Source organism: Henckelia pumila, chromosome 4, assembly GCF_033568475.1.
Source record: "Henckelia pumila isolate YLH828 chromosome 4, ASM3356847v2, whole genome shotgun sequence".
NCBI classification, from domain to species: Eukaryota; Viridiplantae; Streptophyta; class Magnoliopsida; order Lamiales; family Gesneriaceae; genus Henckelia; species Henckelia pumila.
This window is the reverse complement of record NC_133123.1, coordinates 175,424,976-175,569,154: the sequence shown is the minus strand read 5'-3', so window position 1 is coordinate 175,569,154 and position 144,179 is coordinate 175,424,976. Positions and strand designations below refer to the sequence as shown.

The 144,179-nt window shown below is 36.5% G+C and overlaps 5 protein-coding genes, 1 long non-coding RNA gene, 1 other non-coding gene and 2 pseudogenes across 8 annotated transcripts; 3 read left to right on the top strand and 6 right to left on the bottom strand.

Annotated features, from left to right (window-relative positions):
• Nucleotides 1-46,941: 46,941 nt before the first annotated feature.
• Nucleotides 46,942-49,314, top strand: LOC140862354 (uncharacterized; annotated as a pseudogene).
• Nucleotides 49,315-50,248: 934 nt separating this feature from the next.
• LOC140863415 (cytochrome c-like) lies at nucleotides 50,249-53,909 on the bottom strand. Its single transcript, XM_073266838.1, has 3 exons — nucleotides 53,694-53,909; nucleotides 52,074-52,207; nucleotides 50,249-50,595 (listed from the first exon to the last, which is right to left on the bottom strand). The coding sequence occupies exons 1-3, from the start codon at nucleotides 53,803-53,805 to the stop codon at nucleotides 50,503-50,505; spliced, it is 339 nt and encodes a 112-aa protein (XP_073122939.1). The 5' UTR covers nucleotides 53,806-53,909; the 3' UTR covers nucleotides 50,249-50,502.
• A 2,653-nt stretch (nucleotides 53,910-56,562) lies between these two features.
• LOC140862353 (uncharacterized) lies at nucleotides 56,563-57,006 on the bottom strand. Its single transcript, XM_073265371.1, has one exon. The coding sequence runs from the start codon at nucleotides 57,004-57,006 to the stop codon at nucleotides 56,563-56,565; it is 444 nt and encodes a 147-aa protein (XP_073121472.1).
• Nucleotides 57,007-58,426: 1,420 nt separating this feature from the next.
• LOC140862352 (uncharacterized) lies at nucleotides 58,427-59,604 on the bottom strand. Its single transcript, XM_073265370.1, has 2 exons — nucleotides 58,898-59,604; nucleotides 58,427-58,814 (listed from the first exon to the last, which is right to left on the bottom strand). The coding sequence occupies exons 1-2, from the start codon at nucleotides 59,602-59,604 to the stop codon at nucleotides 58,427-58,429; spliced, it is 1,095 nt and encodes a 364-aa protein (XP_073121471.1).
• A 124-nt stretch (nucleotides 59,605-59,728) lies between these two features.
• LOC140862351 (uncharacterized) lies at nucleotides 59,729-60,614 on the bottom strand. Its single transcript, XM_073265369.1, has 2 exons — nucleotides 60,093-60,614; nucleotides 59,729-60,046 (listed from the first exon to the last, which is right to left on the bottom strand). Exons 1-2 carry the CDS (start codon nucleotides 60,612-60,614, stop codon nucleotides 59,729-59,731), a joined length of 840 nt encoding a protein of 279 aa, XP_073121470.1.
• A 6,341-nt stretch (nucleotides 60,615-66,955) lies between these two features.
• Nucleotides 66,956-99,559, bottom strand: LOC140862350 (AMSH-like ubiquitin thioesterase 2; annotated as a pseudogene).
• A 15,734-nt stretch (nucleotides 99,560-115,293) lies between these two features.
• On the top strand, nucleotides 115,294-115,399 carry LOC140869903 (small nucleolar RNA R71). Its single transcript, XR_012146893.1, has one exon. It is a non-coding gene; the product is annotated as a small nucleolar RNA R71 (small nucleolar RNA).
• A 4,413-nt stretch (nucleotides 115,400-119,812) lies between these two features.
• LOC140867417 (uncharacterized) lies at nucleotides 119,813-127,711 on the bottom strand. 2 transcript variants are annotated; one of them, XR_012145143.1, is made up of 4 exons: nucleotides 127,377-127,711; nucleotides 121,802-121,878; nucleotides 121,570-121,698; nucleotides 119,813-120,208 (listed from the first exon to the last, which is right to left on the bottom strand). It is a non-coding gene; the product is annotated as an uncharacterized lncRNA (long non-coding RNA). The 2 variants fall into 2 exon arrangements; XR_012145142.1 differs by having other exon boundaries at nucleotides 120,141-120,319.
• Nucleotides 122,983-126,409, top strand: LOC140867444 (cold-responsive protein kinase 1-like). Its single transcript, XM_073272514.1, has 6 exons — nucleotides 122,983-123,068; nucleotides 125,240-125,283; nucleotides 125,366-125,481; nucleotides 125,567-125,777; nucleotides 126,057-126,061; nucleotides 126,329-126,409. Exons 1-6 carry the CDS (start codon nucleotides 122,983-122,985, stop codon nucleotides 126,407-126,409), a joined length of 543 nt encoding a protein of 180 aa, XP_073128615.1.
• Nucleotides 127,712-144,179: the final 16,468 nt, after the last annotated feature.

Sequence of the window (144,179 nt, the reverse complement as noted above, 5' to 3'; positions counted from 1 at the left end):
AAGAGCCAAAGGCAAGGGAAAGAAGTAAAAATTTTCAGATCAGAAGAAAAGCAAAGTCAAGCAGATCAAGTCAAGGAATTCTCTGAGAAATTAATTTTTGACATTTATTTTGTCTAAAATTATTATTTGATCTATGACAGAAACTTTTGGAAAAGATTTTCGATCTATCGTCTTCATCATATTTTTGATCCGAATATTAACTTGGCTTTGACATCACCAAAAAGGGGGAAATTGTTGGAGATCAAATTCTAGAGTTTCGGTGATAACAAAGTCAAAACAAACCAAGTAAATAAACTAATCGGACTCGTCAAAGATTAAAGATTAAAGATTTCAATATACGAAGGTTACCAGATCAAAGTTCCGTAATGAAATCAAGATACGGATCAAACTCCACAAGACATATATCTTATTGCACCAGATCGATTGAAACAAGGTCCGATAGTCATCAACCAGATCGAGGCCTCACTCTGAAGTATCCGTTGCTAAGATTGTTGGAGAAAACGACAAAATCATTTAATAAGATTTTGAACGTTGATCGGCCTACGTTTTAAAGTCAAGATTTGTGAGCTATTTATTGAGATATGCTGGCGGCCCAATATCAAAAATTGTTGGCGGCTCACTGGCTACTTTTGAAGAATATAAATATTCTAGCATTTCGAAGATTCAAGACACGAGACAAAGAGTGAAAAATTACAAGCAATCAAAATCAAAGTCAAAAAGCCTTCACTCAACACACTAACTCAGATACCCACTTCATCAGATCAAAGTCTCGATACTCTGAGTTAGAACACACTACAGATCGATCAAGCTCAAAGAAACTCTTCAAATCGATCCAGATCAAAGCTACAGATCCTCAGATCAAACTACCGAAGCATACTTTGTTGCTTCACTTTGTAAACTTTAAGTAGAAAAGTTGTTCTGCTTCGAGTAAGAGTATTGCTAGGAAATCCTTTCAAAGGATTGATTGGATTGGATTTGTACAAAGAGATTGTGTAAGACCCGAAAATATTAAGTTCTTAATTAAGGGATTTAAGATTTAAATTCTGAATAAGAGAGAAAATATGAATTTAAGAATGTATGGAAATTAGAGATTTCAATTTCGGGTCAGAAATATTTAATTTGAGGAATTTTTGGATTTTAAGATTTTAATATCCGGAATTCTTAAATTAAAAAGATTAAAAATATTTGAATTGATATTTATGGAATTTAAGATGTGAATTCCAAGATTATAAATATCAAGGATTGAATTTGAGAATGAAATCCGAGCAAGGACCCATTTGCAAATATTGAGTAGTTCAAGGACTAAAATGCAATAAGGTTCGAAATGATTTAATTTTAATTCAAGAATATTTAATTTGAGAATATTTAGAGTTTAGAATTAAATTATAATATTCTTAAATTATTTAGGATTAAAATTGAATTAAATATCTTGTCCGGGGACTGATTTGCAATTAGGCCAAAGTTCAGGGACCAAAGTGCAATTTGCCTTGAAAATTGCCATAAAAACGTGTAAAGGGGATGGAAGGCATCAGATTTCAGCCCAAAATTCGAGAAGCAAACGAGAGGAGAGAAAAGAAGAAGAGTCAAGCCATTTTTGAGATTTTAAGCTCCGATAAAAATCGATCCGCCCGGTAGAATTTCCGATTGAGCATATATTTGCGATCACAGCTCCGAGTGCTACGTTTTGACGTAAGTTTTATGAAGTTATATCATGTTTTAATTTTATGATGTTGTTAGAATTAAGATTTGATTGTATAAACATGTTCTAGCATATACGACAATAGCATATCTAAGACGGATCGTGAAAAGATCTTCGTTTGAACATGTTTCCGATTTTTGAAAGATTTTTCAGAAATCTGATTTTTAGGGGCTGCATATTTCGAAATTCAGCTGAAGAATTGGTGATGATATTTGATTGATATGATTGTATTATTGATGTTAATGCCTTTGGGATTTTTTAATTCGAACCGTTATGCCGTCGGTTTTGATTTTGACCGAACAATCAAGTCTTGTAGTTGTTTCCGAATTGATGAGATTGTAATCCTATTGGGAGTTGATATTGAATTGAAAAGTTAGCCATTGAACCGAGAAAGACTGAAAAAGATTTGAAGCTAGATTGTTTTGAAAGATTGTACTGATTTGAGCAGATTGTGATGGAAGTTCTTTGATGTCAGTTGTCCAGATTTGGATCATCTAACCTCGAGATCGAAAGGTATGAATAAACATTAATAAGATGGGCAGAATAACTCGAGATTGTTTCTGAGTATCGAGTTGCCTAAAATCACATACATGCATGTTTTCATATATGTTATTGTTTATGTTTACATAAATGGGATAGATTATTCAAGATAGATATCTTCTTGAATTCTCAGAATATTTATGTAAATGTTTACTTGTCTTCTTTGATTTATAGTATTTTCTGTATTGAACATGTTTTATGTATTACATGTGATGCTTACAGATTTGTCGGTATCCTTGATTGATTATATGCTCATATGATTATATGATTGATGTGTTCAAGATGTTGTTTTAGCTTATGTATGATTTAACGCATCCAGATTATGTTGCATTCATCTTGAACTCCAGCCTGAAAATCACAGAGGGTTGAAAGACCTAGAGTGCAGATGACGTTTGGAGAACTGTAGTTGAGTGACATGGAATGTAGATTTACTTCCAGAGTCAGATGACTCATGGCACGGAATATAGATTTATTTCCAGAGCTAGATGACTCACTATAGTTGCACCAAAGTCAGGGGAATTGAGATATTTAACACCACCTCGATTGGGAGAGTCGGTGGTCGGTTAAAGATTTTAGTTCCCCGGGATCCCAGAACTACGATTTTCTTGATATCAGATTTGATAGCCTATTCCTTGGCACATGCATTGCATTTATGCATTAACCTAGAGATTTCAATGGTTTAGAATATGCGTTTATAAATGCTAGCATGTTATGTTATGACATTCAAGATTTGAATGAGTTTATATGCTTGGTATTAGAGATTAACAAATATACTATCATGTTTTACTTGTTATTACATGATTGGAGATTTATGAATCATTTGGCATATAGATATCATATGTTTAACTGATGTATATGCATGTTGTTCATACTAAGAGTTATTCTCACCGGAGTTATCCGGCTGTTGCTTTGTTTGTATGTGTGCATTGCATCAGGTTGGGGCATGAGAAAGTCAGTCATAGCTTGGATAGCTCGAGAGAAGAGTAATAGCACGTGGTGACTTCGGGTCTTAGCAGCTGTCGTATGATATGGTGAACTTAGATAAGATGACATCTCTTTTGTATTTATGAGTTGTTGTAAACAATTGAGATTTAGATCTATATATCAGCAATGTTTCGTGTAAGTCTTCATTATATATCATATTTGGTATTTGTAGATGGATAGACTTGAATAAACCAACCTAGAACAACTCAAGAGCAGATTTTCAGCAGGCCGGGCAAATCACAACTCGCTCGAGCGAAGCCTGGGCTCGCTCGAGCGAGCCATGGGTGTGACAACCCGATTGGCTCTCGCTCAAGCGAGAGGTGAGGCTCGCTCGAGCCAGCCACCATGGGTTTAAAAAATAAAAAATAAAATTTTTGTGCTTGTTGATTATCTTGAGGCTTGATTTAATTATCATACTTTTTTGATGATTATTCATTAATTGCCCCTTGAGATGAAATTAGCTACCCGAGGTCCCCACAGATTGTATAAGTCAAAGTCTTGTAGTGGAATCCTTCTGGAAACAGATGAAGGGGTGACGTAGGAGAATTCATCTCCGAACATTCAGAAACAACTCTATCTCTTTACTGCACTTATTTCATTTCATCTGCATTAGTATTATTAATCATTCAATCTGTGAGGAAGATTACTTCTGCCTGACTTGCTCAGATCTTTCAAGTAGATCAAAAGTTTTAAGCAACAAAACTTCCGTCTGATTCTTACAAATCAGATTGAAGAACCCGCAAATTTTTAATTGTGTATTCACCCCCCCCCTATACACATATTTCGATCCTAACAAGCCCCTATTTCGAAAATCACTCAAAAATTCATAACAAATCCGTACGTCATTATTTTTCCGATTCGACTTTGAATAAACGATATATGCTAGCTCAAGCACGTTTTATCCAAAGATAAATAAAATCCATCGACATCCAAAAAATGAGGTATAACTGATCGAAGAAATACTTACGGTAAAACAAAGCCCTCGAAGTCGTGATCGTAAATATATACTCAAATCGAATTTGTATCGGTCGGATCGTGCAGATCGAAGAAATTAAGAACTCAAAGAGGAGGCTATGGAGGTTGTCTCGTTGGAGGAGAAGGAAATAAGATGATTGAATAATATAACCCACTCATCAATAAATATCAAGTGCAAGTCTTAGTCAAAATAGGTAATTTGCACTTTAGTCCCTGAATTCTTTAAAACTTGCAATTCAGTCCCTTATAAAATATCAATTTAGCCCTCGAATTTCATAATCTCAGAATATCAATAATAATCTCAATAAGATAATTTTTGGGGCATTACAGTTTTTGAATTACACAAAAAGATATAAAACCAAAAACCAAAAAACCATAATATTAATTATAGGTAAGTACTATCATGGGTGGAGCCACCCCAAAGGCTGAGGTGGGATCCAGCTGAGTCTAATTTTTTTTTCTTTTTTCGATTAGTATTAATGTTTATATACGTAATCTTTTAAGCTCAACAATCTCAGCCCAGATTAAATTTTTATTAGCGCGAGATTTGTTCCAACTCATTTTCTTAAATATATTTATATAGATTTGGTCCAGTTTGTTTTTTGAAATATATTTGTGGTCTTTGATTCAAAAAATTGTTGTTGAAAGAAAATGAAAACATGTGATGAGAAGCATATTCCCTTCTTCACATCATTTTTCAATTCAGGTTTCTTCCCGTTCGTTCTAAAATTTTAATTTTTATCTAGATTTTTGTGTTTTTTAAATTAGATTTGCTTGATTTCATTGATGTGTGCACTTGTGAGTTTCTTAGAAATAATTATGAAGTAAATTTATGATATTTTTTAAAATTATTTGATTTAGTTTCTAAGTTTTTCTACACAATTTTGCATTTTTTCATTGAAAATGAAAATAATGTGTGTTTTCGAGTAGTACACTGGTAGAATTTATAAATACTGTTTGTTATTTTTAGAAAATGGAAATATAATTTTTTGAATTTTAAAGTTTCTAAGCTTCTTTTTATCATGAATGAGGTATTTTTGAGTGGTTCACGTGTAAATTTTTTCCGTGTGTTTACTTTAAACATCATATTTTTTCTTATGTGTATATTGTAGGATATATATTTAATATGAAAATTTTATATATTATTTATGCGAACATGATATTTTTTATAGTCCCCAATATTTTTTCAGAGTCAGTTTGAAAGTTGAAACATTATATTTTAAGTAGTTTATGTTTTTTTCATGTCAATATGTAATTTTATAATTACCATTAAACATTTCGCAACTATTTCTTGATTATACATTAGTATCTGTATTATACTATTATATTTTAATTTAAAATATTTATTTTACATCATTAAATTTTTTATTGGATTAATAAGCCCGGGGTTAAATATTTTTTCTGGCTACACCCCTGGGTACTATAATCATTGTTTGTTAAGTTTTCACAACTAAACATAAGGAAAATACCCTCAAAAAATGAAGATACGAAAAATTTACAATTTAATTTTGTAAGTAAGTCTATGTTGGCTTTTAGTATGTGACTTGTCAAATTTTGGTTTTTATCTAATAACTTCTAGTTTTTATAGAATATGGTTGAAATCGACGGTTTTCTGCATAGCACCTGTGTTGAGAATAAAGTTTAGATTCCACACATTAAAATACATCAAGGTAAAAAGAAATGAAGAAAATAAAGCAAAATGACCAAAACATCAAAATAGGATAGAAAATTTTTGGTGTTCCCCTTATTTTCGAATGTGGCGCTGATGTCACAATGTAGTGCTGATGTAGAGCTGACGTTACAGTGTCACATCAGCATTTCAACGAAAAGGGATTAAAATAGCCAAAAATCGAAACATGCAGACTAAAACTAAAACGTGAAAACATGGAGGACCAAAATCATGAAGTAATAAAATTAACGAACCCAAATTGCAATTTTCTGTTTTTGTTTAGGTAAATTTTTAATGTGTGATATAAGCTTTATTTTTTGGGTTGTGAAACACAAGCAACCTTGATTTTGATGATAACAAAACTTATTGTGTTTTTAACATATTTGCTCTAATGTGAAGTTGTTAAATTTAAGATGGAAGCCAAAACTCGAAATTAGCCAAACTGATTTTCTGGCGAGCTCTAGTATTTCGATGATATCTCTTAGCTCATTGATGCAAATATTTATCCGCCAAGACGAATGCATAGAAAACCCGATTTGGAACATATAATACTTCACGTTAGTTGAGAAAAAATTGATGTTATCTAGATCAAACTGACGTCGCACTACCAAAATGAATCGGATCAATTGAGCAAGAAAACAAAATTAGTTTACCTTGAGCAGTTCTGGTATTTTGGCCATATCTTGTAGCTCAATTATCGAAATGAAACCATTCAGCATGTGTTGGAAAGCAAACCAATTATCTACAAATCATATTCACAAGTTTAAGTCTGAATCAGAGCATAAGGAACTGCTAAACTACATTGAAAATGCTGGTTTGGAACTAAAATTTTGCAAAGCAGAATTTCTGGCACAGTCTAGTATTTCGAGCTTAACTCTCTCATATGAAATCCAAATTGAGTGATTCTTGATTTTATGGAATTCCAAGACATAGGACTACAACTTTCATGTTCATTGTTGTGCCCAAATATTAACGGATCGTGCCAAACTGCATCCAGTTTAACAACTCAGTTTTTCTTGCTAAACTTCTACTCTAATTGAAGTTGGCCAAGAGCAGTCTACCAAGCTAAACTGAAGTTTTCCAAGATCAGTCTACCGAACTAAACTGTAGTTGGACAAGAGCAGTTTACCTACCAAACTGAAGATTTCTCAACTGCTACTGAAACTGCTACAATACCAGTTTCGCACTAAATTCAGTTTAGCAAGATCAGTTTAGTGGAATTCAGTTTCACACTCCAAAAATAGTACAAAATCTTCTAACGGCTATATCATTCTTGGAGCCTATAAATACAACATCTTGAAAATTTAACACAAGCCTTTCGACGAGAATTCAAATGCAGAGAGCATCTAAACCAGATTCATTAGCTAGTTGAGAGCTTGCCTTTGGTGTGAAAAATACATCAGAATTCTTGAGCTTTAACATCATAGTTCTTCACACCCAACTCACTCACATATACAAAAGAGATGTATTTCATAGATTAGTTGAGTGAGAGTCTTAACACAAAGACGTTAAATACATTCAATAAACAATTAAAAATACACATTAATTATATAATAATGAATGGTAGCCATATATGTACATTCGTAAAGAACCTCACATATTTATATATGTAACAGATAATAGAGTATATATATATATATATATATATAGACACACACACACACACAATAGGTTATTTAAGCACAACTTTTAGCCTTATTTTCTAGTCTTATTTTTAAAATAATCAATGTACCAAAAGATAAATTTTGGTGGAAAAAAAGCACAAAACAATTAATGAGGAAATGAAAAAAAACAATTAATAAAGTCACATATTAATAAATACATTCAAGTAAATTCACAATTGAAACTCATATATATATAATAGAGATTATTTAAGCACATCTTCTAGCCTTATTTTTAAAATAATCAATATACTTAAAAATAAAGTGTGATGAAAAAAAAAAAAAAAAAGTACAAAACAATTAATGATGAAATAGAAAGAAACAATTACTAAAGACACATATTAGTAAGAGCATTCAAGTAAATTCACAATTGAAACTCACATATTTATATAATAGATAGATAGATAGATAGATAGATAGATAGATAGATAGATAGATAGATAGATGTAACAGATAATAGAGTGTATATATATATATATAAGCACAATTTTTAGCCTTATTTTCTAGTCTTATTTTTAAAATAATCAATATACCTAAAGATAAAGTGTGGTGAAAAAAAATACAAAACAATTAATGAGAAAATGAAAAAAAAAACAATTAATAAGAACACATATTAATAAGGGCATTCAAGTAAATTTACAATTGAAAATCACAAATATATATATATATAATAGAGATTATTTAAGCACCTCTTATAGCCTTATTTTTAAAATAATCAATATACTTAAAGATAAAGTGTGATGAAAAAACAAAAAAATAAGTACAAAATAATTAATGATGAAATGGAAAGAAACAATTAATAAAAACACATATTAATAAGGGCATTGAAGTAAATTCACAATTGAAACTCACATATATATAATAGAGATTATTTAAGCACATATTCTAGCTTTATTTGTAAAATAATCAATATACTTAAAGATAAAATGTGATGAAAAAACAAAAAAAAGTACAAAACAATTAAAGATGAAATGAAAAAAATCAATTAATAAAGACACATATTAATAAGGACATTCAAGTAAATTCACAATTGAAACTCACATATTTATATTTATTTATTTATTTATAATTATAATTTATTATTTACTTTCTACTTATTATTTATTAAAAAATAAAATAGATAGATAGATATGTGTGTGTGTGTGTGTGTGTGTTTGTGGAATTGAACTATCAACTATGATAAATAATGTTGCATCAATCATACTCGTAAGCTAGTTGATTGATTGTGTTTGTACACATACGAGCGGGTCTAAGAAATTTTTATTATTTATATAAATATTATAATTATTTAATGCGTATATGAAAATAATTATATACATATGAATCCTGTCAAAAACAAATTATATACATATGAATAAAAGTATATTTATCTTAACCCATTGTTCTTTTTCTATGTCATCATAATATTTATAAAAATTTAAATTTAAACTGAAATTCATAGAATAATAAAAATTAGGAAGTCTTGTTTTACACTGTCTTAAATATTATTAGTAATGAGACATTTTTTTTTGAAGAAATAATGAGACATTTTCAAAAGACGTGACGATGTTAGATGAAATAGTGTCTAGCTATATCGTCTTTGTCTTGTAATTATGAGTCACAAGGACTCTACAAGATATTGTGGATTGGATAGTTATTTTGGAAGACTTTTCTGTCTAAATATCATTATTTTGGACTTTAAATTTCATTTTTGTAAGGTTTGGATAGTCTGAAATCATAGAAATATCAGAAATAACTTTTTGACTTTAAGAGTTTGTGTTATCTTTCAGTGTTGTCAACACTTCAAGAAAACACCATGCAGTGGAATAAATAAATAACAGTAAATAACACACAAATATTTATGCACAATTATTAAATACTTGTGCGATGCCTCATGGAGAAATAATCACTAGAAAATCAAATCAGTTTACTAAAACCAACTAGTGATTGTTTATGAAAAATCTACTTTTCTCAACAAATTGAGAAAATAAATGACTTCCTAAAAACTAGTAAAAACTAGAGTAAAAAACCATTAGGAAGTTCTAAGCCGAAAAACAAACACCAAAGAAACACTTTTTGAACAACACTTCACTCGTGTGTTCTTCAGAGTTTTGTTTTTTGGCTTAGAACTTCCTATTGGTTTTTTACTCTAGTTCTTACTTGTTTTTAGGAAGTCATTTATTTTCTCAATTTGTTGAGAAAAGTAGATTTTCATAAACAATCACTAGTTGGTTTTTGTAAACTGATTTGATTTTCTAGTGATTATTTCGCCATGAGGCATCGCACAAGTATTTAATACTTGTGCATAAATATCTATGTGCTATTTACTGTTATTTATTTATTCTGCTGCAAAGTGTTTTCTTGAAGTGTTGACAACACTGAAAGATAACACAAACTTTTAAAGTCAAAAAGTTATTTCTGGTATTTCTGTGATTTCAGATTGTCCAAACCTTACAAGTGGTGTCAGAGACATTCACTTGACGAGACTAAGTGTGATTCTGTTTTTGTGTTTGATAGGACATCACAATGGAGATACCTTATTCAGGAACTGCTCAACGTCCTCCAATCTTGGATGGATCCAACTATGCTATCTGGAAAGTCAGGATGCATGTCTACATCAAATAGATTGATGAAAAGGCATGGCAACGTGTACTACAAGGATGGAATCCACCAAGGAGAACTGATGGAGAAGGAGACTTTCCACTCAAACCAGAGACAGAGTGGAATGCCGATGAAACTGCTGCTTCGAATATGAACAACAAAGCTCTTAATGCTATATTTACTTCTATTGATTCTAATATGTTTTCACTGGTCACTAACTGTGTTTGTGCTAAACAGGCCTGGAAAAAACTTCAAATGCACTGTGAAGGATCCGATAGTTTGCATCGAACCAAAAGAAGGATTCTCACTACTCATTTTGAAAATCTGATAATGGAAGAAAGTGAGACGATTGATAATTATGAATGCCGCTTGAGAAAGATCGAGAATGAGGCAATTGATCTTGGTGATGCTAGTTCGAATAAACTCCTGGTGAGCAAAGTGTTGAGATCACTGCCGGAAAGATTTCAAATGAAGATTTGTGCAATTGATGAATCAAAAGAGACATCAATTCTGGGATTGGATGAATTGATGAGTTCACTGCGAACATATGAGTTGGAGATGAATGTGGGGAAAAAGGACAAAGGTAAGTCTATTGCACTTCAAGTTTCTAACGACTCATATCATGATTTTGTTGATTTGACATAGGGAGTAAACGAGTCAGATCTAGGAGATGATTCCATTGTCTTTCTTACCAAACAATTTGGTACCTACTTGAAGAGGATGAGAGATTCAAAGTAACCTGGTCAGAAGCCCAAAGTTTTGAATGCTCTTGCTGTTGGAAAACCCTTGAGAATCTGTGGACCAGAACAGAATACCATCCCATCAAAGAGTCAAAATCATTTTCAAAAAGAAGGAAAAACACTGTATAACTCAAAGAGATTTGAGTCTGTGAAGTGTCATAAGTGCACAAGCTTCAGTCACTTTGCTAATGAGTGCCCAACCAGACTTCGCAAAGGAATGTGTGATTCCCTAAGTGATGATGAAGATAAGGAGGGTACAGAACAAGGATAAGAAGAGACTCACAATGCACTGTCAGTTTTGGTACAACAGAAAAATAGTGTTGTCACAGGTGTCACAACACTTGGCCACAACACTGACCAAAATTTATTCTGTCTGAATGCATATGTATCTGAAGGTTCAAATCAGGAAGCTGGTGAAGTAGAACTTTCTTGGGATAATGCTCAGAAGATATATGAAGAATTGTATAATGATTGGATATTAAGGAACAAGTCAAATTCGGCTTTAACAAAGGAGAACAGTGAACTGAAAGCTTCAGTGGCTAGACTTGAAGTTGTTCTGAGCAAGAAAGATTTAGAACTATGCAAGGTCAAAGAAGAGCTTGGAAGAGCCAATGCAACTCTCGCAAAGTTCAATTCGAGCAAGACCAAGATAGATTCAATTCTGATGATAGAAAAAGATGATAGAGCTGGTCTAGGATTTCATAACAGCAAGTTTGAAGTAGGGGAGTCGTCACAAACTATTTTTGTCAAAGAGAACAATAACTCTGCTAGTGTTCAAATTGCAATTCCAAAGGAAAAGCCAATTCCATTGAAGACACAAGCTCCTGTTCAGAGGAAAAAGCAAAGGAAGCGTAGGTTTGTTTGTCATTACTGTCACAAGCAAGGTCACATCAAGCCTTACTGTTTTAAGCTCAGGTATGACTATATGTACTGGAATTCCAGGCAAGTGTTGACATCAGTGTTGTCAAAACTGAACCAGAACACTGTCAGGAGGAAAAATACTGAGAAAAAGGTACCAAAAGCTAAATCCAGTTGTAATGTGGTTTATACTTCTTTGAAAACTAATGTTGCAGGTCAGTGGTACTTCGACAGTGGCAGTTCACGCCATATGACAGGATTGAAGAAGTATCTTTCTGACTATATTAAACAAGATAAAGGAAAAGTGACATATGGAGGAGGAGCCAATGGAAAGATTATTTGAAAAGGCACCTTGAATGTAGAAGGACTGCCTAAGCTTCACAATGTTCTACATGTTGAAGGATTAAATGCCAATCTTATTAGCATTAGTAGACTTTGTTATGATGATATTTATGTTAAATTTGATAAAAATATGTGTCAAGTATTTGATAAGAGTAATTCTTGTGTTTTGACAGGCTCTAGATCATCGGACAATTGTTATCAACTTGGAGAGGAAATTGCTTGAAAATTCACCAAGGTTGATGATTTGAGTTTATGGCATCAAAAGTTAGGACATGCTAACTTCAAAGCACTGAAGAAACTGAGCAAGTATGATGTTGTACAATGGATGCCAAATTAGACTTCTAGAGTTCCATACGTGTGTGGAGACTGTCAAAAAGTTAAGCAAACTTGTGTGTCACACCCAGTGTTACAATACTATGGGACAACACGTTGTCTTGAACTCCTACACATGGACTTAATGAGACCTATGGAGGTTGAAAGCTGTGGAGATAAGAGATATTCATTTGTGTGTGTTGATGACTTTTCAAGGTACTTATGGGTAAGTTTTCTAAGAGAAAAATCTGAGACATTCGAAGCCTTCAAAAAATTGATAAAACAGATTACTAACTTGTTTTCTTTGAAGGTTATCAGGATTCGAACTGACCATGGTAAGCAATTTAAAAACTCATTGTTTGATCAATTTTGTGAAAAGGAAGGTATATCACATGAATATTAAGCACCTAAGACACCTTAGCAGAATGTCATTGCCGAAAGGAAAAACAGAACCCTCCAAGAGATGGCAAAAGTTATGTTAAGCTCGAAAAATATTGCAAAAAGATTTTAGGCTGAGGCTTTAAATATTGCATGTCACATATCCAATAGGGTGTATTTAAGGAAAGGTTCTACTATGACATCCTATGAAATTCTCATGAAAAAGAGGCCTAACCTTAAATATTTTTATATTTTTGGATGCATATGTTATGTTTTGAATGACAGGATGCAGTTGGCTAAGTTTGATTCAAAAAGCGATAAGTGTTTATTTCTTGGATATGCTTTAAATAGTCGAGCTTATCGTGTGTTTAATTTGAGAACTAGAACTATCATTGAATCTATTAACGTGGTATTTGATGATTATGCAGATCTGAAGGGGAAAACAATTGAAGACAGTATTGATGATCTACTGGATACTGTTTCTCCCCAGACTGATTCCAGTGTTGTCACTAGTGTTGTCTCACCTGAAAAATCACCCAACACAACACTGAGTCCAACACTGAATATGAATGAACAGAGTACAGAAGATCAGGATGATTTTGAAGATGAAATACAAGATGCTGGACATGATATACCAAGCAGAATTCAGAAAAACCATCCTACTTCACAAATTATAGGATATGCACAAGGAAGGATGCAAACCCGAAGAAAGGAAAAAGTTGATTATCGAAAGATGAGTGGGTTAGTGTGCATGAATTCCGCATACTCTCAGGTAAAACATTCTTGTTTTGTGTCAAACATTGAACCAAAAAATGTTGTTGAGGCTTTAAAAGATGAATTTTGGGTCAATGCTATGCACGATGAACTTGAACAATTTGTTAGGAATGATGTATGGATCTTAGTTCCTCCACCTGATCATAGTAATATCATTGGAACAAAGTGGATTTTTAAGAACAAAACTGATGAATCAAGAAATATTGTAAGGAACAAAGCTAGGTTAGTAGCTCAAGGGTATACACAAGTTGAGGGGGTGGACTTTGATGAAACCTTCGCACCTGTAGCCCGTATAGAATCTGTTAGATTGTTGTTAGCCATTGCATGCCACGTGAAAATGAAACTTTTTCAACTAGATGTCAAAAGCGCATTTTTGAATGGAATTTTGAATGAAGAAGTGTATGTAAGACAACCTAAGGGATTTGAAGATCCACATCATTTTGATCATGTTTATAAGTTGAAGAAGGCCTTATATGGATTGAAACAAGCACCTTGTGCTTGGTATGAAAGGCTCACAGAGTATTTGCTTGACATTGGATTCAAAAGAGGTGAGGTAGACAAAACACTTTTTGTTCAAAAAGTACAAGGTAACATTCTTATCTGTCAAATCTATGGTGATGACATAATTTTCTGTGCTTCATCTCAAAAACTTGCGAATGAATTTGTTGAAAGCATGACTGCTACCTTTGAAATGAGCATGGTAGGTGAGTTAAATTACTTTCTAGGATTACAAGTGAAACAAATGAGTGATGAAATCTTTTTGTGTCAAAGAAAATATGCTAAGAATTTGGTAAAGAGGTTTTGTACTGATCATGTTAGACATATGAAAACACCAATGGGAACTAATGAAAAACTGTGCAAAGACAGTGTTGCTGACAGTGTTGACAACACTCTGTACAGAAGTATAATTGGAAGTCTGCTGTATTTAAGTGCAAGTCGACCTGATATTATGTTCAGTGTGTGTTTGTGTGCCCGATATCAATCTGATCCTAAAGTCACACATATGAAAGCTGTAAAAAGAATTTTGAAGTATGTTGCAGGCACTTTAGACTTGGGTTTATGGTACACTAAAGAAACCAATACTAATTTGGTAGGCTATAGTGATGCTGATTGGGCAGGAGATGTTGATGAGAGGAAAAGCACCACGGATGGTTGTTTTTATTTGGGTAACAACTTGGTTTCATGGTATAGTAGGAAGCAGAACTGTGTGTCACTTTCCCTTGTTGAATCCGAATATGTGGCAGCGGGAAGTGGTTGTTCTCAATTAATTTGGATGAATCAAATGCTACAAGACTATGGTCTTAAAAGTGAAACTCTAATTGTGTACTGTGATAACTCAAATGCTATAGATATATCAAAAAACCCAGTACAACACTCTCGAACTAAACATATTGACATAAGACATCACTTCATTTGAGATTTAGTTGAGATGGACATGATCCATATGGTGTTCGTTGGGACTAATAACCAACTGGCCGATATTTTTACAAAAGCATTAGAATTTGAGAGATTCTCCAGTCTTAGGAAATCTCTCAACATGTGTTCTTTATAAGCACTCACGGTTGCTATCCTTAAGTGTTGCCAACACCAAACATGCATGTGCACTTTTTAGGACTTTAGGCATACTGCATATTCATAATGTTCTATGTTTTGTACTGTTTGATAATACTGACTAACACTTTGTAGTTCTTCTGCCAAAGTTATTTTCAGATCACACTTGCCATGAAAATGTTCTTTAAACCACGAAGTAGTTGAGGGATGTTCGTGTACTACATGATTATGTCTCATGTGAAAAGTGGTTTTGAAAATTAAAAATCACGGTTTGATAAAATTTCAGTGACCAATGTCTTGAAAATCAAACTAAAATCGAAAGAAAATTAGAAAAAGCTACCTAAAAGAGTCCAATGAAGACCGTTCTTTTAGTGTGCAGGCTACCACTTCTGAACTAAAATAAAAAATAAGGATAACATGGCTCTGGAAGTGTGACAAATTCAAAAATATTTTGAAGACTACAGTGTTGTTGGGAAGTGTTGCTAATACTAGTGCTTAACACGTACTGCACACACTTTGCATGCATTATATTGTTGATCTAATCTCATTACATTCTGTTTTAGACATAAATTAGGTCATGCATTTTGCATTTACTGTGAACATATCGTGCTAAAGGTTAAAAGTCCAAATATGAACAAAATTGGAAAATTGTCCAACTTGCTGAAAATTGAATTGTATGTGATAGAACATGTTTCAGTGGAGTTAAACTCGATGTGGAGTTATTTATTTTTGGGGAATATTGATTTAATCTTAAGTGTGAGTTTTCAGGGAATCCTTAATTAATCAAATTTAATTTCCCTAATTAGAGAGATTTTTTTACCCGTTGAGAATTGTTACCGTTAGGTGGATATTTCAAGTCTGATATGATAGATAATGTTTTTGATTTTTTTTACCGTTTGAACCCCTATTCCTATATATTTCTATCACTGTAGAAATTGATCTATCGTCTTTAACCTTTTCTAACTCTCTCTGCAAAAATTCTCTGAAACCCTCACTCTAAATTGTTTATAATGGTAGGAAAATCCTTTGATTATCACGATATATGATCGGAGATGGGTTACCAAGAGGATGACAAGTCTTCGGAGGTTCCTTCTGAAAACCCTACTCTTGCGATTGTTTCTGTTGCCATTCAACCTACACTATTCGCAGAAATTGCACCAGGAGAACCCGGGAATGAAATCAACTTTGAGAATCCTCCTGATTTTTCGGTGTTGAATCGTGTGTTCCCAACATAGTCAATAGCAAGGAGGTCAAAGAGTCAAGCGGGTTACAACCCCGATTTTACTACCAATAAGAGATTTCGTGGAAAGGGGGAGCCTTCACGTCCTATGTTTGATGATCCAGATTTTTCATCTGGAGATGATTCTACAGATCAAGATTTTGAGGTGGTTGCAATACCAAAAACCTCTGTTGCTGAAAGGCCAAATCAAAGGGTGATGATTCATCTGATGAAGATTCTACTAATGTGGGTACTGTTGAAAAAGAACAATCTAGTGCTCCTGTTGATGTTGGTGCTGATCAAACAACCAAAAAGGATACTACTCCTTCTGAGGCTCCAGTGTTTACTGATGAGAAAATTTCACTGGACACATTCATGGCGAATATTTGGAAGTCCAAGGCTAAACCAGTTGCATCTTCATGAGTTCCATCTGATGATGATGAACCCGATGCAGAATATGAGGATAACCGGCCCCAGAAGTCTGACATCTTCTTCGAGTTCTGAGGAAGAAGATTATGAGGATGCTGCTTCTGATGATTCTGAGAGTTCTGAGGAACAAGTTGTTGATGACAGTGTTGCCAACACTAAGGACAACACTGCTGAGGAATCTGACACTGAGATTGATCCTGCTAAGGCATACAATCTTCAGTTTTATTCAAAGGAATCTGCTGATGAATGGGAAGCTCTTTCTGTCAAAGATTGTTGGGAAGAAAGAAATATTGATGAAGTGTCCTTTGAGAAGCAGAACTTGGTGACATTATTGAACCAGCAGAATTAATATTCTACTGTCACCACTGCCGGACCATTTTCAAGAAGAGTTGTTTTAGAGTTTTACTGCAATCTGAATACAAGGACTGGAGATGAAGAATCATTTAAGTTTGGTAGAGTGTACATCCGGGGAAAGGGGTATGATTTCACTCCTACTCTGATCAATGAGCACTACAATACTTCTGATGTATATGATGATGCAGTTAATGAGGATATTGATCAAATCACTAAAGTGATCAATGGAGGAATGGTTCAAAAGTTTCCTTTGCATCCAGGAAGGTTTTCAGCTGCAAATCTTACTTCTTTCTCTCTGTGTTTCACAAGCTCGCAACAAGGAACTGGACGACGTCTACCAATACAACAGTGGTTACTAGACCACAAGCCCTTGCGCTTGCCATTGGAACTCAAGCTCTTTTGGATTTTGGAAAGCTGGTGTTTGACAATATTATGTCTTTTAGAGAAGGTGGTTGGAAAGCAACCAAGTTTCTTTTTCCTTCGTTGATCTATGGTATGCTGGAATCTCAAGGCTTCAAGAAAGAGGATGATGAAGAGTTGATTGGAGGAGATGAGCTTTTCAAGATTGCACCTGGTTTGCTGAAGGGAAATAGAAAGATTGATCTAGTGTCATACCCAGTGTTGCCAACACTGATGCTGTTCCACCAATGACCATTCATAACAGTGCTCTGCTTGTGTTAAATTCTACTGCAATTCGAGCTCAAATGGCTCATGCTGAGCTGAAAATTGCTCAAGACAAAGCTGATCTCGAGTACTATGAAGCCTTAATGGGGCTGAGTATAGGAATAAACTTTGTCTACTAGTGCCCTCTGGACAAAAATGGGGAGCAGGATCAAGTGCTGATCAAGCTGAAAAAGAAGATGATTAGAGAAAAGGAAGATGATTAGAGTCTTGCTCTGGTCATAATTGGTTTTAGGATTTTTTTTTTATCCTTATATTTTATTTTTGTTATTTTGCTCTGAGTTCGTAATATATTTCCGAGTTGATTAGTTTGTGCTCCTTACTAATCTCTGATATGCTATTAAACTATTTGCTACTCTGATCTAGTAAGTGTTGAGAGTTTGTGTTGCCAACATGATAGCACAACACTGAGTTCTGAGATTATTAAATTCAGGGGGAGCTTTAGTTGCATAAGATAGGGGGAGTTATTTGCACTTGTGTATGTGTTTTGTCCAGATTGGCAAAAATTGGGAGTTTGAAAGATCATGCTGTGCACATGTCTTTTAAATTGTTTCCTATTTGCATTCTATTCCTATCTTTAGAGTTTTTCCTTTCTTAGACAAGTTTTAAAGTTGGTAATTTTTAATTATTACTTCTTCGAAATATTTGATTTCTGATGATATATTGTTTCCATGATGTGCAGAATCTTATTTATGGAAATATATTGAAGATCTATTTAAAGGAGTGCATGGACCGATCAGAGGTACAACGATTAAGAGAGTGAAACGTAGATAGCAAAATACATAGAGAATTACTGAAGAAATTATGGAGCATTGAAGTTCAATCATTGAAGTATTTCTGAAGAAATACTACTACTACTACGTTGTGTTGTCGAGTAGTGTTGGAAACACTAAAGAACACACGAGTGAAGTGTTGTTCAGAAAGTGTTTCTTTGGTTTTTTTTTTTGGCTTAGAACTTCCTATTGGTTTTTTACTCTAGTTCTTACTAGTTTTTAGGAAGTCATTTATTTTCTCAATCTGTTGAGAAAAGTAGATTTTTCATAAACAATCACTAGTTGGTTTTTGTAAACTAATTTGATTTTCTAGTGATTATTTCGCCATGAGGCATCGCACAAGTATTTAATACTTGTGCATAAATATCTGTGTTCTATTTACTATTATTTATTTATTCCACTGCATAGTGTTTTTTTGAAGTGTTGACAGCACTGAAAGATAACACAAACTCTTAAAGTCAAAAAATTATTTATGGTATTTTTGTGATTTCAAACTGTCCAAACCTTACAATGTTTTAGTTTTTGGTCCAAAATGGGAACTTTCTACCACCGTAAGGCGTAAACCAACCAAATATGAAGATAATTTTAATTCTCGAATTAATTATATTCGAAATCGATTTGGGGATCAAGAATTTTGGTAATTTGTTTCTTGAATTCGAGTTTGGCTCGAAAAATTGATGTGTTCACAAATTACTAAAAAATAAATGCTCAAAATGTATTTTTTAGCGTAAAATTCTAATATATTAATAAAATATAAAAACTCGTGAAAGGCTCGCAAACTATTGAACCAAATAATTTAGACTCATGTTCCGCTCGAAAAAAATTCGAAAACGTTCGAGTTTGGCTCGAATTAAATAATTTCGAATATATGATTCAAGTTTAGTATCATATTTGATATGGTCTAAAACCATTGATTATATTGGTCTCTAAGTTGGTGAAGTAGATGAACACTTGACCAGAGGTAAAGAGTTTGATTCCTCATATCAACACTTTCTTAGACTAACCTGTCGTACAGGACTTGTGCGATTTACCTGGTAGCCTAGTTTGCAGGCAATTATGTTAGTCCGAAGATTTATCCAATGAGCACCGAAAGATAAAGAGTGCGAGTTATACGTCAAAAAAAAGGAAGAAAATATCGTTTTTAGTATGGTCTAAAATTTCTTATGCACGAAATTGTTTTTAAAAACCATGAACCGTGTTTTCAGAATATTAAGTTTGAGAGGTTTTAACGCTTACAAGTATCAAGTGTTTTTAATAATGATGGATCTGACAATATAATTATGCATTAGGCATAAAATGTGTACACAGCGTATTTAGATAGTGTTTGACAGAGCTTTCTCGGAAGTACTTTTCAGCTTTTTCTTAAAAAAATTTCTCAAAATTTTTGAAATTTTGTTAAAGAAAAGCTGAGAAATGTTTATTAAAAACTCTCCCAAATATTACCGTAATATATGCAGATAGTTTGCTGCAATTAAGTTATTGATGGCTTTTGTAGTCGTGATTCATTTAGATTTTGTTTTGACAAAGACTTATAAAATATTTTTATAAAACTGTTTTATAAAATGTTTTGAAAGTTTTTTTAAAGAGTAAATATGCGTTTGAAAAACTATTTTATAAAAACGTTTTTTGTAGTTAAAAGGTAATATGTTTTGGTTTTCATCATTACTTTCAATTCTAAAAATATCAACAAAAACATCTTATTTGTTCTTTAAAAACTATATTTAGATAACATTTTTCTAAAAATATTTTGACAGGATCGGTTTGGGGTTATCTGCTCAATTGAGAGCACTGTAGTAATTTAATACTAGAAATGCTAAGACAAGTTCAGTTGAGGTTGGTCAACTAAATTCTTTTTTTTGTCTCGCTTGTCGATGTTAATTGACCAACGTGATAAGTGCGGAATGAGGTCAACTAACAGATTGAACTTGTAAATTAATGAATTAATTGGAGTGGTGAGTGAGTGAGTGATAAACTGAAAGTAAAATGGCACAAAGGTTATTAATGGATGTTTGGAGATTTCAAAGATTCCTACGTCACTTATTCTTCCACCTTGGAAGGATTTACTCTAGAAGAACTCCTAAAAACACTCAAGAACACAGTTCACAACTACTTCTGTTACAACGAGGTTTGCAACACCTCAACTGATACAGCACATGTTGTTACACAACACTTTGCACTAATTGATCCTCATTGATCTGCTATGCTTGAAAGTTCTTGCTAGTGTTCTTCGACTCTTGGATGATATGCTTTGAAATGATTTCTGCTGATTTTATTGAATGAATGAGTAAACTGAAGTAATTCAGTTTATTTCTGATAACTTGAATATGTATGCGAGGTTTATTAGTGAGTCGGATCACGTTCAAGTACCGCAGATATGTATTTATACTCGGCGGGCAACATGTCATTTGAATTCAAATTAATGTCATTAGCTTGTCTCATCCACAGACATTCTCTGACACCATCGTACACTGATGTGTTCTGATTTTTGAGGTGTTGGTCAGGTACAGAAAAGTTTATCCAAATGATTTGTGTTTGATTCAGTTTAGTTGACTCAGTATCTTGGTCAGTTGAGTTTAGGCATGTTTAACTTTAGGAAAACTCATTCAGTTTAGCTTCCTAGATTGAATGTAGTTTGTCATGTGTCGTCATTTCTCGTGCTCAACTGCTTGATACTTTTTTGATGCTACTAAAGGTTTCAGTTCGTCTTTAACTGCAGTTTATCTCTTTTGCCTTAGTTACGATGTGGTCAACATTCAACTCAGTTGATTCCATCAGTTTAGCCCTTTAGTTTATGTCTTTCTCTGTTATTCAGTTGAGGAGTGTAGTTTAGCGAATTTGGTAGATCAGTTTCGTAATATCAAAACTCGGTACTATTCCAACAGTTTCTCCTTTTTGATATTATCGAAACCTCTTCAACAATTTCCCTTTTTGGTATTTGATGATTTGATCTTTGTCATAAATGGCTGACTTTTTCTCAATCTTTGATATGAATCTCTGATTTCATCTCCTCTAGTTTTTTGTATCTGTAGTAAGGTTGTTCCCCCTCAATTGATGATATCTTTAAATTGAATCAGCTGAATTTAATGAAATCAGTTGATCTCATCAACTGACATTGCTTGTTCCTGAGTTATTCTGATTTTGATTTCTGGATGTATCTTGTAAAATGCTCTATATTAATAAAGAATGTTTTGATCAATGTTGAATTTTTATACTTAATATGTATTTCGAGGACGAAATTATCTTAAGAGGGGTAGAATGTAGTAGACCGGATCTATTTTACAAGATTAAGTGATTAAAAATGATTAAGCATGGATTAGAGGCTTAATTTGGATTAAATATGGAAAATTATGGACTTTTGGCTAAGGACAGTTCGAAAGGTCCGAACCCAAGTTCGGAGGGTCCGAACACTTCGAAAGCTCAATTCCTAGTTCGGAGGCTACGTTGAGATCAGAGCGTCAGAACCATGATCGGAGCGTCCGAACTCAGTTAAGCCATGTAGCTAGTGAGGTGTCAACACTGATCGGACATGCAGGGGTTCAGAGCGTCCGAACTGTCCATGCAGTGACGTGTTCTACATGCTGAGATCGGGGCGTCCGGTCTCCGCCTATAAATAGAGGTTCCGAGGATCACATTTTCACACCAAAATCACAAGATCTCCTCTCTTTCTCATAGTGTTTTGATCGTTTCCAGCCTTCCTAGTCTTGTTCCAGGAGTTGGTGAGGTGCTCCGGAGTTGCAGCGGAGTGGTGCCCAAGTTCTAGGGAAGTCTTCATCAGTGGGCTGACGACGGACGAAGGTATAGCTCTATATCTTTATAGAAAATAGGGAGTATGATATAGCTTAGTTAAGGTTTTTAGAATAAGATTATGATGCATGAGTATTATGCATTGTAGTGCGGTCTATAGGCTTGGACTTAGAGCTGGTGTAGCTTGCCTAGTAGAATTAAGGTACGAAAGTACTTTTCGAGATACCTTGACTGAGTATGCATGTATTATGTGTTGCATTGTTTATATGACATGATTTTATCTGCATATATTATGTCACGTTATTATGCTTCATGAATGATCATATTGAGCATGTATTCTTGAGATAGTCAATAGTAGAGTGCTCACCCTATATGTAGTGGAGGTTGGACATATGAACTCGTGATCAGGTCACCATTATCCACTGGGTGTAGGAGCCACCTCCTAATGCGACGACGCAGCGTGCTATATACCCTGGGTCCGATCTGTGAGAAGGACTTCTTGACCTCGTGTCTTGGTACCCGTACACTTGCATACATGAACATATAATATTTTTATATGCATACTCTCATGCTGAGCTTTTTATGATCACGTCCTCATACTGTTTTTGGACACCCTATTCCATGGGGCAGATCTCAGACTTGATGGAGCAGGAGGCTCTGGGAGATCGTAGTTGCAGGATGGCAGCAGTGGTGGAGTTAGGTTCCAGTGGGGTTTTAAGTATTATGTTTTGATACAGTTATTTCGATATGGTTGTATAACTTAAGTATTTACAGATTCCTTTCCTTGGGATTGTATTTGATTATGTTTTCCACTGTTAAATTCTGATCTATGTTTATTTAAGTTATAATTCATGTTTAATCTTTTGATTAGTAGGTGATCATGGTGTGGGTCACTACACTACGACCTCCTGATGTAGTAAAGAAAGGTAGAAACATGCATTTTTAAATAGGTTTGAAGCCATCAATTAGAGCTATAACTGTATTCTAAACCCTTCACTTTAATTCTAGCGCGCAACATTCCTCAATTCAATGTTCACACAAAAATTGCAATGATACCTTAAATTTAGTCTAGGTCCTCGTAAATTTCGGACTCACTAATTAACTTGCAAAACTTATATATATCTATCCTTAATCAAACTAGCCACTTACTAAAGTTCGACTAAAATTCATCCATAAGAAAATGATTTCCTTCAGTAACACCACAATTAACAACTCATAAGGTACAGTTAATATCTTCGGGTAGACTCCTATCTTCCATCAAATCTCAAAATTCACTAAATCTCTAAATCAACATGATTTTAAAATAATTAAATATACCCTAAAAAATACTAAAAAAATATTAAACATACATCATACACTAAACTTCATGCATAAAATAAATTAGATAGATAACTCTTTGAAAATATTTTCAAATTGATGACATTAAAACATTTAAAGCATTCATTCAATTACGTCTATCAATCTCTAAACAAGCTAGTCACTTAGTTGAATTCGTCCAACATCCATTATAAGAAAATAAATAACAACGATGACACCACAACTAATTAATATCTCATAATGCCCAAGTTAATATTCTTCGACAAACTCCTACTTCCTCGTCAAGATCGATAACACCACTAAGCAACTCAAATAATTTCTACGTCCTGACTACAACTAGAAGGAATATTTGTATACCAATTTAACTTAACTTGAAGTCGCATGCTTTTTTAAAGACATTTAAATAGTACACTTTAAACTACTAAAGAAATTTTAAACAAAAACAAACACTGAACTACACATTTAAATAATTTAAGCGTCCAACTTTGAAATTATTTTTAAAAAAAACAGTGACATCAAAACATTTAAAGTAGTTATTCAAATACGGCTAACATATAAAATTCATTAAAACATACAGACTTTAAGGCGAGACTTCTCGAGCTTCTTGCAACCGACAGTAGGCACAAACCCAAACCAAGATCATGCTCTGATACCAACTGAAACGACCCTCTAACCTATAATATTTAATAGATATTAAAATAATGCGAAATTTTTAAAAAAATTTGGCATGACCTATTTAAAACATTTACAAACCACCTGTCCAAATAGCACACAAAAGATTTAACCTAACGAGACAACAATGCAAATGATAAACGATCAAGGAACGAAATAAAAGTAGTTCAAGTTTGCGAATCCAAAAGTTTAACATTCAAACACTTATCATGCCAACAAATGGAAATCAGGGGCGGTCCTACCCCATGGCGAGCAGGGCCCATGGTAGGGCCTCAAATTTATTAAAAATTTTTATTATACATATATATTATAAATATTATGTATTAATGTAGTTCAATTAATTATTATTATATTATAATAGTTATTAAAAAATCGAAGAATACTTGTGCATCGTCAGCAACAAAGCTATCACCAAAACTGATATGTTCAATCTTTTCTTGGTTCATCACCTCTCAGTTTGGTGTTGTTTTTAGTCGACCATCACTTTCCATCGCATCTTCTTGATCATCGACGTTCTTATCCATGAGTTTTATAGCTTGATGTTCGACCAATTTCTTCTCGGCCTCTGTGTGCGTTAAAATTTGACTTATGACTCGTTCAATATAATTTTGATTAAATGTTATATTATAATATTTATAGTTAATTTCATGTCGTGGATGAAAATTTATGGATTGAAATTACAAATTTCGAAACTTAACTTTGAACATTGGGACTTTTATTTAATTTTTCTTTGAATAGCTAAATTAACTGCTTCTAAATTAAATTATCACTTACATTGTGAGTTCTGATGGTTCGATGTATTTTTTTGAATAATTTCATAATTATATTCACATAATATGAAGATAATTTTGTATAGCTTATATTTGATTTTTTAAATGGGAGTTGATTTTACATTCTATTTTGTGTTACCTACACTCCACTTCATGTATAAAACGAAGTGTAAATTTATTCACAAATGGAGTTCAAATAACAAAAAAAGGAGTGTAAATATCAACTCTTTTTTAAAATTACTGTAAGAAACTCTTATATTAATCATCGTCCCGGGCCTCATTTTCCTTTAGACCGCCCCTGATGGAAATAAAGAATAAACTTCTTCAAATTTAAAACTTACAAATTCAATCAAAACATAAAAATATTAAACAACAAAGTAAGCAATTTCTATAATTTTCTAAATATACTCATGACATCCAATTTACATAGAAATAACATTGTGCGGAAAGCTAGCATAGGTCGGAGGGATGTGCCAAACCCGCATCGCATTCCACTCAAGAGTCATACCCCTCGATCTCATCGAAAGTCTAACTTGCACCAAGCAAAGTAGTGAGTCTAAATATTCAACAAGTATAAAGCATGAAATATCTAGGGATACATTATACATGCACACGCCCTTTAAAATAACTGTACTCAAAATACTTGAAACATTCCTCAAAAAAATGCTTGAAGTTAAATGAATATGAGACTTAGAACTTTAAAGAAATCGCATACAATGAACTCACCCATTCTTAACTCAAACTCATGCTTGAAACTTTAACTTTACTCATGCCTTTAAACATAAACTATCATAAACTTTAACTTTAACTTTGAACTTTCCTCTGTGAATTTAGATCCTCGATTGTGACCCTCTGGTTTGATCAATCAATGGCTACAGTACTATGCTGGCAAGGACGTCGAGATTTCTCTCGACACAACATTGCCTCTCTATGGCAAAGACACCGAATTTCTTTCAGCCTCACACTGCCTCTCTTGGCAAGAACACCAGATTTCTCCCGACCCCACATTGCCCCTCTATGGCAATGACATCGAGATTTCTCTCGACACTACAATGCCCTTCTATGGGTAGAGGAAACAATATGTCTCCTGGCCCTCCCAAAACCTCTGATTGGCAAGTGAGCCAAGGCATCCCTCGACCGACATTGCATGTCTATTGTCACAATAAACTCTCCTCATTCAAAACTTTTACTTTAACTCAACCTCAAACTTTTACTTTACTCAACATCAACACAAACTTTCAATTGATTCGAAAACGCAAAGGTCTTGTGCTCGGCTAGTTTAAAACTTAACTCAACTCGAATGATTGAAACAACACACCTGAATACACAACTTTAGAGGATGAAAGTAAGCTTTAAATCAAGGAGAAATAATGATTAAGTGGTTGCCCCTAGGCTAAACTAAATTATCTACAAATTTCCATTTCTCCTCAAACAAGGCTTATTAAGAGCGTTCAACCCGTAAAATCTCTAACTTGACAATTCCTTAACCAAAACGACTTTCGCTTAAACCGACATCTTCTACACACCCTGTACTAACCCAGTGACCAGCCTTTAACGCCAAAAGGTCAATATACCAGCCCCAAATCCACAACACTGGGACAGCCCCCTAACGCCCGTGGAATTTCTGCACCGACCAACTTGACCATCCCCTATCCAAAATGACTCCAACTTGAACCGAAGCAACCCTCACATCCCAGACTTGACATTTGACCAGCCCATCACCAGACCTTGTCATCAGAACTACCAACCTGAGCAGAATACCTACAGCCCACAGCCAAGACTCAAAAAAAAATTTGCACTACTCATTACCAACTTAGGCCATTTCAAAACACTTCACCTATCGAATTTCCATCCTTACAGCCTACAAACCAACTCTATTAACACCACTTAGACCGCATTGAACCATTCGAGCCAAGCCCTCACAACCAAAGCTAACTCAAAGTCCAATTCTTAACTGACTTGCCCCAATCGGAGCCCCATTTTTACAAGCCTCTACACTATACCACCAAGCCCTCATCTCCACCCCCCTTATCCATCTAAAACCTCATCCAACACACCATTTAAACATCCAATCAACTAGAATAGGCATCCCCTTAAGCATCATTCCACAAAAATTCAGAAATGAGCCAAAAACACACCGAGACACAAGCTGAATTTTTTCAAATTGCACAAGCCCTTTCAAAAATCATTCAACACACATATCAAAGCTCATTTCGCACAAAATTATGGCATAATCATTCTGATTTTGAAAGAAAAATGCATCACCTATGCATAAAATCCATATTTTCTAAATATAATGCATAGTCCTTCCAAGTCTCAACTCAAACACAACACATAACTCATTCCAACATCAAACATACATGAAATTTTCAAATTCAAGGCAGGAACCTTGCTGAAATTTTTGGAAATTTCGAAACCCTTGAGTAATAACCACAAAAACTCGAAATACATGAAAAAAATCAAAGCAAACACATAATATCTTTACATGGTGTCCAAAAGAAATGTTTATACTTGCCTTAACTCCAAAATAAACAAGAAAAAGGAGCTGAAAATTTCAAAAATGAGAATTCCTAGATTCCTTGGGGCGAGCTCCGGGCGGTGGTGAGTGGTGGAGATGTGAGATTGCCGTGAGTTAGGGGAGATGCGGGTGAGGAAACGTGAGATTTGGGAGGGAGAGGGGTTGTAAGAGTAGGTGCCCAGTGAGCCAACTGTGTGGCTATGGGCTTTGATGACTCTTTGTATAAACAATCTTTTGTTTAATATTATTTACACTTTTATTAATGGCAATGACTTTATATTACTTCATATTGTTATATTGTGATATACTATTGTTGTTTTGATAAAGACCTTGAATATACTATAGTGTATGTAAGATGTGGTAGAACATGGGGATGTCTATCATGAAATACATCTTATAGTCACTGTATATTCTAAAACCGTTCCTAGTCGATTGAGCCGTCCGATAATAAGGATAAGGATCGCTCGAGTTTGAGACTAGCATTTGCGATGCGGAGTACCACGTTTCATTGGTAGGGAACATGGAGATGTTCGAAGCATGCAAATGGATATTCATAGGATGAATAATCGAACTACCCTATCCGGACTTTCCAAGTGGTTATCACTTATCGAGTGGATAAAGTCCGCGGTTTTGGTTGTACACCATTAGTCCTTACGACTTGAAACATCATGGAGACTCTATATGCTAGTGCTGTGCTTTGACTCATTTACCGACTCTATGGGGGTCATCAGGTGTCGAGATTGGGTACAGTTACGACACATATAGGAGTCAATGCATTGTTGTCAAGGATTCACCACATACTTGCGAGTGTGGATATCCTATGCGATCTGAGGAGATATTAGTGTGACAAATCTCTGGCCAGAGTACTTGATGTGATTTAAGAAATGGTTTCTTAGTAGCACATGCGATGTCACTAATTTGATCTTCAAGATGTATTGCATAGTTATCGAATCTTGAGCGACTCTCGATATACCAATGGTTGTTGATTCGATCGGGATATATGGATGAAGGGACCGTACTGTACGCTAACCAAAATCTACTGGTTCTTGTAGGCACTATTAGTGATACCTAGGGAATCATGGGGCGATGTTGCTAGGCGCTTTACCATGATTCGTTGGGCAAGTCGGAAAGTGTTGTTCCGAGTCACAAGGAGTTGTGAGCCCACGGCTAGCTGTATCCCTGAACCATTGAGGGTCACACAGTGTAATGGAGTTTTAATCCCCGTTGAGATAGTTAAATTTAAAGAGTTAAATTTAATGAACTAAGGAGTTGGACTTCTTAAATAAGAGTAAGGGAGTAGGATTTCCTAAAATGACATAGGGATGGACATTTTTGGAAACCACTGAATTCGGATTCAGGAAAATTTATTTTGACTTTAAAATGTGCAGAAATGGTTTCTGTGCACATTGGTGAAATCGGTTCATCAATCGGAGTCACGATGAATTTTATATTAATTTCTGAACGTGCGGGCTTTGCTTGTCGGGCCTTAACTTATGACTAATGGGCCCTAAGCTGTTAGTGGCCTGCATTATAAATAAGTTATTGCAGTACAGAAATTAGACACAACAGGTCATAATTTTTGAGACAGGATTTTCGAAACCCTAGCCTCCTCTCAAAAGAAATCGGCCGAACCCTCCCCCTCTGTCTGAGAAATTCCGGTCTGTGATTTTTAATTGCAGTCAGGAATAACGAATCAGATTCGTTTAATCTCTTCGCAGAAAAACTTCTGATAGATTTTCTAGTGCAATCTGTCAGAGGGATTTAAACCCCATTCGTGGACCTGATTGAAGGAGTTCATCAGTTCCTGGGAGATACAAGAAGCGCAGAGAAATCTGTGTGGTGTCCAATAATCTCGCTTCGAGATTGAAGGTAAAATTTAATTAATTGTTATTTGAATTTTACACACACAATAATTTAATCGTTGAATGGTTGATACCCACACCATGGAATTGTTCCATGATAAAAAAAATTTTAAACTTCCGCTGCACCGGGTATCAATCGTGATTGATCTGACCGCCAGTTATCCAACAGTGGTATCAAAGCCAGGTTGCTCAGATCAAACGATTAAATTAATCGATTGTACAAAATTTTTGAATCTCGGTTTTTGGAAAACAAAATAAATATTTTTAAATAAAAAAAATTTTTTTTCCGGGGCAAAACCTGGGCAGCGATTGGATCGCTGCCCGGTGGGGCAGCAATTGTTGCTGCCCCGGGCGGCGCACGGCGCCGCCCAGGGCGACGCCACCCAGCGGCGGCGCCAGGCGCCGCCAGGGCAGCAATTGTTGCTGCCCTAAGGGGGCAGCCGGGCTGCCCCCGGCCCGCGCCCCGGGTGCGGGCCGGCCCGGGAGTGTCCCGGGCGGCCCGCGGGAAAATTTATTATTTTTATTAAAATTAATTTTAATGTGATAAAATTTTATTTTTGATCCGGTCAAAAATTGTTTTTGATTGGTTCACGAGATTTCGGATCGAATTGTTCGAGTCCGTAAATTTTAAAATTGATTTTGGATAAATTTGAATTTTTGGAAAATTTTAATATTTTATCCGTAAATTGAATTTTGAAATCAATTATTTTGGTACAATTGATGATAAGATATGATCTTATGATATATTGAGTAAAATATGATTTTATTTGTAAAATTGGATTTTATAGATAAAATATGATTTTATTTGATATAGAGATAAAATATGATTTTATATGTGAAATGAGATTTTATATATAAAATATGATTTTATCTTGTTTAAATTTGAATTGCCACTGCATGTTATCCAATAAATTAATTTTGAATTAAATATTATTGGATAAGGATGATCGATTGCCATGACCAATTTTGTAGGTGTATGTTAGGAATTTACATTTTGTTTTTATTGTTGTTGGTTTTATTAATGGGCCTGGTTTATGGCCCGATATGAATGTCATATGTAATAAAAGTGGGCTTGGTTTATAGCCCGTTCCCACCCCTAAAAATGTATCCCCTACTTGTCATTGTTATTTATTGTAAATGCATTAGATTTAGTGGGAGATCAAGATTTGAAGACGGTGGGCCCAGCAGACAATAAAGACTGAAGAAATGTAAATTGGAAGCACATGTAATAGGATTGCATTGCATACTGCATATTACCTAGGATTGGACTAAGACCCGTGATTGGCAACCACGGGTCAATTAGAAATGGAATCGATCATCCTATATAATATTTGATATTATGATTGTATGCATGTTTAGACATAAATTGCGTGAATCCGGCAAGCATGCAATAAAATGAATATGATGAGACAAATATTTTTATAATTAAAAATCCCTCATTTTAAATATGATTTAAAATTTATATCAAGATAAATAAAGGAAATTTAAATTTGTTTAAATGTTCCCACCTTCCATCAACGGTCAATGTATGTGATGCTACCCGCGGATACGGTCCGGCTCATATTATTGGGGGGGCCCGTCCGTCGGAAAGCTGTACATTGGATCGAAAAATGTTGTAAGTTGGGTGGAACTCCCATGGGATCGGCTCATATTATTGGGGGATCCACATGGCGACCGTCCATCACAACTTAATATTGATGGGTCATCTTGACATGTCACTTTAAACGGCGTCATATTATTGGGCCCTTATTGGACATGAGGTAAACACATGGGGGTTGCTTTGGAAGCAATTGGGCTCTACCTTTTGAGAATTATGGTTGGCTGATATTATTCGGGACCATAAGTTTGTCAATTGGACTCCATGTTCTCACTAAGGAAAAAGTTTCCCGTTTTCACTAGAGGGTGGTGAAATCGTTAAAATAGTGGGAGTGAGATTCATAAAATTAAATTCGCCTATTTTATGTCTTAGTAAATTGTTAAACAATCATTGATATATGTCTGTTTTTCTTTTCAGTATTTCATACAATGAATTCGCGAAATCCATTATTCTCGATCCTCGAACAAAACAAATTGACTGGCGCCAACTATACGGAATGGTTCCGGAAGTTGAAGATTGTCTTAACTTCGGAGAAAATGCTCTACGTGTTAGAGAAAGCACCTCCGAAGGAAGCACCAGCTGACATAAGTCCGGAGGAATTGGCCAAACTTGATGCATGGTGTGACCATGACATCAAGACCAAATGCTATATGCAAGCCTCGATGTCTGATGAACTCCAGAGGCGATTTGAGGACACGGTGAATGCTGCTGACATTCATGCGCAACTCAAGGAACTTTTTGGGGCTCAGTCGAGGGCTGAAAGGTTCGCTACTGTTAAGGAGTTGATGACGTGCCGCATGCGTGAAGGGACTTCGGTCCGTGATCATGGGGTACGAGTGATTTGGCTCATACAGAAGTTGGCGACCCTAGATTTGGTGTTGGAGCATGAACTCAATGTGGATTTATTGCTTCTGTCTCTTCCTTCTTCATTTGATGGATTTGTGATAAATTTTAATATGAACAAGATAGAGGCCACCCTTGAAGAGATGGTCAATATGCTCGTTACATATGAATCCACACTTAAGAAGGATAAGCCAGCTTTCTTGGTGGGCTCCTCATCTTCTGCGAAGAAGGGGCCAAGTATGAAGGGCAAGAAACGTTCTACCCCACCCAAGAAAGTCGAGCCCGAGAAGAAGCAAAAGACAAAGGCTTCAAACAATGGAAAATCCAAGGATGTTTGCCATTACTGCAAGAAGCCGGGTCATTGGAAGCGCAACTGCAAGGAATATCTTGAGCAGTTGGGAACTGCAAAGGGTATGTTCTATATTGAAATAAACATGTCACTTAATACAACTTCTTGGGTATTGGATACCGGATGTGGATCTCACATTTGCAATGATTTGCAGGTGATGACAAGAAGTCGCAGGCTTAGAATGGGTGAGACCCAGCTGAGGCTCGGGAATGGTTCCAGAGTTGAAGCTACGGCCATTGGAGATGTTTGTTTGACTTTGCAGAACGGTTTTAAATTATTGTTAAGAGATGTTTTATTTGTGCCAGATTTAATTAAAAACATTATTTCTATTTCTATGCTTGATAGAGATGGTTATTCTTGCAATTTTGTGAATGGGATTTGCAATATTTACAAGAATGAATGTTTAATTGGAAATGGACAACTTGAAAACGATCTATACAACTTAAAACTAAAAGACGTTACAGTGAATTATGTTGATAAACCGGCGACAACAAACAAAAGGAAAATCGATAGTCAAAACCCGGCAAACCTTTGGCATGCTAGGCTAGGTCATATTTCCTCAAGGAGGATGAACAAGCTAGTGGGAGAGGGCATGTTTGATATGTCTGATATTAATTCTCTACCTACTTGTGAATCCTGCCTAAAAGGAAAAATGACTAAATCTCCTTTTAAGGGGAAACCTGAGCGTAGTCAGAATCTGTTGGATTTGATCCATACAGATGTTTGTGGTCCATTTAGAGTAGGGACTCAACATGGCCACACCTACTTCATTACCTTTACTGATGATTATTCAAGGTATGGGTATTTATATTTAATGAAATATAAGTCTGAAGCATTTGAAAAGTTCAAAGAATTCAGGGCTGAAGTAGAAAACAAGCTAAGTAAAAGTATTAAAGCACTTTGATCGGATCGAGGTGGAGAATACTTGAGTACCAAGTTTTTGGACTATCTGAAAGAGAATGGGATTCTCTCTCAGTGGACTCCTCCTATGACACCACAGCTTAATGGTGTATCGGAGCGTCGTAATCGAACTTTGTTGGACATGGTTCGATCTATGATGAGCTTCACTGAGCTTCCACCTTCGTTTTGGGGCTATGCGCTTGAAACGGCGGTATTGTTGTTGAACAACGTCCACACTAAAGCAGTGGACAAAACACCATACGAGTTATGGAATGGCAAAGCTCCTAAGTATTCGTACTTGAGGATTTGGGGATGTCCTGCTTACGTGAAGCGGACAGTGGGAGATAAGTTGGATAGTCGATCCAGCTTATGTTATTTTGTAGGGTATCCGAAGAATTCAATCGGATATTATTTCTATTATCCCGCTGAAACAAAGGTGTTTGTTTCTAGGAATGCCACCTTCTTGGAGAAGGAGTTCTTATTGGATAAGAAAGGCGAGATGATGGAACTCGAAGAAGTTCGAGAAGAACCCGAAATACAAAATAACGATCCTACACCTCAGGAACCATTGCTGGACACGCCTGCACCTAGAAGATCCGAAAGGACTTCTAGACCTCCAGTTCGATATGGTCTTCTTCTTGAAGGGGATCAAGATGAACCCGACATTGGATGTGATCCAAGAAACTTCAAGGAAGCAATTTCTGATGCGGATTCGAATTTATGGCTTGAAGCTATGCAGTCAGAATTGGATTCGATGCATACAAACCAAGTTTGGTCTTTAGTAGATCCTCCCGATGGAATTGTTCCAATAGGGTGTAAATGGATCTACAAGAGAAAGCTTGGGCCTGATGGTAAGGTATTGACCTACAAGGAGCGATTGGTGGCGAAAGGTTATACTCAAAGGCAAGGAGTTGACTATGATGAAACCTTTTCACCAGTTGCAATGTTCAAGTCCATAAGAATCCTGATTTCCATAGCTGCATGGTATGACTATGAGATATGGCAAATGGATGTGAAGACTGCTTTTCTTAATGGAGACATTAAGGAAGAAATCTATATGAAGCAGCCTGAGGGGTACACATCCATGGGAAGCGAGCATAAGGTATGCAAGCTTCAGAGATCAATTTATGGTCTAAAACAAGCATCAAGAAGTTGGAACCAGAAATTTGATGAAACAATAAAAGATTTTGGTTTCATCAAGAACCCGGAGGAACCTTGCGTGTACAAGAAAGTAGTTAAGGATGCGGTGACATTCTTAGTACTTTATGTTGATGACATCCTACTCATTGGGAATGATGTAGGGATGTTGCAGTCAACAAAGATATGGTTATCAGGTAGATTTTCGATGAAGGATTTGGGAGAGGCATCCTACATTCTTGGGATACAGATCTATAGAGATAGGTCTAAGAGAATGATAGGACTCACTCAATCAACCTACATCGATACCATATTGAAACGGTTTTCAATGGATGGGTCCAAAAGAGGACATCTACCCATGTGTCATGGAGTTTCTCTATCCAAGTCTATGTGTCCCAAGACTGATGCAGAGATAGAGAATATGACACATGTACCATATGCGTCAGCTATAGGTAGTATCATGTATGGGATGATATCTACCAGACCGGATGTAGCATTTGCTCTGAGTGTCACGAGCAGATATCAGTCTAATCCTGGTCAAATGCATTGGAAAGCCGTGAAGGACATTCTTAAGTACTTACGAAGGACTAAGAATATGTTCATGGTTTATGGAGGACGAGAACTCAAATTGGAAGGCTATACCGACTCTAGCTTCCAAAGTGATGTGGATGACTCGAAGTCAACCTCTGGATTTGTGTTCATGCTCAATGGCGGTGCTGTCTCTTGGAAGAGTTCCAAGCAGGACACCACAGCGGAATCCACCACTGAGGCTGAATACATTGCAGCATCAGCTGCTGCTAAAGAGGCCGTTTGGATGAGGAAGTTCGTCCAAGAGTTGGGCGTCATTCCTGAATTTGTTGGTCCAGTCCCGGTGTACTGTGACAACACGGGTGCCGTTGCTCAAGCAAAGGAACCAAGGTCTCATCAAAGATCCAAACACGTACTGAGGAAATACCACATAATCCGGGAGATTGTGGAAAGAGGAGACATCATTGTCGAACGAGTGGCCTCTGCAGACAATATCGCTGATCCGCTTACTAAGCCCTTGCCAGGACCATTGTTTGACAAACATCGCGAAGCAATGGGTCTACGTAGTATGACTAGTTGGCTATAGGGCAAGTGGGAGATTGTAAGAGTAGGTGCCCAGTGAGCCAACTGTGTGGCTATGGGCTTTGATGACTCTTTGTATAAACAATCTTTTGTTTAATATTATTTACACTTTTATTAATGGCAATGACTTTATATTACTTCATATTGTTATATTGTGATATACTATTGTTGTTTTGATAAAGACCTTGAATATACTATAGTGTATGTAAGATGTGGTAGAACATGGGGATGTCTATCATGAAATACATCTTATAGTCACTGTATATTCTAAAACCGTTCCTAGTCGATTGAGCCGTCCGATAATAAGGATAAGGATCGCTCGAGTTTGAGACTAGCATTTGCGATGCGGAGTACCACGTTTCATTGGTAGGGAACATGGAGATGTTCGAAGCATGCAAATGGATATTCATAGGATGAATAATCGAACTACCCTATCCGGACTTTCCAAGTGGTTATCACTTATCGAGTGGATAAAGTCCGCGGTTTTGGTTGTACACCATTAGTCCTTACGACTTGAAACATCATGGAGACTCTATATGCTAGTGCTGTGCTTTGACTCGTTTACCGACTCTATGGGGGTCATCAGGTGTCGAGATTGGGTACAGTTACGACACATATAGGAGTCAATGCATTGTTGTCAAGGATTCACCACATACTTGCGAGTGTGGATATCCTATGCGATCTGAGGAGATATTAGTGTGACAAATCTCTGGCCAGAGTACTTGATGTGATTTAAGAAATGGTTTCTTAGTAGCACATGCGATGTCACTAATTTGATCTTCAAGATGTATTGCATAGTTATCGAATCTTGAGCGACTCTCGATATACCAATGGTTGTTGATTCGATCGGGATATATGGATGAAGGGACCGTACTGTACGCTAACCAAAATCTACTGGTTCTTGTAGGCACTATCAGTGATACCTAGGGAATCATGGGGCGATGTTGCTAGGCGCTTTACCATGATTCGTTGGGCAAGTCGGAAAGTGTTGTTCCGAGTCACAAGGAGTTGTGAGCCCACGGCTAGCTGTATCCCTGAACCATTGAGGGTCACACAGTGTAATGGAGTTTTAATCCCCGTTGAGATAGTTAAATTTAAAGAGTTAAATTTAATGAACTAAGGAGTTGGACTTCTTAAATAAGAGTAAGGGAGTAGGATTTCCTAAAATGACATAGGGATGGACATTTTTGGAAACCACTGAATTCGGATTCAGGAAAATTTATTTTGACTTTAAAATGTGCAGAAATGGTTTCTGTGCACATTGGTGAAATCGGTTCATCAATCGGAGTCACGATGAATTTTATATTAATTTCTGAACGTGCGGGCTTTGCTTGTCGGGCCTTAACTTATGACTAATGGGCCCTAAGCTGTTAGTGGCCTGCATTATAAATAAGTTATTGCAGTACAGAAATTAGACACAACAGGTCATAATTTTTTAGACAGGATTTTCGAAACCCTAGCCTCCTCTCAAAAGAAATCGGCCGAACCCTCCCCCTCTGTCTGAGAAATTCCGGTCTGTGATTTTTAATTGCAGTCAGGAATAACGAATCAGATTCGTTTAATCTCTTCGCAGAAAAACTTCTGATAGATTTTCTAGTGCAATCTGTCAGAGGGATTTAAACCCCATTCGTGGACCTGATTGAAGGAGTTCATCAGTTCCTGGGAGATACAAGAAGCGCAGAGAAATCTGTGTGGTGTCCAATAATCTCGCTTCGAGATTGAAGGTAAAATTTAATTAATTGTTATTTGAATTTTACACACACAATAATTTAATCGTTGAATGGTTGATACCCACACCATGGAATTGTTCCATGATAAAAAAAATTTTAAACTTCCGCTGCACCGGGTATCAATCGTGATTGATCTGACCGCCAGTTATCCAACAGGGGTGATGGGGCAGCTAGGGTTAAGGGGAGGGAAGAGAAATCTATTTTCTTTTATTTTTGGGTAATAAAAGTGTGTATATATGTGTATAAGTGTATGTATATGTGTGTGTAATCGTAGTTGTTATTTTAAAAAATAATAAAGTTGCTATTAGGCTAGTAGCAACTACTACACTACACACACCACAATTATTAAAAAAAATCATTTTCTTTGAAGTTTGCAAGTTGAAGGAAATAAAATAACTATCATCCGGATTTTAAAATACGTAATAATTTTGGATGGTAATTAAATAAAACTTAAAAATTTTTTAAAATAAATAAGACTAGTAAAAAATCTATAAAATGAAGTTTTACTTGTTTTTCTCAACTTTTAATGATATAACATAAATTTGTGATGCTCTAAAATCTTTAAAATAATCAATTAATAAACTTTCTCTGGTTTACTACATAAATCTCAAAAAAATAAATTATAACTCACAACTTCGCTTCCGCCCACAGGCCCTTAAATAACAGAAACTCAAGAATTCTTTTTTTAAAAAATCAATACTTATAAATTTTGATGTCACACTGAAAAAATAAATATTTAAATAATAAACGGAGTGATTAAAATAATTTAAATAAAATAACTGAACATTTAAAAGTCATTTAAATAAATAAACAAGAATAATTAAAAATCTTTAATACAAATTGGGAAATCAAAAAAGCATTTAAATAAATAATCTAAACATTTAAAATAATTTAAATAACTAACTGATAAACATAGGTTATTTTAAATAAATAAGCTGGACAATTAATTAAAATCATTTAAATAAGCAAGCTTAAATCTTTAAAATCATTAAAACAAATAAGTTGTATAATAAAATAATTTAAATAAGTAAACTTTTACAATTAAAAGTATTAATTAAATAGTTAGTACAACAAAATTATTTAAATAAATAAATAAAAATTTTAATAATAAATAAATAAATAAAACATTTAAATCAATTAAACTTAAAAATAATAGGGCAATTTGCTCAAAAATCCCCAAATGCAAACATGTTTTGCTTTGTGTCCCTAGTCATAAAATGTGGTACAAAACAATAAAAGATGTGGTACAAAACCATACATGATGTGGTACAAATTAACAAAAAATGTGGTACAAAAAAATGGCTAGGGAGTGCAGAGCAAAACATGTTTGCATTGGGGATTTTTGAGCAATTTGCAAAAAATAATAATCATAATACTTATTTAATTTAATGCATACGAATGAGTAGATTGGATTTTAGGCGCTACACATTGGCTTACACCAACTTACCATTCTCCTCATTAAATACAAAACTACGCATGATAAGAAATAAATATTTCGTTGGTCAGCAAAAATTTTGTAATTAATAAGAAAAAATAAATATTTTGTTGGTCAACAAAAATTTTGTAATTAATAAGAAAATATTAAATCAAGAAGTACACTAAAGTGTACATCTACATTACTCATAATTTTAAACCATCATTATTAAGTATTAAATATTTTCTCCAACCAACATCGTCGCTCATCTTATCTGGAAAATTTAGCGGAAATGTAAAGCTTTTTGCCACATCTCAACTCAACTAAAAATTTCCATTTTCCATATTTCATGTGTCGACAATTCATCGCCATTTTCCTAATAGCAATGCACAATTTTGTTATACTATGAATGTTGAGGATAAGCACATGGCTTTTAATGATTCTGATGAAATTCAACATAGAATCACCTATGTGAGAGAGAAGTGGGGCCGCTTCGAAGGAATTGCAAGACTCGATTCTAGACCCTCTTACAAAACCAAGTGTGTGTTCATGGTCAAAACGAACACAATCATGAGAACTGAATTGTATCAGGGAGAGTCCTGTGTAAAGTATACCTTAATTTACACAAACGGATGTACGGTTCAAAGACATCGCGTCTACTGTCAATCAGTGAACTATTATGCTTTTACAAGGGAAAGTTCAAAGGGTAGCCTACCTATCCTGTGCAGGATTCAACTGTTGAAATTTATCACGACTATCTTCTTTTACCTTTCAATTTCTATTCATCTGGGGGATTGTTAGACTTTAGGCTTTAGGCTATTGGGCTTTAATGTGAATGAAAATGTGGACAAGTAATTGGGCTTGTTAAGTGGATGCTTAAGTGTGGAATTTGAGTGTCCCACATAGGAAAATAAACATGACATGAGTGAGCTTATATTGTATTACACTTTATGAAAGTGTAAGAATGATTGTTCAAGAGGCTCTCTCGCGCGCGCCTGCCCAGGGCGGGTGCAAATCAAGGGCCCGATTTTCACTGAGAAAGGTTTGACTTGTGTGCAAGCGTACGAGCGCGACCTGGGAGCATCGAATCTCGGACCGATCAAGGCAAAAATTGCCTACCTAGTGTTGGCCACCTTTTGCTATTTTATTTTATTAATTTTCAAAATTTTTTCCTTTAATTTTGAATGGATCCTTCTGGATCTGGCTTCCACCTTCCTGCCTGTTCATGCTTCAACTGATCAGAATGTTGGTACTCCAGCTGGTTTGGCTTTTGGCCTTTTAGATCAGACTGTTTGTGCTTCAGCTGGCGTGGCTTTTGGACTTTCAGATAGCAGCTTGTGACTGTTCATATGACATCCGAGTGCCTATAAATAAAGGCAGCCTCCATTCCTTCAGATGACAAGTTTTTCATCCCTCAAGTTTTTTGCACTCTGCTTCCACTGCTGCTCTGCTCGTGTGCTTCTACCCGTCGTGATACTGTTTACGTACAAACTCGGCTTTCCAGTGTAGGGCCTTCGTGCTAAGTATCTACAAGGTTTCTCCGTTGTATCTTGGGAAACAGACGTCCGCGTAATCCTCGCAGCACACTACGAAGGGGGCGAATCTGTTTTAAGAAAACTGTACTAGTTACAGGCCTCGGTTTGCTTAACTGTTTCCTTATTCGTTCGATTCATATTGTTCAGTATTTACATACTCGTTATACTGCTGAATTGTTATACGATCATTATTTGTTCTTAGTATATTGTTTATGTTATATTCACGTTTTCAAGTAGCATTTTGGATAACAAACTTAAAACAGATTCGGTACTCATTACGTGAATTGTTCGAAATGGCTTCTTCTTCAAGTGAGACTTCTCTTGTTGCCCCTCTTGTCACGGTTCCAAATCGTGTCGTTCCTCCTATTGCCCCATGTGGTGCTGTTGTTCCTGTTCCAAACAGTAACGGAGAAAAGCCAAAGAAGTTCATTGGTACGGACTTCAAGAGGTAACAGCAGAAAATGCTCTTCTACTTGACGACGCTAAACCTGGACATATTCCTCTCGGAGGATGCCCCTAAGCTCAAGGAGGGTGAGGGTGATGTTGAATCTGTCAGTGCTTTGGATACATGGAATCATTCTAATTTCCTATGCCAAAATTACGTACTGAATGGATTGGCATATTCGCTCTACAATGTACTGCGAAAAAAAATGGCCAAAGAGCTTTGGGAATCCCTTGACATAAAGTACAAAACCGAGGATGCGGGGGCCAAGAAGTTTCTTGTAGGCCGCTTTCTGGATTTTAAGATGGTGGATTCCAAGCTAATAATCAGCCAAGTTCAAGAGATCCAAGTGATTGTTCATGAGATTCACACGGAGGAGATGACGTTGAGCAAATCCTTCCAAGTGGCCTCCATTGTTGAAAATCTACCACCGGCATGAAAGGATTTCAAGAACTACTTGAAACACAAGCGCAAGAAGATGAATGTTGAAGAAAGCAATGTTCGCCTTCATATCAAGGAAGGCAACAAGAGCTCTGAAAGACGATTGTTTTCTCAAGTTGCTGCTAAAACAATTTTTATCGAGCATGGCCAAAGCTCGAAAAAGAAACACTTCAATCCTTTGAACAAAAGGATGAAAATGGGACCAAAAGGAGGCATTTCGAAGAAGAAGTTCTCCGGAAAATGCTACAACTGTGATGATACTGGTCACAAGGTCTCTGAGTGCAAGAAGACAAAGAAAAACCGAGAGGTGAACATGGTGGAGAACATATCTCATGAGGTTTCAAATATGAACCTTTGTGCTGTCATTTCTGAAGTGAATCTAGTTGGATCAAATCCAAGGGAATGGTGGATCGACACTGGTGCCACTCGCCATGTCTGCTCAGAGAAAGAAATGTTTGCAAATCTTGAGGAATCCGAGAACGGGGAAATGTTGTTCATGGGACATTCTGCAACTTCTAAAATCAAGGGACAAGTAAAAATGGTTTTGAATATGACCTCTGGAAAAGAGATGACTTTGAACAATGTGTTGTATGTGCCAGAAATCCGTAAGAATTTGGTGTCTGTGTCGCTGCTTAACAAGCATGGCTTTTGCATTGTGTTTGAGTCAGATAAAGTTTTTTTGTCTATGAATGGAATGTTTGTAGGAAAAGTCTATGTGAGAAATGGTTTGTTGAAACTCAAGTAATGACTATTAAGCCCGTGATCAATAAAATGAAATCTTCTGCTTACTTGATTGAGTCTTCCAATTTGTGGCATGGTATACTAGGTTAATTATGATACGATTCGTATATTAATTAACTTGAAAAGTATTCCTACATTCAAAATTGATACACAACACAAATGCGAAACTTGTGTTGAGGCAAAACTAACAAGATGATCTTTTCAAACAGTTGAAAGAAAAAGTGAACCCCTTGATTTGATACACTTTGATCTATGTGATTTAAAATGAGTACAAACACGTGGTGGAAACAAATACTTCATTACTTTTATTGACGATAGCACAAAATATTGTTATATGTATCTTCTTAAAAGTAAAGATGAAGCTATTGAAAATTTTGTCCGCTACAAAAGTGAAGTTGAAAACCAACTTAGCAAGAAAATTAAGGTGCTAAGAAGTGATCGTGAAGGTGAGTAGAATCACAATTTGCTGAGTTTTGTGCTCAACATGGTATCAGACATGAAATAATTGCACCTTAATCTCCTCGGCAAAATGGTGTCGCGGAGCGAAAGAATCGCACTTTTAAAGAAATGATAAATGAACTGTTATTAAGTTCTGGTTTACCACAAAACATGCGGGGGAAAGCTGTTCTAACAGCTAATTACCTTTTAAATAAGGTACCCCGAAAGAAGCAAGATAAAAGTTCATATGAATTATGGAAAGGAAGAACACCTTCCTAATAATACTTGCAAGTGTGGGGTTGTCTTGCCAAGGTAGCCATACCTACTCCGAAAAAGGTAAAGATTGGACCAAAAACTGTTGATTGCATTTTCATTGGATATGCACACAACAGTAGCGCTTATCGATTCATTGTGTATGAATCTCAAATTTCTGACATTCATAAGAATACAATAATGGAATCAAAAAATGCTTCGTTCTTTGAAATTGTGTTTCCTTGAAAATCTAAGGACGAACCATGTTCATCCAAAAGAACTCATAAGACAATGGAACAAGAGGTTAACCACGAGTTTGAACCTAGACATAGTAAGAAAGCTAGGACTGAGAAGTCCTTTGGTCCAGATTTCATCACTTTCATGATGGAAAGTGAACCTCAAATCTTCAATTTAGCTGTGAATTCATCTGAAGGACCTCAATAGAAAGAGGCTATAAATTCCGAAATAGAATCCATTTTGCAAAATCATACGTGGGAACTAGTGGACCCTCCGTGAAGCAAACCACTAGGTTATAAATGGATTTTTAAACGGAAAATGAAATCAGATGGAACAATAGATAAGTATAAAGCCCGATTGGTAATCAAGGGTTACCGTCAACGTGAAGGGTTTGATTACTTTGACACTTATTCTCCAGTAACGAGAATAACTTTAATCCAAGTGATACTTGTTATTGCCACCTTGCGGAATCTTGAAGTACACCAAATGGATGTAAAGACTATCTTTCTAAATGGAGATTTAGAAGAAGAAATTTACATGGAGCAACCTGAGGGATTTTCTGAACCTGGCAAGAAAATAAGGTTTGCAAATTGGTGAAATCTCTATATGGCTAAACAAGCACCAAAACAATGACACGAAAAATTTGACAAACTCATGTTAGAAAGTGGATTTAAAGTCAATGAGTGTGACAAATGTGTATACATAAAGAACACTGAAAGTAGCTATGTCATTTTATGTCTTTACATAGATGACATACTTATCATCGAAAGCAAAGATAAGATGATCAAATCCACTAAGAAATTGTTGAACTCCAAATTCAACATGAAATATTTAGGCTTAGCCGACGACATCCTTGGAATTAAAATCCATATAACATCAGAAAGGGATGGTTCTAAGTCAATCACATTATGTGGACAAAATACTTGAGAAATTCAATAAGGATGACTCTACATTGGCTAGAACCCCAATAGATATGAGTCAATATCTATCGAAGAATCGGGGTGAGAGTATCTCCCAATTAGAATACTCTCGAGTAATTGGTATTCTGACGTACTTAATGAGTTGTACACGACCAGACATAGCCTATGCAGTAAGCAAATTGAGCAGATTCACGAGTAATCCAGGAGCTGACCACTGGAAAGCAATTATCAGATTGCTAAGGTATTTAAGATACACTCGTGATCATGGACTGCACTATACCAGATATCCCGCTGTTATTGAAGGATACAGTGATGCAAAGTGGATATCTAATATGAAAGACTCAAAATCTACAAGTGGATTTGTACTCACTTTAGGAGGTGCAGCAATTGCATGGAAATCTTCTAAACAAACTGTAATAGCCAGATCTACGATGAAATCTGAGTTCATAGCACTAGACAAATGTGCTGAAGAGGATGAATGATTGCGTCTATTGTTAGAAGATGTTCCAGGATGGGTGAAACCTGTACCGGCTATTTGCATATATTGTGATAGCCAATCTGCAATTGGAAGGGCACAGAGCCATATGTATAATTCTAAGTCCAGACATATACGTCGTAGACACGATACCATTAGACAACTACTCTCAACTGGAGTTATCTCTATTGATTATGTAAATTCAAAGGATAATATAGCAGATCCGTTAAGCAAAGGGTTAAACAGAGAGTTAGTTGACAAATCGTCAAAAGGAATGAGACTGAAGCCTATAGAATAAATTGATGCGAAGGAAAACCCAACCTACGCTCACTGGAGATCCCAAGAACTAGGTTCAATGGGACAACCTAATCGAACTGGTTTGGTAGATCACTGTGGGGGTAATCCCCGTCTATTTCTATTGCAAACAGTGAATGTTGAGGATAAACACATGACTTTTAATGATTCTGATGAAATTCAACATAGAATCACCTATGTGAGAGAGAAGTGGGGCCGCTTCAAAGTAATTGCAAGGCTCAATTCTAGACCCTCTTACAGAACCAGGTGTGTGTTCATGGCCAAAATGAACAGAATCATGAGAACTGAATTATATCAGGCAGAGTCCTGTGTGAAGTATACCTTAATTTACACAAACGGATGTATAGTTCAAAGGCATCGCGTCTACTGTCAACCTGTGAATTATTATGCTTTTACAAGGGAAAGTTCAAAGGGTAGCCTACCTATCCTGTGCAGGATTCAACTGTTGAACTTTATCACGACTTTCTTCTTTTACCTTTCAATTTTCATTCATGTGGGAGATTGTTGGACTTTAGGCTTTAGGTTATTGGGCTTTAATGTGAATGAAAATGTGGACAAGTAAATGGGCTTGTTAAGTAATGGTTAAGTGTGGAATTTAAGTGTCCCACATAGGAAAATAAACATGGCATGGGTGAGCTTATATTGTGTTACACTTTATGAAAGTATAAGAATTATTGGTCAAGAGGCTCTCTCTCGCGCGCCTGCGCAGGGGGGTGCAAATCAGGGGCCCGATTTTTACTGAAAAAGGCTTGACTTGTGTGCAAGTGTACGAGTGCGACTTGGGTGCATCGAATATCGGACCGATCAAGACAAAAATTGCCTACCTAGTGTTGGCCACCTTTTTCTATTTTATTTTATTAATTTTCAAAAAAATTTCCTGTGATTTCGAATGGATCCTTCTGGATCTTACCTTCCACCTTCCTGCATGTTCATGCTTCAACTGATCAGACTGCTGGTACTCCAGCTGGTCTGGCTTTTGGCCTTTTAGATCAGACTGTTGGTGCTTCAGCTGGCGTGACTTTTGGCCTTTCAGATAGCAGCCTGTGACTGTCCATATGGCATCCGAGTGCCTATAAATAAAGGCAGCCTCCAGCCCTTCAGACGACAAGTTTTTCATCCCTCACGTTTTCTGCACTCTACCTTGATGGATTTGCAAATCCAACCCAGTATGTTAAGGTAAGTATGAACACTTGGTACCCCTAAACCCAAATGTCGAACTTATATGCAATTCTCACCTCGTTTTTTGGTATGTATGATTATTCTTCCCATCTCCGTTTCTCATTAGGGTGCTTGCAACGGTAAGTTCACAAAACCCAAGACTTGAGTTTTGTGTTATTTCTACCGTTGCAAGCACCAATTACAAAATCAGAACCTATAGTTGGCGTCTGAAAATGAACGCCAACTACAGGCATTATTTTATTTTTTTTTAAACTTTGTGCAATGTGGGACCCACCCATTATATACAAAATAATATTAAATTGGAAAAAAGTATTTTTTAAACGATAGTTAGGTGTTGGGTCCCACACATAAATATTATATGTTTTTAATAAATAAAATTTGGAATTATATAATGAAATATATAATTATTTATTGTGTACATCAGAATTCATTCAGTGTACAATCAAATCTCTGTACTAAAGAGATAAGATTTCATTCAGAGAATTGAGAAGATAAGATTTTTTGCGATAAAAGGAAATATCAGAGATAAGATAATATTTGTATTTTCAAAATATTAATTGAATAAATATTAAATTATTATTATAAATCACCAAATACATCTATAAATAGATGCATTAATATGTTTATTTGTAACGTAAATCATTTATTTGTTCATCAGAATTTTCAAAATATCATTGTTTTCTTCGGAATTTTATCACAATCATTTTGTTTTACAAATAAAATGGCTGATCAATTTAGAGATTCATTCAACAATTTATCGGGTTCTCCAAATACAAACGGAAATTCAAGCTCTCAAAATTCGCAGTCTCATTCTTATCTTAATCCTCGTCCTTCTGAATTTCCATACGGAAATTATTTTCCACCAAATATCCCTAGCGGTTCTAATATTGTTCCAAATCCTCAGTATTTTAACACAATGTCCCCGTCCGATTATTATTCTCCGAGAGTTGGCCCTCATATGATGCCACACCATTCTCACGTATTATCTCATCCACCACCATGGATCATCACACCAAATGAATCTCAAACATTTTTTTCGGAGGATCTGGATCCGATAGAAAGCCGACAACACCAATTTCAAGGTTCAATACTCAAATTCCACCACATTCGACGCAACCTGGGATAGAAAATATTAATCTCGATGACAACGATGCTTGTGAAATAGAGAAGAATGTTCCTCGTAATAGAGTTAAGGTGATTTGGTCAACTGAGGAAGAGAAATGTCTTGCAAGAGCTTGGGGAACTACAACTAATGACCCAAAAGTTGGCAACGCACAAAAAAGTAAGCATATCTGGCAAAATACTTCAAAATATTATAATGATAATCGCCCTGTGGGAACACCAATGAGAGAATGGAATGCGATAAAGTCGCATTACTATCGTGTTATGTCTGATGTTGATAAATTTTCGGGATGGTACAATAATTTTCTCAATAATCGGGCTAGTGGCCAAAGTGACGCTGATGTTTTATCTGCGCACATGATATGTGGAAAAATTCACAGAAGAATAAGACATTCAAATACGAACACGTGTGGAAGATTGTAACGGAATGTGAAAAATGGGCTCCCCAATCAATTGGATATCACGCTAACAAGAAGTCGAGGACCTCCGAATCAGGGGAATATACATCTTCAACCACTCCTGGTATCGATGACGTTTTTGAAATTCGATCACGCCCAATAGGAAAACAGAGAGCCAAAAGAAAGAACAAAGTCAAGGTAACAGATGATGGAGATTTTTCATTGAAATGGGAACAAATGCAGGAATATCAGAGAGAAAAATTAACGCTGAAGGAAGCCGAGCTAAATAATAAAAAGGCTGAGATAAAGAACAAGGAAACTGAGCACATGCAAAGGGACGCCGAGATGCATCAGAAAGCAGTTCAATTGAAACATGAAGATTATAAAATACTTACGAAGGATACTAGTGGTATGACTGATGTCCAGCTTCATTGGCATATGAAAATGGTTGAATTAGTTGCAAAGAGACGTGGTATTCAGTAGATGTTTTGTTTCTGTGTTTATTTATTTATAATTTATGTTTTTGTTTGTTATTTGTGTATGTTTATATTTTTTAATTCCATGTTCGTATTTTTCGATTGTGTACGAATGTGGTTAATTATATTGTTCTTCGTTATCAATTAGTAATATATGATGTGTTTTATTCTTAACTCATTGTAATAGTAAAATTCATAAATTATGCAGTTACGTATACATTTTAAAAAATAACCCAAAATATTACTTAGATTAAAAAAACAATACAGTGCAACGGATATAATTACATTGAATTACGTGCAACAGATATAATAAAAAAAACTTGCAACGGATAATATTACATGGAATTGTGTGCAACGGATAGTATTACATCGAATTGCGTGCAACAGATAGTACAATATTGAATTGCGTGCAACGGATAGTAGTACATAGAATTGCGTGCAACGAATAGTATTATATTGATTGAAACTTGCATTTTACGCTATAAATATGGTATGAAACTTGAATTTATGTCATTCAATTTTTTTTCAGTTTTTCAATACTTGTAATAGATATGTCTGAAGATCCACGCCGTGCCTCAGAACGTCTTATTCGTGAGTTTTGGCGAAATGAGATGTGGGAAGATGCAGAAGATGATGTAGATCGAATGATGATCACCTTACTTGAAGAGGAAGAGCAGAGACTTCAAGCATCCCGAAGGAATGCACGATCTACAAATTCAAGGAGATATGTGAATCGAGATCGTGAAGACGGGCACTCTCGCCTTGTCAAAGATTATTTCGCTGAAAATCCTACATTCCACGATGAAGTATTCCGGAGGCGGTTTCGAATGCGTAGAGAGTTATTTGTTCGCATAGTCGATGCTCTCACAAATCATTCCGAGTACTTTCAATGGAGAAGAGACGCTGCAGGAAGACAAAGTTTGTCACCCCTTCAAAAATGCACAGCGGCTATTCGTCAATTAGCATATGCAGCCCCAGCCGACTCCCTCGATGAATACGTACGGATGGGTGAAAGAACTGCATTGGACTGCTTGATCAACTTCTGTCAATGCGTGATCGATGTGTTTGGGGCACGATATTTGAGAAGACCCAATCATGCAGACACTCAACGATTGCTGCTAATGCATGACGAGAAGCACGGCTTCCCTGGTATGTTGGGCAGTCTTGATTGCATGCATTGGGAGTGGAGGAGGAATTGTCCCGTAGCTTGGAAAAGACAATATACTAGAGGTGACTATGGCGTCCCAACGATAATTTTGAAGCAGTCGCATCTACAGACTTATGGATATGACATGCTTTTTTTGGCGTTGCAGGATCACGTAATGATATAAATGTTCTTAATGAATCATCGTTATTTAACGCCGTTCTACAAGGAAATGCTCCCAATGTTCATTTCACGGTGAACAAAACTACTTATACAAAAGGATATTATCTAACTGATGGAATCTACCCGGAATGGGCTGCTTTTGTCAAGAGATTTCCATGCCCTGAGGATCCCAAGAGGAAGAAATTCAAGGAGAGACAAGAGTCTGCAAGAAAAGACGTCGAGCGGGCATTTGGAGTACTACAAGCTCGATGGGCAATTGTTAGAGGTCCTGCACGATCTTATTACAAGAATGATTTGAGGAATATCATGTACACATGTATTATTTTGCATAACATGATTATTGAAGACGAGGGGGATAAATCAGTCAACTGGTCGGATGAAGACTCTCCTCCTCCAGCAAGAATTGTCATGAGCTCTACCCAAGAATTTCGAGAGTATCTCCATAATTATAGCGAGCTACGTGATAGAGAAGCACATCACCAACTTCGAGCCGACTTAGTTGAACACATCTGGGCACGCCACGGATGCGATTAGTGAGGAACAACTACATTATTAAAATTTTATGTTATGCGTGTTAATGTTTTTTTTTAATTTTTCTCTTCTTTGTTACTTGTGCACGCTTATGTTTATCGATTTTAAAAAAATTTAAGCTAATATTTAGATGTTGTGTACCGATGCGATTCCCAAATTCAAACTTTGTTTTTAATTATGAATAATTTAGTTATATCTTTTCTTAATTTTTTCACTTTTTTAATTGTAATATAATATATTATTATTAATAAATGACCAATAAAATATAATAACATCGAAATTTAAATATGGATTTATGTAAATTACGTATACATGTAATTTTTTAATAGTTATTAAATTTTAATTGCTGATTATTTAATTAAAATTCGAAATCTAAAATCTTAATTAATTATATATTTATCGTATTTAATTGCAAGAACCAAAATTGTTATTATATATTAAAATAAAATTTAAATATAGATAATAAATAAAAATTATGGAAAGTGTATTTAAATGATTAGCGGGACCCATGAAAAAGTTATTTTTTGGGTTTATAATTGTGAAGAGAAGTTGTAAAAATTATGTTCATTAAAATATTGAAGTGACAATGATGTGACACTGTAGATCTCATGCTAAAGTTGATGTAAAAGTTTATGGTTGCAGGTACCCTTACTTAACATTTTATCTTGCATGCTTTAATTTCTCACTGACTTTATACTAATCCCAATTCCCAATAAACAAATATTTCATAACAATTCTCACATCATAATTATTTTAATCCCAATAGCGAAAATTTAAATTTAAAACCCCTCAAAAATGGGACTAGACTAAAGAAATGCTCAAAGGCTGCTAAAATCATTGTTCACACAGACTAAAAAGTCTGTATAAGAACAATTACGAATCTCATGACGACATTGTTATAATAACCACTACCGCGGAAATGAATAACCGCAAGAGAGAAACAAGAAAACCAGAGATCATTTCAATTAGAGAAATCTTCAGTATACCGAGGCGAAAATTGGAGTCATCACAAGCACACCAATTCTCTACTGATGCAGACAGATACATGATACAGCTTAAAAAGTATGACGCTCTTATTCAACAAATCACCATCGAAGTACTTTTACATGGGGTAAAACCCCATTTAAAATCAATAACAAATTTCTCCAACGGCCAAAAAATGTGATAATGCTCTCTAGGAGATAAGAATTTTCAAGCAGTTGCATCCTTAAGATATGCAATTAGATCCGCACGCTCTTGAGGTTTCTTAAGTCCAGGGAAAACCATCTTGGTTCCAGGTATGTACTGCATCAACACAAAGAAGTCATTTTCAGGTTTGATCAAAATCTATGAGGTTTGCTTTCCAAAAGGCATAATATATCCCACCAATGCCCAAAAAAAAGAAAAGAATAAAAAGAGAGTTACAAAAATAAAATAAAATAAATGAAGATTTAATTGTTTGGTCTGAATGTAAGAAGGTTGTTTAGCAAGGGACACTTAGCAACGAATACCATGTCCATTAGCAGAGTACGAGGATGCCAAAACAACAAAAAAAGAAAAGCAGAGAAAGCCTAATCCAAGAAATTGAACCAGCCAAAAAGGGGGCCATGAAGATGATAATTCTTTATATCCCAGAGAACCATAGCAATAACGCTCATTGAAAACAAGGTCGTTTACCCCAAATGATCACAAGTAATCCAGAACTAAAGACAAGTCTGGATGGATGCACAGTGAATCATGGTCTATAATTAACAGTAATCAACAACTAACTACCACACTTGCAAAGCATGTAAGATGCAAATCTAGAACTGATTCTCGGGCTGCAAAATTCAACGACACTTGGAAGATAAATGCAGAGTCATCGGATAGACTGAAATGCACCTAAACAAACAACAGTGATTGTAGTCCTGCCACACACACGACAAGAGGAAGAAAGATAAAAATCTAGAACTGATTTGCACAAACACATCACCCTACTCTGCTCTTCAGCAAGCTGATAGATGCTGTTAAAATCATTAACAGAGACACTAGGACTAGACCATCAACCCAAGATATATATCTTTTTTTTTGGCCGCTTGCCAATTCAAAATCAACAATCAACAAAGTTTAAATAAGCAAACTACTGCTAGGCCCATTTCTCAGCAGAATTCTTCACATGCATTCGTAAAAATAAGAAAAAAAATTAAAGTCCTACACAAAAGGCACCCTCTAAGAGCAAAACATAAAGAACTAATTATAAAAATGTCACTTCAAGTCTCAGTATGTTTATGGTTGGTTTTTGGGCAAACCTCGGGAAAAGGACTCCGTCAACCATATTTTTAAAAAAATGGTTAGGTAATTAGGTTATAAAAAAATAACCCTTGTTTTTCGTTCATCATTAAAGATTTAAAAGAAAAAAGGTATGATCATAAATTCAGAACCAACGTCCACCAGTGATTCTCCCATAGACCCATCAAAAACCATTTTATTTTTTCCAAATAAACCTCAAACAAACCAAATGGACAAAATCTATCTCTAAAGGACAAACTTCAAGCTCTTATCCCCTGGAACAAGTCAAAAAGGGGAGCACTTCCCCTCCCAAATATTTCTATAAGCATGTATCTTCACTTCTTCAGTTACATACATTGACAATCTAGATGCTGTTATGTGCAATACAAAATAATGCAAAGCATTTTGTCTAACGAATAAACGCAGGCAAGACTCAACAAACTGGAAGAAATTTTTTTGTAGCAAACAATCTAAAATCTGCCAATCACATAACTCAAATAGTGCATGGTAAATACCTTCTTAGGATTAAGCAGGTAATCGTATAGGGTATTCTCTTCCCAGTGCACAGCCATATTCTTGTTGGCAGTAGAATAAGAATAACCAGGTGTGGTACCAGATTGTCTTCCCAAAAGGCCATTCAAGTTCGGACCTGGATATGAGGCACGATAATTCCATTAATGCAAATGCAAGAGAAAATTACAAGCATGAAGTAGAATGAAAAACATTAACCCCGAGGCAAAAAGCTGATTCTATAACAACAATAGATACACCAATTGTTAATGCAAACTTTGGCATGGAAATATCATCTTCACTAGGGGCATTCAGAAACCAAACCGAACCCAGCTGTCAAACCAAATCAAACCAAATCAAACAAAATCACATGGTTTGAATTGGTTCCAGTCAATCACGGGTTGGATTGGTTTCAAAATTCACCAAACCAAAAAAAATTGGTTTGGTTCGAGTTTTACCTTAAAATGAAGCAAACCAAACTAATCCAAACCGATTACGTTGTTAATTTAGTATGATTTTTCTTGATAGAAATATTTTATTTGATTTTTAATTTGTGTTCTATTATAAGTGAGATTTGTAAATAGATAATTACATTTAGAATTTATTTACTCCAGACTTTAAACCAAATAAAATAACCACAACCGCAAAAAATTTGGTATTCCTATAAGCTGCAAAATTATGTAACTTGCATAAGTATTTTATTTTATGATAACTTACTTTTAACCATTCTATTGACAATTAAAGAAAATTTTACATAACTTTTTATCCAGTGTCAATTGCTACTTTTTTCAAATTACAACATCTCATGCACTAAATTATTATGAAACTCAAAACTTAAAAACTAATATTAGAAACCAAACCAAACCAAACCAAAATTCATGGTTTGATTAGGTTTGATTATAAATATTTCATGGTTGGGTTTGAAATTTTGTAAATAGATAAAATATGGCTTGGCCCGAATTTTCATATAAAACTTAACCAAACCGTAGTTGAACCCCACTAATCTTCACGCATGAGCCGCCAAAGCAAGATCAACTCAATCACATCTCTAACTATCGGTAACAAACATGCTCAAAATTTGTATACAGCTGGGAGAGGTTAACTTAACCAAAAGAAGTGAAAGAATCAAATTTAGTGGAAGAAGTGCTTTAGCCGGTAGAGAAAAGAAAAGTGACCAGTAAAGAAAATACAAACAGTAATCAGTAGAGATAATCTAATCTAATAGTAGAAAGAAGCAACCAGTAGAACCATGTATCTGATGGAGCCCGTTTCAATTTGGAATTTGGGTATGCTGGGGCATCACAAGATAGATATGGAGGAACGAACTGGATGAGACAGAAATTCAATGGACTTACCACAAAATTAACGAATAAAATAAATCAGAACATATTAATCAAAGTTCCGTAAATAGCGAATCGTAGCCTAACCAAATAGGTTGGTTACAACTGAGGAAAAGCTTATGGTTATCAAGCGTGAAGCATTCGATCAAGAATCTAAGTGGGTAACGTGAGAGCTTTCAAAAGCTAACACAACACACGGATTAACTAAAATATTAAAATGAAATCTATCAAATACCAAAAATCATACATATCAACAAGGAGAAAATCATCGGATCAGGGGATAACCTTGCTTGTGGCCGGCGCCTTTGTCGACGGTGTGGCACTGAGCGCACTTAGTCCTGAAGATCTTCTCCCCGGATTTGGCATCGCCCGGCGGTGCTTCACTGAAGGAGGCCATTTCTCTCTCCCTCCCTGTATAACAGATCAAGCAGATTTGGGGGTTAGGGTTTTTACAGACAGAATGAAAGGGAAGGGAAGTTTCTGGTGCTCGTGGTTTGGTGCCTGCGCCACGCGTTATGCTATATAATTTTAAATTACAGCGACGCCCCTATCACCTGTCTGATTTTGATTCGCTAGATGCATCCACGGTTGGTTTATTATTATTATTATTATTATTATTATTATTATTATTATTATTATTATTATTATTATTATCATCATCATCATGTCTTTTCTTTTACTTTTTTTATTATAATAACTACTTGTATCCAAGTACTATAATATAAAAATCTTATGTATTTATTTTATTTTAAATATTTGATTTAAAAAAATAAAAATAGTGGGAGAAGATTATGGAAGATGAAGATAGTGGAGTTGAATCGTTTTTGTTCATTTTACCCAACAACAATGAAAAGACAAAGACATTTTTGAGGGTATAAATATAATATTAGAATTATGTCATCATTTGCAAACCAAACAGTTTTTAAAAAGTAGAAAAGTATTATAAAGAAGTAAAGATTATTATAACTTACAAAAATTTATTATTTATTTGAATTAATTAACCAAAATGTATTACAAAAAATTAGAAATATCTAGATAGTGTTTGAGAGAGATTTTAGGAAGTACTTGTCAGTTTTTTCTTAATAAAATAGGTGTTTGATTTGATTGATAAATTATTGTATTTTTTATTTATATATTTTTCTTATTTTATAAATAAAAATGTTTAGTTGATCGAAAAACATTCCTTTCTCTCACTTTTTATCTATTTTTATCTTGTATTTTATTTCTATTAAATTCATAATACGTTATCAGCACAAGTAATATATAATGTATAAATTCATTAGTCTTCATTTGATAGATTTGAAGAAGAACAATATTTAGATTTAATAAGTTCCTCTACTAGGTTATAACCTTAGTAGGAAAAATATGATTTTCAACTTCCAACCCTCAAACTCCTCTACTAGGCTATAACTTTAGTAGAAAAAATATGATTTTCAACCTCCAACCCTCAAACTCCTCTACTAGGTTATAACCTTAGTAGAAAAATATGATTTTCAATCTTCAACCCTCAAGCTCCTCTATTAGGTTATAACCTTAGTAGAAAAAAAATGATTTTCAACCCCAACCCTCAAACTCCTCTACTAGGTTATAACCTTAGTAGGAAAAATATGATTTTCAACCTTCAACCCTCAAACTCCTCTACTAGGTTATAACCTTAGTAGGAAAAATATGATTTTCAACCTCCAACCCTCAAACTCCTCTACTAGGTTATAACCTTAGTAGGAAAAATATAATTTTCAGCCTCCAACCCTCAAACTCCTCTACTAGGTTATAACCTTAGTAGGAAAAATATAATTTTCAGCCTCCAACCCTCAAGCTCCTCTCCTAGGTTAAAACCCTAGTAGAAAAAATATGATTTTCAACCTCCAACCCTCAAACTCCTCTGCTAGGTTATAACCTTAGTAGGAAAAATATAATTTTCAACCTCCAACCCTCAAACTCCTCTACTAGGTTATAACTTTAGTAGGAAAAATATAATTTTCAACCTCCCACCCTCAAACTCCTCTACTAAGTTATAACCTTAGTAGGAAAAATATAATTTTCAGCCTCCAACCCTCAAACTTCTCTACTAGGTTATGGCCCTAGTAGGAAAGATATAATTTCATGCTCCAGACTACATATGATTAGAGTTCACGTAATCTAGGAACCCATGCAAAGCACCATTCATGTTTATAATAGAACAACACATATTACTTCAAAACAAGAAATTGACTTCATTGAACTTCAAATGATTACAAAAGCGATAATTGAAAACGAGATACATCAGTAGGTAAGTTAAGGATAATATTTTCTAAGATGATAGGCGTTCCAGGGCCTCTTCAAAGCTTTACCACATGTATTCTCCAAGTAGTAGGCTCCCGAGCTAAGCTTCTCAGTGACTTTAAAAGGACCATCCCACTTCGAGTTCAATTTCCCTCTTTTCTCCTCTTGCACCTTCTTTAAGACCAAATCACCCACTTTAAAGCTTCTCTGGACAACTCGACGGTTATAAGATTGAGTAATACGACTTTTGTAAGCTTCCAACCGAATTGCTGCAGCCTCCCTCTTCTCTTCCACCAAATCCGGATCAGTAAATCTTCTTTCTCCATTATCTTCATCGTAAAACATGAACCTAACTGATTCCATCCCGATTTTCACTGGAAGCACCGCTTCATTACCATAAACCAAGCTGAAGGGAGTTTCTTTTGTTCCTTCTCTAGGTGTAGTTTGATACACCCACAGGACACTTGGCAACTCATCTATCCAATTTTTTTTTGCTTTCCCAAGTCTAGTCTTTAAGCCTTGCACCAATGATCTATTTGTCACTTCCACTTGGCCATTACTTTGAGGGTAAGCCACAGATGTGAAAGCTTGCTGAATTTTCATCTCCTTGCACCACGCTTGAATCTTAGCTCCTTGAAACTGTCTCCCATTATCGGATATCAGCCTCCTAGGTACCCCCATACCGACACCCTATATTCTTCCACAAATATTTCAACACATCTCCTTCAATGATCCTAGCCAAAGGCTCAGCTTCTACCCACTTCGAGAAATAATCAACCGCCACCAATAAAAACTTCTTCTGAGCAGGGGCTACGGGAAAAGGACTCACGATATCCATACCCCATTGATCAAAAGGACAAGAAAAGATGATAGCCTTCATCAGCTCCGCGGGTCAATGTTGCAATCGATCATGTCGTTGGCAACTATCACATGATGTGACCAACTCTTGGGCACTTCCCAAGACGTTAGGCCAACAATATCCCCCCAACAAGACCTTCCTTGACAAAGCATGGGCTCCCAAGTGATTCCCACAACACCCTTCATGTACTTCTCTAAGTACATAATCAGCCTCTTGATAACTTAAGCATCGAATGAGAGGTCCCGCGAATGACCTCCTATATAGCACTTCCTCAATCAATACATATCTTGAACTCTTTAACTTCAACCTTCGAGCTTCCCTAGGGTCCTCGGGCAGCTTTCCTTCCTTTAAATAATTAATTATAACAACTCTCCAATCCTCGTCCGCGAGTTCAGGTATAACCGAGCTCATATGAGGTGTGAGCTCCACCTGCAATACCATATCTCTAGTTTTCCAACTCCCCATAGAACCAGCCATCTTTGCCAAAGCATCTGCTCTCTCATTTTCCCATCTAGGTATCTGCTCGAAGACCACCTCCGCAAATTATTCTTTTGCCCTATCCACTTCTCGAGCATGCTCAATAAGCTTTTCATTTTTCACATCATATGCCCTTTTCATTTGTTGTGCCACCAATTGTGAATCGGAAAAAACATGTATCCGTATAGCTCCCACACTCCTAGCCGCCCGAAGTCCAGCTAAAACGGCTTCGTATTCAGCTTCATTGTTAGATGCCTTAAAATCTAATTTCACTGCCAATTTCACTTCCTCACCCATAGAAGAGATCAACACCACCCCTACCCCACTGCCTTCAATAGACGATGAACCATCAACATAAACCTTCCACGAATCCTCATTTTCTAAATGAATGGTTTCGGTTAAGAAGTTGGCCAAAGCCTGCGCCTTAATAGCTGTTCTTGGCTCATATTGTATATCATACTCTCCCAACTCGGTAACCCATTTCACCAACCGTCCTGACACGTCTGGGTGAGTTAAAATCCTTCCCAAAGGGTTGTTTGTAAGCACCACAATAGGATGAGATAGGAAATATGGCCTCAAACGTCTTGCCGTCATCACCAATGCCAAAACCAACTTCTCCAACCCAGAAATACCTCAACTCAGCCCCTTTAAGTGCATGAGACACATAATAAATAGGATTTTGTGTTGAACCTTCTCTTTTAACGAGAACTGAACTCACGGCTCCCTCTGAAGCTGATAGATACACCCATAATCCTTCTCCAGCCACCGGTTTAGCCAACATAGGTAACTCAGCCAAATACTTCTTCAATTCTCCAAAAGCTTTCTCACAATCCTCACCCAATTCGAACTTCTTGTCTTTCCATAAGGTACGGAAAAAAGGCAGGCTACGATAAGCGGAGCGAGAAATGAATCGAGCCAAGGCCGTGATTCTCTCGGTCAATTGTTGGACCTCCTTCGGACCCCGAGGAGACGTCATATTTTGTATAGCTTGAACTTTCTTCGGATTAGCCTCAATCCCACACTCGATTACCATGTATCCCAAGAATTTTCCACTCTTCACTCCAAACATACACTTTTGAGGGTTCAACTTCAATCCATAAGACCTTAGGGTGGAAAATTTCTCCACCAAGTCATTGATGAGGCCAATCGCGTCTTTTGATTTTACCATAATATAATCCACGTACACCTCCACATTTCTCCCTATTTGCTTGGAAAACACTTTGTCCATCAAACGCTGATACAAAGCTCCCGCATTTTTAAGCCCAAAGAGCATGACCACATAGCAAAAAGTTCCCTCAGAAGTGATAAAGCTTACCTTATCTTGATCTTCCATAGCTAAAGGGATTTGATGGTATCCTTGATAAGTATCCATTAGACATAAGTATTGATGGCCGGCCGTAGAATCCACCAATTGATCTATTCAAGGCACTGGATAACAATCTTTTGGACATGCCTTATTGAGGTCCCTAAAATCAACACACATCCTCCATCTACCCAAGCTCTTGGGCACTAACACAACATTCGATAGCCAAGTAGGAAATTTCACCTCTCGAATGTGCCCAACCCCAAGAAATTCTCCTATTTCCTCCTTTATCACTTTATCCTTGTCGGGTCTGAAATGCCTCTTCTTTTGCTTTACGGGGCGAACTCCGGACAAGAGATTCAACTTATGCTCCATAACCGCTGGTTTTATACCTCTAAGCTCTTGAACTGACCAAGCGAATACATCAAGGTTAGCCTTTAGGAAAATAACGAGCTTTTCCTTGACCTCTGTTTCCAAATCAGCAGCAATCTTTAGTTTCTCACCGCTAGCCCCCAGTTACACTACTTCAGGTTTCTCCTCATCAAGTGTTTGAACCTCTCTCTTAGCCACTGTTAACATAGCCCCAACCCCCGTATCATGCTAACTTCCACCCGTGTCTTTTTTCCTTCTTCGTGCACCACTCCCTCATAACATTGGCGTGCCACTCTCTGATCCCCACGCAACATTCCGACCTCTCTTCCTACAGGAAACTTAAGCTTTTGATGATACGTGGAAGCCACATCTCTAAAATCCTTCATAGTTGGACGACCCAAAATCCCATTGTATGAGGAAGGAGCATCTGCCATTGTGAAGTTCACCATCTTGATGACCCGTCTAGGATCATTTCCCATGGATACTGGGAGGAAAATCTGGCCCAATGGTTGAATAGCATGGCCCGTGAACCCATACAAAGGTGTTGAAATAGGCTCCAATTCAAATCCTTCTATTTTCATTTGATCCAACGTCCCTTTGAACAACACATTCACTGAACTCACACTGTCAACAAATATCCTTGACACATCATAATTTTCGATTGTGACCGTGACCACCAAATCATCATTATGCGGAGCCGCAACACCACGAAGGTCTTCGGGTCCAAAACTGATGATGGGGTCTTGAGGTTTAGATATTTCAAAGTTCTCCATCCTCCTTCCACATGCTTTACGCGCCCTTCCGAAATCACCGTCGGTGGCGCCTCCCGAAATCATATGAATCATACCTCTCGTAGGGTTATTAGCCTCATCCACCCTCCTCCTTCTTTGGTCAATCCCTTGAGGAGGACCCTGACCCTCCATCTGTCTTCTTGGCTCCTCCGTTCTTGGATTTATCCAGGGAAGACCCCAAACTCGCCGCGGAGGTGATCAAAACTCCTGATTGCCTCTTGGGGGAGTTCTTTCCCTCCTCATAGGTGGAAGGAACTTAGGTAGGGCCTTCATCGACCATTTGCAAACTTCCTTGCCTCCTTCTTCCTTCATCTACCTCCATCACCTTATCCCTATTTGGAGCCAAGGGGACATAAGGTGAAAAATGCATTTTACCTCGAGCTCGATCATCCTCCTTTTCTCCCAACCCTTGTTTTCTGCCTCCTTTATCTGCCCCTTCCACGGTACTACCCCCTGGCCTATGTTCAGTCCTCTTGTATCTTTGAGCATCCTCTAAATTCACATACCTCTCCTCTCGTGCCAAAAGATCATCGTAACTTGGTGGAGGCTTCTTAACTGTTGATGAATTCACCTCCTTTCAACCCTTTGGTAAAGGCGCTGATCAGTATATCAGGAGTAACGGTCGGCACTTCCAAAACTACACCATTAAAGCGTTGGATAAAATCCCTCAAAGTTTCCTGATCCTGTTTCTTCATCACAAATAAACTCAAGTACTTCTTTTGGTACTTCTTGCAACTATAAAATTGATGCATAAAGACCACACGAAAATCCTCAAAAGACCTTATGGACCCAGGCTTCAACATGTTGAACCATTGCTGGGAGAACTTTACCAAGGTGCTCAAGAATACTCGACACTTTGTACCGTCGGAGTACTGGTGCAATAAGGCAGCGTTCTCGAATCTTCCCATATGTTCCTTCGGGTCCGTACTTCCATCATATTCTCCCACGCTTGGCTTCTTGAAACTAGCTGGAAGTTCTTCCTCCAAAATCTCAAGGGAAAATGGACTTTCTTTCTTAAGAGTTGAACCCTTACCCCCGAGTTGTTGCCTCAATATCCTTATCTCATTACACATTTCCTCCTTATCTTGATCATCCATGCCCGAAGGGGGTAGGGTTCCCCCTACCTGACTCCGCTGACCCATTTCATCCTTATTTGGCACTTGTTATTGTTCTTGCTCTTGCTCATGACCTTGGTTTTGCGAGGCTTCCTGATTTTTCTTCAAGGCCTCTCCCACAACCTTAGTGATAAATTGGCCCAACTCTTCCAAGGTCATACTCCCCATCGTATTCCTAGGGGGAGGTTCCCCCGTCCTCAGCTCTTGGCGAGATGAGGTGGTGTGAACTCTTCTACTCCCTCTCCTTCCAACCATCTCTACGTCTCAACTCAGAGTTTCCCACAGACGACACCAAGTGATACTCACTTAAATTTGATGGTCCAGATCCCACTCAAGCCCAAAGCTTCAAGTCTAGAGATGAACCTGAAATCAAGCAAATAATGTTATAGGGGGCCGGGAGGGTGTCCCGGTGTAGCCCCTCCGACGCTCAAGTCAGAGACGTGAACGAATAAGAGAAAGAGGAGCTTGGGCGCCCCTCAAAATGAAAGTGGATTAATTCAAATGGAAAGAGCAAACTCGTATTTATAGGAGGCAAAGTAGGGGACCACGAACACTTTGTAGGGGACCACAAGCGTGTAGCTCACGCGCCTCTCCTTTGGAGCTCTCCCTCCAAAGGCATCTCAAGATACAAAACCAATCTTACCATCCTAGAGCTCGTCCACCCTAAGGTAAGGGTTGCCCGCCTTAGGGGTAGCCCACCCTGGGGGTCTCCCACCCCAGGCGAGCCTTTCCTCCACTTCATTCTTCTACGCTCTCCATATACTGTTTCACATCTCCATTCCAAATTGTCATAAGCTTTTGACTTAACTTAGAAACCTCATGTCTAAGGTCCAACTTGATGGGGCTCTCCTTCATCTTTTGGGAGCCAACATACATCTTCTTCTATAATTTCCTCATGGGTCAGCCCTACCCCTCAGAATGAGACTCGGACCTTAGTCTTTGGTTATGAGCTTTCATTGGGCTCAAGCACGTAATGGGCCCACTCATGGGGTATCAATCATAATATTTTTCTATTAAATATCCAATATTCAACACAATAACATCAAATTTAAAATGAATTCAAAATTACATAAATAATAAAATATCACAAATTTTCTCTACTTATTATTATCCATAATTTTCTCTTCTTATTATTTTTCATAATTTTCTTATCTTCTCTTTGGAAACGACGTGGAGAGAGTTTTGGTGGAAAGGTGAATAAAATATTTCGTCAGTTTTTTTATTGAGATTTTAATTTAAAAATCCGAAAAAAAACCATTTCTTCCTAGTCCACCTAGGCCCGCCTAGTCCCGCCTAGGAGCTAGGACCGCCTAGGCTGGCCGACTAGCACTTTTTCTAGGTGGTCGCCATCGCCTAGCGCCTAAGCGGCCGTCTAGCCCGATTTTTAGAACACTGACTAATAAATAATAATCAATGTCGAAGGAGTATATATTCGAATAATTGGCAAAATCGTGGCAAAATGGTCGCTAAAGAATATTGACTAAATTGAAATTAGAATTCATTTACTACTAATAAGTAATAAGTACTTTTATACGTATATTCGTATGTCGTGTTCGTAATCGATTTTATGGAATGCATTTATTTATTTTATATTCCCCAATTTTTATGATGTTGTAATCTGTTTTCTTCCCATATAATTTGTCTTTACGGGAAAATATTAAAAAAAATATATTGTATCTCTACGTTTTGCATAACTAATTAGGAAAGGATTCCTAATCTTTGTATAATTCCGATCTTGAATGGTGGCAATTGATTAGGGAAAATTTTGTCAGAACCATTCAAGTGATTGGGTTAAATTGTGTAGATTTCAACCTAGCATATGGGTAATACCCCAATGATAAATCTAATGTCACATGATTTTTCACGTCAACAATATATAATTAATTACGACTATGTGTAAAAATACGAACTGATGGATGCATGATTTGAGTATTACCCATATGCTAGGATCTCATCTACCAATTGATCGGATTGTTACTAAGTTATAGAGTTTCTAAATATAAATTAATATTAATTTTGCATCTTTTATAGAAACATGTTGTTTCAAGTGGAAATTGCCTATAAATCCCCAAAAGCAAATTCAAGTTGTTCCCCAATCCCTGTGTAAGAAATTGTGTCTTTCCACTTCCTGACAAAGCTCTGACATTTGTTTCAGCTCCCTATTTAAGCCCAAAATACGAACATGCCCCCACTTTCTTTTGAAACCCAACAATACCCCTTACTCTTTAAAAATAAAATAAAATTCTTACAAGCCAACGTATATATAATATGAGTTTTTTTCCCTCATTCTTGTTCAAAGTCTCCTAAAATTTATCCCTCAATCATAAACGACTAATCCACCGAACACAATAATTGCATATCTGCTTCGAATCGTATTGAAGAAAATTTCTAATCGTTGTGAATTGTTTCTAGAACGTGAAAATCTTTTTGAAGAACCATTATTTCAAAAATTTTAAGGTACTATTTTAGCTTTTTAAAAATTTGCAGCCAAAAAATTTGCATTACAGTGTTTGGTTTAGTGTAATTATTTTTATCCTTTTCAATTGACCCATTCTTTTGAGATTTGTTATGGTTTTAGTGATTGTATTAAATTTTCGTGTCATCGTGTGATTGTACAGATTTATTGGTCTATCTCTGGTTTTCTGTCTATGAGTGGGAATTAATCTCATTTACTGCAATTTTGAGATATAGTAGCTGAAATTTCTTGTTGTTCTCGATTATAACGATTTAATTCCTAATCATAATGGTTTTAGTGCTGCAATATGACTTAGATATTGAAATTTTTTTATCATTAAAATAAAAATGGGCTGCTTGAATTTGTTATTGTGTACTATTTTTTGTGTGTGTAATGTGTTATATGAATGATTGTATGATTTTCAATTTAGATATTATTGTATTGAATGTAATTATTTTTAATAGTTTTATAACGAAATCTAGAAGTGGTTCTTGCAATTTTTTTTGTTGCTGCTACAAATACAAAAAATAGATTTTTGTGATTTTAATCTTCACTGGGTGTAGCTTGATGGATATTTTTGTGAGCCTGAGAACAATGTGCTGAAATTTTACTTAAATCTATGATTTTTTGATACGTATCTTCACTATCATCTGAGAAGTATTCAATTTTCGTATTAATGAATTCTATTCGACGAGTTCACTTTTTCTCGGACAGACATCATGAGATTATCAAGGCATTTGAACGACTATTTATGGGGAGTCATCATGCTTATTGTTTGTAACATTTAGTAGATAATTTTGTGAATCTAATAATACTAAATTATTTATTGTTCTCCAATTTTATTAAAATTTTCAAACACGATTTTATCTTTTAAGCTCAATGTAAATTATTTTTCTTTCATTTAGGCGTTGAGAAGTTACTGTCGACATAACAAAAAATATTGGGCTTTCATAATCAAAAAAGCGACGTATGCTCCATCTTTACACTTGCTCATGAGAAAACGATTACTGGAAGTTGGCTCGAACACGACCTTACCTTCGAGGAGATATACATGTTCCAGTGGAAGCCTTGTTGGTTTAAGCTTGATTTGATGATTATGTGGAACACACTATTGTTTAATGTTAATTTGAGTTATGGTTGTAGTGTACTCTTATGTATTGTATTCTCATGTATTGTCATATCGTGTGAAGCTGGTTCGTAAGTTATAGTTTATTTAGAAGTTGTTTGGTTGGAACTTATTTTTGTGTTTATGGATGATGATATACACTTGAATGATGTGTACTTTCAGTGATTAATTTAGGAAGTGTGTTCCTTGTTTAATTTAGTTTTTATTTAAATTTAAATGTTTGATTTATGATTTGAGGCGCAATCAATGTTTGATTTATGATTAAGGCAAATTTTCTATGTAGTGATGCAGGGCAGGTCATAATGATCTTACTTTTTGTTTGTATTGTGAGGGTAAAATATAATTTTATGATCATAAATCAGATAGACTTTTTGTATTAAATGTACGTACCACGAGTACCACGTATTAACACTTATGTGACTGATCTCTGTTGTAATATCCTAGAACTTGACACATTAGAACATAAATACAAATCGATATATTCAATATACTCGATATTTTTATTTTAATTCATTTTTACTCGGCAAGTTGAATCATATAGTACCAAAAAAGTGAGTTTCCTACTGCCTCAAAATAACGAGTCATAAAAGTGTGTCATATTGCCTAAAAACAAGTATTTCATTCTCAATTGTCTATTTGTTTATTCCACAAATATCTGGAATTGTTCCAAATATATTTAGAATTATCCAAAATTAGGGACAATGCATTCGTATTATATATTTGACAAAGTTTGTGCATGTCCAAAGAATGAGTATCTTATTCCAGATTTTCTATCTGCTTATCCCACAAATATCCGAGATTGTTTCAATATGTAAAAACCGAAAACTTCCTAAGATAAGGTGAGGATATTTTTATTTATTTTGTGATATATTTAGTATTTATTATGCTTTGAGATAATTAGTTTACAAAAAAATAAGATAAGTGATCAAGATTTAGATGAAGTCAAATCTCGAGAGATAAAAATTCCATTCAAACTTTGAATATCAATATCCTAGTCGATCTTAAACTCCCATTGGGTTCCTATATAGAGGAGAAATGCTTAGGAAAAATTACACAAAAATATTATACTTTTCTCTCCAATTTCACATTGGAATAGGCTGCTAGTGAAGTCAAAAGTTGGTCAACCTATTCTGCAAATTTTGTCGAGGAAGTGGCCTAGGAAATTGAAGGAATAGTGCTCAAGAATAGTCCAATTAAATCTGCCAATTTTCGAGAAAACAATCAGTGAAATTTTCGAGATTTTGCTTCTGAAATATTTTCGGTCCAAGCCTTGTCAATTCAAGTATTTGATCTCAGACTCTAAGTATTGTAAATGGGCTTTGTTTTAAAACCTTATGTATGTTTGAAAAATCTCGATCGTTCATGTTAATTGTTTGAATTTTGTTATGTAATTATTATTATTGATGAAGTTTTGTTAAAGGTATGTTTTTGCACTGTTATGACTCGAATTAGAAGTGGAAAGAAAAGTTCCAAACCATGTTATGTTATGGCCCTGATGCGGTGGGTAAGAATAACTGTTCCATGACCTCACCCTTTAGAGGGATTACATATAGAGGACTGATCAGTTAGCCACGAATAAGGTGGATTTCAGTGTCTGGAAAAATCATGTTAAGTCATGTAGATTCTGTTATGATGTTTATGCTATGCTATGTGAGACATGATATGCTATGAGATGATATGTTTTGAAATGTGACATGGTTGTAATCCAAGTATGAGTTTTCCAAATGTATATATATATATGTGTAATTTTTGTTTGATCGATTGACCCCTACTTTCTGAGTGTTTCCCAAAACACTCAACCCACTTACTTTTCCCTCCCAGATGATGAAGATGGCGACTTAGATGAGCAAGAACAAGATCAGTTTTGTGTATGGTGATAGGAAGAATTTAATTTTGATTATGTTATTCCTTGTTTTGGTATTATTTCAATTTAATATTTTGTTTATTTAAATTTTAGACGCTTCCGCGAGTTTTGTTAGTTTTTGTTATTTTTTGAGTTATCGAGTTGTTAAGACGACGTTTTTGAAATTTTACTTATGAAAAAGAATGGTTTGGTATACACTGTACTACGAGGCTGCTTGTGAGACCTCGGTTCTAAAACATCTAATCTCGGATTAAACAATAATTAAGCATACAAGATCTAAGATTAAAAGCAATGAAAGATTTTTTTTAAAAGAACAGTGCCTCGCTCGATTGGTGGAACTCAATCGATCGAGCGAGCAAAGTTTCCAAAACCTACTGCCCGGATTGAACACCAGCTCCGCTCGATCGGTAAAGTTCAACCGATCGAGCGGGCAAGCTCTAACAGAAACAGAGAACAAGGCTGCAGCACCCTCGCTTGATCGGTTAAACTCTACCGATCGAGCGGCCAGCTCTGAACAAAAAAACCAAAAAAAAACTTGCCAACTCAACTTAATAAATCCATTCAATACATAATGAAGTACAAAATACATGCAACAACAACATACAAACCTCAATACTCCCTAACAAGAAAAACGGCTAAAGACAACGCTTTTTCCGCGTTGTTAATGTCCCCGAAAAAGCGTTGTCGTAGCCAGTGTTATAAAAGACCATGCTCAAAAATAATGCGGAAAAAGCGTTTTTGTATCTAAAAAAGACAATGCTTTTATAAAAAGCGTTGTCGTTTCTAGAAAAGACAACGCTTAAAAAAGCGTTGTCTTTTCTGGCAAAGACAACGCTTTGTCTTTGTTCAAATAAAAAACAAAAAAAAATTAATTCACAAATTTTCAATATTATAAATCACTCAAAATTTAAAAATTTGTAAAATAAAATTTAATATAGTCTTCCAATATTAAAAATCATTCAAATATAAAAATAATCGAATTCTAAATTAATGAACACTAGGAAAAAAAACTATGCATTAATCTCAAAAAACTTTGATTCCTTCCTTCAACACATGTTAGCGTCCCAAGCTTTCATAAAAGCCGCAACAATCTCTTTTCCTTTAATTTGTATCTTCATACTGTAAATTATTAAAAATAAAAACAAACATTAAACAAATATGAATAGATTAAAATAAAAAGTAAAAGCAAACACATATTTATCAGTAAATAACATGAGGATGAATCAACACAAGAAAAATGAATAAAATAAATTACATCATGCAATCAAAATACAATATACAACAGGAAAAACAAGAAAAGGGACACAAAATCATCTTCAAAACTGTAAACCAATTGCATCAAAACATGTAGAAGATTACTGAATTAACAAAACCGAAGCTAAAGATGCATATATAAGCATGCTGCCAAGAATGTATTCCATTTCCATATGCATAAATAATAGACATAAACACTGAAAAATCAATCTCAAACAAAATATAAAACACAAACATCTTCAGTTTATATGCACAGGATATTAGCTACTGCTTCCATTTCCATTTGCATAAAGAATATACATAAACACTGAAAAATCAATGATTAACAAAATATCAAACACAAAAGGTAGAGCCACATAATCTGGCCTTATCTGGTCAACTTTATTATTTGTACCTTCTTATGCTTAATATGAGTGAAGGTATCTTTGTGCCCCTCCAATATCCTGCACATGAAGCCAAGTGATGCTAAGTGAACATGAAACAGTAACTAATAATCATATTAGCTGAAACGAATGACAATGGATTCGGTTAGATAATTGATGGAATCCTTGATGAGCTCAAAAGACCCTGAATTTATAAAGACAGCTTCTGATACATTGATGGTTTCGGTGCAAACATCTCCTAAATAACAAGACACTACAAATTTCAAAACATAAACTGAATAATAATAAAGCATTGGGTTATAAAATTTGCAAGCTCCATGAGAAATCAAATTATAAAATATGAATCAGAATTGACAATATTAAAAATTAGCGATATTGTTAGAAAAGTTTTGTTTCATAATCGTCCCACTATATTTCACTTGTCCAAACATACGACAATGATATTCAAAACTAAGTAAGATTAATGTAGTTTTAGCCATCGGGGTATAGCACGGTGGTCCATGGATGTAGGCACTCGTGAATCATGATTGATGACATAAATCCTATATTATATTTTCGGTTCCAATGAAGCTTGAAAATACTAATCTGCATCCTCCCAATTCCCATCAAGAATCGTGTCCTCAAAATATTTCATATCAAAGAAACAACATGTCTCCTGCTCAAGCCTATTTTGATAACGGATGCAGAGTAAGTTACAATGGTAATAGAAATAGTAGTAAAGTGTAAGAGAAGCCAGATTAGGAGACCTTGACATATCGGTTGGAGCCATGACAATGCCTACAGCTTCTGGTACCATCACCTTGAAACAAATATTTAGCAAGAAAGAAATAGGTTAAAAACGAGCAGGTTTTGAAATTAAATGAAGATCAAAAAATGTTGATGTTTCTCACTGCACGTAGTCGAAGTTACAGGTAACTGTAGCGATCATGTTACTTTGTGTTGATAATAATATTGACCAGTAAGCTACTAAAATGACGAAAATGATCGCATGATAAAACTAGATGCTAAGTGTAATAATGTTATTCAAAGATTCCGTGAAAAAGATATGACAGTGATAACCTGGTAGGTGTATTGGGTGTGCAGATCAACTTAAGACATGAAGCAGCTCTGGGAAGGATGCGTCTACAAAATCTTAAATGAGTTCAATGAGCAAAAACTAACTTATAAACTCACACTCTTTAGTCTGAAGAAATGTAAATTGCCGTATTTGTGTCGATTTGTTACCCTCTCTAGTAGCAGTTTGACTTTAAATCGAACCTTTTCCAATGAACGATGGCAAGCTCAAGAAAGAAAAGTAGAAAACAACTTACATGGATCCATCCGATGGGGAGAAGGGACTCTTCATTTCGACCTCGTTCACAGTCTGGCACTATAAAGTAACAATAAACTAAGTAAAAGTTTGGAAAAGGCAACACACTGTGTTTAACTAAGCAACCATGAATAGTTTCATTCTTAAAGAGGAACCACATGGGAAAGGAAAAAAAAACGAAAGACGAACAACACGAAAACCTTCAAATTCTTACAGAATTGGAGGTAGACTCTTGTTTCGGGATTATTAGATTCGTTACATAAAAGGTTCCAGACTCCTGCATCATCCATAACATTTTTTTATACCATCTTAAAAAACCTCATCACTATCAAATATTCTGGTAACCTCACTTTTGTATAAAAAAACAAAGGAGTTTATAACTCACGAGAAAGGCACCAAGAACTCCACATGTTTCAAGATTCTTGCTGGTGTTGTCGCTTGCAAGGTCAATAAAATCCTCCATCAGTCGTGCTGACTGATTACCGTTTACATGTATCAATCATTCATAGAATCATAATTCTTGGATTTGATTTTCGACGTAAAAGAGTGATCATGTAGCTTTTAACTTACCATATGGATGTCTTTCAGATGTTTTGATCTGGTTGATTACTAGAAGAATACTGCGAGTGATCATCTGCTGCATCGCCTCCATGATTTGTGAAACTTCGGGAGCACCTGGAAGAGGCAGCAAAAATGAGATTCCGGGAGCTGGAAATGACTTCGCGACAACACGCACGTCCTGAAACAAAGTTAATCAGCCATGAAAAAGTCTAAAAAAATGTTTGCTGATTATTATTTGTAGTAGAAACTTAAGGAAAATCACTTATTGCTGAAAGAAACATAACATCTGGAGGGGAATTGCCTTTAGAGCAACATCCAACTGGATTTCTTCAAAGCAAAACAACCATTTTTCGCAATTTGATTTTCAGCAAGATTACCAATATGAATTAATGAACAGAGTTCAAAAATGCAACACCTCAATCTACAGCAATACACCATGAGACGAGAGAGTATAAAAAAAACCCATAATTCAGCAACACTCGAATATCATCAGAGCCAAAAGATTTCTCGCTATATCGAGTATTCAAGATCTCATAAACGTGGAAAAATTGATTCTTTTTTCACACATAAAAAATATAAAAGTTGGGTTCAAGCAAAAAGTGAATACAAGAATCACAAATTCAATAATAAAAGATTCACCCAACAATTGAAACAATACAAAACATGAAATTTTGCAAATCCAAACATCGAAAAAGCAAGAAATCCATGCTCATCATGAATAAAAAACCCCCATAATTTCAAGTAATTTAAGAAAGACACACCATTTCCATCTAAAGATTTTGGAGGAGAAGACAGGAACACAATCACCAAAAATGCCTAAAATCAGAAGAGTTTCAAGTAAAATACCTCTAAGAAACAATAGAGATGTCGAGTGAAATCTCGTCAACTACAAGAGCTACAAGAAATCAATACTTTCAAGTTATTCACCTGTAGAGTAGTTCAAGGAAGTGAAGATGTTTGACGAAAGCGTAGCAGCAGATGCGAGGTGGGCTTCTCGTCCCGACGGCCCGAGCAAGTACAGCAGATGCGAGGTGGGCTTGTCGGAGATCACTTGAAAAATCGTCTGATGAATCGAGCAAGACCAGCAAAAATCGAGAGAAAAAGGAGAAAGCAGATTTTGAATTGAAAGAGTGAAAAAGGAGAAAGGGGTCGGAAAAGAAAATCGAGAGGGGTTTGGGGATTTTGGCGATCTGAGAAGTAAATAATATTATTTATTTTAAGTTTTATTTTAAATAAAAATAATAGTTCTTCTACAACACTTTTTAAAAAGTGTTGTTATAATAGGAAAAAAAATGCTAATAGATAACACTTTTAAAAGCGTTGTCTTTGACCTAAAAAAAATGCTTATAGGCAACGCTTTTTAAAAAAGTATTGTCTTTGATTAATAAAAAATATATAACGATAACGCTTTTCCCTAAAAGCGTTGTCTTTTAAAAAAAGACAACACTTTTCACTAAAAGCGTTGTCTTTTAAGTGTTGAGTTTGTGCATTTTTGTTATAGTGCTCGCATAAACGATACAAACAGATATTAAGAAGTTTGAGTTCTAAACATGTTCCAACACAAACTAGATAGACATGCTGGTTCGACTTCTAAATCAAGTCTCAATTCTATCTCTGACTCCTGATGCTAACCAAGTTTTCGCTGACTCGATCCTGCCCCACCTAAAGCAACAGCCGGATAACTTCGGTGAGAATTATATTCCCAGTAAAAGCAACATAACATTAAATAACAAGTAATGTCTCAATAACATGAAATACAAACAACATATTCAATGTTAATATGAATGAAATGCATGTTTTTAAAAAATGGGATATCAACTCTGATAAACAAGGGATTGTTTCTATGCTTTTGGGATCCCGAGGATGAGATCACGTAACAACTCACCGACTCTCCCGATCGAGGTGGTGCCACGTATCTCCATCCTCTAGATTTGGTGCGACTACAAGGAGTATACTGACACTAGGTGAACTTCTACAAACCAGGACACTCGCTATATAGCCCCCAAAACGTCTAAACAAAAAGAGCCGTACAGCCCGCTAAAATCAAAGATTTAGGCTCGAGATGAATTCATATAGAAGCACAAGCACTATACCATAAACAAGTTCAAACAACAAAATACAAGTCCCACATTCAAGAACAAGTATTGATGCAAGTATGTGATTTAAGGGAAACTCAAGAACCAACTGTCTCGAGTGTGCTATCCCGCTAAAATGATGACTGCTTGTACCTTTCAATGCAATTAGCTCCAAATCTGGGTACGCTACAAAAGAGGTTATATCAAAATCTATACAACCTAAACAACAACAACGCTCAAGGTAAACTCTTTACCGCTCTTCGTCCACTCTTCGACGATCGACTTCTGCTAACTCTGGGCTCGACAAACTTCAAACGAATCTGTACATAGGCAAAAGATGATCAACAACGACGAACAAACCCAACTGCCAAAGTTCATCAACTCAAACGGTTCAAAATCCCAAAACTCAAACCGGCGGCATAACGACTATATTTTGATCAAACCGGAAACACAGAGAGCAATATAGCATTGCAAACAACTCAAACCAATGCTAAAATATCAATAACAATTCCAATCCAACAAATCACAAAATCCCCATTTTCGAAATAGGCTTCCAAAAATCATAACAAATCTGAACGACGCTTTTTTCGATCCGACTTCAAATATACGATACATGCTAGCTCAAGAACGACATATCCGAATTTAAACAAATTCTGACAACATCCCAAAATTGAAGTATAATGGATCGAAGAAAAACTTACGGTAGAACGGAGCTCTCGCAGCCGTGATCGCTAATCTGTCTTTAGATTGAATTTCTAACATATGGATCACACAAACCCGGAAGAAGAAAAAGCTTGGAGGGGCGTTGGGTTGCTTTAATTGTGGTGCACGTCTTGAGAGAGAAGGAGAAGAGGAGAATGAAGACTTAGTCAAATCAAAAATAGGCCAAGTGTTATATAATTTCTCACTTTTGCACTTTAGTCCCTAAATTTTCCAAAAATTGCAGTTTAGTCCCTTATCGAATAACAATAAAATCCTCGAATATCTTAATCTCCGATTATCAATCTTAATCTCCTAAAATCTTGATTAGGATAAATTTGGGGCGTTACAATTCTTCCCCTCTAAGTACTGATTTCGTCTTCGAAATCGAATACTGTTCAATTTCAAAAGCTAAGGGATAAAACCCAAAATCTGCAAGAGAATTCATCTCACAGAATAAGTCCAGAAAACTTTGTCTCCAAATCAAACTCTATTTCCCAAATCTCTTCTTCAAAACCGTAATGGCTCAACTGTACTAGCACAAACTAACTCTGTTTGTTTCGGAGCTGCTTCTCTGTTCGGTCATACTCTGAATCAGTCGTCTCAGGAAATTTGGTAACTCGTCAAATTATGATCTCAACAATTACAGAACATAAGAACATCTGGTTGGGTAATTCACCAACACGAGTTTGGCGAAAATCCGCAATGAAAGACGGAATCACCTCGTGAAAACCAGAAAAAGACGGAACAAAACAAGTCTGTAGGCAAGATCGCCTATTGTAGTGACCCGCAACGTGATCACCTACTAATCAGAAGCTTAAGCTTGCATTTAACTTAAATAATAAATCATAAAAAATAACAGCGGAAAAGCATAAATAAATCCCCAAATAAAATAATTATGATACAACCATATCGAAAATCCAAATGTATTAACCCAAATACATTAGAAACAAAAGCCTAGACAAAGCCCTGCTGGTCATCAATCTCCTAAGCTCTCCTGGAACCACCCGCCTCATCCAGCCGCAGACCTGCCCCATGGAATAGGGTGTCCAGATACAACAAAGTATGGGACATGAGCATGATAAGCTCAGTACGAGAGTATGAGTATATGGTATTATATGTGCATGTGTGCAAGTGAACTGGGTACCAAGACACGAGGTCAAGAATATCTGATCAAAACAAACTTGGGTCCTGGTATGTGCCACGCCGAGCCGTCGCTACAAGAGGTGACCAACATACTCAGAAGCCCTGATGGTTACCTAACACAAGTACATGTGTCCAACCAAATATCAGTGACCTAACACGATATCTGTGTCCAATTGATTTTGGCGACCTAACACGTTTCTCTATGTCCAACCATCTACTGACAGGATATCATAACACCGTATATCTCAATTAGAATAAAGGCTCGATATGCTCATGTATGCAACATACAGTCATGACATGCTGTATATAAAGGCATATAAAACATGCAATCACATAATTCATGCAAACACATAATACATGCATACTCAATCTGGATATCTCGAATAATACTTCCGTACCTCAAACACTAGGCAAGCTAGACCAGCTCCAAAGTCCAAGCCTATAGTTTGCACTACAATGCAAAATACTCATGCATTATAACCTTATTCTAAAAGCCTTAACTACTCTATAACATACTCCTTATTTATTATAAGGAGCCAGAGCTATACCTGCATCTGTCGTCAGCCCGCTGATGACGACTGCCCCAGAACTTGGGCACCACTCCGCCGCAACCCCGGAGCACCTGGCCAACCTCCGGACCAAGCCTATGAAGGCTAGAATCACCCCTAAACCCCTAGAACCAAGCTGGAACCGAGAGATATTGTGTGAAATTGAGTGAGAAATGAGGCCCTTGGATGGCCAATTTATAGGCGGAGTTCGGACGATCCGAACTGCCACTTGTCCGAGCCATTTTGACACCTGAGCTCTGCTGAGTTCGGACGGTCTGAATTGGGTTCGAATGTTCCAAACTGGTTTGGATGGCCCAAACTGGTCTGTATGCTCCGGACTACTTCGGGTCTTTCGAACTCATTTGGCTGTTTTTGGACTGTCTAAGACCCCCGGGACCCTTCCTACCATTTTTGAACGTTCCGACACTGATTTTCCACTTATTTTTACCAAATAATAACTCCTTAAACATGTTTTGACACTTTTAAAATTATATGTCATTTTTTAACATGTTTAAAATCCCTTAATCTTGTAAAATGGAACCGGGATACTACATTCTCCCCCACTTAAGATAATTTCATCCTCGAAATAAGGACTTGAATAAGAACAACAAGTTCTTTATTCTCTCATATCATTTTACAAGACCTCATTGAATCCAAATAATTACTAGTAACATCATGGTCTCCAAACTGGGGTAACTTTTCAATAACCTTTCTGAAGTACAAAAGACTTCCAGAGCAATAATAGGAACACACACCACCACTTCCAATCCAGATTACAGTCCACGTCTCTCATTATCAATCATCACTATGTCCCGATGAAAATTGACATCACTAGACAACTCAAAATCATATCTCTAATCTCATAGGGAAACAACCCAGATAAGTCTTATAATCACTTAATAAGAAAACCAAATCATCATGCTGATCATGTCCCCGATCACTATCTGTAACTATGATAAGGCCAAACAATACTGATCAAAACTCTTGGCTCTCCCCCATTACCTCCTGCGAAAACTATCCATATAGAATGTACACTTGTCAAAGAATCCTTTCCAAGACTATTCTGACAACGAAAACTAAAATCTATATCTCTGATAAAGTCAGACGATAACGTTCAAATCTCTTTGCACTAATCCAGTACCAATATAAAATTCATAAGATCATTCCTTTTGGTAATTATACCTCTTGCTATAACTGTGCAAAATATCAAGACTCAGGTAGCCTCCCCCAATAGCCTATTTGGAATAAACCTCCCAGAAAAATCGGCATAGGTTGCGCTTCCTATCCCGTCTTGAAAAACCCAACACAGTCCTCAGCACCTAGTATAATTCATCACTAAAAGTATGATGAAAATCTGTAACGCCCCATTTTTATCTTAAATGAGTTTATTATAGTTAATCGGAGATTACAGAGTTCTCAAGCCGATTTGATTTTGATCAGGGTCCTTTTTGCAAATTTTGGAAATTTCAGGGACTAAAAGGCAAATATTGTTTTTGATATATTATATACACTTGGAATTGATTGGGAAAAGTCTTCATATTCCTCTCCAAACCGATATCCACCATTAGAGATGCCTCAAACCCTCTTCAAGCTTTCAGAATCCAGTTCTAGCTCGATCCGGCCGTTGGAATTTATTTCTGAAGGCAGATTATCGATCACTGCAGTGAGAGCTCTGTTATATTGTAAGTTCTTCTACGATCAGATACATTATAGTTTTTGGATGTTGTTAGAATAGTTTGAGATTCGAGTATGTTGTTCTTGACAGAGTTCTGATCGTTTATTATCTGTCGGTTTTGAATTAGAGCGACGTTCGGATTTGTTATGATTTTTGGAAGCCATTTTCGAAAATGTGGATTTTGAGATTGATGGGTTTGCTTTGTTATTGTTGTTTTGGGCATTGATATGACGTTATATCGGTATTGAACTGCTGTCTGCGTTTCCGGTTTGTTCAGTTTATAGCCGTTATGCCGTCGGTTTGAGTTTTGGGGTTTCGAATCGTTTTTGTATTGATTGAAGCCTTGGCTTGAGAGTGATCATGGTTGTTGATCAACTCTTGTATTCGTACAGATTCGTTGGAGTTGTCGAGCCCTGTGTTGGCAGCATTGTTCGTCGAGAGTTGGACAAAGAACGGTAAAGAGATTTCCTTGAACCGTTGTTTGTTGTTTAGGTTGTATAATTGTTGATACAATCTTTTGTTGTAGCTTGTCCGGAGTTGGATCTACGACATTGAAAGGTAAAAGCAGTCATCGTAGCGGGATAGCATACTCGGGACAGTTGGTTCTCGAGTTTTCCTTTCAAATCACATATTGCATCTACACTTGTTCTAGCATGAGGAACTTGTGTCTTGTTGATTGATTTTACTTTTGACTATGTGGCTTATGTTTTATGTTTCTGTTATGCATTCATCTTGAGCCTACGTTGATTCAGCGGGCAGAACCGCCCTTTTTGTTTGGACGTTTGGGAACTATGATTGATTGGCCTAGGTCGTAGTCCTATCGCCTAGTGCTAGCATACTCATTATGGTTGCTCAAAGTCTAGAGGAGTGAGATATGTGGCACCACCTCGATTGGAAGAGTCGGTGAGTCATCACGTGATCTCATCCTCGGGATCCCAAAAGCACAGCAGCAATCCTTTGTTTATCAGATTTGATATCCCGGTTTAAAGACATGCATTTCATTACGTTGTTATTGATTGTGTTGTTGTCTTGAAAGCATGTTTATTGTTGTATTACTTGATATGTTGCTTTTACTGGGATTATCTTTCTCACCGGTTTATCCGGCTGTTGCTTTGTTTTTTATGTGAACTTGGAAACAGGAAGGGCAGGATCAAGTCAGCATAGACCTGGTTAGCGTCCAGAGCAAGAGATAGAAGTGAGACTCGTTTAGAAGTCGAATCAGCATGTCAACCTAGTTATGTTTTGCGAACATGTTTAGTCATTCGAACTTCTCGTATTTGTTTTGTAAGCAAGAATTGATGTAGGTACTACCGTATTGAATGTTTCTCTTCCCTAAACCTTACTTGTATTGTTATTGGCATGTCAAATACTTTTAATGCAAGTGTTTAGGCTTTGATTGAGTTTATTTCAGTGCCTTAACTCTTCTGGGCGAGAGGACGGCGCGGGCGCGCGGTTGTTGGCACGGGCGCGTGGCCTCTTTGCGAGGTATGGGCGCGGGCGCTCTTTCTTAGAGCGCGGGCGCGCTGGTTTTAGCGGAGCTTAGGCGCGGGCGCGCTGATGTCAGCGCGAGCGCGTGAGCTTTCTTTTAAAAAAAAATTATTATTGGTTTCTTGTTTACTTATCGATTGTTGTCTGATATTAGTTGATTAGAAACGAGGTCTCACATTAAGTGGTATCATAGAAATAAGATTCTTGGTTGAACTAGAGTGAGCGGGTAGATCGAGTCTGCGTGTATTGGCTCCTCGCATGTGTTTGAATTATTTTAGCTGTATAATTAATTCCATGCGAGCATGCTTTATTGATTGAGAATTATTTGAATTACATGGTTATGTGATTTACTTTTATAAAGCATGATCTACTTGAGATATAACTGCTTATGTTATCGACTGGTATCCGGTTTTTCTGAGCGGTTGTAAAGGGGCACCGGTTGTAGCGATTGAGATATTTTGTGCCCTAAACTTTGTTATTCAGATGGGTACTCTCGAGTGATAAACAGAAACACACCGCCAGTTATCCCTGCGACTGAGCAAACTAGCACTGAAGTGGATCAGTTGGATGCTTCAGCAACACCTATGGAAACCTTGCTGAAGAGGTTTCAGTCGTTCAATCCACCGTTATTGATGGGTTCAGAAAATCCAGTTGACTGCGAGAGTTGGTTGGATGATATCGATCAGTTGTTCGATTCCATTGATTACACAGAAGACCGCAGAATCAGGTTAGTCATTCATCAGCTACGTGGGGTTGCTAAGAGCTGGTGGATCATGACAAAGAAAGCAATGGAGAGTAGAGGTACGGAAGTTACTTGGACTCTTTTTAAATCTGAATTTTATAAGCGGTTTTTCTCTATGTCATATCGCAAAGATAAGGGAGCAGAGTTTGCCAATCTGAGGCAAGGGAATCCGAACATTGAAGAGTACGTGGCTAAGTTCGATAGTCTGTTGCGTTTTGCACTGCTAATTGCCGGAGATGAAGAAGCTAAGGCAGATCAGTTCATCAATGGTTTGAACCCCGACGACTTCACGTTGGTAAACAACAACAGGCCTAACAACTTTGCGGATGCCATGAATCACGCAAAGGGAGCAGAAGCAGGCTTGTGGAGGCAAAGAGATAACCAGGTAGCACCTCAGCAACAGAGGCAGTATCAGAACCCACCATCTCAGTATCAGAATCAGCCACCGCAGCATCAGAACCAGCAACAAAGGTATGAAGGTGGAAACAGTGGGGGAAACAGAAAAGATCAGTACAAAGCAAGAGGTAAATAGTTCAAGAGGCAGGGGAACAGTTCTTCTAGTTCCAGTGGTTCCAAGTAATTCGGTTCAGGACATAGTTCTGGATCTTCAGCCATGTACTGCAGCAAGTGTGGGGGAAGACACTCACCGGATCAGTGTGTGGGAGTCTTCGGTAATTGTAACACCTATTAGCAACCGGGACACTTCTCTAAGGTGTGCCCTCAGCATAACAGGGATAGAGCTCAGAGCGGAAGTTCATCTCGACCTGCAGCTCAACCCGAGAGGTAGTCTTTTGCAGTGAACTCTTTCCAGCCTCAGCAACAGAACAGACAGGGAGGTAACTCTAGTGCGAACCAGCCTCCGAGACAGCAGGCACGAGTCTTTGCTTTGACAGAGGATCAGGCTCAGGCAGCACCTGACGATGTTATAGCAGGTAACTGTTTGATTTTTGGTTATTCTGCTCATGTCTTGATAGATACAGGTGCTTCCCATTCCTTTATCTCTGAGAAATTTGTGTTATTGCATGCCTTGCCTACTGAGTTGTTGCCTATTTTAGTAGCTGTTACTTCACCGTTGGGTGGGGGAATTGTTTCTGTCAGACTAGTCAGGAACTGTGAACTTTGTTTTGAGGGGAATTTGTTAGAATTCGACTGTATTGTGCTTGGGTTGTCAGATTTTGATTGTATTGTCGGTATAGATGCTTTGACCAAGTACAGGGCAACAGTTGATTGTTTTCTGAAGGTTGTTAGGTTCAGACCTGAAATGGCAGACGAGTGGAAATTCTTTGGTAAGGGTTCTCGATCTAGAATTCCTTTGATTTCAGTGTTATCTATGACTCGTTTGTTATAGAGAGGTGCAGAAGGATTTTTGGTTTATGCGGTTGATGTACTGAAATCTAGCCCAGCTTTGGTTGACTTACCAGTGGTTAGAGATTTTGCTAATGTGTTTCCAGAAGATGTTTCTGGATTGCCACCTATTCAAGAGATCGAATTCAGCATCGATTTGGTGCCAGGTACTCAGCCTATTTCCAAAGCTCCTTATCGTATGACACCTATTGAACTGAGGGAGTTGAAGGAGCAACTGGAAGATTTGATTTCCAAGGGATACATCAGACCTAGTGTATCACCTTGGGGTGCTCCTGTTCTGTTTGTTCGGAAGAAGGATGGTTCTATGCGGCTTTGTATCGATTACCGCCAGTTGAATCAGGCTACAGTTAAGAACAGGTATCTTTTACCCCGAATAGATGACCTTTTTGATCAGCTGCAGGGTTCTTCTATCTATTCGAAGATTGATCTGAGGTCAGGCTATCACCAACTGAGAGTGCGAGAGGAAGATGTTCCTAGGACCGCATTCAAAACAAGGTATGGTCACTTTGAGTTTATAGTCATGCCGTTTGGTTTGACTAACGCTCCAGCGGTTTTTATGGGTTTGATGAGCCGTATCTTTCAGCGTTATTTAGATGAGTTTGTCATTATCTTTATCGATTATATTCTTATCTACTCGAAAAACCATACTGACCATGCAGAGCACTTGAGGACCGTACTGCAGATTTTGTGAGTTGAGCAGTTGTTTGCCAAGTTGTCTAAGTGTGAATTCTGGTTGGATCGAGTTGTCTTTCTCGGTCATATCATTTCTGGAGATGGGATTTCTGTCGATCCCAGCAAGATTGAAGTGGTTATGAATTGGCCTAGACCGACATCAGTACCTGAGATCCGAAGCTTCATGGGTTAGCTGGTTATTATCGCCGATTCATCGAGGGTTTCTCGTCTATTACCAAGCCTATTACCCAGCTGACTCAGAAGAATGCGCCTTTTGTCTGGACTGCAGATTGTGAGGCTAGCTTTGTTGATCTGAAGAGGAGACTGACCAGTGCTCCGATTTTTTCTATTCGGAAGGGTACTGGAGGTTTCACAATCTATTGTGATGCTTCTAACCGAGGCTTGGGTTGTGTTCTTATGCAGCATAAGCATGTGGTGGCGTATGCATCGAGGCAGCTGAAACCGCACGAAACTCGTTATCCGGTTCATGATCTTGAACTAGCTGCGATCGTCTTTGCTCTGAAGATCTGGCGTCACTATCTTTATGGGGAGTCTTTTGAGATCTTTTCTGACCATAAGAGCCTTAAGTACTTGCTTTCACAAGCAGAGGTGAATATGAGACAGAGAAGATGGTTAGATCTGTTGAAGGATTTCGACTGTGAAATCAAGTATTATCCGGGAAAGTCGAATGCAGTTGCAGATGCCTTGAGCCGAAAGCTATGTTTTTTATCTCTTTCTACTATTGGTGTTTCTCAGTTGATCGATGATTGTTGCACTTATGGTTTAGAGTTTGAAATAGATAGGGAGACTATCAGAGTGTTTGCTATTCAAGCCGAACCAAAGTTGTTTGTTGCAATCAGAGAAGCACAGAAGTTTGAGCCGAGCATTCAGGTTTCAGTAGAGAAAGTCAGATCTGAGCATCAGTCTGAATTCCAAGTTAGAGATGATGTACTGTTTGTGAATAACCGTATTGTTGTGCCTGATTTTTCGGAATTGAGACAGCGTATTCTCCGAGAGGCTCATTGCAGTCGGTTTAGTATTCTTCATGGAGGTCGTAAGATGTACAACGACCTGAAGAACCAGTTCTGGTGGAAGAGAATGAAGAGCGATGTTGCGAGGTTTGTATCTCGGTGTTTGAACTGTCAGCAAGTAAAAGCAGAACGGAAGCAACCAGGAGGTCTGTTGCACATTCTATCTGTTCCTGAATGGAAGTGGGATCACATTTCCATGGATTTTGTCATGAAGCTACCACGATCCGTTCGAGGATGCGATGCAATTTGGGTAGTGATCGACCGATTGACGAAGTCTGCATGTTTTATTCCGTACAGGATGACGTATCGTCATGATCAGATGGCTGAGTTGTATGTTAGAAATGTTGTGAGATTGCATGGTGTGCCGAAGTCGATCGTTTCAGACAGAGATCCTAGATTCACTTCTCACTTTTGGCACAATCTTCAGGGGGCACTTGGTACTCGATTGCATCTGAGTACAACTTATCATCCTCAGACCGATGGACAGTCAGAGCGGACTATCCAGACGTTAGAGGATATGTTGTGAGCGGTAGTGCTAGACTTTGGCACTATTTGGCAGGATTCTTTGTCTCTTGTCGAGTTTTCTTACAACAACAGCTTCCAAGCGAGTATCGGTATGGTGCCTTTTGAGGCTTTGTATGGTAGAAAGTTTGGATCTCCGTTGTTTTGGGATGATTTGTCCGAGTCACCAGATTTGGGACCGGAGATGCTTAGAGATATGGCAGAGCAGGTTAAGATCATTCAGACCAGAATGAAGTCAGCTCAAGATAGACAGGCGAAGTATGCGAATTTCAGGCGTAGACCTCTGAGTTTTGTTCAGGGAGACCGAGTCTTTCTGAAGATTTCTCCGTTCAGAGGCACTGTCAGATTCGGTAAGAGAGGGAAGTTATCTCCGAGATTCATCGGGCCGTACGAGATTCTCGAGAAGATAGGCGATCTTGCCTACAGACTTGCACTTCCTCTGTCTTTATCTGGTATTCACGACGTTTTTAACGTCTCTATGCTGCGAAAGTATCAACCAGATATTTCTCATATCCTTCATCCTGACGAAGCCGAGTTAGACGAGACTCTGATGTATTTTGAACGACCGATTCAGATCCTTGATCGGAAAGAAAAGCAACACAGAACCAAGTTGATTCCGTTGGTGAAAGTGCAGTAGAGCCGTCACGGCATCGAGGAAGCGACTTGGGAGACAGAATCTGACTTGAGACAGCGATTTCCGGAGTTATTCGGATTACGTGAGTTCTTCTTACTGTCTTTAGTTCTTTATTCTATCTTATGAGTTGTGGTTCTTGTTGACTTCGATGACGAAATCTCTTCTTAGTGGGGGAGAATTGTAATGCCCCATTTTTATCTTAAATGAGTTTATTAGAGTTAATCGGAGATTACAGAGTTCTCGAGCCGATTTTATTTTGATCAGGGTCCTTTTTGCAAATTTTGGAAATTTCAGGGACTAAAACGCAAATATTGTTTTTGATATATTATCTACACTTGGAATTGATTGGGAAAAGTCTTCATCTTCCTCTCCAAATCGATATCCACCATTAGAGATGCCTCAAACCCTCTTCAAGCTTTCAGAATCCAGTCCGAGCTCGATCCGGCCGTTGGAATTTATTTCTGAAGGCAGATTATCGATCACTGCAGTGAGAGCTCTGTTATATTGTAAGTTCTTCTACGATCGGATACATTCTAGTTTTTGGATATTGTTAGAATCGTTTGAGATTCGAGTATGTTGTTCTTGACAGAGTTCTAATCGTTTATTATCTGTCGGTTTTGAATTAGAGCGACGTTCGGATTTGTTATGATTTTTGGAAGCCATTTTCGAAAATGTGGATTTTGAGATTGATGGGTTTGTTTTGTTATTGTTGTTTTGGGCATTGATATGAGGTTATATCAGTATTGAACTGCTGTCTGCGTTTCCGGTTTGTTCAGTTTATAGTCGTTATGCCGTCGGTTTGAGTTTTGGGTTTTTGAATCGTTTTTGTATTGATTGAAGCCTTGGCTTGAGAGTGATCATGGTTGTTGATCAACTCTTGTATTCGTACAGATTCATTGGAGTTGTTGAGCCCTGTGTTAGCAGCATTGTTCGTCGAGAGTTGGACGAAGAACGGTAAAGAGATTTCCTTGAACCGTTGTTTGTTGTTTAGGTTGTATAGTTGTTGATACAATCTTTTGTTGTAGCTTGTCCGGAGTTGGATCTATGACATTGAAAGGTAAAAGCAGTCATCGTAGCGGGATAGCATACTCGGGACAGTTGGTTCTCGAGTTTCCCTTTCAAATCACATATTGCATCTACACTTGTTCTAGCATGAGGAACTTGTGTCTTGTTGATTGATTTTACTTTTGACTATGTGGCTTATGTTTTATGTTTCTGTTATGCATTCATCTTGAGCCTACGTTGATTCAGCGGGCAGAACCGCCCTTTTTGTTTGGAAGTTTGGCAACTATGATTGAGTGTCCTAGGTCATAGTCGTATCGCCTAGTGCTAGCATACTCATTATGGTTGCTCAAAGTGTAGAGGAATGAGATATGTGGCACCACCTCGATTGGGAGAGTCGGTGAGTCGTCACGTGATCTCATCCTCGGGATCCCAAAAGCACAGCAGCAATCCTTTGTTTATCAGATTTGATATCCCGGTTTAAAGACATGCATTTCATTACGTTGTTATTGATTGTGTTGTTGTCTTGAAAGCATGTTTATTGTTGTATTACTTGATATGTTGTTTTTACTGGGATTATCTTTCTCACCGGTTTATCCAGCTGTTACTTTGTTTTGTATGTGTACTTGGCAACAGGAAGGGCAGGATCAAGTCAGCATAGACCTGGTTTGCGTCCAGAGCAAGAGATAGAAGTGAGACTCATTTAGAAGTCGAATCAGCATGTCAACCTAGTTATGTTTTGCGAACATGTTTAGTCATTCGAACTTCTCGTATTTGTTTTGTAAGCAAGAATCGATGTAGGTACTACCGTATTGAATGTTTCTCTTCCCTAAACCTTACTTGTATTGTTATTGGCATGTCAAATACTTTTAATGCAAGTGTTTAGGCTTTGATTGAGTTTATTTCAGTGCCTTTACTCTTCTGGGCGCGAGGACGGCGTGGGCGCGCGGCCTCTTTGCGAGGTATGGGCGCGGGCGCTCTTTCTTAGAGCGCGGGCACGCTAGTTTTTGCGCAGCATCAGTGCGGGCATGCTGCCTTAAACGCGGGCGCGCTGGTTTTAGCGGAGCTTAGGCGCGGGCGCGCTGATGTCAGCGCGGGCGCGCGAGCTTTCTTTTTTAAAAAAAATTATTATTGGTTTCTTGTTTACTTATTGATTGTTGTCTGATATTAGTTGATTAGAAACGAGGTCTCACAAAATCCATCATCAATAACCAATGGCCCAAACACTGAGTCTCTGAGGAAACAAGTCAACTTTGGCACTACGTCAAATCACTGACTTTTTGAATCATTCTAGAAAAAAAGCCTTGAACTATTCACTGAAAGCATGAAAAAAAATTCCATCCCAATCATACAATTGTCAATTCAGCATTCTATAGTCAAATAACTGATCAACTAATCTCAAATCTTGCTGGTCACAAAATCCAAACCTCTGGTGATAGCTAACCAACAGATTAATTCCGAAATGTTTGAAATAACTTAGCAAGTACAAACAACCACAAAATATTCTCTTATTTATTCTTACTTGAACGTGGACAATCCTTTTTCAAGTGACTTAAACTACCACAAATAAAACAAGCCCCTAAGGTTTTGCGGCATTTGTCAGTTGGATGATTTCTTTTGCAATGTTCTCACTGCAATTCCTTCTTTTTAACGCGAGTAAATTCTCCTGACCCGGTATAAGAAGACATTGTAATTGATTTTTTAAATTTTTGGCCCTTCGGTCCCAACGAATTAGAGCCCTAGATACTTTTGTCTAACTCTCTTTGTTTCACACTTGCAGGACCGTGTTAGTTTAAGAGGGCTTCTCTAAAATGTTCCCATCTGAGTTGACCAAAATGCTGCTGCAAAACCACAGAAGTTGATTGCCACCATAACTAGTATTCTCCTATAAATCCAAGTCAGTAATTAACAATTTCTCTTTATCTTCAAAACCGAGTGTGACAAAGCACAGTTCCATTTGATTCACCCAAAGCATAACTTCATCTACTGTTTCTCCTTTGAGGGGTTGAGGACCTATCTTGGCAAATTCAATAATATTGACTCTTACTTGATCTTGTTGTGATCCTCCGTCACCAACAGTGCTATTCTCGATATCACGATTATTCTGATCGCTCTGATTTTCCATCTACAGATGACACAATGGTTAATCCCAAGACAAATCTGTGAGGCCTCGGTTCTAATCTTCTATTCTTAAGATAATATAAACAATTATCATGCACCATCTATAAGTTAAGGCAACAAGAAGAAATAAATTTTTTTTTTTGAATGAACAGTACTGCGCTCGATCCTATAAAAGCCTAGGATCGAGCGCACCACAATTACAAACTCTCTGCCGAGAAAAATGCAGGGTGCCGCGCTCGATCCGGCAAAAAGCCAGGATCGAGCGCACCATTTTCTGAAACTCTCCGTCTCGGAAATCACAGGGGCCGCGCTCGATCCTGCAATAAGCTAGGATCGAGCGCACCCCCTTGCCCAGAAAAATTCAGAACATGGAATGCCTTTCCTTCAAACTCAATCCATCCATAATCATAACAACACAAAAGCAAGGCTAACCAATGCCATTCAAGCCATTCTGTGCTTCAAAACATAAACATGCATTACAACTCAATTCTTCCAACTAGTACAAAAAATTCTGGAGTTCAACAACTGTTCAAAGTAGAGGACATGCAACAACAACATAACGATGAAGTTTGATATCTAAACATGTTCCAATATCACTAGGTAGACATGCTGACATGACTTCTAAACCGAGTCTCACTACTAGCTCTCCCTCTTGATGTTAACCAGGCCTTCGCAGACTTGGTCCTACCCCACCTGTTGCCAAGTACACATACAAAACAAAGCAACAGCCGGATAACCGGTGAGAATGATAATCCCAGTAAAAGCAACATAAAAATTAATACAACAATAAACATGCTTTCAAGACGTCAACAAAATCAATAACAACGTAATGAAATGCATGTCTTTAAAATGGGATATCAAATCTGATAAACGAGGGATTACTGCTGTGCTTTTGGGATCCCGAGGATGAGATCACGTGACGACTTACCGACTCTCCCAATCGAGGTGGTGCCACGTATCCCACTCCTCTAGACTTTGAGCAACTATAATGAGTATGCTAGCACTAGGCGCAACGACTACGTCCTAGGACACTCGACTATAGCTCCCAAACGTCTAACAAAAGGGCTGTTCTGCCCATCGAAATAATAGTGCTGGCTCAATATGAATGCATATGGGAACAAAAGGAACTTAACCATATAATTCATTCAAATAATCAACAAAATACAGGTTCCATAAACTAGAACCAGTATCGATGAAATATGTGATTTTAAGGGAAACTCGAGAACCAACTGTCCCGAGTATGCTATCCCGCTACGATGACTTCTTTTACCTTTCAATGTCGTAGATCCAACTCCGGACAAGCTACAAGAAAATATTGTATCAACAACTATACAACCTAAACAACAAACAACGGTTCAAGGAAGTCTCTTTACCGTTCTTTGTCCAAAACTCGACGATCAAATGTTGCTAACACAGGACTCGACAACTCCAACGAATCTGTACGAAGATAAGAGATGATCAACTACAATGATCACTCACAAGCCAAAGCTTCAATCAATACAAAAAAGGTTCGAAATCTCCAAAACTCAAACCGACGGCATAACGGCTATAAACTGAACAAACCGAAAACGCAGACAGCAGTTCAATACCGATATCAACTCATATCAATGCCCAAAACAACAATAACAAATCAAACCCATCAATCTAAAAATCCACATTTTCGAAAATGGCTTCCAAAAATCATAACAAATCCAAACGTCGCTCTAATTCAAAACCGACAGATAATAAACTATCAGAACTCAGTCTAGAACAACATACTCGAATCTAAATCGATTCTAACAACATCCAAAAACTAGAATGTATCCGATCGTAGAAAAACTTACGATATAACGGAGCTCTCTCTGCAGTGATCGATAATCTGCCTTCAGAAATAAATTCCAACGGCCGGATCGAGTTCGGACTAAATTCAGAAAGCCTGGAGCAAAATGAATCGGCTTCAATGGAGGGAGTCGATGCAATGGAGGTGATGGAGAAGAGAATGGGTCCAAAAGCCTTATAAATATCTATAAAAACCGATAATTGCGTTTTAGTCCCTAAAATTTCCAAAATTTGCAAAAAGGACCCTGATCAAAATCAAGTCGGCTCGTGAACTCTGTAATCTCGATTAACTCAAATAAACTCATTTAATATAAAAACGGGGCGTTACAATTCTCCCCCACTAAGAAGAGATTTCGTCCTCGAAATCAACAAGAACCACAACTCATAAGATAGAATAAAGAACTAAAGACAGTAAGAAGAACTCACGTCATCCGAATAACTCTGGAAAACGCTGTCTCATGTCAGATTCTGTCTCCCAAGTCGCTTCCTCGACGCCGTGATGGCTCCACTGCACTTTCACCAACGGAATCAACTTGGTTCTGAGTTTCTTTTCTTTCCGATCAAGGATCTGAATCGGTCATTCAAAATAGCTCAGAGTCTCGTCTAACTCGGCTTCGTCAGGCTGAAGGATATGAGAAATATCTGGTTGATACTTTCGCATCATAGAGACGTGAAAAACGTCGTGAATACTAGATAAAGACGGAGGAAGTTCAAGTCGGTAGGCAAGATGGCCTATCTTCTCGAGAATTTTGTACGACCCAATGAATCTCGGAGATAACTTCCTTCTCTTACTAAATCTGACAGTGCCTCTGAAAGGAGAAATCTTAAGGAATACACGGTCTCCCTGCTCAAAACTCATAGGTCTACGTCTGACGTTCGCATACTTCGCCTGTCTATCTTGAGCTGACTTCATTCTGGTCTGAATGATCTTAACTTGCTCTGCCATATCTCTAAACATCTCCGGTCCCAAATCTGGTGACTCGGACAAATCATCCCAAAACAACGGAGATCGGCACTTTCTACCATACAAAGCCTCAAAAGGCGCCATACCGATACTCGCTTGGAAGCTGTTGTTGTAAGAAAACTCGACAGGAGGCAAAGAATCCTGCCAACTAGTGCCAAAGTCTAGCACTACCGCTCGCAGCATATCCTCTAATGTCTGGATAGTCCGCTCTGACTGTCCATCGGTCTGAGGATGATAAGCTGTACTCAGATGCAATCGAGTACCAAGTGCCCCCTGAAAACTGTGCCAAAAGTGAGAAGTGAATCTAGGATCTCTGTCTGAAACGATTGACTTCGGCACACCATGCAATCTCACAACATTGCTAACATACAACTCAGCCATTTGATCATGACGATACGTCATTCTGTATGGAATAAAACATGCAGACTTCGTCAATCGGTCGATCACTATCCAAATGGCATCGCATCCTCGAACGGATCGTGGTAGCTTCATGACGAAATCCATGGAAATGTGATCCCACTTCCATTCAGGAACAGATAGACTGTGCAACAGACCTCCTGGTCGCTTCCGTTCTGCTTTAACTTGTTGACAGTTCAAACACCGAGATACAAACCTCGCCACATCGCTCTTCATTCTCTTCCACCAGAACTGGTTCTTTAGGTCGTTGTACATCTTACGACCTCCAGGATGAATACTAAACCGACTGCAATGAGCCTCTCGAAGAATACGCTGCCTCAACTCCGAAATATCAGGCACAACAATACGGTTATTCACAAACAAAACATCATCTCTAACCTGGAACTCAGACTGATGCCCAGATCTGACTTTCTCTACTGAAACCTGAATGCTCGGCTCAGACTTCTGTGCTTCTCTGATTGCAACAAAAAACTCTAGTTCGGCTTGAATAGAAAACACTCTGATAGTCTCCCTATCTGTTTCAAACTCTAAACCAGAAGTGCAACAATCATCGATCAACTGAGAAACACCAATAGTAGAAAGAGATAAAGAACATAGCTTTCGGCTCAAGGCATCTCAAACTGCATTCGACTTTCCCGGATAATACTTGATTTCACAGTCGAAATCCTTCAACAGATCTAACCATCTTCTCTGTCTCATATTCACCTCTGCTTGTGAAAGCAAGTACTTAAGGCTCTTATGGTCAGAAAAGATCTCGAAAGACTCCCCATAAAGATAGTGACGCCAGATCTTCAGAGCAAAGACGATCGCAGCTAGTTCAAGATCATGAACCGGATAACGAGTTTCGTGCGGTTTCAGCTGCCTCGATGCATACGCCACCACATGCTTATGCTGCATAAGAACACAACCCAAGCCTCGGTTAGAAGCATCACAATAGATTGTGAAACCTCCAGTACCCTTCCGAATAGAAAGAATCGGAGCACTGGTCAGTCTCCTCTTCAGATCAACAAAGCTAGCCTCACAATCTGCAGTCCAGACAAAAGGCGCATTCTTCTGAGTCAGCTGGGTAATAGGCTTGGCAATAGAAGAGAAACCCTCGATGAATCGGCGATAATAACCAGCTAAACCCATGAAGCTTCGGATCTCAGGTACTGATGTCGGTCTAGGCCAATTCATAACCGCTTCAATCTTGCTGGGATTGACAGAAATCCCATCTCCAGAAATGATATGACCGAGAAAGACAACTCAATCCAACCAGAATTCACACTTAGACAACTTGGCAAACGACTGCTCAACTCGCAAAATCTGCAGTACGGTCCTCAAGTGCTCTGCATGGTCAGTACGGTTCTTCGAGTAGATAAGAATATCATCGATAAAGATAATGACAAACTCATCTAAATAATGCTGAAAGATACGGTTTATCAAACCCATAAAAACCGCTGGAGCGTTAGTCAAACCAAATGGCATGACTATAAACTCGAAATGACCATACCTCGTTCTGAATGCGGTCTTAGGAACGTCTTCCTCTCGCACTCTCAACTGGTGATAACCTGACCTCATATCAATCTTAGAGTAGACAGAAGAACCCTGCAGTTGATCAAAAAGATCATCTATTAGGGGTAAAGGATACCTGTTCTTAACTGTAGCCTGATTCAATTGGCGGTAGTCGATACAGAGCCACATAGAACCATCCTTCTTCCGAACAAAAAGCACAGGAGCACCCCAAGGAGATACACTAGGTCTGATGTATCCCTTGGCAATCAAATCCTCAAGTTTCTCCTTCAACTCTCTCAGTTCAATAGGTGTCATACGATAAGGAGCTTTGGAAATAGGTTGAGTACCTTGCACCAAATCGATGCTGAATTCGATCTCTCTAATAGGTGACAATCCAGGAACATCTTCCGGAAACACATCAGCAAAATCTCTAACCACTGGTAAGTCAACCAAAGCTGGGCTAGATTTCAGTACATCAACCGCATAAAACAAAAATCCTTCTGCACCTCTCTGTAACAAACGAGTCATAGATAACACTGAAATCAATGGAATTCTAGATCGAGAACCCTTACCAAAGAATTTCCACTCGTCTGCCATTTCAGGTCTGAACCTGACAACCTTCTGAAAACAATCGACTGTTGCCCTGTATTTGGTTAAAGCATCTATACCGACAATACAATCAAAATCTGACAGTCCAAGTACAATACAGTCGAATTCTAACAAATTTCCTTCAAAACACAGTTCACAGTTCCTGACTAATCTGACAGAAACAATTCCTCCACCCAAAGGTGAAGTAACAGCTACTACTGTAGGCAACAATTCAGTTGGCAAAGCATGCAATAACACAAATTTCTCAGAGATAAAGGAATGGGAAGCACCCGTATCAATCAAGACATGAGCAGAATAACCAAAAATCGAGCAGTTACCTGCTATAACATCATCAGGTGCTGCCTGAGCCTGATCCTCTGTCAGAGCAAAGACACGTGCTTGCTGTCTCGGAGGCTGGTTCGCACTAGAGTTACCTCCCTGTCTGTTTTGCTGCTGAGGCTGGAAAGAGTGAACTGCAGGAGACTGCCTCTCAGGCTGAGCTGTAGGTCGAGATGAACTCCCACTCTGAGCTCTATCTCTAATACGCTGAGGGCACACCTTAGAGAAGTGTCCCGGTTGCTGACAGGTGTTACAATTACCAAAGAATCCCACACACTGATCCGGTGAGTGTCTTCCCCCACACTTGCTACAGTACAAGGATGATGATCCAGAACTCTGTCCTGAACCAAATTGCTTCGAACCACTGGAACTAGAAGAACTGTTCCCCTGCCTCTTGAACTGTTTCCCCCTTGCTTTGTACTGATCCCTTCTGTTTCCCCCACTGTTTCCACCTTCAAACCTCTGGTGCTGGTTCTGATGCTGAGGTGTCTGATTATGATACTGAGATGGTTGGTTCTGATACCGTCTCTGTTGCTGAGGTGCCACCTGATTACCTCTTTGCCTTCACAAGCCTGCTTCTGCTCCCTTTGCGTGATTCATGGAATCCGCAAAGTTGTTAGGCCTGTTGGTGTTTACCAACGTGAAAACGTTGGGGTTCAAACCATTGATGAACTGATCTGCCTTAGCTTCTTCATCTCCGGCAATTAGCGGTGCAAAATGCAACAGACTATCGAACTTAGCCACGTACTCTTCAAAGTTCAGATTCCCTTGCCTCAGGTTGGCAAACTCTGCTCCCTTATCTTTGCGATACGAGATAGGGAAAAACCGCTTATAAAATTCAGATTTAAAAAGAGTCCAAGTAACTTCCGTACCTCTACTCTCCATTGCTTTCTTTGTCATGATCCACCAGCTCTTAGCAACCCCACGTAGCTGATGAATGACTAACCTGATTCTGCGGTCATCTGTGTAATCAATGGAATCGAACAGCTGATCAATATCATCCAACCAACTATCGCAGTCAACTGGATTTTCTAAACCCATCAATAACGGCGGATTGAACGACTGAAACCTCTTCAGCAAGGTTTCCATAGGCGTTGCTGAAGCATCCAACTGATCAACTTCAGTGCTAGCTTGCTCAGTCGTAGGGATAACTGGCGGTGTGTTTCTATTTATCACTCGACGAGGACCCATCTGATAATTAAAGGTTAGGACACGAGATATCTCAATCGCTACAATCAGTGCCCTTACAACCGCTTGGAATACCGGATACCAGTCGATAACAGAAACATTTATATCTCAAGTAGATCATGCTTTATAAATTAAATCACATAACCATGTAATTCAATAATTCTCAATAATAAAGCATGCTCGTATGGAATTAAGTACACAGTTAAATAATTCAAACACATGCGAGGAGCCAATACACGCAGACTCGATCTACCCCGCTCACTCTATTTCGACCAAGAATCTTAATGCTCTGATACCACTTAATGTGAGGCCTCGGTTCTAATCTTGTATTCTTAAGATAATATAAACAATTATCATGCACCATCTATAAGTTAAGGCAACAAGAAGAAATAAATTTTTTTTTTTGAATGAACAGTACTGCGCTCGATCCTATAAAAGCCTAGGATCGAGCGCACCACAATTACAAACTCTCTGCCGAGAAAAATTCAGGGTGCCGTGCTCGATCCGACAAAAAGCCAGGATCGAGCGTACCATTTTCTGTAACTCTCTGTCTCGGAAATCACAGGGGCCGCGCTCGATCCTGCAATAAGCTAGGATCGAGCGCACCCCCTTGCCCAGAAAAATTCAGAACATGGAATGCCTTTCCTTCAAACTCAATCCAACCATAATCATAACAACACAAAAGCAAGGCTAACCAATGCCATTCAAGCCATTATGTGCTTCAAAACATAAACATGCATTACAACTCAATTCTTCCAACTAGTACATAAAATTCTGAAGTTCAACAACTGTTCAAAGTAGAGGACATGCAACAACAACATAACGATGAAGTTCGATATCTAAAAATGTTCCAATATCACTAGGTAGACATACTGACACGACTTCTAAACCGAGTCTCACTACTAGCTCTCCCTCTTGATGTTAACCAGGCCTTCGCTGACTTGGTCCTGCCCCACCTGTTGCCAAGTACACATACAAAACAAAGCAACAGCCGGATAACCGGTGAGAATGATAATCCCAGTAAAAGCAACATAAAAAGTAATACAACAATAAACATGCTTTCAAGACGTCAACAAAATCAATAACAACGTAATGAAATGCATGTATTTAAAATGGGATATCAAATCTGATAAACGAGGGATTACTGCTGTGCTTTTGGGATCCCGAGGATGAGATCACGTGACGACTCACCGACTCTCCCAATCGAGGTGGTGCCACATATCCCACTCCTCTAGACTTTGAGCAACTATAATGAGTATGCTAGCACTAGGCGCAACGACTACGTCCTAGGCCACTCGACTATAGCTCCCAAACATCTAACAAAAGGGCTGTTCTGCCCATCGAAACAATAGTGCTGGCTCAATATGAATGCATATGGGAACAAAAGGAACTTAACCATATAATTCATTCAAATAATCAACAAAATACAGGTTCCATAAACTAGAACCAGTATCGATGCAATATGTGATTTTAAGGGAAACTCGAGAACCAACTGTCCCGAGTATGCTATCCCGCTACGATGACTGCTTTTACCTTTCAATGTCGTAGATCCAACTCCGGACAAGCTACAACAAAAGATTGTATCAACAACTATACAACCTAAACAACAAACAACGGTTCAAGGAAGTCTCTTTACCGTTCTTTGTCCAAAACTCGACGATCAAATGTTGCTAACACAGGACTCGACAACTCCAACGAATCTGTACGAAGATAAGAGATGATCAACTACAATGATCACTCACAAGCCAAAGCTTCAATCAATACAAAAACGGTTCGAAATCTCCAAAACTCAAACCGACGGCATAACGGATATAAACTAAACAAACCGAAAACGCAGACAGCAGTTCAATACCGATATCAACTCATATCAATGCCCAAAACAACAATAACAAAGCAAACCCATCAATCTAAAAATCCACATTTTCGAAAATGGCTTCCAAAAATCATAACAAATCCAAACGTCGCTCTAATTCAAAATCGACAGATAATAAACGATCAGAACTCTGTTTAGAACAACATACTCGAATCTAAATCGATTCTAACAACATCCAAAAACTAGAATGTATCCGATCGTAGAAAAACTTACGATATAACGGAGCTCTCGCTGCAGTGATCGATAATCTGCCTACAGAAATAAATTCCAACGGCCGGATCGAGTTCGGACTGAATTCAGAAAGCTTGGAGCAAAATGAATCGGCTTCAATGGAGGGAGGCAATGCAATGGAGGTGATGGAGAAGAGAATGGGTCCAAAAGCATTATAAATATCTATAAAAACCGATAATTGCATTTTAGTCCCTGAAATTTCCAAAATTTGCAAAAAGCACCCTGATCAAAATCAAGTCGGCTCGTGAACTCTATAATCTCCGATTAACTCAAATAAACTCATTTAAGATAAAAACGGGGCGTTACAAAATCTATATCCCAAGATTTCTATGCATGCTCTGATACCATAAATGTAGTTACCCGCGCCGTGATCACCTACTAATCATAAGCTTAAGCATGCATTTAACTTAAATAATAAATCATCAGAAATAACAGCGAAAAAGAATAAATAAATCCCCAAATAAAATAATTATGATACAACCATATCAAAAATTCAAATGTATTAACCCAAATACATTAGAAACAAAAGCCTAGACAAAGCCCTACTGGTCATCAATCGCCTAAGCTCTCTTGGAACCACCCGCCTCATCCAGCCGCAGACCTGCCCCATGAAATAAGGTGTCCAGATACAACAAAGTACAGGACGTGAGCATGATAAGCTCAGTACGAGAGTATGAGTATACGGTATTATATGTGCATGTATGCAAGTGAACTGGGTACCAAGACACGTGGTCAAGAATATCTGATCAAGATCAAACTTGGGTCCTGGTATGTGCCACGCTGAGCTGTCGCTACAGGAGGTGACCAACATACTCAGAAGCCCTGATGGTGACCTAACACAAGTACACGTGTCCAACCAAATATCAGTGACCTAACACGATATCTGTGTCCAACTAATTTTGGCGACCTAACACATGTCTCTGTGTCCAACCATCTACTAACAGGATATCATAATACCGGATATATCAATTAGAATAAAGGCTCGATATGCTCATGTATGCAACTTACAGTCATGACATGCTGTATATAAAGGCATATAAAACATGCAATCACATAATCCATGCAAACACATAATACATACATACTCAATCTGGATATCTTGAATAATACTTCCGTACCTCAAACACTAGGCAAGCTAGACCAGCTCTAAAGTCCAAGCCTATAGTCTGCACTACAATGCAAAATACTCATGCATTATAACCTTATTCTAAAAGTATTAACTACTCTATAGCATACTCCCTATTTACTATAAAGAGCCAGAGCTATACATGCGTCTCTCGTCAGCCCGCTGATGATGATTGCCCCAAAACTTGGGCACCGCTCCGCCGCAACCCCGGAGCACCTGGACAACCTCCGGACCAAGCCTAGGAAGGCTGGAATCACCCCTAAAACCCTAAAACCAAGCTGGAACCAAGAGAGATTTTTTGAAATTGAGTGAGAAATGAGGCCCTCGGATGGCCTATTTATAGGCGGAGTTTTGACTTTCCGAACTGCCACTTGTCCGAGCCATTTTGATGTCTGGGCTCTGCTGAGTTTGGACGGTCCGAACTGGGTTCGGATGGCCCGAACTGGTCTGTATGCTCCTGACTACTTCGGGTCTTTCGGACTCGTTTGGCTATTTTTGGACTGTCTGAGACCCCCGGGACCCTTCCTACCATTTTTGGACGTTCCGAATCTGATTTTCCAATTATTTTCACAAATAATGACTCCTTAAACATGTTTTGACACTTTTAAAATTATATGTCATTTTCTAACATGTTTAAAATCCCTTAATCTTGTAAAATAGAACCAGGATACTACACCTATCATCTCCAGACTCTAGTGAGATTTAACCTATCTCAGAGACGATTTCTCTCTCTTCTCATATCTGAAAACTCTTCTGAAAGTAAAAATCTTCAAAAATAAACGATCTTTCCGATCCAAATACGAAAATCTGCATCTAGCATTCGTATACTTCAACTGTCTAGTCCAAGTCGTCTTGATTCACGCCAGACAATCATAATCTGCTCATAAACCTCGAAACAAATCTGGTCCCAAACAGGTGACTCATAAAAAAAAATCATCTCGATACAAAAGATATTTCCATTCTTCTCGTACAACTCATCAAAAGAAGACATTCAGATAATCATCTGATAGCTGCTGTTGTACAAGAACTCTATAGGATTTAGCGACACCCGTCAGCTAGTGCAAAAATCAAGCACCATACTCCAGATCTTCTCCTACCGGAGTCAGGGAGTTTCAAATCTTTCTCTAATTCGAACCATGGACCTTTAGGATAGGTACCATGAATTACCATGTCTGGTAATTATTGAGTTTAAGAGATGGCATGGACCACTCTCCCTCACTTAGCCCAAATCAGGCTATTCAGATATTGGGTCGGCCTAGCACCACAACTTGACAAGGCGTCTTAATCCAAATCATCTGTTCTGACTGTCCGTCGTTATGAGGATAACAACTGAACTCAGATGTAATCGAATAACAAAAGCCTCTTCGAAGAATATACCAAAGAAAGGGTATATCAAAGATCTCTGTCTGAAACGCCCAAATTCAGAAATCAATGGTCTGATAAAATTATGAAAAAATATCTATCCTCTGATTAATGCTGAGAATCATCCTGTACGGAAATCAGTAGCATCTTTCACCAATCGGTCAATCTTAAACAGATAGTACCTCAAACTCAGACTGCTCAAAGAAGTTTCCTGAAGAATCCATCAGAAACATGATCTCTATCCAATTCTGAACCAGAATAAACTGTATAACAAACCATCGGGTCGTTCTCTCTCTGCTATCAACTGCATATACTTCAGAACATTGGAAAAATATACCTCTAACATTGTTCTTCATCTGCTATTACCAAAACTGACTATTCAATCATCGTAAACCTTTCGATCATCTGAAAGAATACTGAATAGACTGCAATGTGCCAATCTCAAGATACAATGTCTCCATCAGAAACATCAGGCACAACAAAATTCTTAAACACAAATAAAGCATAAACACCAACCTGAATCTTAGACTGGTTCAGTTATGACTTTCTTCAACGAATACTGATAAATCGAATTAAATCTCTGAACGATCTTGATCTTCTCAAACAATTATAATTTGGATCGAAAGCAAAGTCCTAATAGAACTCCTACCAGCTTTGAATTCTAAACCGGAAATAGATAAAATAAGCACAGATCTTTCGGCTCAGAGCAACAGCTGCTGCATTCAGTTACTCCGGATAGAAAGGATTTCCAAACGGAAATTCCTCAGTACCTCTAATAATCTTCTCTTTATCATACCCAGTTTATACGGCGAAACCAGCACTATGGCTTCTAAGATCAGGAAGATTTAAGGAAATCTCCTCGTAAGAAAATAGATACCAGATCTTCTAATCAATAAGATCGTAACGAGCTCAATATCCAGAAACAGACATTGAGTCTCGAGCATCTTCAGCTGTTTCGATGCTCATGCTATAAGTGATTTTTCTGAACAAGAATAAACCTCAAATCTCAATAAGAATAAGTGTAAGCACCAAAAGGTCATCAATGCAGAAGAAATAAGAGAATAAAGAATAATAAAGCGCTGATCCACCTCTTCTTCAATCAATCCGAACTGGTCTCATAAGATTAATTCCAGACATAAGAACATATTCTGCTGAGTAATCGACTTCACAACCGATAAGAATCCCTTGAAGAGTCTGTGATAGAACTTGATAAACCAAGAATCTTCAAATTCCAGGTAAGGACGTCGCTCTAGATTAATTCATATCGGCTCCGGTCATGAGGTGATCAACAAAATTTCCACCACCAGATAATATGATCTAGGAAGGACAACTTGATCCAATCAAAATTCAGACGTCGATAGAGAAAGCATCACACTGCTCGACATGAAAATCTGCAAACAATTCTCAAAAATCTAAAAAGTTAGTATGACTCTTCGAACAGATAAGAATTTCATCGATAAGAATGGTCACAATTTCATCCAAAAATCTCTGAAGGATCTGGATCCTAAAACTCAAAAGCACTGCAGGAGCTTCTGCCAAAACAACGGTAAGACAAAGTTCAAGCGACCATACCTCGTTCTGAGTCCGGTTTTAGGAAGATGATATACTGATCTCAATTCAATCTGAAGTCAATTGGACGGATCCGAACCAAAACTGGAAGTTCATCCGCTATATCATCGTCTGCGAATACTATAACCACTGGTATATCAACCAGACCGGGTTAAAATTTTCAGGACATCCTCTGCCAACAAAAGAATTTATCCACACATTTCTGTAATAAACGGTCATTCTACAGAACAAAATCAATAGAATCTACGAATCAAGAATTCTTACAGGAGGATTTCCACTCATCTAACGAATCAGATCAGAAATTGACAACCTTCTAAAAAAGTTCCTTGGTTGCCCTGTACTTGGTTAAACAGCCCAACGGATAATAAACTCATAATCCGATAACCTAAGTACCAACTGTCCAGTTCAATCTTATTCCCATCCAAATCAAGAGTTGCGACTAAAGTAACCCAAAAGCTCAATAAAAGGGAACACATTAAACTAGATTCCTCAATTAAAAAGGTAGGAAAGTACCAATATCTAACATTCAACAGGTAGAAAAACCAAAAATTCGAATGATTACCTGTCTTATCATCTCCAGGTGCAGCCCGAGTCTGCATATCTTCATTAAGAGCAAATACTAAAGTCTATTGCATTGGAGGTTGATTCATATTCGGATAACCTCCTAGTAGATTCTGTTGCGGCGGCTGAAAGGAATGAACCACATAAGCTTGCCGCCCCTGTTGAACCATCGGTCTAAAGGAATGCCCTGACCGAGATCCAACGGTATCACGATGAGGACATCTCCTTGCGTAGTGTCCGGTCTGATGGCAGATATTGCAACTACCATAAATTCCAAGACAGTGCTCGCTGAGGTGTCGGCCTCCACAATTGCTGCAAGATAAACCGGAAGATCCAGAACTCTGTCCTGAACCAAACTGTTTTGATCCACTGGAACTAGAAGAACTGCTCCCAGACTTCTTGAATTGTTTCCCTCTTGGTTGCAAATGATCCCTCGTATTACTTTCTCTATATCCAGTCGGTTGTTGGAACGGAATCTGCCGAAGAAATTCTGCTTTAAATAAACTCCAAGAAACAACCATACCTTGATTCTCCAAGGCTTTCTTCCTTGAAATCCACCAACCTTTGGCCATCCCCTGAAGTTGGTACACTACTAACCGAATGTGACGGTCATCGGTGTATTCAAGAGAATCAAAAAACTGATCGATTTCTTCTATCAAATTCTCGCACTCCATAGAATTCTCATTACTCTTTAGAGTCGGTGGGTTAAACGACTGGAACCTCAACAGTAAAGCTTCCATTGGTGTCGGAGTGACATCCATTCGTTCCATTGCAACAGTTCTGTTCAATCGGGGTTTGCTAATGAATGTTTCCTGTTCACAAATCATCGAGGAAACATATCTCATATTCAAGAGAATTAGGACACAATTATCTCAATTCAACAATCTCGTGTCCTTAATCTTGTTCAAAAATTTCATTCCATACTATTCCATGAACTATTTGAATTAGGACACAATTATCTCAATTCAACAATCTCGTGTCCTTAATCTTGTTCAAAAATTTCATTCCATACCAGGAATAATTTAAATCCGCAATTCTAATATCTAATGCTATAATATTTAAATCACACAATCATGTAATTCAAATAGTTCATGGAATAATAAAGCATGCTCGCATAACATTTAAATAATCATTTAAATAACTCAATCACATGCGAGAGTCCAAATCATGTGGACTCGATCTACCCCGCCCACTCTAATTCAAAACCAAGAACTTATCGTTGTGATACCAATTAATGTGATACCTCGGTTCTTAAACATCTAATCTCGTATTAAACAATAATTAAGCATACAAGATCCAAGATTAAAAGCAATGAAAGAATTTTTTTTAAGAGAACAGTGCCTCGCTCGATCGGTGGAACTCAACCGATCGAGCGAGCAAAGTTTCCAAAACCTACTGCCCGGATTGAACACCAGCTCCGCACGATCGGTAAAGTTCAACCGATCGAGCGGGCAAGCTCTAACAAAAACAGAGAACAAGGCTGCAAAACCCTCGCTCGATCGGTTAAACTCTTCCGATCTAGCGGCTAGCTCTGAACATAAAAACCAGAAAAAAAAACTTGCCAACTCAACTTAATAAATCCATTCAATACATAATGAGGTACAAAATACATTCAACAACAACATACAAACCTCAATACTTGCATAAACGATACAAACAAATATTAAGAAGTTCGAGTTCTAAACATGTTCCAACACAAACTAGATAGACATGCTGGTTCGACTTCTAAACCGAGTCCCACTTCTATCTCACTCCTGATGCTAACCAAGTCTTTGCTGACTCGATCCTGCCCCACCTGTTACCAAGTACACATACAAAACAATACTACAGCCGGATAACTCCGGTGAGAATGATATTCCTAGTAAAAGCAACATAACATGCAATAACAAGTAATGTCTCAATAACATGAAATACAAACAACATATTCAATGTTAATACGAATGAAATGCATGTCTTTAAAAATTGGGATATCAACTCTGATAAACAAGGGATTGCTGCTATGCTTTTGGGATCCCGAGGATGAGATCACGTAACAACTCACTGACTCTCCCGATCGAGGTGGTGCCACGTATCTCCATCCTCTAGACTTTGGTGCGACTACAAGGAGTATGCTGACACTAGGTGAACTTCTACAACCCAGGCACTCGCTATATAGCCCCCAAAACGTCTAAACAAAAAGAGCCGTACAGCCCGCTGAAATCAAAGATTTAGGCTCGAGATGAATGCATATAAAAACACAAGCACTAAACCATAAACAAAAGTTCAAACAACAAAATACAAGTCCCACATTCTAGAACAAGTATTGATGCAAGTATGTGATTTAAGGGAAATTGAAAAACCAACTGTCTCGAGTGTGCTATCCCGCTAAAACGATGACTGCTTGTACCTTTCTATGCAATTAGCTCCAACTCTGGATAAGCTACAAAAGAGGTTATATCAAAATCTATACAATCTAAACAACAACAACGCTCAAGGTAAACTCTTTACCGCTCTTCGTCCACTCTTAGACGATCGAATTCTTCTAACTATGGGCTCGACAAACTTCAAACGAATTTGTACATAGGAAAAAGATGATCAACAACGACGAACAAACCCAACTGCCAACGTTCATCAACTCAAACGGTTCAAAATCGCAAAACTCAAACCGGCGGCATAACGACTATATTCTGATCAAATCGAAAACACAGACAGCAGTATAGCATTGCAAAAAACTCAAACCTATGCTAAAGTATCAATAACAATTCCAATCCAACAAATCACAAAATCCCCATTTTCGAAATAGGCTTCCAAAAATCATAAAAAATCCGAACGACGCTCTTTTTCCGATCCGACTTCAAATATACGATACATGCTAGCTCAAGAATGACATATCTGAATTTAAAAAAATTCTGACAACATCCCAAAATCAAAGTATACTGGATCGAAGAAAAGCCTATGGTAGAATGGAGCTCTCGCAGCCGTGATCGCTAATCTATCTTCAGATTGAATTTCTAACGGACGGATCACACAAACCCGGAAGAAGAAAAGCTTGGAGGGGCGTTGGGTTGCTTTAATGGTGGTGCACGGCTTGAGGGAGAAGGAGAAAGAGGAGAATGAAGACTTAGTCAAATCAAAAATAGGCCAAGTGTTATATAAATTCTCACTTTTGCACTTTAGTCCCTGAATTTTCCAAAAATTGCAGTTTAGTCCCTTATCGAATAACAATAAAATCCTCGAATATCTTAATCTCCTAAAATCTCGATTAGGCTAAATTTGGGGTGTTACACTTGTTGTTTTATAATTTGTGTGAATTTGAAACAACATCGGTGACATGTCTCGGTGTTGGAGCGTGACATTGAAGTGGTATCAGAGCCGCCATGTTCATAAATCCGGATGGGATTTCGTACAAAAAAATTTTACGTTGTCAAATTTTGACCCAAGACCCAAGTTTCCTGACCCAAATCGACCCCCTGAATCAAACACATACAAAGTATGACCAGTGACGTTTTTAGACCAAATTCGGTCGTTTAAGCCTCCGAATTTGCGTTTTTGCTATTTTTGGAAAATTTTGGACGGCCCATAACTTTTCGTGGGAAACTTGGAATTCAATTTCGTCGACTATCCCATACTCCTTATGATCATTAACTTCAATCCTAGGAATATATCAAAAATTTCCATTTTGGAAAAAAATTGTCGAAAAATCTCTTCCGACTTCGATGCTGCTTGAGTATCGTCGAAGTACCGTTGATTCAGATTTAAAATTCCGACTTTGATCTTGTTATTTTATTTATCATTGTTTTGATTTTCAAGACTGAGTTCCTTCTTTTGTTTACCTTCATGATATTTTGGAATCAATAAAAATAATGTTATTCTTTTGTTGGTTATTGATTCAACTATTTCGATGTTTTCTCTCTTCTTAAAATATCATGTTTAGACAAGCTCTTAGAATTCCATTCTTGTAGAAAATGACCGGAAGACCCTCGATAAACCTTCGCAATAACTCGAATCAAGAAGAAAATAGAAATCTTCTACCAAGAGTCAATCTAAGAAGAGAAGACCTTGTAGCTATCACAGCAACTGTGGCAACAACACTCCAAGGGATGGGAAACGACAACGGAAATCCGCTACCACCACCACCTGCTCAGAATGGAGTCAAATTCCACTATGAATCCCTCCGTAAGAATCAAACCCAGATGTTCAAGGGATATGCAGACCCTGAAGTGGGACGAAATTGGATGAAGAAAATGGAGGACCAACTGCGGTTAGTAGAGGTTCCTAAGGCACTAAAGGTAGAGGTAACAATACCTTTCTTGGAAGACAAAGCAAGTAAGTGGTGGAAAGCTGTCTCACCCGCTATGTTAGCTGCTGGACCAATCATATGGCAGTAGTTCTGCACCACGTTCTTGAAGCAATACTTTCCAGTAGAGGTTGAACTCTAGAAGTTAAGAGAATTCAAAAACCTCACGCAAAATCTGGACATGACAGTGGTGGAATACACCTCCAAGTACAATGAGCTCGGATCATACGCCCCAACAATTATGAGAGATGACGTTTTGAAATTACACCACTTCAAGAAGGGGTTGAACAGCCGAATCCAGTCAGCTTTAGCAGTCTATCAGCCTACCAAATTTGCTAATCTAATGGGAGCGGCTATCCGAGATGAAACGGATATCAAGCGTCGAGAAAATAACTTCCACAACAAACGACCTCTGACTGGCCAATCTTCTTTGAACGGGCAAGTGTCCTAGCGTCCAAACCAGTCTAATGAATCGTTCAAGGAGACTTATTCTGCTCCCAATCGCCCACCGATCAAGCTATGTCTTACCTGAAACTTTCGACACGAAAGGGAATGTCATCGGAAAACTAGTTCTTGTTTCAACTGTGGGAAATTTGGACACTGAATGTCTGATTGTTCTGAACCCATGAAGCCAAGGATGGGGCCAATTCCTAGCACCACTCAAAATCAACCAAAAGAAGCTAAGCCCAATGCTCATGTGTATGCCATTACACAAGAAGAAGCAGACGACACAAATGAAGTCGTGGAAGGTATAATTTTAATCAATAATAAGTCTGCATACGTTCTGTTTGATTGTGGTGCCACGCATTCGTTCATATCTAAGAGGTTTGCTAAGAATTTAGGGCTTATACCTGAGAAACTGAATGAACTATTTAGAGTAGCGACCCCAACGAGCAAGTTAATCCAAGTTTCAAGGACGAAACTTTCAATAAGGAGGGGAGGATGTAAAAACCAAAAATTTCCTAAGATATGGTGAGGATCTTTTTATTTATTTTGTGAGATAATTAGTATTTATTATGCTTCGAGATAATTAGTTTACAAAAAATAAGATAAGTGATAAAGATTTAAATGGAGTCAAATATCGAGAGATAGAAGTTTCATTCAAATTTTGAATATCAATATCTTAGTCGATCTTAAACTCCCATTGGGTGTCTATAAATAGAGAAGAAATTCATAGGAAAAATCACACAAAAATATTATACTTTTCTCTCCAATTTCACGTGGGAATAGGCTGCTAGTGGAGTCAAAAGTTGGTCAACCTATTCTCCAAATTTTGTCGAGAAAGTGGCCTAGAAAATTGAAGGTGTAATGCCCGAAAATTCGTTTACGTAAACCCGCATGCATAACTAGAGAATTTAATGATTTAAAAATTATAAAAATGGGTTAAATGATTTTATGTGATATTATGTGAATTTATGCGAATTATTTGCATGTTTTAAATTTTATTTTTAGTATTTAACACGCAGTTATGTCATTTATGGAATTTTTAGAAATAATATTTTTCGATCGCGTAGACGGGACTGTGGATGAACGAGTTATCTGATTTTCACTCCAAATATTTTTATGAGAATTTTGTAAGCCTTAAATTATTATTTTAAGGTATTATTTTAAAAAATTAGTAGTTTTAATATATATTTATATATGGGAGTCCGTTTTCACCAAAATAAGCTATTTTAAGAGTAATTAATAGGCTTTTAAAAACCCATAAATAATTATCACGAAAATTTATCAGAAAAATATTAATTTTAGGGGCTCTATTTTATATTTAAATTGAGATATTATTTACCAAAAATATAACTTAATAATTTAACAAGTAAATAATATATTTAGCCCTATTATTTTCATCTTCACGTAAAAACTTCATCCTAGCCGCCATCTACCCTTTCCGTCACGTTCTTCATCAGAAAACACACTTCTCACACACGATTTTTGAAGATTTAAGAAAACATTTCTAGCTCGTTCGTCCCGGAGATCGCCGTATGTGTCAAGAACTCGTTTCTGGCTTCTAAATTCAAAAAAACACGTTTGAACTCTCTTCTTGGGTTATGGTTTGATTTAATTGTCTTTGAGTGGGCTACGTTTTGGTGGTGGTGCTCCGGCCATTGGTGGCCGGATCAGGGCGGCCGACGGCTCTGAACAGAGCTGCTCGCCCAGCCGAGGTGCAGGAATGGGGGGGCCGGGTTGTGTGTTTTTTGCGGGCCGGGATTGGTTCTTTTTGGGTCCGGGTCGGGTTTAATATGTCATGGGTCAAGTTATATGGGTCCGGGTCCGGGTTGTGTTAGTTGGGCTAGGCTATTTTATTTTTAATTTAATTAATAGTTTAAGTGAGATTATGTGCCTAAATTGGATTAATTAAATTATTTGGTTTCATGGGTTTAATTTATTGGGCTTAAATAATTAATTAAATCCAATAATTTTTATGGGCTGGGGCCCATAGAAGTTATTGAGCAAGTTTTGGGGTTTTGGGCCCATTGGGCAAGTCTAGGTGATTATTGGGTTTGGGCTTTGTTATTGGGCTAGATATGTCTTAATGGGCTTGAATTAATTATTTGAGATTAAATGTAAGCTAATGGGCTTAAATTGAGTTATTGAGTCAGTCTAGGTGATTATTGGGCTTGGGCTTTGTTATTGGTCCAGATATGTCTTAATGGTATTGAATTAATTATTTGGGCTTAAATATAAGTTAATGAGCTTAAATTGAGTTATTGGGCCAGTCTAGAAGTTAATGGGCCTAAGTCTAAGGAGTCAGCAGCCTGAACCAATCCATGAAAAATATGCATGGTCCGTAAATATGTATTTTATTATTGCATGAATATTTTAAGTATGAAAAAGTATTATTTTTATTTTTATATTATTAATTAATTAAATATATATTTACGGGCAATATTTTATGAAAATAAGATCATGAATGATTTTTATGATGTGCATGATATATGTATATGTATGATGTTGGGCATGAAACATATTTTAAGGAAGTTGAAGTAGGTGTGTGACAAATACGGGAATGGGAATGGGATACCTAGGCCCGGGGCCCTTTCCATAGAGTACGGGACTAAGAGTCGGGATACTGAGGCCCGATTGTCTTTCTATATGTTATGATGATTTTCCTACGGATCCGGGGTCAGCCTAGTGAAGGGGCCAAGAGGTGGAGATCTCACCGCCACGTACGTTGGTTCTTTGATTGATTAATCACTTACACGGTCACACGACATGGATATAACCTTCAGAGTTTTTAAATTATTATATGCCCTAATTATGATGCATGATGATTATGTTATGAGTATGTATGCTATGTTATGAGATGATCATGAGTTATGTATTTTAGGATATGCATGTATATAGTATTTATTATGTATCATGCATGTATTATATGTTGCATCATTTTTATTCATGTTGTAATTATGAGATAGAGTGTGTTGAGTCTCTAGGCTCACTAGACTTAAATGGTGCAGGTGAGCAGGTAGATTTTTATGTAGAGAACTTATCCTCGACTGGTGGTGAGGATGTATGAGCTCCCGGCGGTTGGGTAGCCCGTGACCTACGAAATTTTATGAAAGATTCGAGCCATGATATTTTTATGAAAGATTTAAGTTGAAATATTTTTATGCATGAATTTATATTTATTTCAAAAATATTTATTTGCATACAAAAATTATAAAATTATTATGTAGACTATTTCATGGAAAGTTATATTTTTAGTTTAAGTAAATTCATGTATTATTCTATGTATTATTAGAATTATTACACGATATATATAATATATACTAAGTGATATTACATTTTTCGCACAAGTATTTCATGATTTTATGTTTTATTGGGTTGAGAATTTTATGAGGTTTGAATGATGATATTTGATGTATGAATTTATATTTATTTTAAGATATTTTATTTGCCAATTTCAGAAGGAATAGTGCTCAAGAATAGTCAATTTAAATCTGCCAATTTTCGAGAAAACAATCAGTGGAATTTTCGAGATTTTGCTTCTGAAATATTCTCGTTCCAAGCTTTGTTCATTCATGTATTTGATCTCAAACTCTAAGTATTGTAAGTGGGTTTTGTTTTAAAACCTTATGTATGTTTGAAAAATCTCGATCGTTTATGTTAATTGTTGGAATTTTGTTATTTAATTATTATTCTTGATGAAGTTTTGAAATTACATCCCTCAAGAAGGTTTTGAACAGCCAAATCCAGTCAGCTTTAGAAGTCTATCAGCCTACCAAATTTGCAGATCTAATAAGAGCGGCTATCCGAGCTGAAACGCATATCAAGCGTCGAGAAAATAACTTTCACAACAAACGACCTTTGACTGGCCAATCTTCTTCGAACGGGCAAGTGTCCAAGCGTCCAAACCAGTCTAAAGAATCGCTCAAGGAGACTTATTCTGCTCCCAATCGCCCACCAATCAAGCTATGTCTTACCTGCAACTTCCGAAACAAAGGGGAATGTCGTCAGAAAACTGGCGCTTGTTTCAACTGTGGGAAGTTGGGACACCAAATGTCTGATTGTCTTGAACCCGTGAAGCCAAGGACGGGGCCAATTTTTGGCACCACTCAGAATCAACCAAAGTAAGCTAAACCCAATGCTCGTGTGTATGCCATCACACAAGAAGAAGCAGACAACGCAAATGAAGTTGTGGTAGGTACCATTTTAATCAATAATAAGTCTGCATACATTCTGTTTGATTGTGGTGCCACACATTCGTTTATATCTAAGATGTTCGCTAAGAAGTTAGGGCTTATACCTGAGAAACTGACTAAACTATTGAGATAGAATAGAAAAAGATTTACAAAAACAACCTATAATAAATATAGAAACTCTTAAAAAGATGGATATTAAAAATTCCATTTTTAAACCATTTAAAATATCAAAAAAATATTGTTAAAAATATTCAAAATAATAACTCTGAATTTATAAAAACTATTCAAGATCAATTGAGTAGAATAAAAACCAATAGCTCCAGTGAACCATTAGATCAAGAAGATCCTGATACCCCAATGTCTAATCTAAAAGTAAATGTATTAAACAATGAATCTGATATTAGTGAAGCTTTAGAACAATTCCAAAATCTTACAATAGTTAATAAAATAATTTGGGATTTACCTATACAACAACCATTACAAATAATACCTGCTCCAGATTTAGAAATAGTTAAAACTTTAGCACATATCGGTTCAATGCCTCTTCTGTCTATGATTGGAACATAGATGAAATGACAGGATATAATATCTTTATTCTTTTATAACAAATGAATATGGGTGCAAATGCTTATAAAACCAAAATTGGAACTCATGATAAAACCATTGCTGAACTCCTCATAGCTGGGTTCTTTGGTCAAATAAAAGGTTGGTGGGATTATTATCTCACAAGCCAACAACAAGAAGAAATTTTAAATTCTATAAAAAATAGATGAAGAAGTAATAACAATTCTTGATGAAAATGATAATTCTCAACAAGATGCTGTAGCAACTTTAATTCTAATAATTTCTTTACATTTTATTGGTGATCCGACACATTTGAAAGATAAAAATTCTGAATTATTATCAAATTTAAAATTAAAAAAATTAAGTGATTTTCAATGGCATAAAAATATTTTCCTAACTATAATAATTCTTAGAGAATACTCTAATCAACCCTTTTGGAAAGAAAAATTCCTTACGAGTTTACCTACTCTCTTAGGAGAAAATGTAAGAAATAAGATTAGAGAAAGTAAAAATGACCATATAATATCTTACAATGATTTTATTTATGGTCAATTAATAAACCTAACTCAATAGAAAGGTTTAAAAATCTGTCAAGATTTAAAATTACAAACACATGTAAAAAGAAAAATGAGAAGAACAAAACAAGATTTAGGAACTTTATGTAAACAATTCGATATAAATACTAATAAACCATCTTCTTCAAAATGCTTAGGAGATTGCCAAGAAACCTATAAAACCCCAAATAAAAAACCTTTTAAGAAAAATCAAAAGAATTTTAATAAACCCAAAGAAGAATATTACAAAAATCCTTATAAAAGAATTTATAGAAAACCTTTCAAAAAACCAAATAAACAAGTCCTAAAAAATCCTTTAAAGATATTAAATGCTATAGATGTCATAAAACAGGTCACACTGCAAATTATTATAAATTAAATAAAAAACTAAATGAATTAAAATTAAATGAAGAAATATTAGATAAAATCTCTAATCTCTTAATAGATTCTTCAGATTCCTATGATACAGAATTTGAAAATTCCAACCCTGATGAATCCTTATAAATTTATAAATTAATTACAACCAGTGAAGAATCTGAAAATCAAATTAATATGCTTTCAAAAGATCAATTACTTCAATTAGCTGTATTAAAAAATATTGATGATCCAAATATTCAAAAATACTACTTAGAAAAATTCTAAAATCATTAAAAGGTAAAGAAGAAAATAAAACTTTACCAAGTACTTTTAAGAAAACTTATGACTTAACCAATATTTTAGATAAGAAAATAAAAAATAAGAATGTGACCATTCAAGATTTACAAAAATAATTTAAAGAAATCAAATTAGAGATAAAAGAATTAAAAGAAAATCAAGTTCAAAATACTGATGCAATAAAATTAATTCTTCAAAATATAAATGTCGAAAATACTTCAGAAACTGAAGAAGAAACACAAGACATCCAAACTATTGAAAAAATTCCAGAAGATTTTCTTTTTGTATTAAAAGAAATAACTTCTACAAAATACCTCTAAAAAATAAAAATCATTTTTTTAGAAAATTTTAAAATTACTATAGCTCTTTTTGATACTGGTGCAGATTTAAATTGCATAAAATCAGGTATTGTGCCTGCAAAATTCCAACAAAAAACTCAAGAAAAGTTATCTACTGCTAATAATTCAAGATCAAAAGAGGGGTGGGGTGGGGTGTATTGATTCTAGATTTTTAATGACTTTCGTGGAGTTTAAAAGTCTATAGGTATTCAATCTAAACTTTTATATACTCCATAAAAGTTTAGTGGTATTCAAGATGAATTTTGTAGAATTTTTAAAAGTCATGTGGTATTCAAACTTGACTTTTAAAAACTCTATATTCAAAATGTCAATAGACTTTCAAAAACTTCATGGAATTCTATTAAGTACAATAACTAAAGCCTAATGTACAACAATAAAATGTCAATAATTGTCTTTGGTTCAAGCTAAAGATTTGGATGGACATTTTCACACACTTTTTTTTTCATTTCCATTAAAATATTCTATACACTAGCCTCATAAATACTAGTGTTGGGGATCGGTAGTGTGTGTAGAGGGGGGGTAAATACACACTCTAATAATTTTATGCTATAACACGATAAAATTAAGCAAATGTTAATTCACTTAACCAATTTTTTTCAACTTCCTAGTTAAATAAGAGCTACTAAAGTAGTACGGAAAATGGCTCTCACTAAGCTAGGTGAAAATTGTGAAAATATGATGTGTTGCAGTAGTGTAAATGTGCACAGAAATGTTTATGGATGTTCGGAGCTCAATCTCCTACGTCACCCCTTCTTCCTCACGGGAAGGATACACTAGAAAACTTTGATTATTACAACATCTTGTAATACACCCGATCCAAGTTAGGACTTATCACTGCCTAAGATGGAACTCCTAGATTTACACTGATAATATTATAAGTTCTTATTAAACTTCTTCGGTTGATGATGATGAATGACTAAGATCTTGAAAGCTTAGTATTTCAAATCCTTGGATCAGTCGATGTTCTTTGTTGCGTGTTTTTCGCTCGCAAGCGCACGATGTCAAGTTATAATACAGGAATTAAGTCCAAGTCGATACCACGGAGAATGAATAAATGATATTATATCAAATATTTGAAACTAATAAAATCCTAATCCTATGTAGAGCTACGAAATTGGTTTGATTTTTATAAAACTAAAATTTTCAAGAAACAAAACTAAATAACCACGCACGAGATGAAAATTCAATAAGCGATGAATGCTAGAGGTTCGACTTCACTTGACTGTCCACCACAATTTATTTCTAATGATTGTTTAATTATCAACTCTTCTAGTTTATTAGCCAAGAATCCCTATTATTTTCTACTACCTCTCTCGAGTGTCAAGCACAAATTCGTATTCAATAGCAAACTCAATATCTTTATCTAAGTTCAACTATTAAATCCGGTAAATAGCACAAGAATTCTTCTAATGACTTCTATGAAGTTATATGCCTCTCGAACAATATAAACATCAAAGATGTATTTTCCTATGTCGTATTCAAAATCTCCTCTCTCGAGTGATAGATTCTAAATAAAATATCATGAAATCTATGGCCAGTAAATTGAAAACATTAAAATCAGGAAAACACAAATAAACTGTGCGAAGAAATTTAAATATCTAAATCAAAATATGTCAATCATGGTTTCCAGTCAAGAACCGTCTACCTCTAGACTAAGAAATTAGTTCATAACGCAATTCAAAATCAAATAACTCACGTTTTTCCAACAATCCATAAACTAAGAAAAATAGAGTTCAAAGAGAAACTAGAATGAATTAGAATGAAGCTTCTCCGTCGCCGGATGCCTCCGTCTTCAGTCTTCGTACCGGAATCTCGAGCTCTTGTGCACTTCAAAAATTCTCAAGAGCCGTCTTCTCCTCTGAAAACTCTCTAAACCCTTGTATCTCACAGAATATGTCATAAAATCCCTTTTAAAACTCAATTAAAGACTTTCCATATTTTTGGAGACTACGCCGCGCTGGAGCGCTAATAATGCGGCGCTGGGGCGCTCACGTTTCGTATTTTATTTTTCAATGACGGACGTCTAGAGCTGGAGCGCTCAAAGACGGCGCTGGGGCGCTATGGACATGAATTTACGGGCGCTGGAGTGCTGGAAAACTAGAGCTGGGGTGCTACTTGTTCTTCCATTTCACCATCTGCGCAACAGTTTTGTAAAAATCATAACTTAAGTTCTAGCCGTCAGATCGAGCTGAAATTTTGACAGCAACTTTAAAAATCCTAAACTACAATTTGAACGGTGGAGATCGGATTTGAATGTCTATAACATTCCCAGTAATTTTCTGAAGTTTGTTGTTCCGTAATTCGGCTTTCCGCTTCTTCTTGCTACTTTTCTTCAAATCCTTGCAACTCACAAAAAAAACAAAAAATACGCATAATATTCACTCGATACATCACAAAATCCAAGTCAAATCATATATAAATTAAGTGCATAAAATGCACTTATCAAATCCCCCCAAACTTAAACTTTTGCTAGTCCCGAGCAAAACAGTAATGAGCAATATAGTCGACCTCCGAATTTATACATTCCAAGATTCAATACACATGTCGGCTAATTTTCTCAAGAGTTTTCGTGAGTGTGTGATTTGCCAATCTCATCTACCCACCTAACTTTCGGTAAAATCATGCAATCCGTAAGCTTCATAAAATCATTAACTCCGCCCTCAAGTTTCAAAATACTCTCAACCAAGTTCAACTTTTACTCACACAGATCAACATGACTTTTTCGGTTAACATTAGGCTCATGTATAATCAGCAGGAGATAAGCATCCATATATATATCAATGTAAACAAGGACTCATGATGCAAAGCAAAGGGAATTGAATATTTTCAATTTGTGCAGGATTATGAGTAGCTAAAATTTTTTTATTTGCATTGCCAGACATTAGTCTTGTCTTTCTTCTACTCCATACATCTCCATCTTTATGCCTTGTATTTGGACTAGAATTTCAATCCTTTTTTTTAAGGCCTCCCCTCAACTTACTTTCTCCGCCATTACGTTTCTTTGAACTTTTTAGCTACTCAATTTGTTGTGGATTTTTCATGAATATAGAATGTCTAAAAAAAAACTCAATAGATTCGAAAAAAATGCCTAAATCACTTCTGTGTTCATAAAAATCTATCTCAGTTTCAAGCAAAAATCACAAGAGTTAAGAATCAATTCCTCTAATCCACATCACAAATCCACATAATTTTTTTCTAATTGCTAGGAGTATCGAAAATCATGGCATTCGTGCATAAATGTGAGAACTCAAGATTAAATATATCTAACATAAACTTTTTCAGCACACAAAATTTATTTTCATCATAGGCCAACACAATTACAACATCATGCCTTCAACTCCAACTAACTCATAAAAAATTTCAAATTTTCACAATTTTTAAACACCCCCCCAAACTTAAATTGTGCATTGTCCTCAATGTACAGTATTCATTAAAAACAAGGGACACATACCTTAGGCACCAAGCGTCAGTACTCGGCACCATCTTAATCACTCAAAACTCTTCATCAGGGGTGGCTCCTAAACTCTTTTTGCTCCATATTTTTTAACCTACACAATTCAAAATCATTATTAATGTCTAGTTTTCTCATGATAAAAAATAATAAAAAGGAAAACAACTAAAATAAAAGAAACAATAAAGCAAATAAAAAAAAAAATCGCTTGGGTTGCCTCCCAAGAAGCGCTTAGTTTATAGTCCATAGCCCGACTATATTCTGATTCTAGCTCGGTTCCACTTTGTTGGAGGTCTTTTCCTTTTCTTTCACCCTCCAAACATATTCAACAATCTTCTTGATCTTTGCTTTCTTTCTCTTCTTCTTCTTTGCTACCTTCGGATCATTCTCTCTTGGCAATTCTACAGCACTAACAACTTTGCAGCAACATTCCATCTTCTTTGATTGTTCAATCATGAACACTTTTTCCATGGATGAATTTTTAACCTTCTTATAAACATTAAAGATCACCTTCTCACCATCAACTCCCATCGTCAACTCACTTTTCTTCACATAAATCTTGGCTTCAGCAGTAGCCAAGAACGGTCTCCCCAAAATCAATGACATATTTGCATCCTCCTCCATATCTAGCACAACAAAATCCGTAGGAAAAATAAATTTATCTACTTTAACCAGTACATCCTCAATGATTCCAAACGGATATGTGATAGATCAGTCAGCTAGTGCAATGCGATTGTCATGGGTTTCACCTCTCCAAGTCCCAAACTCCTGAAAACAGACAAAGACATTAAGTTAATGCTAGCTCCTAAATCACAAAGTGTTTTATTAAAATTAGAAGAACCAATAATGCAAGGAATCGTAAAACTCCCTAGATCTTTTAATTTTTGTGGTAGCTTCTTTTGCAGGATAACACCGCACTCTTCAGTTAGGTTGACAGTCTCAAACTCCTCCACCTTCCGCTTCTTAGACATCACCTCCTTCAAGAATTTTGCATAATGCGGCATCTACTCCAAAGCATCAGCGAATGGAATATTAATATGAATTTTCTTGAAGATGTCAAGAAACTTAGAAAACTTCTCATCCAACGCTTTCTTCTTGAACCGCTGAGGATATGGCAAAAAATCTTTTGGTACAGGCGGTTTCTCAGGCACAACTGCAGAATTGCTGGAATTTTTGCTAACAGATTTTTCAGACTCCACCACAATCTCTTCAGCCTCTTCATCATCTACTTCCTTTGGGTCATCAACCCCAAGTTCTTTACCACTTCTAAGGGTGATAGCCTTGCACTGCTCCCTTGGATTAAACTCAGTATTGCTATGAAACACACCTCTCTGCTGATTATTCAATGCATTCGCCAGTTGACCAATTTGTGTTTCAAGATTTTTCATAGAAGCGCTCACATTGGTCAAGTGTGTCTCCATACTATCAAGCCTATTTTCATTCCTCTTAAATCTTGTGGATGATTCTGCAATAAAATTATGCACCAAATCTTCCAAAGATGCCTTACCCTCACCATTCTGAGTATTGAACCCCGGTGGAGGATTCAACACATTCTTATTGTTTGCATAGGAAAAATTCTCATGATTACGCAAACTAGGATGATACTGATTGGGTACAGGATTACCTCGATAATTGTTGTAATTCCTGTTGTTCACATATTGCGCTTGCTCCACACTCTCAAATCCATCAGCAAAATTTACTGCAGTCGCCAGTGATGCTGTCTCAGTAGAACTTTGATTCCCTTTGGTCAGTGCAGCCAACTGTGTAGAAATAGTAGCCATCTGAGCAGTCAAAGGAGTGAATGCATCAACCTCATGAATTCCAGCAGGATTTCTTATTGCAGATCTCTCACTTGGCCACTGATAACTGTTAACAGTCATTGCTCAAGCATCTCATAAGCCTGTTCAGGAAATTTAGAAAATATTGAACATCCAGCTCCAGCATCCACAGAAATACGAGTTGGCCAATTCAAATCATTGTAGAATAATTCGATCTGTTCCCAATCTAGAAAATTATGGTTTGGACACTTCCTAAGAAACTCCTTGTACCGCTCCCAGGCTTCATACAATTGCTCAAAATCTTGCTGTTTGAATGTAGTGATCTCTATTTTCAACTGAGCCGACTTAGCAGGTGGGAAATACTTAGCCAGAAATTTTGAAGTCATATCCTCCCATGTAGTGATACTTCCAAGAGGTAGTGATTGCAACCAACTACGAGCATTGTCCCTAAGAGAGAACGAGAACAATCGTAGTTTGATGGTGTCCTCAGTAACACCATGAATCTTTACTGTGTCAGCAATCTCCAGAAAAGTACGCAGGTGCAAATTTGGATCTTCAGTAGCTGCACCCTTGAACTGATTCTGCTGCATCATATTAATCATAGCTGGCTACAACTCAAAATTATTCACAGTGATGTTCTGCCGAGCTATCCAAGAATAATGTGTATTGATCACCGGTCGAAAGTGATCTCTGATCGGCACCTGAGCATTATTGACAGCTCTTTCTTTTTCTCTTTCTTCAGCCATTTGTTGCAACTCTTCTCTTCTAGCTTTTCTCAAAGCTTTAGCAGTTTTCTCGATTTTCGGATCAAAGAGCTGTGAGTCGTAACTTTGGCTTTTTCGCATAAACTGCATAGACAGGGAAAATTTAAAATTAGAACCAACAAAATAAAATAAAAAAAATGCTCTAAATAAAAATTAATACTAATTAGCATAATTTAATATAAATCAAATAAAATTCAATCCCCGGCAACGGTGCCAAAAACTTGTTGTGTGTTTTTCGCTCGCAAGCGCACGATGTCAAGTTATAATACAGGAATTAAATCCAAGTCGATCCCATGGAGAATGAATAAATGATATTATATCAAATATTTACAACTAATAAAATCCTAATCCTATGTAGAGCTACGAAATTGGTTTGATTTTTATAAAACTAAAATTTGCAAGAAACAAAACTAAATAACCACGAGTTCACGAGATGAAAATTCAATAAGCGATGAATGCTAGAGGTTCGACTTCACTTGACTGTCCACCATAATTTATTTCTAATGATTGTTTAATTATCAACTCTTCTAGTTTATTAGCCAAGAATACCTATTATTTTCTACTACCTCTCTCGAGTGTCAAGCACAAATTCGTATTCAATAGCAAACTCAATATCTCTATCTAAGTTCAACTATTAAATCCGGTAAATAGCACAAGAATTCTTCTAATGACTTCTATGAAGTTATATGCCTCTCGAACAATATAAACATCAAAGATGTATTTTCCTATGTCGTATTCAAAATCTCCTCTCTCGAGTGATAGATTCTAAATAAAATATCATTCAATCTATGACCAGTAAATTAAAATCATTAAAATCAGGAAAACACAAATAAACTGTGCGAAGAAATTTAAATATCTAAATCAAAATATGTCAATCATGGTTTTCAGTCAAGATCCGTCTACCTCTAGACTAAGAAATTAGTTCATAACGCAATTCAAAATCAAATAACTCATTTTTTTCCAACAATCCATAAACTAAGAAAAATAGAGTTCAAAAAGAAACTAGAACGAATTAGAATGAAGCTTCTCCGTCGCCGGATGCCGCCGTCTTCAGTCTTCGTACCGGAATCTCGAGCTCTTGTGCACTTCTAAAATTCTAAATAGCCGTCTTCTCCTCTGAAAACTCTCTAAAACCTTGTATCTCACAGAATAAGTCATAAAATCCCTTTTAAATCTCGATTAAAGACTTTCCATATTTTTGGAGACTGCGCAGCGCTGGAGCGCTAATATCGGCGCTGGGGCGCTCAAGTTTCGTATTTTATTTTTCAATGATGGACGTCTGGCGCTGGAGCGCTCAAAAGACGGTGCTGGGGTGCTCGGGACATGAATTTACGGGCGCTGGAGCGCTGGAAAACTAGAGCTGGGGCGCTACTTGTTCTTCCATTTCACCATCTGCACAGCAGTTTTGTAAAAATCATAACTTAAGTTCTAGCCGTCGGATCGACCTGAAATTTTGACAGCAACTTTAAAACATCCTAACTTCAATTTGAACGGTGGAGATCGGATTTTAATGTCTGTAACATTCCCAGTAATTTTCTAAATTTTGTTGTCTCGTAATTCGGCTTTCCGCTTCTTCTTGCTACTTTTCTTCAAATCCTTGCAACTCACAAAAACAACAACAAATACACATAGAATTCACTCGATACATCATAAAATCCAAGTCAAATCATATATAAATTAAGTGCATAAAATGCACTTATCATTCTTCAAACAATAGCTTTTGAGTAACCGTTGAGTAGATCTCTACTAAGATCAAATATGCTTCTGTTTGAGCGAAGGGTTAAATGAGCAGTAGAGTATTGAAAACAATTTTGAGTGCTCAGATGCTTTGATAGTTTGATGGCCATATGTTATCTCTTTTTCTTTTCTTGGCTTTGGTATATATATATATCTCAATATTCAACGTCTTTATCCCTTTGTGTCAATGGTAAGACACATCCTTTCGAACAGATGTATGTCAGATAATATATCTCGTTTTGTGGAATAAGACTAAGATCTATTTATCTTCAAATATCTGTACTCAAAGCTCTTTTAATGTCCTTTCAATATGTCTTCATAATAAATGCTATTAATGATTTTTTGGGCTTTGTCAGACGGCTCCTTAAATGCTCTGTACTTTTGCATTTAAGTTGTCTTGTCAAGGATCCGTTACAGGGTATTTGTGACTTTACACTACAAGAAAAAAGGCTAAAGACAACGGTGAAAAATCGTTGTCATAGGCCTTTTAAAACTGTTGTTAAATGCTGTGTTGTTAAAGGGGATGCTCAAAGACAACGGTTTTTAACCGTTGTCTTTGAGTGGGACACACATCATTTAACAACAGTTTAAAAATACTTCAACAACGGTTTAAAAACGTTGTCTTTTTTTAAATAAAAAACAAAAAAAAACTAAAATAAATATAATTTTCTAATATTATAAATAATTTAAAATACAAAATTCGAACATAAAATTTTTATATACAATTTTCCAACATTTGAAAATAATATTTACAACGCTCTAAAAAAATTTAATAAACCACCAATAAAATGAATACGAACGATAATAGTACACAAATGTCAAGTAACACAACCACCAAAAAGCTCTTAGAAGTTTGCGGAATTCTGATAAGCTGATTTTACCATCTTTTTCGTTATCTACTTCTTCTAGGAGTGGATCAACCGAGTTCCTCAGACACGTGCTGCCACACCACAAAGGAGCACAAGTTGAGGCTTTGAATGATATGACACAACAATATTTCACAAATTTTTTTTATATTTTGTGAGAATAGATACTTCATCCTGCTTATCTAATGTCATAATATATTGCAATGTCAACTATTTTAAAGAATTGAATCAATCTAACCTAGAAGCATATGATAGTAACGTGACTAAAGGGATAAACAAAGACTGACCATTCTAAGTTCATCTGGAGTTATAAATCCATCTCCATCCACATCGAATTTTTCAAAGGCAATTTTTGATCTTTGCTGCAATTTTTCTGAACTATGCTCCTCCAACTGATGGACGTGTAGCGTGACTGCAACGAACTCGGTGAAATCCACAAGTCCATCAGTGGTGCTATCGATCTGCTCACAACCCAAACCATTTTCTAAAGAATATTGTGAGGAATTATCTTTAATTCCTCACAATTAAATATTGGTGAAATAAATTAGAATGATCTGTAAAAATCCAATTGGGTAATTATGTCGACATTCTCATGGAATTAACTCAATTAAGTTAGTTGTAAAACATGTACGATTTAATTAGGCAACAGATAATTGTATACACACAGTAAGATTCATATGGAACATCGAAATACTTCATTGAGTGCAGGTATAAACAAATAAATTACTATATTTTGAGGAAATTAATTTAACATAATTTTAGTAACAAAATAGTAATAATTGATTGGTGAAACATTAAAATTAAACTAGCAATTAACGCTAGGGATAGTAGTACTTTGAGAGAAGCAAGAGAAAAAAAGATCAAAGGTTCTTTAATCCAGGCATTCAAAGATAGCAGTATTCAAGCTTCATAATAAGAATGAAGCGACATATAAAAACACGAATTAAATCAACTATATTAAATGAAAAACGTTCTAAAAGTGATGGTTGCATGTATAGACAGTGAGTTTTCTACTTCATGCTTGTGGTGTTTAAATTGAATGAAAATGTTCGCAATCAATACTATGTGTACAAACGTGTTTTATTAGTCGATCCTTTTGTTACTTTGCGTCGTTCGAACCAAAATGCAACTGATACACACAAAACATTAGTAATTAGCTTAAAATATAAGTATATTGAGAGGTATACATATATCATGGATGGAGATACTGAATACGACGCCGTTGCATCCGTATGACTGTTAGAGGTAGCCATGATTGATCTTGGAAAAAATGTTGTCACTAATGCATTTGAGCTGTGTATCACAGGATTCTAGAAGCTGCCCAAGACTCAGCTCATTTACAAGGGACAAGACGCTAAGAAATGTAAGGATCTGCTAAAAATACAGAAAGAAAAGTTTTAATCAGCTGAAATACCTGACAATTGCCATTGGAGCAGGCGGTGGAGGTGGGAATGAACAGAGGTGGGAAGAAACGAAATAACACAACTTTCAATAGAAAAAAACAATGGTCTTATTTATTGCATTTGACGATCAGAAGTTGTACAAAAAACACATCTTATAGAAAACCAAATCTATTGTTCAAAAATTTGAACTCTAACGCCAAGACTAGCAAAAATTTAAGGAAACACCTTAAATAAACAACAAATCCCATACCAGAAACAACAATCAGTTTCATGAAACAATCCAAGGATTGAAAATGGCGACTATAGTGGCTGCTTCTGGACCCTCCTTCGGTTGATGAATGGTGGCCATTTCTGGACCCTCCTTCTGTACCACTGGCTGTTAATGAACCAACCACTGGTTGATCATAATATTTGGTTCCATTCAATTGAATCGGCATCTCATATAAAAGCTTAAAATGCCAGAGCAGGGAGACATTTATCGATACCTCTGGCACATAACAATACAGTTCCAGTTGCATATTTTTCAGATAGAAGAATGCAGTTTTAATATTTTTTAGAAAAGAGATTATTATCCTTGTCATTATAAAACAAAACCAAACAAAGATGGTATGAGTGTCACACGAGAACTGATAAAGAGTGCCGAAATTAAACAAGAGTAACACATGAGATTTTTAGAAGCCCAATCAATACTAAAAATTCTTCCCAATACATGTGCATTCTATATTTGTCATGCAAAACTCGCTCCCCGACCAAATTGCCAATGTGGCAACATATCCAGTTTGCATAATCAATATGAAGCACATATTCTACAACAGTTGAGTATACTACAAATAAAAGAAAATGCAAGAAGATGGAACACCATTCGTTAGGAGTATCCAACCGTACAAATAATGAAATGATTTAATTAACAAGGATATTCAGAGATACAACAAAACACAAGGTACTATTCAAAGTCATTTAGCGTTTAAGTATCAAAGACACTAGGTGTAGGATCAGGGCCTTGGCGTGAAACTGAAAAAATGTCCTTAAATATTATTTATGTCATTCTCTTCTTAATGTAATCTAAATGTTATAAGAGAATGAAGTATTGGATTCAAAATTTATCATTTATAAACTTGTTCAAATAATCAAATCCAATTAAAATCATAAAAATCACGTCATAAACACGTGCAAATTCTTAGAACACATTTTACTCTATAAAATATATAAACAATGATCATTAAGTAAATATTTTAAATAATACCAAGATAAATGAACTACATTAAAATTTATTTAGAGGAAAATAAATAAATTATAATATTTCACAAGTTACGTCAGAAAAGTAAAATGAAAGTGTAACATATTTTTTAACATGAAATTTTTATTATCCTTAAAAACATGAAATTTTTTTTTATAGAAAATAGAAATAAATATTTTTTTCACATAAAAAGCCCACTGAGGCTGGCGCAACACAAGATAAATTAAAATATATAACTCCTACAGCATCTCATTGTTTGGATAATGATCATAATTAAGAAAAACAAAATAGTATCAAATTGTACATGTATGTAGTAAAAATTAAGGAAAGATATAATTAACAAAACAAGAAAGGAGAAAAATATAATCCAACAAAATAAATTAACAAAACATCCAATAATTTCAACAAAATTTGGATTGACAATCATGGATTCGATTTAGTAATTGTGAAGTTTCGAAGCAAGTGCAAGAATTACAATAAAGGAAAAAAATATCACTCACGTGACTCGCGCTTGAGGAGCGGAAGTAAAGAAATCCTTGGCATGACAAGAAAGAAAACTATATATTCCTATAGCCACGACTCTTGTACCGGTGTCCATTTGCATAGCTCTCCTTCTCTGAACCATAGAGCTGCAGAACAGAAACCCCACATTAAAACATTTACACGGGTGGTAGATGCAAAAGGGTTTTTACAACACAACATTAGACGCAAGATTTCATGCCATACGTATACCAGCCAATTTGTCTGAGAACATCTCGAGGCTCGATCGAGTTCCGTTCTCGGAACTGTCACTTCCATGAACTGCATTCCTGCTAATTCATTGTGGGTTTATAGATTAGAAGACCTAATTGCATATTGACTACTGCATGTATAGGCAAGTAAAAATATATACCTGTCCATTAGGCTGCACTACCACAGGTCCACAAGGGATTTAAAATCAGCAGTTCACAAACCTGATGATGCCTTAGGACAAGAGATACACTTCACACTACAACAAAAATGCTCAATCACAACACCTAAAAGACAACGTTTTTTTGTAAAAAGCGTTGTCTTTTTTTATATTATAACGCTTTTAGTAAAAAGTGTTGTCTATATATATTTTATATTCATAAAAAGACAACGCTTTTTTTAAAAAGCGTTGTCTTTATGCATTTTTTTAGGTCTAAGACAACGCTTTTAAAAAGCGTTGTCTATGAGCGTTTTTTTTAATGTACAACAATACTTTTTAAAAAGCGTTGTAGATAAATTTTTTTTTTATTAATTTAAAATAATTAATTATTTTACCCCCTCCGTGTCTGAAAAAAAGCCCAAATTCCCCAAACCCTTATTAGTCGCGATATCTCCCTTTCCCTTATGCTCTCTTTCGTTTCCAACTTTCTGCTTTTCCATCATCATCGATTTTTGCTGCGACTCCGGCGACGAGCTTATTCACAGACTTTCGGGATTTACCTTGCTAGGGTTCTTGGCGACTCCGGCGACGAGGCAGTGGCAGTGGCAGTAAGGTCGGCCGCATGCTGCTCCATGGTCTGACATTGAACGAGGGTGATGGCGATATTGAGGTAATGCCATAAAATTAATAGATCTGTCATTTTTTGAGAATTTGCTCTATCGATCATCTCTCCACTTCTCCAGCCTTTATTTGTGGTGTTTTATTCCTCGTTCAAAATTTATTTACACTGATTCCATGTCGATTTCATGCTTGTCTGCGCTGCGGTTTCGTGCCAGTGTTCGATTTCTTTTTGGAAAATTTTTATCCTCGTTGGTCTTGAATTATAATTTTTAGCTTTGATTTGTCGGTATTTGCTTTGTGTTAACACTTTGTGTTTTAAACTGAAGGATTAAGATAGTGGTGGCCTTAACACGTGGTGTCGGGGGAGAGCCAAGGCGGCCAGTGGGTCTCGCGGCCGGAGTAAATGACCATCACCATCACTTCGTCGTTTGGTGCTGATCCCTCCGCCATGGGAACTGCCTCCCCTGTTTACTCTTCTTCGAGCTCAGGGTCATGAGCTGAATTTTGGTTACTTTCATCGGTCTTCTTTTCTGGATTTTGAAATTGCTGAATTCTAGAGACAGATAGCGAATAGATGGAATTCAATTTTGTTTGTTTCATTTTTTTTTTATTTTTTGTGTTGGAGTGCATTGAAATTTGCTGGATAACAGATGCTTATGAGTTTGTTGCTGGATAACTGATGTACTAGTCCATAACATTCGTTATTTTACCCGTTCTCAGTTGTAATCACCATTCAGTGGCTGCTTAAATCCTCTTCATTGTTCGCGTTATTGGAATGTTATGTTTTATTTTGTGGTAATTACTTAGAAGATAAAAATGATGCGAGGACAGTAGCATTTGAGCATATTTGTCATTCTCTTCTCTTATTTTCTCTTTTACTTTTGATATGCATAATGGGGATAGTCATTTTCTTTGCTTACCATGTTTGTGAGTGTAGTAGTAAATGTGGGATACTGTCCTTTTTTTCAGGTTCTATTTTACAGTTTTAACTTCAATTGGGGCTAAAAAGTAGCTGTCCTGTTTTATAATTCCTTTGATTATTAATTTTTATCAGTGCATTTTGAATTTTTGAAGAAATTTTGTTCTCTGGTTTGAGAATCTACCTACTACCCCCTCGGGCTGTCACGGCTACACAATGTTTGTTGACCATATAAAAAACAGTATAAAGTACAATTTTGTATCGAACTCTACATGCATTTTTATCTTCTTTAACAGTAGTTTGTTTTATTTTCATGTAGGCTGTAGCCATTTCTTAGAGAGTACTTAAAATTGAATCATACATTATCCAAGTCTTGTTTCATACAGTCATCAAGTATCAAATTTATGACATAATGGTCAAATACTGTTTTCCTAATTACTTATATGGAAATTCATAGATGGAGGACATGGAGGTAATGGTGGAAGGAGTACTACCTCTTGACCAGGTTCCAGGAGAAGAAAATGAGTCAAGAACTTTGATTTTTATGACCATAAATTTGATTTTTATTGGTATTCTGAATTAAGGCTTTGGCAGAATTCACAAGGAGCAAATGGAAAAGTGGCAAGAGGAGATCAAGGAACTGCGCTTGCTGAATGCTGCAAATGAGGAGACTGATGCACTTTTATTTTAATCGATTTGACAGTCCTAGAAGTCCCTAAATTTATTTATTTGAATAATTTCATGTCGTTATGTTTTTATCAACTTCAATTATTATAATTGTATTTCAGGACTTGCATATGATTCTTTGAATTGTATTTCAGGACTCTCACTTGCTCAAGTATGACTCGATGTTGGGTACGTTAAAGATGATGGTAAAATAGTCGATAAAGAGACCATCAGTGTCGACGGGAAGCCAATCAAGGTCGTCTTTAGCAGGAACCCTCTCCAACTTCCTTGGGCAGAATTCGAGATCGACGTTGTAATTGAGGTGGGATCGAACTCATGGATGTCTAGATTTATGCTTCTTTACAGTAGTTTCAAGCATTCAAGATTGAATCTTTAAATTTGCTTGTTTGAAACTCAGTTTTAACTGAAAAAAATGGTGCTGGTCATTTGCTAGAAGCTTTTCGATTTTAACAAGTGATTCGTGATGACCCAGCAATAAATTCGTTTAAAATCTTGTGTCCCAATACGAAAGTTCCAAGATTTTCACATATCATTCATGAACCACGATCGATTTTTGAAGGCAGTAACTATTTTTAATCTCGAGACTCAGGATTTGTTTGCTTGATCTCAAGAGATTTCCCTGCTTGGGTTTCTGGGTTCAGGTGGATTTTCTCACTGGCGACCCGTGTTTTCTTTTAACTTTGCATCAATTTGTTGACTTCTTCTCGATTTTGTTTCCCTCTTGTCACTTCATTTTGTTCTTAGTTTTGATTTATTAAAGCATACTTTACTGGTTGTTTTGCTTTAGTTTTGGTGGAAATTATGCTTTACTGGTATCGTTTTATTTGAGAAACTAGAAGTAAGAATGAAGTTGGATGCCAATGCAAAGATACTTTGCCCGAGTGTTTTGTTTACTCTTCAAGAATCTTTTTTCTATGAATTATGATCCTTATTTGTATTTCTTATGTGGTGGGGTGTGGATTTTTTTCCTTCTGAAGAAGTACTGTCCTCTCTGTTAGGAGAAGCCACCTGCTGATGTTATAGTTATGGCCTGATTTTCTTGCTTCTGTCGAAGAAGAAATGATTCGAGCACTGCACATTCGGCTGCGCTTGATGATGGTAAAGTTCAGATCATGTGGGATCCTTGTATTTATTGTGCATTCATGTTGATGATTTTGACGAAATATGAACTTGTTTGCAGAGTTCCCAGGAGTCCATAACGTTAAGGCCTACTCGTACAAGGAGCTGAAGATGGCGACCGATGATTTTAGCAGAGCAAACAAAATCGGGGAGGGGGGATTTGGATGCGTGTATAAGGTGAATGAAACAAAGTACTTTCCTTTGTGTAGCTACGTTTACAATTTGAGTTCACTGCGATATTTAACAGCGGATAAACAAGTAGGGACAATTAGGGAAGGGGAAGATGGCAGCAATAAAGGTTCTATCGTCGGAGTCGAGGCAAGGAAAAAAAGAGTTCTTGAATGAGATTCAAGCCATATGGGATATAGAGCATGAAAATATAGTGAAGCTTTATGGCTGTTGTGTGGAAGGCGACCAAAGAATTCTTGTTTACGAGTATCTTGAGAACAACAGCCTAGCACACACATTTCTTGGTGAGTATATTTATCTCAAATTTCTAGGTGGTATCCTTGTTTTGCTATGTTTTCAAGACATGATCTAATAAACTTTAGGCGCTCCCGTTCCAGGTGGATATTGCAGCAAAACTATACAGATTCTGTGGTTGCTTTGCAATTCATGATAATTATAAGATGCTCTGTGAATAAAAAAAAATCAAAAGTAGCAATCTTATGATATATTCATGGGATTAGCGGTATTAATACTATTAAACACCATGATGCTTATATATTTTTATGTGGATTGCGTGTTCCTAGGGAACGTACATCCTTTGTTACTTGCTCAGCTTTAAATCAACAAACCGTGACCAGGCTATTACAGATTCACTCTCATATGACATGAATTATGATACTCATCATTTGAATATTCTTCAAGAACAGTTTTTCCAAAAGCAAATTATTAGAGCTTGCATGCTATGGCTTTATCAAAGAGCACTTGAAATTTTACTTTTCTTTTTTGATGTTTGATTTATTGTGTCATTCATAACCATGGCTTTGAAATTTTATTCTTGTTTGCTACTATTGTTCAGAACATTCCCAGTCCTCCAAATGGATTTAGCATTCTGAGAGTTGGTCTGATCACCGACTCCGGTTTGAAGCAGAAAGCATAGCGCACATGGCCGAGATGAACAAGAAGAATTCGATTATTTGTTATGTTTGAATGATTTTTGTTATATTTGAATGATTTATAATATTGAAATATTGTATATAAGATTTAATTTTCAAAAATTTTGAATATTGAGTGATAATATTGAAAATTTGTGAATTATATTTTTTTTGTTTTTTATTTGAGAAAAGACAACGCTTTTTAAACGTTGTCGTAGGTGAAAAAAGCATTGTCGTTACTAAAAAAGACAACGCTTAAAAAGCTTTTGAACTACGACAACGCTTTTTTGTGACAAAGACAACGCGGAAAAAGCGTTGTCGTTTTTAGATACGACAACGCTTAAAAAAGCGTTGTTTTTTCCAAAAACAACAACGCTTTTTCGGCGTTGTCTTTGAGCGTGGTCTTTTACAACACTGGCTACGACAACGCTTTTTCGGGAACATTAACAACGCGAAAAAAGCGTTGTCTTTGGCCGTTTTTCTTGTAGTATCATGAAATCTTTCATATTTCCTAAACCATTTTCCCAAATCCCAAGTAATGGATCGATCGAAACCTTAACTCGTCACCATTCGACTTGCCAGTACAAGATGAAAATAATAAAGATATGCATATGTATATACAACTAGCTCGAAAGAAGACTTCGACATATAATATCATCTACAATTAATCAACTAAATGAACAGAAACAGAAAGAACAAGAGATTAATTGCGTGACAATTCATTCTAGGTAGCACGAATAGTTAGAAAAACAACTAAATAATACTTGTACGAGTACATACGGTGTATACCACTAATAATACTATATCCAACCAAGATATCTATTTTACAGTCACCAAATTTCCATCCATATCTATCTAGCTATGTATCATCATTCATCACACCCTGATCTAAAAGTAAAGTCATAAACTTAAATCCAAATCCGCATGACGCAACCCCGCAGAATCTATGGAAGAGTAGGATGAAACTGAGACCTGGAAAGCAACTTCATATTGGTTGAAGCATCCTTTTTCTCCCAATCTCCGAAGATCAAGAATCAAAGAGTATTGTTGTCTCTAAGGTTATGTTCGAATAGATCTGGAACTCCGCCAAAATCTCGTGCAAAAACAAACTGAACAAAACCTTCGACTAGCTCGATTCCTTCCTCAAAAATTATGATTTATGGCTTAAATCGAAGATAAAGATGTAAGGAACAAAACCCCTCAAGAATTTTGGAATTCGGGCAATAGACGGAAATGTTATGGTCGCTGCAAGGTGAGGGTGCTGAAAGTGACGAGAAAGAGGGGGAAATATGGAGCGTAGATAAGAGTTTTTTTTTAGGTCAGTAGATAAGAGTTAAATGTGTATGTATACATATTGGGTATAAAAGTAATAAAATTTTAATATTTTTTTTTAAAAAAAAACAAAGAAAATAATATTAAAAGAAAACGGTTTTTTTTTAAAAAAAAAATCAAAGAAAATAATATTAACAGACAACGGTTTTTAAAAACCATTGTCTATGAGCGGGTTTTTTGGGGCTACGACAACGGTTGATTAAAACCGTTGTCGTAGTCTTAAAAAGCCCGCTCATAGACAATAGTTTTTAAAAAACCGTTGTCGTTCACATACATAAGACAACGGTTTTTAAAAAACCGTTGTTTTTTCACAACAAAAAACGGACAACAACAATGGTTTTCAATAAAACCGTTGTTAAATAAAAAAATACAACGGTTTTTCAAAAAACCGTTGTCTATTGGGTGTTGTTGAATAACAAATTTCTTGTAGTGTTATGAAGTCGGTAGATATCCTTGAGACTTGTATTCCAGTTGACACTTATTCTGATTGCTAAGATCGGTTGAAGTTTTGAGGACCAGCTGATATACATTATGGACTCGGCTGATATGTGAAAGTCGGTTGATGTCCAAGAGTTCAGTTGATGTTTGTAAACAGTCGATGTCTTCCAATCGGTTGATATCTTTTGGTAGACGGTTTTCCTGTTTTACATACAAATGGCGGCCATACTATAAAAATGCTATATTTTTTTGTTATCACCAAAAGTCAAGATTCAAAAATTTCCCCTTTTTTGGTGATGACAAAACCTATGCCCCGAAAATCGTAACAGATAACACAAGGTAATGAATTCATTGCGAAAATGAATTGCATTGATACATAATTGTTACATGCAATCATTAATAAAATGCAATAAAATCCTATTACACCTAATGAGCTGATAATAAATAAAAATTTACCTGTTATACCAATTATTGTTTCTTATGCTGCCATTTCTATTGTGGAACTTCACGCTTCTGGCGGTCTATATCAAATGATTTTCCGGACTCTTCCCCCTTTTTGACATCACCACGGGTGAGATGAGAGATGATCTCTCCAAGTTGAGAACCTACAGTGTCTTGCAAGGAGTCAATGCGGGAGTCAATGTGAGCAGTCAGGTCGGCTTGAAGAACCAAAATCTTTGCAGTGGTATGCTCATTGGTGTGACGAACAGTTTGTGTCACTTTATCTGCAATGGTTTCCATACCACGAAAATTGCGTTCTTTGTAGTTCTACAATTCAGTGACACATTTACTGATTTCAGAGGATAGTCCGTTGAGGCGAGACATAATAGCAGACCGAGAGCTTGCGATACTAGTATCTTGGCCTTGAATACGATTGCTAAGACTCTACATAGTGGTGCGAAGGTTTTCAATGATGATTTACAGATCATATTCAGGCGTTTCCATGGCATATAGAGATGTTGAGGTAGGCTTGGATGCCATACTGACGTTGTCAATGCCTGAGCTAGGATTGATGATTTCTTGAGCAGTAATAGTGGTTTTGATAGGAGATAAGATGGTGTCATCAGCAACGGTTTCTGTCAAGATGTCCTTGTCTGTGGATGGAGGTTCAATTGTTTTGGTGATCTGGTCAGAAGGAATGATATGATCAGTAGGATGAGTTTCTTCAAAAATTGTTTCCAGAGATGATTCACTGGACTGAGTCTCATGAAAAGAGGATATGTGCTGAGCTACTTCGAAATCAGACAACGAATGCAGTACTTCTGAAACAGAGGTGAGTGGAATTTTTGGTAATGGATCATCAGTAGCAACTGTGTCCATAGCAGTTGGTCTGGAATCGGAAGTGCTAGGATGAAGTGAGATTAGTGATTCTTCGGACATAGTTGCAAATCTAGTTGAGTAGGTTATCGGAGATTCATCTTGTGCGGTTATAAACTCTTGTTCTTCGGTCGTGAAGATGAGTTCATGTTTATCTGATTCTTCATGAGATTCCATGATGGGTATCATGGCCTTAGTTTCTTGAAGATACATTTGAATGTATTTGTTGGACGGTTGAGGTATGTGATGTTTCAACCGATATTCACTAAAAAATGTACCAGTGACATTGACCGATTGTTTGAGACGTAATATTACTTCGCAATCATCTTTGGAGGTCTTGCTCATTGGTTTGAAATTCTGTTCTCTTTGTAAAAGAACATATCGGGCGAGGCTATCACGACTTTGAACATCAACAAGTTTGAATCTGCTGAGAGCTATTTCAAGATGAGAAGTAGCAGTAAGAACAAACATCTTATCTTCCAATTTGGCTAAGAATTCCAACCTTTTCTCTTGAAGAATTTGAGAATAAGAAATTTGTGATCGGTAGATAAAGCACTCATCAAATTCTCGTAATCGGAATCAAACTGCTTTGAGAATGTTTGAAATAATGAGCATTGCTTCAATTTTGGCGACAGAGGGTGTCTTGGAAGAAGGTATAAGAGCGTCGTTGCCTTTGTCTAGAGGATCGGTTATGGTTTTGCTACAAGTTATTTGAGAAGGTGACTCAGTAATGGTAATTCCTTTGGACGGATTAACAGATGATCTGACTTGTGGAGCAGTACAAGCGGTTACTATGTCAATTGTTGGAGTAGATTTTTAATCATTGAAGATGAAATTGGTGTGGTAGTAACTGTAGTACTGTCAATCGGTTCAGGTATCAAGGAGATAGTACTTGGGCACTGATGATGTAGACAATTCACTGAATTCAGTAGTTACATCATTTGATGAAGAGATGACCAATGCTGATGATGTTAAAACCTCTATGGATGAAGTTTTGATTGGAGAAGTTGGAGTTTTGATTGTGGATAAGAGCTTTAACTTCTTGGACTTTGGTTGAGGTATCTTACGAGACTCTTTCTTCTTTGGAGACGGGGAAGGACTGCCAAAAACTTGAACCAGTGGAGCATTATCAATAACATCTTCGGCTTTATCGGAATCAATATGCACAATGTGTCTACTAGTTCTGGAACGCTTCTTCTGAAGGAGCAGTGTACCAGCAATAGCCATCTGTTTCTCAGCGCCAATTTCTTGCTTGATGACTCTTAAATGGTCAGCTGTGACCTTGTTCTTTTGCAGAAACACAGGAATGGTAACTACATTGAGCCATTTTGATACATGCGGTGGCTCAAACACTGAAGAATCAACACCAAGTTGGAGTACCTAAAACCCAATCTACTCAATCGTATGCATTAAATTTAATAAATATTATGATTATTATTTTTAAGTTTAATTGATTAAATTATTTATGTGAATTATGTGTTAATAAAATATTTTTATTATTTATTCAAATAATTTTAACTATCTAATTAATGTTTTTAATTGTTTAAATTTATTTGTCTAAATGATTTTATTGTACAATTTAAATTGTTTTAATATTTTAAAGGTTTAAACTTGCATATTTAAATGATTTTAATTTTAACTGTTTAGTTTATTTTTTTAAATGATTTTAACTGTTTAGCTTATTTTTTTAAATATTTTAGAGTGTTCAACTTATTTATTTTAAATAGTCTAAGTTTAGTGGTTATTTATTTAAAATTATTATTTTTTTACTATTTTAAGTGTCTAGATCATTTGTTTAAATTCTTTTTAATTGTTCAAATTATTTTAAATATTTTTATTTTTGCTTGGGTATTTATTTAAATTGCTTCTAAACGTTCGGCTAGTTTGTTTAAATTATTTTAATTACTCTATTATTATTTAAATATTCTATTTATCGCTGTGACATCAAAATATTTAAAGTGTTGATAATTTCTAAGTTAGTGTTTAAATTCTTTCAAATGTTTATTTTTTTAATTATTAAGTTAATTACTCTTGATATTCTTGAGTTCAGTGGCTTTCGGTTCCCGCATACGGTGATGGTGGATTTTGGCGGTTAAATTCTTAGATTTTTTCAAGATTTTAGATTTTTGAGGAATTGAGGAAAATAATTCAAGTATTTACTTTTAAGATTTTCCGGGTGACCAAAATCGCCTTTTAGGCAATTTTTAAGCTTACTTTAGAATTTTTCAAAAAAAAAATGTTATTAGTATTTTAAACCCGTATAGATTTTATTTAACCCCTTTAAACTTGTAATTTTCAAATATTAGGATTTTACTAATTATAGTGTCTGTTTAAGTAGTTGTTAGAACCAATAGCAAATTTATTTAAAATTAAGACTAACAACTATTATACACACACATTTTCCTACATATACATACATCTATACACACACTTTTAAATCTCAAAACCAAAACACACCCCAACACACAACCCTAGCCACCACACACACACATTTACCCTCTGATCTCACACACACTCTACCCTTTCTCACGCCGGTGCCAGCACACCATGACCACCACCGTCGGAGCTCGCGCCCTAGGAGGTCCAAAAACTGTGCTTCACGTTTCCAGCTTGGTTCCATCTCCATTTCTTGAGCATTTTGAAAATAGGAAAGATTATGGTTTTCATTTGGCCCCAAGTAGATTATTATGTCATGTGAATGTCCTTTATGTGTTTATTTCTAATTTTCTGGATTTTTAGGGAGTATATTTAGAAATTTTCAGAATTATATTAGTCATGTTCATGCCTATGTTGATCTATTAAGATGTTTTATTGATGTAAATGAGTTGATTTAAAGGTTTTGATTGATGTCTCCATTGATTCCTTTAATTCGAAATTTTCAGAATTGTTGAGCATGTGCATTTCGATTTTCTATTTTGTTGCTTGGATGGTGGGTTAGGGGCTACCATGGGTGAGAATGTAGCTCACATGGTAGTGCTTAGGATGTGTTGAAGTTAGCTACAAAGTTGGAGAAGAGGGGTTGCTCGGTTTTGGGTGGTTGATGGAATCAGTTTTGAGGTGTTGGGCAAGGGCTGATTTTTTGAGCTAAGCTAGGCTTGTAAGGGGGTCGGTTTTAGGGGTTGGAGTGAGTCTAAGAATTTGTCATGGTCCTAGTTTATTGGTTTGGAACTTTGGAGTTAAATGACTAAGTTTTGGTAAAGGTAATGAGCTAGGACTTGAGCAGAATTTTTTGATGTGTCGAGCTGTCCGGAAACTGATGTCAAAGGCAGGGTTAAACTCATGTTTTGGTTAAGAGCTCGGGTCTGGAACTAGCATAGGATGTTGGGAATGTGACGGTTCAAGCAGAAATTAATTCGGTTAAGTTTTGGTTGCGTTCTAGGCATTTGAATAGATAGGTGCAGAATTTTTGCTTAAATGAGGTTGCTGTCTAGAAATAAATTTTATAAAATTTTTGGATAGGAATAATATCCCGATGATGACTTCTTTATTTAGTTCTAAGTGTGTGGGAGCTGTGGTTTCAAGCGGAACTCTTTTTGAATAAGAACTGAGTGAGTTGTAAGCTTTACGGGTGTACCGCTCAAATTGTCCTAAGCGCAAGTTTAGGGTTTAGGTCCCTATCCTTGGTTTGATCCCTACATCACCATCCCGATCATCCATATTTGAGTCTTTTTCATGATTATCGAGTAAATATTTACAAGTACATTACATCTACATATGCATGCTAAGTTTCTAAATCAAGGCAAGAAAGTATGAAAGAAAATATTTTACGGAACGAAGTGAGATGATTGTGACTATATTTATTATGGGTTTGGACGAGTTGGAGATGTTCTGACTTCCCTTACCAAATTTATGGATTTGGACGAGTTGGAAGAAATCCTAATTTCTCTTACCAAGTATGGGTTTGGACGAGTTGGGAGAAATCCTTATTTCCCTTACCAAGTATGAGTTTGGACGAGTTGTGAGAAATCCTGGCTTCCCTTACCAAGTATGTGCAAGAAGAGTTGGGGGTTATCATGAATTCCTTGTGGCATAGTGCACTGCAGCCATGATCATGATCGAAAGTACAGAGTCACAATTCAAGGATCTAAGTTCACAGTTACAGTTCAAAATTTATATGACTATGTTTCAGTACAGTTTATTCAGTTTCATTCATTATGTTGGACTTAGCCATGCATATGTTATATTTAAGTTCTCCCTTTTGGGAAGTCTATTTTGTTTAAAGAAAGGGCACAAAGTATTATTCAGTTCAATATATTCAGTTCAGTTCAGTATATTCAGTTTCAGTTATGCATGAGGTTCAGATTAAGTTTAAGAAAGTTCCAAGTTTAAAAGTATGAGTTATGTGTGAGTTCATTGCATGTAGTAAGTTTCATTTTCTTTTATCATTCAACTTGTCTGAGTAAGTTCCAAAGTATTATAAGTACAATATTTTAAGTATTTCCGCATGTATTTTAAAACCTTGTTACTTCACCATATTCTTGTAGGGCCCCTAGGCTCACTACATCTATTTGGTGCAGGTTAAGTTATCTTTGAGATCGAGAGACAAGACGATCGAGTGGACTATGATGCGGGCACAGCACATTGCTCCGACCTATGCTAGTCTTCCGCAAAAAGTTTACTTTAATGCTTTATAGTCTTTCATTCTTTTTGTTGATTGGATTAATGCAAACGTAATGATTTATCGATTGTATTTGGGCATGTAATTATCAAATTATATGATTTATGGACGTTCGGAATGTCGAATATTTTTTTCCGGTTCTCGTTCATTTCCCGGTCTATAGTTTATTCAGTATTGTTGGTTGTATTTTTAGTTGATGCCTGTGACAGAAGGGTTTAAATATAAATAGATAGGTCATGTCGAAAATTTTCTTAAAATCCGCATTTTATTTAATTATTATTTAAAGTAGAGTTAGATTTGTTTCAGTTGGTATCAGAGCATGGTTCTGGTTTGGGTTGTGCCTACTGCCGGTTGCAAAAAACTCGAGAAGTCTCGCCTCAAAGTCTGTAGGTTTTAAGGAATTTCATATGTTAGTCATACTTGAATTGATACTTTAAATGTTTTGATGTCATTCATTTTAAAAATATTTTAAAAAGTTAAATTCTTAATTTATTTAAATGTGTAGTTCAGTGTTTATTTTGTTTAAAAATTTCTTTTAGTAGTTCAAAGTGTACCATTCAAATGTTTATTTTTATAGCATGCGACTTCAAGTTAAGCGGAGTTGGTGTACCAATATTCCTTCCAGTTTTAGATAGTACATGGAAGTTATTTGAGTTATTAGGTGGTATTAACAATATTTGATGAGATTGTAGGAGTTTGTTGAAAAATATTAAACTTGCGTATTAGGAGATTTTAATTGTGTGCTATTATTGTAAGATTTTTTCTTATACTGGATTCTAGTCGGATACAACTAAGTGTATAGGTTGCTTAGAAATTTCTAGACATGTGTTTGGTCAGTTAAATTTATGAATAGAACTCACGTGAAGGCTTGGGATACGAACTTGGTTTTATATTATTATGGATAGTTTGAGTTTTTCTTTTGTTATTTGGGCAAATATGATTTTTGGAAATAGTGAGTCGGTTACTATGAGCCTTTCAATTATGTGAACTATTATTCCGATCGTTATTTTCTTTTTCCTTCTTTTGTGCTCAAATTCGTTGCAACATATACTTTTAAGTATCCGAAGTTTCTTTGCACTTCCTTTGAGCATTTATGGATTTGTATGACATTAATCAGCGTTGAATTCTGCCACTTTGGCATTGGTTGAACTTCTTAGTAAAATCTTGTTAATGTTTCACACTTCTTGAAATTTTTCTTTGGTTCTAGAGTCACATGCTGATGTGAGTAAGATTCACTTTGACATTGTTTTTTTTGGCAATCTACTTATGTTGTGTGGCTGACATCTGATTTTTCCTTGAAACCGTTGTTCCCTAATTATTGACTTGTGTGGACTTCTCTCGATTGAAGTCACACTTATTTCTTTTGATTGTACTTTGATTGTTTGGACTTGATGTCACTATCCAGGGATGAATGGTCACCAGATTTGTTATCTTGTTAGCTCATATTCATTGTTCTTGGAGTCTCTATTATTATTCATTTGTCCCTAGAATTGGATCATGAGTGAGTTGTTTTCACTTATCTAAAATTTTATTTTTTAGCTCGTTTGTTGGTAATGTTTGCATTATTTCATTTCATATTAAGCAAGCATTACTTGTATGTTTCTTTCCTTTCACGATCCATCATGATGAGAATATGGGTGGATCATAATTTCAATTTCAAATTTTTGTGTAAAGAATTGGCTCGTAGCCGCATATTAAGCATTTAGACCGATTTGATTTAGCATTTACACTAGATAAAACCCTAAGTTATTGTAGTGATCCGAGGAATGATGACTACTAATTATATTTAGTTCTAGCGAGTAGACTGCTAGTTAATGAATTAATTGAATAGGTTGTTTCAATTTTAAATAGGATCGTTAAGAGTAAACAGATGATTTTGGTAATCTGAATGAGTGAACAATTGCGAGATAAAAAATAAAGTTGTCCCTAGAGACTTTTGGGTACTTTACATTTGAATTCTAAGATTTTGTGAATGTCAACCGGTAAGGCTATTGCACCAACTATGGGAACAGAATGACGAATAGAATATTCAGGCAGTTTTTTGGATAAGCTGTAGATTTATTTACCGGTGAAATGCTAAAGTACTTGAGGAACAATGAGAAAGCATTTTCAATCGAATTTGCCTAATTGGGTATTAAGTTCTTGAAATATGAATTCAGGTTGTACATATAATAATTTGGGAATTTTGGATTTTTAGACTTGATGTCGAGTTGAACTAGGGATTTGAGATATGTTTTCAGGCGATATGTAAGAATTATTTGGTGTTTAGAGACGATCTTATCCAATAAATGGATAATAGCTCGTAGTATATTTTGATTTGAGGTGTAAATATGGATTTCTTAGTCGTTGCGTCTGGGATAGAAAATGTGGTTAAATATGTTGGAAAATTTTAATTAAGAATTTGACTTTCGGGAGAATCAAAGATGCGAGAGATGAACGTATAACTTGGAGAGTGGATAATTGGGATCTGTTTAGTCACCTATTTGGATTCTATATGTTATCGGTTAATATCTTGGGACTGAACAACAGTGGATTTTATGGTTATACTTTCTTATAATCAAGGATTATATTTATTTATTTATAGAAATATGTCAGATCTATCTCGTATTTTGAGGTCTAACGAGGTAGAATTTTATAGTTCCTTTAGCTATCCTATTTAGAAAATTTTAGTGTTAGTTGCTAAATATTTTGAGGACTTGTGAATTTCTTAAGATCTCGAGTCGTATATTATATGAGTTAAGTTTAATTGGTAAATAGACGTTAAGCATAGCTTCGTTGTTAGAAAGTTTTTAAGTTATGGTCGAGGTCGACATAAATTATTTATTGCTTATATGGGCTCTATTGCTTTGAATCCCGACGTAGGATTTAAGGTTAGCAAAAATGTGAGTTGTGCAGTTACATAAAAATCTAGGAATTTGTAGGGTGTAGAACTTATCAGTGTGGTAGGAAGAAATATTTAAGTTGATAAATTTAGATCGACAGTAAATTTGAGGAGTGATAAAATCTCATTGAGAATAAGACCACTTGAGAACATGTAAGAACTGCAAATTTTATATTGCAATAAGAGTTAGTCAGATCTTTGATGGTACAGATATCAATAAGCATCAGAGTGCGCGGCGAAAGCTGATTTGGGCCAACTCATGTAGGTGCAAAGTTAGAAAATTTAGTGTTGATCTGGTCTAAAGTATTCGAACCTAGTTAGTAAGTCTTGAATTTCGAGGACGAAATTCCTTTTAAGGAGGGGAAGGAATTGTAGTACCTAAAACCCAATCTACTAAATCGCATGCCTTAAATTTAATAAATATTAGGATTATTATTTTTATGTTTAATTGATTAAATTCTTTATGTGAATTATGTGTTAATAAAATATTTTTATTATTTATTCAAATAATTTTTATTGTACTAACTATTTAATTAATATTTTTAATTGTTTAAATTTATGTGTCTAAATGATTTTATTGTTCAATTTAAATTGTTTTAATATTTTAAAGGTTTAGACTTGCATATTTAAATGATTTTAATTTTAATTGTTTAGTTTATTCTTTTAAATGATTTTAAGTGTTTAGCTTATTTGTTTAAATATTTTTGAGTGTCCAACTTATTTATTTTAAATAGTCTATGTTTAGTGGTTAGTTATTTTAAATTATTTTTTTTAACTATTTTAAGTGTCTAGCTTATTTGCTTAAATCCTTTTTAATTATTCAAATCATTTTAAAGATTTTTATTTTCGCTTTGGTATTTATTTAAATTGCTTCTAAACGTTCGTCTAGTCTGTTTAAATTATTTTAATCGCTCTGTTATTATTTAAATATTCTATTTATCACTATGACATCAAAATATTTAAAGTTTTGATTTTAATTTCTAAGTTAGCGTTTAAATTTTTTCAAATGTTTATTTGTTTAATTATTAAGTTAATTACTCTTGAGATTCTTGAGTTCAGTGGCTTTCGGTTCCGGCATACGGTGATGGTGGATTTTGGCGGTTAAATTCTTAGATTTTTCCATGATATTAGATTTGTGAGAAATTGAGGAAAATAATTCAAGTATTTACTTTTAAGATTTTCCGGGTGACCAAAATCGCCTTTGAGGAAATTTTTAAGCTTACTTTAGAATTATTCAAAAAAAAAATGTTATTAGTATTTTAAACCCGGATAGATTTTATTTAACATCTTTAAACTTTTAATTTTTAAATATTAGGATTTTTACTAATTCTAGTGTGTGTTGTAGTAGTTGTTAGAACCAATAGCAACTTTATTTAAATTAAGACTAACGACTACTATACATACACATTTGCCTACATATACATAAACCTATACACACACTTTTAAATCTCAAAACCAAAACACACCCCAACACACAACCCTAGCCGCCACAAACACACATTTCCCCTCCAATCTCACACACACTATCCCCTTTCTCACGTCAAGACCCGTCGGCTTCTTCGTCAAGGCCTTTCCCGGCCGCCGCCGCCAGCACACCACGACCACCACCGCCGGAGCTCGCACCCTAGGAGGTCCAGAAACTGTGCTTCACGTTTACAACTTGTTTCCATCTCCATTTCACGAGCATTTTGAAAATAGGAAATATTATGGTTTTCATTTGGCCCCAAGTAGATTATTATGTCATGTGATTGTCCTTTATGTGTGTATTTCAAATTTTATGGATTTTTAGGGAGTATATTTCGAAATTTTCAGAATTATATTAGCCATGTTCATGCCTATGTTGATCTATTATGATGTTTTATTGATGGAAATGAGTTAAGTTAAAGCTTTTGATTGATGTCTCCATTGATGCCCTTAAATTTGAAATTTTCAAAATTGTTGAGCATGTGCATTTCGATTTTCTGTTTTGTTGCTTGGATGGTAGGTTAGGGGATACCATGGGTGAGAATGTAGCTCACATGGTAGTGGTTAGGATGTGTTGAAGTTAGCTAGCAAGTTGGAGAAGAGGGGTTGCTCGATTTTGGGTGGTTGATGGAATCGGTTTTGAGGTGTTGGGCAAGAGCTGATTTTTTGAGCTAAGCTAGGCTTGTAAGGGGGTCGGTTTTAGGGGTTGGAGTGAGTCTAAGAATTGGTCATGGTCCTAGTTTATTGGTTTGGAACTTGGGAGTTAAATGACTAAGTTTTGGGAAAGGTAATGAGCTAGGACTTGATCAGAATTTTGTGATGTGTTGAGCTGTCCGGAAACTGATGTCTAAGTCAGGGTTAAACTCATGGTTTGGTTAATATCTCGGGTTTGGAACTAGCCTAGGATGTTGGAAATGTGACAGTTCAAGCGGGAATTAATTCGGTTAAGTTTTGGTTGCGTTCTAGGAATTTGAATAGATAGGTTCAGAATTTTTGTTTAAATGAGGTTGCTGTCCAGAAATAAATTTTTATAAAATGTTTGGATAGGAATAATACCCCTAGGATGACTTCTTTATTTAGTTCTAAGTGTGTGGGAGTCGTGGTTACAAGCGGAACTCTTTTTGAATAAAAATTGAGTGAGTTGTAAACTTTACGGGTGTACCGCTCAAATTGTTCTAAGCGCAAGTTTATGGTTTAGGTCCCTATCCTTGGTTTTCTCCCTACATCACCATCCCAGTCATCCATATTTGAGTCTTTTGCATGATTATCGAGTAAATATTTACAAGTACATTACATCTACATATGCATGCTAAGTTTCTAAATCAAGGCAAGAAAGTATGAAAGAAAATATTTTACGAATGAAGTGAGATGATTGTGACTATATTTATTATGGGTTTGGACGAGTTGGGAGACGTTCTGACTTCCCTTACCAAATTTATAGGTTTGGAAGTGTTGGGAGAAATCCTGATTTCCCTTACCAAGAATGGGTTTTGACGAGTTGGGAGAAATCCTGTTTCCCTTGCAAAGTATGGGTTTGGACGAGTTGGGAGAAATCCTGGCTTTCCTTACCAAGTATGGGCAAGACGAGTTGGGGGTTATCCTGACTTCCTTGCGGCATAGTGCACTGCAGCCATGATCATGATCGAAAGTACAGAGTCACAATTCAAGGATCTAAGTTCACAGTTACAGTTCAAAATTTATATAACTATGTTTCAGTACAGTTTATTCAGTTACATTCATTATGTTGGACTTAGCCATGCATATGTTATATTTAAGTTCTCCCTTTTGTAAGTCTATTTTGTTTAAAGAAAGGGAACAAAGTATTATTTAGTTCAGTTTATTCAGTTCAGTTCAGTTTATTCAGTTTCAGTTATGCATGAGGTTCAGATTAAGTTTAAGAAAGTTTCAAGTTTAAAAGTATAAGTTATGTGTGAGTTCATTGCATGAAGTAAGTCTCATTCTCTTTTATCATTCAACTTGTTTGAGTAAGTTCCAAAGTATTATAAGTACAGTATTTTAAGTATTTCCGCATGTATTTAAAACCCTTGTTACTTCACCATATTTTTGTTGGGCCCCTAGGCTCACTACATCTATTTGGTGCAGGTTAAGTTATCTTTGAGATCGAGGTGCAAGACTATCAAGTGGACTATGATGCAGGCACGACACATCCCTCCGACCTATGCTAGTCTTCCACAAAAAGTTTACTTTAATGCTTTATAGTCTTTCATTCTTTTTGTTGATTGGATTAATGCAAACGTAAGGATTTATCGATTGTATTTGGGCATGTAATTATAAAATTATATGATTTATGGACGTTTGGAATGTCGAATCTTTTTCTCCGGTTCTCGTTCATTTCTCGGTCTAGTTTATTGGTTGTATTTTTAGTTGCTGTCTGTGACAAGCGGGTTTAAATATAAATAGATAGGTCATGCCAAATTTTTTTTTAAAATCCGCATTTTATTTAATTATTATTTAAAGTAGAGTTAGGGTCATTTCAGAGATAGTACTTGTAATTAAAATAGTTTAAACTTTATCTAAAATAATTAATCAATGAGTTTTTGATAGCACGCACACAACTTTCAGATAAAAATCAATTAGAGAAAAATGGTCTAGAGGTATAGATTTCACCTGGTTTCAACAACAATCAATCCTAATTAATTTAGTTCCATGAATTCCAGTCAATTAATAGCCAAGAACACTTAAGTTTATTATTTCCCTCTCTCGAGCAACAAATAATTTTTATCAACTACAATTCAATTCCAATATCCCTATTAAGAATCTACTTGCAGTGATCTATGCAAAAGAATGTTCTTTTTAAAAGCTCTGTTAAAATTATATACTCTCCCGAGCTATATAAATAATTAACAGTGTTAAATCTATCTGTCCTATTCAAAATCCCCTCTGTCGAGTGCCGGATTCCAAATAAATATAGCAAATCAATTATTGATCAATCAATTGAAACGACAATCAAAACTAAAAAGAACAATTAATCTAAGGGAATTCAATTCAATAAAATCAAAAATTCATGAAAGCGTCTACACCAGGTTCTATCCGACCTCTAGACTCTAAAAAAAATCAGTTCATAACTGAATTCAAATAACACCAAATCATATTCAAAAAATCCAGACATGAATTCAGAATTAAATAAATAAAATTAAGTAAACAAATCCGTCGTCGACGCCGTGTCCGGTCGATCGAGCTCCATCTTTGTTCTTCAAGTTTCTGCCCAGAATTCTCTTTCAAAAGTTCACGATTAGCTTCTCTAAATTATTGCTCTGTAGCGTGTAGCGGCAAACCCACTTTCTGCTCTGAAAAATCCTTTTTATATGGCCTCAAAATCGTCCAAGAAAAAGCCCACGAAAACACTCGAGTTTCCTTCCAAATTAAAATTCCCGACTTTAGATTTCTGTCGCGCGGGCGCGCTCCTTAAGTGGCACGGGCGCGCAGTGCTCTCGGCCTTTCAACATTTTCCAAGTTCTTCAGTATCTCGAGCATGCTAGGTAGACAGCGCGGGCGCGCCATAGCCTCGGGTTTTAGCTTTTTATTTCTTCAACTTTGTATTTTCTTCTTTTCTTGGTTCTTTTTGACTCAATTTTGCTCTAACTCTTCACTTTGCATTCTTTCCTACAATCAGAAAAACAACGACCAACTCACGCAATATCTCTCAATAAATTACAAAAGTCAAGTAAAACTATAAACAAATTAAGTGTATGAAATACACTTATCACCCCTCATCACAAAGTCTCAACCTACGAAGGCCATCAAAATACTGTTCTAAGGAAACAAACTAGAACAAAACTCATGCCCAATGATTAATCAACTCACCACTGACACTAATTTAGTCCGCTGACTAACTAGGTCATCCTAGGAAAATCACCTAGACTAACCATAAGTCAAGCAGTTACAATCGGCTTACTCAAACCCCAAGAGTAACATCAGTTGAATACTAATCAACTAAAACCAAGCCAACCATAGCAAAATCACTTGCAGTTTATCTACGAAGCGCTGGACAATTCTCAAATAATGCATGTATCATTGTTTCAAGTTATGTACAATTCTATATTACAATCTCATGTAATACAAATTCAGTATCCCAAAAATACAACGAAAATGTACAACCAATAACTTGAAATGATACAACCAGATTCTGATGATTCATTACAACTAAAATATTGTTTACAATTACAAAAATACAGTATTTAAAATCATCGTACTCGTATTCTTTTCTTGAGCATGAAGCTTCTCATCGACACACGCATCAATGCTAGCGTACTCCTGACCAAATCTCTCTACCCGTCCTCCTACAAAGACATTCGGAGAAAGGGTACGTGCTTGCTAACCAGCTATGCTCTGAATTAGTGCATGTCAGCTGACCTCTTCTGCTCACGATCTAACGTCAAAGTTCTTCTTGCATTCACCTCATGCTTTTGAACATGAAGTTTCCCGTGTGCCTACCAAAAGTATCGATACAAGCATACATGCAAGGTCATGTTTTGCATGAATTTAATGACCTTACGCTCAGAACCAGTCATGCATTAGCCACTTGAGGCATTCCCTGGTGAAGGTCTATATGACAATCTCTCCAACTACGAGTGGAGAATCTTCAGAGGAGTGTCATCATGGCCGAACGGTACAGATGCAAATATCAAGTGTGTCCCAACCAATCCTCAGCCACTTCCTCTAACATCTGGTACTCGATCCAAAGCTAGGATCCACATGAGTAGAAGTCTCAAAAACTCAAACACGATCCTTCGTTCCTGTCCGCACTTGCTAGAATCCCATAATCCAAATATTTAGAAATTCTGCCGATGATGATAGTCTTCGGGCAAACTAATCGCCTCATCATCATCTATTTTATGGTCCCATAAACCTACAAGGATAACCCAAAAATCTCAATACTATATCTCAAATCTATTTGCATGCTGATCTAATACCAATAAATGTAGCGACCCAACTCGGATCCACTACCTAATCAGAGTTTAGAGCACAAATAAACATGCAATTACATGATTCGCTGCAGAAGACTTAAATAAAAATGGGTCGGCAGAATACAACCGACTAAAAAAAAACCCAGTTTGGACCGTCCAAACTCACCGCCAGATTGAGGTGTCAAAATGCACTCTACACGTGGAAATAATGCCTGGATCGAAGCCTCCGAACCCAGTTCGGACCGTCCGAACCCAGTCCTATAAAAAGGGGTCCGAGGCTCTCATTTTGGATATCCCATTTCCTCTCCTATCCCAGTAATTGCTCTATTTTAAGGGCTTTGGGACTATTTCTTTAATATTTGGAGTAGGAAATAGTATTTTTATAGCAGACAGTGTCCGCAGTAGCAGCCAGGCGGTGGAGCTCTGGCGAGGCATCCAGGGGTCGTAGCTAGGCTATGCCCAGGCTCTGGGGCATGGGACATCAGCGGGCTGACGACGGATGAAGGTATGGCCTTGGTTCCTAATAGTAAATAGGGAGTAAAAACACATAAATGCAACAAATAAGCATGCATACCCACTGGCGATCTCAGTCAGTACTTACGTACCTTTCTAAGGCAGTCCTAGCAGTCCCACTCTAGGTTCCAAGCCTATCATCAGCTCTACAATGCAAATTACTCATGAATCAATAATTGAGCTCTAAAAGCCTTAACTAAGTTATTGAATACTCCTAAATAATTTAAGGAGACCATAGCTAAACATGCGTCCGTCGTCAGCCTGCTGATGACGACTGCCTCAAA

Bases quoted from the DNA above. Each gene is read 5' to 3' on its own strand.
- LOC140863415 (XM_073266838.1), bottom strand. From the start codon at position 53,805: ATGGCCTCCTTCAGTGAAGCACCGCCGGGCGATGCCAAATCCGGGGAG. The intron at 52,208-53,693 runs GTTATCCCCTGA...CCTCATATCCAG, and splicing joins AGGCGCCGGCCACAAGCAAG to GTCCGAACTTGAATGGCCTT. The intron at 50,596-52,073 runs GTATTTACCATG...GTGTTGATGCAG, and splicing joins ACCTGCTTAATCCTAAGAAG to TACATACCTGGAACCAAGAT.
- LOC140862353 (XM_073265371.1), bottom strand. From the start codon at position 57,006: ATGGCTGGTTCTATGGGGAGTTGGAAAACTAGAGATATGGTATTGCAG.
- LOC140862352 (XM_073265370.1), bottom strand. From the start codon at position 59,604: ATGGAGGGTCAGGGTCCTCCTCAAGGGATTGACCAAAGAAGGAGGAGG. The intron at 58,815-58,897 runs GTTGGGGCTATG...ACTGGGGGCTAG, and splicing joins GAAGTTAGCATGATACGGGG to CGGTGAGAAACTAAAGATTG.
- LOC140862351 (XM_073265369.1), bottom strand. From the start codon at position 60,614: ATGGGTCAGCGGAGTCAGGTAGGGGGAACCCTACCCCCTTCGGGCATG. The intron at 60,047-60,092 runs GTTACTCCTGAT...AAGGGTTGAAAG, and splicing joins TAGTTTTGGAAGTGCCGACC to GAGGTGAATTCATCAACAGT.
- LOC140867444 (XM_073272514.1), top strand. From the start codon at position 122,983: ATGACCATCACCATCACTTCGTCGTTTGGTGCTGATCCCTCCGCCATG. The intron at 123,069-125,239 runs GTCATGAGCTGA...CTTCTGTCGAAG, and splicing joins TACTCTTCTTCGAGCTCAGG to AAGAAATGATTCGAGCACTG. The intron at 125,284-125,365 runs GTAAAGTTCAGA...ACTTGTTTGCAG, and splicing joins TTCGGCTGCGCTTGATGATG to AGTTCCCAGGAGTCCATAAC.